This window comes from Zingiber officinale, chromosome 9A (genome assembly GCF_018446385.1).
Source record: "Zingiber officinale cultivar Zhangliang chromosome 9A, Zo_v1.1, whole genome shotgun sequence".
Taxonomy (NCBI): domain Eukaryota; kingdom Viridiplantae; phylum Streptophyta; class Magnoliopsida; order Zingiberales; family Zingiberaceae; genus Zingiber; species Zingiber officinale.
The window spans coordinates 14,421,526-14,556,070 of NC_056002.1; the positions used below are offsets into that span (position 1 = coordinate 14,421,526).

A 134,545-nucleotide genomic window follows, 5' to 3' on the forward strand; every position below is an offset into this window, starting at 1 on the left:
AATCAATTAAATTGGTTTAAGGACAAAAACATAATTTGATATGGAGATTAAATTGTTGTTTAGAAAATGCATGAGAACCTAGCCTAAGACGACCTAAACTCATATCTCACATCAAAATTGACTTGGATGTGTTTGATACACCTTAGATGTGTGTGAGATATTAGGATGATGAGTTAGGATCAAGGTGCATAGTTCTTGTACCTAGATGAGCCTAATTCTAATTGGAGGATCATAGGGAAAACTTGTGTACAAGTCATGTACATATAGTCCTGAGATTATGGTCCTAAATTAAAGGGTTTTAAATCATTTTAAAATTGATTTGAAAAACCTTGATGAAGCTTTTCTAGTGATAGCATTCATCATTGAGCAAGTTGAAACAAAGTTGAGTTAAACTTGAACTATTTCAAAGTTTTTCAAACTTTGTATCAAGTTTTGAAAATGGAAGTTATTTTCATCGAAAATTATTTTTCCGTGATAATATATGTTATGAGGAATGTATCCTCAAAATTTTATAATTTTTGAAATTTTATGTGATTTTTGAGAGGTTTCTGAATTTCGGAAGTAGAAAAATCAGAAACTTCTGATATCAGAGTTGGGGATCGATCAGAGGGGATTCTGATCGGTCCAGGGCACTCTGGATCGGTCACTTGACCGATCCAGGGAAGGTCTGATCGGTCAGGTGACCGATCAGCGCGTGCCAACTTGCTGATTTTTTACTGTTTTGTCTGAAATTTCAGCTGGGAGTTGGTGTTTTGGATTTCTAAAGGCTTGAAACTCTCCAAGACATTGTTGGTGCAATGGTCAAGGGGGAGTTGACCTTTAGGGGGAGTTTTACCTATTAGTGAAGGGGGAGTTGACTTTTAGGGGGAGTTTTTACTCCTAAAGACTTGAGTGATATGGGATTATCACTAAGTTAATTGTTGACCTTAGTATAAAGGGGGAAATTAAGGGTTTCAATGAAAGGTATGGGACCTTCATTAGAAAGAAACTCTTGACCTTGATTCACTCTTTTTGATGTGTGTCAAAAAGGGGGAGAGTGTAGGTTTGGGAAGAATGTTCAAGGAAGAACATTAGAAAACCTAAGTTAGGTTATGGTTTTGTTAAACATCAAAAAGGGGGAGATTGTTGGTGCAACCTTAGGTCAAGGTTAACCTGGTTGACCCGACTCGAGTTGACCTGACTCGAGTTGTATTTTGATGTTTGACGAGAACAGAAGAGTTGTATTTTGATGGGAGATTGTTGGTGCAACCTTAGGTCAAGGTTGACCTGGTTGACCTGACTCGAGTTGACCTGACTCAAGTTGTATCTTGATGTTTGACAAGAACAGAAACTTGGGAGGTTGTGGGTGCAACCCTTGGTCAAAGTTGACCTGGTTGACCCGAGGTGAGTTGACTTGGCACGGAAAAGTCCAAGCAGGGAGCTTGGCACGGGAAAAGTCCAAGCAGGGAGCTTGGCACGGGAAAAGTCCAAGCAGGGAGCTTGGCACGGGAGAAAGTCCAAGTATGGAGACTTGGAACGGAGAAATCCAAGTATGGGAACTTGGCATGTGGAAGTCGGAGAGGGCTCGGTAGCTCGTTCTCCGGACTATGGTCAGAGAGGGCTCAGTAGCTCGTTCTCTGGACCGGATGTGGAAGTCGGAGAGGGCTCGATAGCTCGTTCTCCGGACTAGGTCAGAGAGGGCTTGGTAGCTCGTTCTCTGGACCGGACGAAGTCGGAGAGGGCTCGGTAGCTCGTTCTCTAGACCAGGAAGGCAGATAGAAAATCCTGATGAGTAAAGCCAGGTGAAAGTCCTGGTGAGTGAAGCCAGGCAGACGGAAAAGTCCTAGTGAGTGAAGCTAGGCAGTTTGGAAAGTCCTGTTGAGTGAAGCTAGGCAGTTTGGAAAGTCCTGGTGAGTGAAGCCAGGTGAAAATCCTGGTGAGTGAAGCCAGGTGAAAATCCTGGTGAGTGAAGCCAGGCAGATGGAAAGTCCTGGTGAGTGAAGCCAGGCAGACGGGAAAGTCCTGGTGAGTGAAGCCAGGCAGATGGAAAGTCCTGGTGAGTGAAGCCAGGCAGACGGGAAAGTCCTGGTGAGTGAAGTCAAGCAGATTGGAAATCCTGGTGAGTGAAGCCAGGTGAAAACCCTAGTGAGTGAAGCTAGGTGAAAGTGAAAGTCCTGGTGAGTGAAGCCAGGCAGTTGGTGAAAGTCCTGGTGAGTGAAGCCAGGCAACGGAAAGTCCTGGTGAGTAAAGCCGGGCAAGGAAAAATCCAGATGGATCAAGGCTGATCGGACATCTAGTGTTGTGAAGGTCAAGTAGGTCAAGGGAGTGACCGGATACTTGGCACGAAGAGAAAAGTCTAAGTGGGTCAAAGGGATTGACCGGACACTTGGTAGGGAGTCTTAGCAGGTCAAGGGAGTGACCAGATGCCAAGCATGAGATACCAATAGGTCAAGGTTGACCGGATATTGGTTTGGAAGGCGTGGGACTTGGTTTGGGCAAAAACCAAGAGCTGGATCGATCAGTGGATCGATCCAGTGATACACTGGGTTATCAGTAACCAAACAGTATGCTACTGTATGTTATCTGATCGGTCTGCAGACCGATCAGAAAGCGAACAGAAGTTCGGGAGAAAAGGAAGGGACATGCATGCTGATCGGTCCCTCGACGGATCAGAGGAAGCTCTAATCGGTCCCCAGGACCGATCAGGGTCTTCCTGGACCGATCAGGGTCTTCCTGGACCGATCAGGATATGTCCTGATCGGTCCAGGTATATCCGTTGAGATTCAACGAGTATCTCCGTCTTCTTCGCTGTCTGCTTTGCAGGTGCAGTTGCAGGTTCAGGCTATATAAAGGAGATCGAGGGCTGCTACAGGATACTTTTCTTCTGGTCCGAAGCTTCTGCTTCTACTTCTTCTTCTTCCTCTCCTCAGCTGCTACCTCTTGCTTTTGTAAGAGCTTGCTGTTGCTGAGCTTTGCTGAGCTCTTCTTAGCTGAAGCTTCGCGTGAGCTTCCTCGGCTGGGGTCTCCAACAGTTGCTGCTGTATTTGGCCCGTGAAGTTGCTGCTTCATCAACAGCCGACGAGAAGGCAAGATTGTTTGTTTTTTACATTCATATTGTTGCTTCTTCTTGTGTATTCTTGTACTCCTATTCTTGCTGGTGCAAGAAAGATTGTGGCGAGATTTCTCCACCCAGAAGGAGTATATATATTAGCCGGTTCTCCGGGGACTCATCCACCGACGGATTGATAGGCTTCGTCCACCTTACGGACACGCCGAGGAGTAGGAGTATATCTCCGAACCTCGTTACATCAACGCGTGTTGAGAAAGAAACGAAGATTTGGGGTCGGCTATTCACACCCCCCCTCTCTAGCCGCGACCATCGATCCTAACAGATAAGTTCGAGCTTAGCCCAGAATTTGTAGGGCGAAGCTATTTTATCGGTAAATCATATTCTCAATAAAATTCCTTACAAAAGGAAAGATAAAACTCCTTATAAGTTATGGAAGGATCATAAGTCTTCTTATAAATATCTGAAAGTGTGGTGGTATTTGGCTAAGGTGGAAGTGCCTAAGCCAAAGCAAACCAAAATAGAACCAAAGACAATCGATTGTATTTTTATTAGATATGTCATTTTTGGTACACAAATCAACCGTCCTTGATGTATATGTTGGAACAACAATTGAATCAAGAATGTTTGAAGATATCTTTCCTTGCAAAGATAGGAAAAAAGAAAGTTCAAATAAAATAACTTATAAAATTGTGAGTAAAAATAATCTTGAAAATAATGAAGAACCAAAACGCAATAAGAGAGCCAAAATAGTAAATTTGTTTGGTCCTGATTTCATGAGTTATATGTTGAAAAATGAACCAAGGACAATAAGCGAAGCCTTATCAAGTCCTGAGGCTCCCTTTTGGAAAGAAGTCATCAATAGTGAAATAAACTCCATCATGCAAAACCATGTGAATTGGTGGATATTCCACTTGGAATTAAGCCTTTAGGATGTAAATGGATCATAAAGAAGAAATATAAGGCCGATGAAACTATTAAAAAATACAAGGCAAAACTAGTGGTAAAGGGATTTAGACAAAAGGAAGGTTTGACTTCTTTGATACATATTCACCAGTAACAAGGATCATATCCATTAAGTACTCATTGTTATTGCTGCAATACATAACCTTGAGATATATTAAATGGATGTAAAAATAACTTTTCTAAATGGTGAATTAGAAGAAGAAATATATATGGAGCAACTTGAAGGTTTGTGGCTCTAAGATAAGAAAATAAGGTGTGTAGACTCGTGAAGTCACTATATGAGCTAAAACAAGCACAGAAACAGTGGCACGAGAAATTTGACAAACCTATGATATCAAATGGAATCAAAATAAACGAGTGTGATAAATGCATATATATCAAAGGCATATCTCGTTTGTCATTATATGTCTATATGTAGACGATATGTTCATCATGGGTAATAATCATGATATAATCTTGACTACTAAGAAGATGTTGACAAAAAAACTTTGATATAAAAGATATGAGTATAGCGGACGTTATACTCAGGATTAAGATCGACAAGACATTATATAGAATTATCCTTTTATTGTCTCATTATATTGAGACAGTACTAAGAAAATTTAATGCATATGATCTTTCCCCTATAAAAATATCAATAGACTTAAGCTTGTATTTGGCTAAGAACCATGGTGAACCTGTATCCCAATTAAAATATTCGAGAATAATTAGCAATTTGATGTATATTACTAACTGCACACGCCCCGATATTGCCTATACGGTCAACAAATTAAGTAAATTTACAAGTAATCTAAATGATAACTATTGGAAGGCATCAATAAGGGTTCTTAAATATTTAAGATACACCTTAGAGTATGGATTACATTATATGAGATATTCAGCGGTACTAGAAGGCTATTGTGATGTAAATTGGATATATGATACAAAAGACTTTAAATCCACCAATGGATATGTATTTACCATTGGTGGTGGAGCAGTGTCATAGAAATACATGAAGCAAACTTGCATAGCTCAATCAACTATAGAATCAGAGTTTATAGCCTTAGATAAAGCCGCAGAAGAAGCTGAATGACTTCATAACCTCTTAGAAGATATCTATGTTGGGAAAAATCGGTGTCTGCCATGACAATACATTGTGATAATCAATCGACAATTGCAAGAGCACAAAATAGCTTGTATAATGGTAAGTCACGACATATTCGTCGACGACACAATACTATTAGGCAGTTGATCTCTAACGGAGTTATCTCTGTCAATTATGTCAAATCTAAAAATAACTTAGCGGATCCATTTACAAAAGGTTTGAATAGAGATCAAATATATTGCACATCAAGAGGAATGAAATTAAAAATCTACAAATAAGAACATTCATAGTAGTAACCCAACCTTGTTGATTGGAGATCCCAAGATCTTGGATCAATGGAACAATGAAATTATGAAAGTTCACGTGAACACTTGGACTACTTCCCCTCTCATTTGTAGGATGGAAAAGTGCTACCTACGATATGTAGTGAGGTTAAGTTATAAACTTTTAATGACTCTTATACTTGAAAAAGTAGAGTATGGTAGGATACTCTTTATAGGAGGTCGCCTATATAAGTATAAAACGGGTCGCTTCAATGGAATACTTATGAATCCAAGATGTTGTCCATGACCAAAATAGACAAAACAGTGAGAACTATAAAGAAGTGAGAAATGTTATTGTATATGTATCATTGTCTTGGTTTACATAAACAGTTGAGTAGTTCAAGATATCGCATTCACTAAACAGCCTAGTAAATCCAATGATACTTTACTACGGAAGGTTCAAAGGCACAAATTACCTCTCTTGATGTAATAATCTTTCGATTGAACTCTCCTTAGATGATAATATGCATGCATTAATTTTCATTCATATGGGGGATTGTTGGAAATTCAATGTAAATAAGAAATTAAATCTTGATCGTTGGATCAAGATTGACAAATATTGTTCATCCAACTTGAAAGGTTTAAGTTCCCTTTGGATGACTCAATCTCATTCAAAGGGTGGCATTTAATGAAGAGGTAGTGTGTCTTTTAGGAAAGGATCCGATCTACATTATCTAATTTAAAATGGATGGATAAAATCTAATTGAACAATAGGTTCTTATACCCTTTCATTTAGTATAATTAAATAAGATCTCTCACATCCTCATTTCACTCACTCAATTCATTTAAAGAAAACCAAGTATTGCATTTCATACTTGCATTGGGGAGTTCGAGAAGCTTCTTCGGTCGGAGGTCTTGTGATTTGTATTGTTACTATCGCAAGATAAAATCGTTGTATCTTGAGAGATGATTGTCGTGTTCCGTGAGCACCATGTATGGGACAAATTCGTCTAAATAAGATAGAGTCTAACTCTAACTTCGACTTTACTAAAACGATGTTATACCGCCATTTTGTCCGCGCTCAGATTGTATCACAACAAGATCCCAACAAAATAGAGGTGCATTTACATTATCTACTAGTTTTAAAATATTTCCTCGTATTTATTTTCACATTACCAGATCATGGGCACACTCGAAGCACCAGAGGATCGAATAAAATGGACCGACAAGAGCCGTTGGATAACCTTAAGCGGGTCAATAATCTTGTTCTTCACGGAGGAGTTCTCAATGGCAATGGAAACATTCGGTGGCAAAATTCCTTCAAAATAAATAAATCCACGCGCTATAAGATTTGTTTTTTTTTTCCTTCTAAAAATTCATTTTGTAATCTTAATTATTAATTAATTTAATCATTTTACGGTTCATTTCTTCTTCTTCAGCGTTGCAAGGAGGCTCTCATGGTACGCTGTACGCACTTACACAGATTAATAATTTAATTAATTAATTATTTAATTAATGTAGATTCTTAGCAGAAAGATTATAACTAAAACTGTGTTTTTCTTATGGATTCAAGGCGTTGACTTTTGACTCCTGCATGCGATAACTTGAAGGTGAGGACTGAGGAACTTCTTCGAAGGCAACAACGTGGACGTGTCTCATCTGTCCGTCAATTCCCCGGGGACGAGTCCAAACACCGACGGAATTAAGCGTCGCAGCGACGCATAACCATCTCGAACTCTAATATTAAATCTGGTAATTACAAATAATTTTGTTTCTCATCGAATAAAAAAAACTAAAATAATTTTTTCTAACCCTGATCCTCTAACGTGATGGCTACAAACATAGTTTGTGGACCGGGTCATGGAATCAGGTAATTAACTAACTGTAACTAACTAAACTAGTCATTACTGATAATTTAGTTAACGCTGCATTTTTAGGACATCTCCAATAGTTAAATCTCTTCGTAAGCTTTTTTTTAGTTTTCAATATGCTACATCAAAAATAGAAAAATTTACTATTCTCTCCACAATCAAAAAAACCTCCATACAACTTTTTTTTGTGGGTCCTACATTACAAATTATACATCTTTATTTTTATTTTTTCATTTAATATCTCTATATAATTTTTACTTAATATTTTATTTAATTCTCATCTTTAAATTAATTTATTTATAATTTTTAATTAATAAATTAATAAACTTATGATTTTTAATTTAATTTAATTTATAATTTTTATTTAATATTTAATTAACTTATGAATTTTAATTTAATTATAGTCATTTATATTTTTTTTAACTTATCAAATATATTTATTTTCAAAAGAAAAGTGTATAATTTAACTATTAAATAAAATATTTAATGATTTTTAAAAAATCAAACATGCAATATTAATTTTTCAATGATTAATGGCTCCATCTTCAAGAGAAAAAAACAGGTTTGAAATATAAAACCTGCTCTTAAAATAAAAACCTCAAAGCTTATGTCTCCACTCATTAAAGTTTTTTTGTTGAACTTTTTCAACTCTACAAACCTATTAAAAAAGCTGCATTGGAGATGCTCTTAGAAGCACTGGGAGCTTGGGAGCCGGCCATTCCGAGACACGTGTCTACAACGTGACCGTCGACACAGCACGATTAGCTAGCACCACGAAGAGAGTGTCGATCAATTCATGGCAACTGAGTGTGCAAAATAATACAAAGTGTCATCTTCTTTCCTTTTTGTTTTGCCTCTAGTGATATATTATTGCAATTATATGCAGGGAGGAAAAGGGCATGCAAAGAGCATAAGAGTGCGTTTGGTTCAAGTCATCATGTATAACTTTGGTTATGTGATAACCAGGTAATCACATAACCAAGGTTATAGGGAATAAAACATAACCAAATGTTGTTTGGTTCAACTTAAGTAATGTAACAAAAACTTGTTTGTTTGAAGGTTTTAATGAATACCCTAATTTAATATTTTACCGTATTACCCTCAGTTATAAAACCAACTATACATAATAATAATAATATTATTATTATTATTATTATTTATTTTTTAATATTTTTTTACTTTTCTTTTTCCTGTATATTTTTTTTTACTTTTTTATGTGTTTTTTTATTTTTTAATGTTTTTATATTTTTATATTATTTGTATTTTTATTTTTTTACATTTTTTAAATTTTAATTTTTATTTATTTATTTTTTTATTTTTTTAAAATTTTTTAAGTTTTTTAAAAGTTTTAAAAAATTTTAAATTTTTAAATTTTTATAATTTTTTTTATTTTTTTTATTTTTAAATTTTTTAAAAATTTTTATTTTTAAAATTTTTATTTTTTATTTTTAAAATTTTTATTTTTTAAAATTATTTATTTAAAAATAAATAAATTTTAAAATTTTTTAAAATATTTTTTTATTTTTTTACATTTTTAAATATTTTTTTACATTTTTTCTCTTTTTTTCATGTTTTTTCTTATCGGAGGATATTTTTGATAAAAAAAATTCGTTAACCTCAGAATCAACAAAAACCTTAGTTTTCTGAGATTTTCCGATTCCGGACTGTATGACCCTTTTGCTGACGTGTCGGACATGGAACATTACTTGAGAATTATCAAATACCTAAACCAAACAAGGTTTTTATTGATAACCTTGAATGGATAATCAATGTTATCAAGAATAACCCCGAACCAAACGCACCCTAAAGGTTAAGAATATAACCATGCAAAATGTTCTCAACCCTATAATCATTGATCAGAATTATTGTGCCTCTAGTTGCAGTGAGGCTGTTGCTTGCCAGCTATAGCGTTGCAAGACATTAACTTTAGTTGATGAAGGTTCCACTCGAAGCTTAAGTGAGAATGCAGAATGGAGCAGGCTTGGACGTGTTGTGCCTTCTCCTTGTTCAAATTAGTTCTTATTAGAGAATACTAATTTCAAATAATATGCAGTTAATTAAGTATTTCAATTTGATGTATATGCAGATGATTGTGGATTACAATGATACAATACTATACTTCTGAGTGTATGTTCTTGTCACTCATCAAACAATAGATGCCACTTGATGTATGGATCTTAACGTATGACAATTAAAAAGAGAAGGAACAGGGCTCATATTGCAAAGAGTAAAGAATGACAGCATCAAGGTTACTAAACTAAAGCTTATGCATACCAAGAACTGACATAGAAAACGAACAAAATTCATATTGCAGAAATTTGACTATGATTACTCAACTCCACAAAATTAATCTCTTATTAGTGTAAATACAAAGACAAGTATAAAAAGGAGAGGTCCTGACTCCAACTGACCGCAATACAAAAGGAAAAACATTACGCTTGTCACAGACGAGCAACATATGAGTTCGACTGTGTGACATATCTTACCCATCGATATGGATTGTAGGAAGGTGACTTCTTTGCTATTTGTAGATATCTTACCTGCCAAGGAAAAAGTTACTGTCATGAACACAGATCTTAAAGGATTGAATTCTGACACGAGCAACTTAAAAGTGATATCGAGCAAAGTAATATATGTTAGATTATGCAATAGCTAACCATTTCATGTGTTCTCATAAAAATGGAAAAAGAAGTAAGTTGAAGGATTCATTCTAGATTTTGTCAAAAACTGCTACTTACTTTTCCTATCTACAGATTTCTGGAGCAACAAAGGTTATCGACAAGTCAAACAGAAAATTACTGATGGCACTAAGACTAGCTGACACTATAGTTATCTCAGCTAACTCGTATGAATAAAGAAAACACGGAGAAAGCCCAGTGGGACAGCATCTCACCTGCAACTTTGACGCATTATACATTGGTATTGTGAAGTTCAGATTCACAGGACCAGCTTCTCTAGCAATGTTACCTGTTTCCAAGAATGAGACATAAGTGAGAACTAGATTCACCGAGCAAGAAATTTAACAAGTAGGAATAATACACATCTCTTACCATGTGATTCCTGTGAGAATGTGAGCTTTGTTCGTAGAGTGTGTTCAGCACCACCCACAATCTGAAGTGTTTTTAAGTTCAAGTGCAAGGTGTTAATTAACAACTTAAAAGAAACAATCATAACTTAAAAGAACATTGAAACAAAATATATATAGTTGTATGAAAGAATTTGTCACTGACTTTGCACCGGATAATATCCTGACTTTGATGGAAGATGTGACTAAGACTAGAATCATGAAAGTTGGACCATAGATATCTAATTTATTTCCAAATGATCTAACAATTGATATTTAATATAGTAACAAACAAATAGAATACAAGTTCAAGGAAACATTTTAATAAAACCATGCCTTCTTTAGACACCATTCAAGTCTTTTAGCTCCCTCTTTAAAATCAGTCGTCTGCCCAACTGCACCAGCTTCTAGCTCAAAACTAACCCTGTAAAACAAGTTTATGAGAACATTTTAATCAGCAACTAGGAATAAAAGATGAACTATTATCCACTCTTTATATTTTTGCTTTTAGTACAGAATCATATGACCAGAATTATACATCAAATTAAACAAATAAAGAACCCAGCATAGAAAACACACTAACTATACTATGATTGACGAGAGCAAACTAGTGAAAGAAGACCCTGCCAAGAGTGTTTCACAAACAGAAGTTGGATCATTTGCTAGTATGAAACTTCAGTCACCATTTTATGAAACAATAACATCTTTCAGAATTTAAAAAGAAAATTTCATTGATAAACAAAATGCCTTGTATGATACAAACATTAAGCACCATTTTATTACACCATTTGACTATGTACCCCACAGTACAAGACAAGTCCTCAGTGGCGTCAAGACTGGAAAATTTGACTATGTCCCCAACACTAACAGCACCCTTCACCCTTCTGTGGAAATCATTTTTGTATGACTCAATTCTTTAACAAGAGATAGACCAAAAGAACACAAAAACATAGGGCCTAAATCAATGGTACGTAGCATAAACAGGAGGACAATGTATAAGAGAAATGGTTACAGGTACAATGTGAGAAAGATGATGGTGACAACAGAAAAAGAGATGATCAGTGGAGAAACAAAACTACCTTGATGTGTAAGTGGGCACTGGCATCTGTACTGTAATAGTGTTTGCAGTGACACTTGTTGCAAAATCTGCACGTACTTTTATAATCACTTCAGCCTGTTCCGCATAGAATATTAGTGATACTAATAATGGCCATCAAAAATGGAATTCATCCAATAACTTGTTGGAATTAAATAGTTGTACGACAAGACAATCCATGTCAGCATCGCATACCTTTAATTGTCCTGCTTCTTCAATCAATGCATTAACCCGAAAAGGCGGGGTGAACTCCTGAGTCATCCGATAGTTCATTACAGCAAATTCTCCATCTGGAGGTATCTATTTCCATAATACACATAATAAATATTGTTTTTCATACATGTTACAGAGGCAAACTTCTCTGTTCTTAAAAATGTCTTCATTTAAGACAATATACTCACTAATGCCAAAGTTCGATCCACATCAAAACTATCAAGACGGACTGATTCGTGGAAATTACAGTCATCAAGTATTACAGCCCCTCCTGCTGAACTTCTATAGTCTGTACATTGTTGATTAGGTATAAAACAAATGGATAAAAAGTTCTCTATATGTGAATTTTTGCAGCAGTAACTAAATTCTCCAAATTCTTAAACCTTTGGGGGGCATTCATGAGTATTGAGTCTTTTGACTAAGCCAAAGGTTCTTTATTAATTATTGGAACAAGATTAACCAATAAGTTCCTATTCGAAATACCAATGAAATTAAAGATTGTGACTATGGACTAATCTAGAATGAGGTCAACAATCAACAAGAAGGATTACAAGCAATGAAAATCAATATCCACCAATTGGAAATGCCAGTGAAATTAAAGATTTATTATTATGGACTAATCTAGAATGAAGTCAACAATTACCAAGAAAGATTACAAGAAATCAAAAACCAAATCTCCTAGTACTTAAGGTTACTTGTGCAGAATTTGGGTAAAATCATGGGCTAGTTACATTTTATCCATCTGAACTAAGGCCAACTGGCCAAGTTTCGAGTTGCCATCTGACATTTTTTTATATAGCACTGTGTGCCCATTTGGTCCAAATTTTGCAAGAAGAATACCATCTGACTGTTACCACATGAGGTGGTTCCATTAATTCTACAATAAAATGGCAAAATAATAACATCAAGTGTATGTAAAAGAGTTTTAACTCTATGCATCAGATTTACCAATTTTTCTGCAATCCTCACATCACCACTTGCAACATGCTGTCCATGTTCAGGGGTCTTTTTTGTCATGGCACTCAGCTGCAAGGACAAACGTGCATCCTGCAGAACTAGAAGGCAACCTCTTGTGGTTGCTATCAGATTTGACATGCAGGAGTTGGTTGCTTTGGTCAAGTGCCCACACAATGGATTTCACCAGTTGCTAGTAGTTTGCCATGAACATCATAACTAAGGAGTGGGAGCAAAACAAGCTAGCGCATTGACAGTGAGAAGAAATCAAGTTGTGAGAACAGAAAAGAGGAGTGATCAAGCAGTAATGAGGAAATGGGTGAGGAGAATGGAAAAGAGAAGGAAGCATGTGGTGGGGAGGAGTGGAGCAAGAAAGAAAGGTGGGAGCAGCTGGTGGGGAGGAAGGAAAAATGAAACAAGGGAGGTGGGAACAAGTGATGGAGAGAGGAAAGAAGATAAAAAATTTAATTATGATTTTGCCAATGCCTTAATATAACAAATCAGAATAGTGCAATAGTATTTAGGTAAACAAAATGGGTAGTCCCAAGTTAATAGAAGTAATTATGTTTTGTCCAAGTGGGCATTATGTCATAAACAAACATCAAGGACCCTCTGGAAACTCGAACTGAATTTGATGGGTAAATTGTACCCTAAAATCAACATAATCAACTTATGGCCTTAATGTGACTAGTACCTTAATATACAATTTCACTCAGCTTCTTCATATTTTAAGGCAAATGCAATATATATATATATATATATATATATATATATATATTAAAAGCTTATATATTACAACTACTTCAATTAAAAAGGACAAAAGCCTCGAGTGCACTAATAAAGTAGCAAACTAAGATTCATATTCCTCGATTATCTCTGGTCCCTTAAACAACTCCAACAAGAAGTTGGGCTGGGGATCAGCCACACTGTTCATTTCCTCATGATTTTTTGTAAAGAGTAGATACCACAACAAGAAGAAGAAGATCCAAACAATTAACAACGTAGTTCAACAAGAACATTAACAGAATTTAGAGGCAACCAGTTTCAGTAAACATTAGGGTTCATGAATATGATAAGAAAGAAATTAGTTCAAATTGAATCTACAAGAGAATAATAGCAACAAAGAGATGATGCACTAGGATCATTCTTACCATAAAGAGAAGCACTGCCTTTACCAATGCCCAAGTCCTCGTTAAGAGCAAGACGAATTTCTGGGTTTCCAGTAAGGTAGCTTTTCATTTGAATGGTGCCATCAATTTCTGATGTGAGGATATAACCCTATTCCATTATCTCATGTCAGATTGATAGAATATACATGTATAGCCAATGAGGATATTCGAGCTCCACATGAGATTCACAAAATTTTTGAACCAACAAATTGCCTCATACTAACCCGCTAAAATAAATTCATGAAATTGAAAAACAACCCTCAAAGAGGGAAACATGAAGTTTTCAACATCACAATTTCTCGAGGGAACATATCATTCATTAATAATTGCCACAGAACATCATGAGTTGACAAAAATTTTAAGTTATATACTAATTTTCAGCAAATGAGCTATGAGTAGAAAAAGATGTAAAAGAAGCAGATTGATGTTGTATAAATGGTATTTCTACAACAAAAGGAAAAAGATTTCATTTTATTTCCAATAGTGGAAGTTTGTTTCAAGAAACCAGCAATATTTTGTTCAGCTACAGATTCTTCATGCATTAAGATTTTGAATTTGAATCCAGTAGGCCACGAGAAGGAAACTAAGCATGAATTTGGAACAATAGACAAACAACAAAAGAAAGCTACCCACATATGTAGAAATTCTTAAGGATCCTACAATACGGCCAGCAGCATTAAAGGAATGCTTTTTCAATCAATCCTAGCACTCTATTAGTAGTTAGATATCAGCACAATCCAGAGTCCAGCATTCTCAAACATTTCTTATCTCTTTATAAACAAAAACACAAGGATATTTCTTCCAAGATGCATTCATTATAAAAACATTATATTCCTGTTTAACTATGCCTAGCGTAGTACTCATGAGAAAAAAATACAAGATCAACTAAGCATTACATTCCTGCTTATATATGCATAGTTTAGTATTCATGCAAATCAAGTGGTTGTGTGATTGAAGGATATAGTAAAGATAATAACCAGAATGTTTTTTCCTAGATTTACACAAATCATAATACAAAGTAATTGATGGATATACTAATGATAACAACCAGATTCCTTTTTTTAGTTCACACAAACCATAATACCAATAAAATCTGGTGACAAAATCTGATTAATAATCAGATGTGAACTTTTTCTTTAGTTTACACAAACCTTAAAGTTCACAAAATCTGATTATTAACATGTCGTTTAGCTGACTTCACTGGTTGACAGTACAATGTACATCCATACTGACAATAATTTGCAAGAGCATGTATATGTGTAAGAAAATAATATGCCTATTTCTTAAAGTTTGTAAAATCTTATCTATTCCATGCTTTTAATCTGGCTATGAAATATTAAGTACAGCTACATTGGCTGGCAGTACATCCATACTGGAGCATATGTTTTATATGCAATTCCTTTATAGTACTACAGAGAAACATGAATGTTACATATAAGATTTGCTAATTCCCACCAAAATGCTTTATCCTAGGTAGGTGGAGCACAGGACAATATGGATATATGACACAGTGGCAATTGCTAAAGTGTTGGTAGACTACATTGAACAAGCATGTCTGCAGGAGTATGGAACTCTACTCTACTAACAACGTCTAAAATTTCAATGCAAATGCTTGACGTCGCTGAACCAACAAAAACATCAATATACTCACACTAGAACTGAATGTGACACTTATTTTTTCAATAATATCAACGAATATTTCCTCCCTCTTCCTACCACCAGGTTCTGTAGCTACCACAGATTTTGTAACAGCAGTGCCAGGCATCCTTTTAGCTCCTTGCTGCAAATACACAAATCACAATTGTCAGCTAAAATTTAACCAAACAAAACTATGCAGACGATATCATAGAAAAAATCAACCAAAGTTAGGAAAAATCAAGATCCTAATAAAAGAAATTGGAATACCATAAACATGGATGCAGGACCAAGAGTAGGCAATCGCGCAGCATCAACCACAATTGGTTCATTAAATACATATGACTTAAGAATTTCTGTAGAAGTAGTTTGTGGATAACCAAAATCCTGAAAACAAGAAGTCAGATGCAACCAATAAAACCACAAAGAGAGCCGAGCTAGTTATTTTCATCAATATTCAAACTTATAGAAGTAAATGAACAATAGTACTAAACTATCAAATTCATCAAGTAGTGCAAAAAACATTTTAAAAATATCTTATGCTAAACAAAGACTTACTATAACTTCATCAAGTAATTCGTACACGAGCACAAAATTTTTCCGTAAAGAATCCTCATTAAGAATGCCAAGATAGTCCTTTATAACACGTGCAATTCTTTGCAAGAGCTCCAAAACAAGGGATGGTGAAACATTAACCCTTGTTGTTGCCACAAAAAACAACCCAGCAACTTTCACATGAATATAGTTAACCCCATCCACATTCTGCAATCAGAACAGGCAAAAGTCAAGTAGTAACGATTAGGACTGCAACAGAAAATATATACTTGTATCAGCAAACAAAAGTACTATATGAGAAAGGATAAAATGATTCAATCCATCAATAATTTGGCAAGTGAGTTTAGACAATCAAAGTCTCCGATCACAGATGACTAGGTAAAGTGCAATACAATAATCAGATGGGAGCCTCGAGCACTGGCCACATAAACTTCTAGATGTATATAAATCTTAAAATGTTGACGTAGTCAAAAGTTTATCAACAAAATCTACTAAAACACAGCACTAATTTCAAGTTATTTTTTTCCCCTTTTAGGATTACCAGTAACTTGGAAAAGACATGATATTGCAATAGTGTTGCATACAGAAAGACCTACAAAGACAGGAGGAGCCTCCTCTTCTTCATCCTCTTTCCAGAACTTTACTTTGCGGAAGAATATCTCAGCACTGCCTTTTGGCACTTCACCTCGATCTGTGTTGATTAATAAAAGTATAATCAAAATCATTTTTTTATCAATTGAAAAGAAATCTAACGTACAACTATGAAATTGAAGGGGTCAATCTCAAGTTACATAAAGAGAGTGTTCATCCTTGTTCTGAAGCATTAACACCATAACAAAGAAACCTATCAGTTCAGTGGAAATGTAAAGCACTACTACAGTGCTTAAGATGGAATATGACTGAAATGCAAACTCTGCACCACAATCCACTCCGTATCCCCCTCCCCCCCAAAAAAAATGATATTCGAAATTATCACTTGGGATTTGGATACGAAAATCACCACAAAAGTATATATATAAAAAAAAAAACAGAAACTATGAATATGCCAATTCACGGAAAGCAACAGCCCAAAGTAGATCTAAGTGTATACCGAAGGGCAAAGCGATATACAGATCTAGGCCTTGCTTTTGTTTAGCCAAAATATTATAGGTGAATCGAGAATCAAAGATGAAGGAGCAGAAAAACGAGAACTTACAATCGCGGAAGACGATGTTGTCGCCTCGCTGCGACAGCACGAAGAACTGCGAGATCATCTTCAACAGCAGGGTGGGATTCACCTAAGCCCTAGATCTGATCCAAAGTCCATCGGGCTCAACAAACTCGGCTGCAATGAAATGAAACACGAAGGAATTCACCGACTCGAATCAAGCAATAGCATGCATCTTCCACAAAATTTCATTTTGATTCTCGAAATTCAGCATTTTCCATTTTACTATCCAAAGTTTACATTATACCCGCAAACCCTATGGAACTACACTTGGTTCGGTCCATAGAAATTTTACATCAGCCTGAATCAGAAAGTGCATGTGAGTCCTTAGAACAATCCAACATCAGCCTAAATTCATTTTTTAAACATCAGCCTATTTCAGTTTGTTATTTTTTTAATAAAAAATAAATATATATATGATGAAAAGAATGCACAATGATACAATAACTAAGGATTTCTACTCATGTCATTTCTGATAAAATGTAAGATCTGAAAAGGTATTTCAAGTATGATCTACATGTCCTCACATGAGTTCCATCATTCTCTTTGTGTATCAATCATAAGATATGTTACGGTCGATTATCCATCTTTTATATAAATCACAAGAGATTAAGCATCGATAGAACTCTATCGTCAATGTCAAACCCTTGCCTCCTTTAGGCACCTCAATGTCGCATGTAGTCAAACATGCTTTTTAGCTATCCTTCATCCTCTAGGGTCAGCTTCCTTTTGCCTCTAATATATATAGAGTAAGTTGAAAGATGTGTGAATCAGCAGCCTAAGGGCCAGCATCAACATATGATGTGTCCTAGAGTCTCCATATCCAAACTACACGTGTGTTAACATCCCTTATTCACTTTTAGTAAGTGACCAACTATCAATGAATTTGATATGTATTTATCATAAGTCGTTTGTTATAGACCAAAGAAATCTTTCTCATGGATTTATCCACCTTCTTTAGGCTTTTTAGTAAAACCTCAACTATAAACGAATTTGAGACATCTTTGCCACTAGTGATTTATTGTTGACCACATAGATATTTCTTGATGAATTTATTCACCAAAAGTATACATACTCACTAAAAGTGTAAAATACCGGAAAATAGGCGAATATTAATAAGGGAATTTTCTGAAATTTATGGAAATTTTTCGAGAATTTTTCGGAGCTCGTATGGACGAATTAACAGGGATAAAAACGGGACCCGGGAAAACCTGTTTAGGCTACCCTATTTAAGTGAGGAAATGTTTATATTTCCTTTTTCTTTTTAAATTTCTTTTATTTCCTTTATTTCTCTCGCCGTTCACTGCTTCTCCCCGAAACCACCCGCGCGCCCTCTTTTCTCCCCGACGCCGTCCGATCCTCCTCCGAGCCCTAACCGCCGGGTCAGCGGTTCCTTCCTCGCCGAAGCCTAAAACCCTCGGCCACCTCCTTTTCTGCTTTCTTCTCATCTCCCTCGCGCTCACACCCTACTCTCCTCCTTGCCCTAATTGCCGACGCCTCTCCTCACTGCCGCCTTGACGCCAAGCACCACTGCACAGAGCCGGCGCCACCGCCGGCCACCCCGTGCCCTAGCCGAGCCCTTGCCGTGGAGTTCCTAGCGCCGACCCTTCTCCTTTTCCAAGCACCGGCGTCGCGTGAGCCATTGCCGACCCACTGTCGACTTCCCTAGCGTCGCTCCGTTGCCGCCACCACCACACGAGACAGCGGCGACACCCCTACAGTAGACGCGGCCGAGACTCCTCCCTGCCCTAGCCGACTTCACTCTCATCCCTTGCAGCCGATTGGTGGCCGCAACCCACAGTGCGCCTCTGACCATCGCCGGCCATCAGGTTCTGCCGAGCCACTTATTTGGATCTAGTGCCACTACTAGCTTCTGTGTTGCTTGCTGCCACCGTAGAGCTGTTTACCTGGAATCGCAGTAGCCGGCAGCCCTATTTTAGCCGCCACTCTTAGCTGTGAATAGAGGTAAGGAGCACAGATTGATCTAGAGTTTGGTTATCGTTGGTGTGATGATTTCTTGAGTTCCATTTTTTTATATGGACAGTGAATCACAGGTTATTTCTTGGGTTCCAGCAACTATCCCTGTTTCGGCAGTAACATCACTGGTTGAGGTATTGTGGAGGAATTTGATTTTTCGTTGTAGATGATTGCTAGTTGTGTTAGCAATAATTATTGATTTAGGTTTAGAAGTTGTATAACGGTGTAGTTTGGATTAATGAAACTAACTCTAACTGGTCAGTGGATTAGAAATTAGTTTAGCTATTTGTTTATAATTAAATTAGCTAAACTGTGCGATTTAACACAGGACTTTGACGTGAGACGAGTATTTCGGAGTCAGATTGAACCTTTCTATTTTCGGAGGCGGGTACTTTTGACTATTTGTCTTTGATATGCTTAGTAATGAAAATAATAAGTTGCATTAATTGTGTTTCATATTTGTTTCGGTTAATCACTGCCCAATACATGTTACCTGTTTGATTGGTTGTTTGATTGCATCTCTTATTGATCTTGTACCTGATCTATCATGCTCATGGGTAGTGATATAACCATGTTTTACCATGTCAGGACCTAGGTTTGATACCTTATTTGATCAGTATACCTGGATATGATTTATTCACTATGGTGCCCATTGTTATATGTCCAGAGGTTGGTTTAGTATATTACCATGCTTAGTGACATGCACCATTTGCATGATCACATTCTGTGCGATAGATTGCTCCATTATTGTTGAGCACTTTGCCAGTTTCATCACTGTTCGGTGCTCCGTTGTGACGCTCATGGGTAGCGTGACACAGCGTAGTAGCACGTCAGTTTGACTCTTCCGGTGCTCCGTTGATCCGCTCAGGGGTAGTGTGACGCAGCGTGTAGCACGTTAGAGATTCTTCCCCGTCATAGCGTACCGGGAGATGAGAGCATTGCGCTCCCCCATTTATGATTTGGGGTAGGAGTACGTATGTACTCCGACAGCATCTCGTCCACTCGATCACTCATTAGGAGTAGTGTTGCTGAGTGCACGGTTGTCACAGTCCTACCCACTTGGTCCCACTTATGTTGTGAGTTGGCTAACTGGCGTCAGGGGTGACCATGACATTGGCATCATATGCATGATGCATTTATTGTTTGTGTTTGTGTTTGTGTTTGTTGCATTTATATGTTGCACATTGTTTGGATACCTATGTTTGACATGCATACAGGTCTTCTATACCTTTCGGACTGTTTGTCCTTATACCGGGTCCTGGTTAGTACAGATTCTCTCCTGTCTTCTTCGGTTGTATTTACCTTTATTTTTATCAGGAGACTGTACGCATGATTAGTGCTAGGTGTTATTTCTTTACTTTGCATATCAATTGTACCTGCTGAGTGTTGGACTCACCCCGCCTCCATTGTTGTTATTTTCAGGTTGATGCTGTCAGGAGGGAGTTCCAGTCGCTGGTCCCCACAGCACGTAGTGCTAGTCCTCTGCTGGGTTGAGTTGTTATCTTATTTTAGTTTTTTTTCTCTATCAGACTTTGTTTTAGTCTTGTTTTTGGATTTTACATATGGATATTGTATGAAATCCTTTCGTTTGATGGACTTGTGATATGATTTGGATTTTATTCTACTACATGCCTGCCTGGAAGGCAGAAGAGGTGAGTTCGTCGGATTTGAGTTTTACGAGTATAGTTGAGTAGGGTGGATTTTGAGTCAGAGTACTATTGTTTGTGATTACTATTATTAACTGCGTGGTTGTGACAGCCAGAGGCTGAATACTTATATAAACTGCGTGGTGATTGATTTTATTTACTGTTATTATTCCAGCCGCCTGTGGCTGAGGTATATGAGATGTAGAAAAGTTTCAGATTGTCCACCGTACAGGGGAGATGCTGCCGAAATTTTCTCGGACAGGGACTACTCTGGGGCGTGACAATTTAGTGGTATCAGAGCACAGTTACACGATCTTTTGTTTTCGTATTTTGGATGTTTGGAATAACCTGATACCAATGTATTTACTTGGTATCAGAGCGCCAAGTTTGGCGATACTTGTTGGATTTTTGTATTATGAATTTTCGAGATTTATCTGATACCAAATTATTGGTATCAGAGCGGGTTATGATATCTGCTTTTGGTGTTCTGGAGATTTATCGGATACCTGTTGTTGGTATTCTGGGTATTTGGTTAGCGAGGTTTGCGAGTCAAACTGGACATTTATTTTGGATTTATACGGATTTCTGTTGTGGTTATATTCGGATTTCCGTTTCGGATTTATTTGGATTTCCGGCGATATGCTCGTTTGGAATTTTGAGGTCAAATTGGGGACTGGACAGCGACGAAACATCTCCAGACGGCAAATAGGTATGTTGTTATTTTATGTTTGTTATATTGGTATTGATATCTATAATTTAATTTAACAGATATGAGACGATCTACTCGTATTGCTGCGAGACGTGGTGCTGGACGACCACGTGCGAGGACCACGGGATCTCTGGATATGCCAGAGATGCCCACTGTTAGTGAGCTTGTCAGTCAGGGACAGACTCAGGATGCAGCGGGAGCATCGGGCTCTCAAATCCCGATAGCTCCTATAGAGATACCTACTTTGGCCACACCGACGGTATCCACTCCTACCGTATTTACGGTACCATCAGGTGTACCATTGGCGTACCCGACATTTGCTCCAAGGCAGCCTACGACGTACTCGGCACCACCGCCACCTGGATCTACAGTGTATCCTATACCAGTGGCACCTGTGCCCCCAGTGCCTACAGTAGCAGCAGCTGCACCATATTCGGTACCATTACCTACCGTATCTCTAGCTGTCACCACTTTTGTTCCCCAGCAAGCTTTCTTCATGCCAGGTATATGCAGCACCGGAGTTCCTCCTCCGGTTTATTCCAGGTACCACGTAGTATCAGCTCCAGTGTTTCCGCTTCCTCGCATCGTCCGTCTGACTCATCGATATTGTCACGCGAGCTAGGATTCCGACCGGTGAGTCGATGAAGACTCGTTTCACTCTTTTCGCGGAGATCTCGATCCGAATATGGCTCTGTCATGGATAGAGACTATGGAGCGACTTTCTTCTATATGGCTTGCTTCGAGTGGGAGAAAGCAGAGATGAAGCTAATGCCTGGTGGGTTACTCAGCGTTCTATTATTGGTGAGCGCAACGTCACGTGGACCAGGTTCAGAGAGGCTTTTGAGAGCCGTTTCTTTCCACTGTCCTATCAGATGTCTCGCCGACAGGATTTTATGAGTCTGAGGCAGAATAATCGCTCAGTGACCGAGTATAATACTGAATTCCTTCGGTTGGCTCAGTTTTGTCCAGAGTTAGTTGCGGAGGACAGAACTCGCATGATACAGTTTATACAGGGATTGGATGGTTATCTACATGTACAGCTTGCCGGATTAGGGATTACATCTTACTCTGATGCATTGAATCGAGCTTTGATGATAGAGTTAGCTCGGCCGACAGCATATCCGGACAGGAAAAGAAAGCATATGGGTCAGACATCAGGGCAGGTCCAGCAGACACAGGCGACAGGACAGCATCAGAGTAGTCACAGACGATCAGGTCAGAGTTCTTCTGGGGTTTCTCGTAGGCCTCAGAAGTCAGGACAGTCTTCCTCAGGACGTTTCCGGTCTCCTCGGCAGGATCGGAAACAGTCCACCAGCGATATACAGTGTTTCCGATGTGGTTCCAAAGACCACATCACTTCAGCCTGCACTTTGGAACAGTCAGTTTGCTTTTATTGCAAACTGCCTGGGCACCAGAGCCGAGATTGTCAGCTGAAGGCTCAGCACACGACTTCCGGAGGGTCAGAGCAGAGGGGACAGTCTAGTCAGTCAGTGTCTCGACGAGGAGGGCGGAGATTCACACCCTCACAGCGTCAGCAGGGAGCAGCTCCCTCTGCAGCAGCATTTGGCATGCTTGGACAGGAGTACTCCAGTGCTTCTGTAGCACCCCAGAGTTTTGTTCCAGGACCTTATTATCCGACTCAGGGGCAGTACCAGACTCAGTCCCAGCCAGCTGCACAGTATCAGTCACCATCCTCTCAGTCTTCTCTGGCTCATTATCCAGCACCGCCTCAGTGGCAGGCTTCTGCCCAGCCGCAGCAGCCGCTGGCAGCGTTACCTCCTCCTCCTCCGCCAGAGACTGGACGTGTTCATGCGATTACCAGGGAGGATGCGCAGCGAGCCGACGGATCCGTTTTCCGCGGTATGATTTCCATTTATTCATTTTCTGCTGATATATTGATTGATACTGGTAGCTCGCACTCTTTTATATCTCGTACATTTATGCGGGAGATTGGTAGATTACCCACTTGCAGACCCCAGCGATTGACTGTCTCTCTACCGTCTGGTGATACTTTAGAAGTCACCCAGGAGATCAGAGGTTGCCCGTTAGACTTTGGCAACATGATACTTACGGTAGATCTTCTAGTATTGGAGATGGTCGAGTTTGATGTCATACTTGGCATGGATTGGCTATCAGTTTATCATGCTACCGTTGATTGCCAGACGAGGGTGGTTACCTTCCAGCCTCCGAACCAACCCTCGTGAAGTTTCACTAGCATCAGAGATGACGGTATCTCGATTATTTCGGCGATTCAGGCGCAGAAGCTGCTGTCTCACGGCTGTCATGGTTTTCTGTTATCGTTGATCAGTACTGAGGACAGTAGTAGTTCGCAGCTCTCCGACGTTCCTGTTGTCCGGGAGTACCCAGATGTATTTCCAGAGGAGCTGCCAGGTTTGCCTCCCAGAAGGTCAGTGGAGTTCGCTATTGAGCTGATTCCGGGAACCGCGCCGACATCGAAAGCTCCGTATCGTATGGCACCAAAAGAGTTGAACGAGCTGAAGGTTCAACTCCAGGAGCTTTTAGACCGGGGATTTATTCGCCCTAGTGTTTCACCATGGGGTTCTCCAGTTCTGTTTGTCAAGAAAAATGATGGTACTATGAGGTTGTGTATTGACTACAGGCAGCTGAATGCAGTTCTGTTTGATCAGCTCAGAGGTACATCAGTGTATTCTAAGATTGATCTGCGATCCGGATATCATCAGTTGAGAGTCAGAGATTCTGATGTCCAGAAGACAGCTTTCCGTACCAGATACGGTCATTATGAGTTTTTGGTAATGCCATTTGGGCTTACCAATACTCCAGCGGTGTTTATGGATTTGATGAACCGTATCTTTCTGGAGTATCTGGATCAGTTTATTATCGTTTTCATTGATGATATATTGGTCTACTCTCGTTCCGAGGAGGAGCATGCACAGCATCTTCGCACAGTCTTGGAGATTCTTCGACGACATCAACTGTACGCGAAGTTCAGCAAGTGTGCATTCTGGCTATCCTCAGTTGGGTTTCTGGGACACGTGGTTTCTAGCGGTATTTGATTGATCCTCGAAGATCGAGGTCACCCGGTTGGGGCAGCAAGTCGATTCGAGAGATCCGCAGTTCGATTAGCGGATATTACCGACGTTTTGTCGAGGGCTTCTCGCGTATTGCTATGCCACCGACTACACGGAAAGGCATGAAGTTCATATGGTCCGAGGATTGCGAGACCAGCTTGAAGCGAAGATTAGTATCGGCTCCAGTTTTGGTTCTGGAGAGAATGGATTTGTACTTTACACCGATGCTCTTCGTGCTGATGCAGCACGGCAGAGTAGTCCTTATGCTTCTCGTCAGCTGAAGGAGCATGAGAAGAACTACCCAGTTCATGACTTGGAGTTAGCTGCCATCATCTTTGCTCTGAAGCTTTGGCGTCATCATTTATACGGTGTCACATTTGAGATTCTCACTGATCATAAGAGTCTCAAATATATTTTCACTCAGAAGGAGCTTAATCTCCGACAGAGGAGATGGATGGAGTTCCTGAAGGACTATGATTGTACCATTAGCTATCACCCGGGGAAAGCTAATGTGGTTGCAGATGCACTCAGCAGGAAGTCCAGAGGGACTTTGGCTTGCCACCGGACTTCAGTCACGGACTTGATTCAGAGTTTCTCGGAGTTAGATCTTGAGGAGCAGGGACCGACAGAGCAGGGTATTCTGGTTACCATGATTGCTCAGTCGTCGATCAGGACGAAGATCCGAGAGGCCCAGGCCAGTGATCAGCATTTGCAGTTTATTGGCAGTCAGATAGCTTCCGGGCAGCAGACCGAGTTTACACGAGACGAGGAGGGTATTATATACTTCCGAGACAGATTATGCGTACCTCAGTCTCATCCGGTCTTACAGGAGCTACTCCAGGAGGCACACCGTACTCGATTTGCGATCCATCCAGGCGGAACCCGCATGTATCGAGATTTGAGACGTTCCTATTGGTGGAACGGGATGAAGAAAGACATCGCGGATTTTGTAGCTAGATGTCTTGTCTGTCAGCAGGTGAAGGCTGAACACCAGAGACCTGCAGGATTACTTCAGCGGATTCCTATTCCTGAGTGGAAGTGGGATCACATTACCATGGACTTTGTGGTGGGTTTGCCGAGGACACGACGAGGCCACGATGCGATTTGGGTAATCGTTGATCGATTAACCAAATCCGCGCACTTCTTAGCGATCCGGAGGACTGATTCCCTGGATCGATTGGCAGATCTGTATTGCCGAGAGATTATCAGACTACATGGTGTTCCGTTGAGTATCATTTCGGATAGAGATCCACGGTTCACGTCTCGTTTCTGGCAGAGTCTGCAGCAGGCCTTGGGTACACAGCTCCGTTTCAGTACAGCCTTCCATCCACAGACAGATGGACAGTCAGAGCGGACTATTCAGACTTTAGAGGACCTGCTGAGGTCATGTGTTATGGATTTCAGAGGCAGTTGGGAGGACCATCTACCGTTAGTAGAGTTTGCTTACAACAACATCTTTCATTCGGCTATCCAGATGGCACTGTTTGAGGCGTTATATGGTAGACCTTGTCGGACACCCGTCCTTTGGGATGAGGTTGGAGAGGCCCAGCTGTTGGGACCTCAGAGAGCTCAGCAGGACGCAGAGTTAGTCCGTACTATCAGACGGAGGATGTCAGAGGCACAGGACCGCCATAAGAGTTATGCAGATCGGAGACGCAGACCACTAGAGTTCTCTGTTGGCGACCATGTATTTCTACGAGTTTCACCCACGAAAGGGGTGAAGAGATTTGGCCTCAAGGGTAAGCTAGCTCCACGGTATATTGGTCCTTTCGAGATATTGGAGAGGATCGGAGTAGTAGCTTACCGACTAGCACTACCACCGTCCCTGTCAGGCGTTCATGATGTATTCCACGTATCGATGCTGAGGAGATACGTACCTGATCCGACACATGTGCTGGCAGATATTCCAGTTCCAGTTCAGCCTGACATTACATATGAGGAGGTTCCGGTACGGATTCTCGACCGGAAAGAGCGTCAGTTGCGGAACAAGACTATCCGGCTGGTTAAAGTCGGATGGCAGCATCATTTAGACGAGGAGGCTACTTGGGAGCTCGAGGATACTATCCGAGCTCGATATCCCCATCTTTTTACTTGAGGTATGTGATTCAGTTTACCGTTCAACATTTATACTCTACATCTGTTGTTAGTACTTGCTGATGGTAGATAATGAAATTTGGGGACCAAATTTTTATTAGTGGGAGAGAATGTAAAATACCGGAAAATAGACGAATATTAATAAGGGAATTTTTCGAAATTTATGGAAATTTTTCGGGAATTTTTCGGAGCTCGTATGGACGAGTTAACAGGGATAAAAACGAGACCCGGGAAAACCTGTTTAGGCTACCCTATTTAAGTGAGGAAATGTTTATATTTCCTTTTTCTTTTTAAATTTCTTTTATTTCCTTTATTTCTCTCGCCGTTCACTGCTTCTCCTCGAAACCACCCGCGCGCCCTCTTTTCTCCCCGACGCCGTCCGATCCTCCTCCGAGCCCTAACCGCCGGGTCAGCGGTTCCTTCCTCGCTGAAGCCTAAAACCCTCGCCCACCTCCTTTTCTGCTTTCTTCTCATCTCCCTCGCGCTCACACCCTACTCTCCTCCTTGCCCTAATCGCCGACGCCTCTCCTCACTGCCGCCTTGACGCCAAGCACCACTGCACAGAGCCGGCGCCACCGCCGGCCACCCCGTGCCCTAGCCGAGCCCTTGCCGTGGAGTTCCTAGCGCCGACCCTTCTCCTTTTCCAAGCACCGGCGTCGCGTGAGCCATTGCCGACCCACTGTCGACTTCCCTAGCGTCGCTCCGTTGCCGCCACCACCACACGGGACAGCGGCGACACCCCTACAGTAGACGCGGCCGAGACTTCTCCCTGCCCTAGCCGACTTCACTCTCATCCCTTGCAGCCGATTGGTGGCCGCAACCCACAGTGCGCCTCTGACCATCGCCGGCCATCAGGTTCTGCCGAGCCACTTATTTGGATCTAGTGCCACTACTAGCTTCTGTGTTGCTTGCTGCCACCGTAGAGTTGTTTACCTGGAATCGCAGTAGCCGGCAGCCCTATTTTAGCCGCCACTCTTAGCTGTAAATAGAGGTAAGGAGCACAGATTGATCTAGAGTTTGGTTATCGTTGGTGTGATGATTTCTTGAGTTCCATTTTTTATATGGACAGTGAATCACAGGTTATTTCTTGGGTTCCAGCAACTATCCCTGTTTCGGCAGTAACATCACTGGTTGAGGTATTGTGGAGGAATTTGATTTTTCGTTGTAGATGATTGCTAGTTGTGTTAGCAATAATTATTGATTTAGGTTTAGAAGTTGTATAACGGTGTAGTTGGGATTAATGAAACTAACCCTAACTGGTCAGTGGATTAGAAATTAGTTTAGCTATTTGTTTATAATTAAATTAGCTAAACTGTGCGATTTAACACAGGACTTTGACGCGAGACGAGTATTTCGGAGTCAGATTGGACCTTTCTATTTTCGGAGGCGGGTACTTTTGACTATTTGTCTTTGATATGCTTAGTAATGAAAATAATAAGTTGCATTAATTGTGTTTCATATTTGTTTCGGTTAATCACTGCCCAATACATGTTACCTGTTTGATTGGTTGTTTGATTGCATCTCTTATTGATCTTGTACCTGATCTATCATGCTCATGGGTAGTGATATAACCATGTTTTACCATGTCAGGACCTAGGTTTGATACCTTATTTGATCAGTATACCTGGATATGATTTATTCACTATGGTGCCCATTGTTATATGTCCAGAGGTTGGTTTAGTATATTACCATGCTTAGTGACATGCACCATTTGCATGATCGCATGCTGTGCGATAGATTGCTCCATTATTGTTGAGCACTTTGCCAGTTTCATCACTGTTCGGTGCTCCGTTGTGACGCTCATGGGTAGCGTGACACAGCATAGTAGCACGTCAGTTTGACTCTTCCGGTGCTCCGTTGATCCGCTCAGGGGTAGTGTGACGCAGCGTGTAGCACGTTAGAGATTCTTCCCCGTCATAGCGTACCGGGAGATGAGAGCATTGCGCTCCCCCATTTATGATTTGGGGTAGGAGTACGTATGTACTCCGACAGCATCCCGTCCACTCGATCACTCATCAGGAGTAGTGTTGCTGAGTGCACGGTTGTCACAACCCTACCCACTTGGTCCCACTTATGTTGTGAGTTGGCTGACTGGCGTCAGGGGTGACCATGACATTGGCATCATATGCATGATGCATTTATTGTTTGTGTTTGTGTTTGTGTTTGTTGCATTTATATGCTGCACATTGTTTGGATACCTATGTTTGACATGCATACAGGTCTTCTATACCTTTCGGACTGTTTGTCCTTATACCGGGTCCTGGTTAGTACAGATTCTCTCCTGTCTTCTTCGGTTGCATTTACCTTTATTTTTATCAGGAGACTGTACGCATGATTAGTACTAGGTGTTATTTCTTTACTTTGCATATCAATTGTACCTGCTGAGTGTTGGACTCACCCCGCCTCCATTGTTGTTATTTTCAGGTTGATGCTGTCAGGAGGGAGTTCCAGTCGCTGGTCCCCACAGCACGTAGTGCTAGTCCTCTGCTGGGTTGAGTTGTTATCTTATTTTAGTTTTTTTTTCTCTATCAGACTTTGTTTTAGTCTTGTTTTTGGATTTTACATATGGATATTGTATGAAATCCTTTCGTTTGATGGACTTGTGATATGATTTGGATTTTATTCTACTACATGCCTGCCTGGAAGGCAGAAGAGGTGAGTTCGTCGGATTTGAGTTTTACGAGTGTAGTTGAGTAGGGTGGATTTCAAGTCAGAGTACTATTGTTTGTGATTACTATTATTAACTGCGTGGTTGTGACAGCCAGAGGCTGAATACTTATATAAACTGCGTGATGATTGATTTTATTTACTGTTATTATTCCAGCCGCCTGTGACTGAGGTATATGAGATGTAGAAAAGTTTCAGATTGTCCACCGTACAGGGGAGATGCTGCCGAAATTTTCTCGGACAGGGACTACTCTGGGGCGTGACAAAAAGTGCATATGCTTTCACACATTTCACAATGTACTCCCTCTCTAATAAAATGGTTGCTTTCGCTCCACGTCCGCTCAGAAGATACACTCAGGGCATCTCCAATGGGGGGTATTTGGAGGAGATATTTCTCTAAATATCCCCCCTCCTCAAATATCCCCCCCCCCCCAACCATTGTGAGGGATATTTGAGGGTGATTAGTTTGTGCCCAATAATTTTCCTTTATGTGGGGCCCACCAATAAGTGGGTTGCCATATTTTATTTTATTTTATTTTATTTATTTAATTAATGTTTTGCATGTTGGGTATTGTTGAAATTGAACGTTAGATAATGTTGAAATCGATCGGTGAATGTTGAAATCAAATGTTTGTTTTTTTTTCAAACGTTGAGCGTTGAATTAAAATCGAACGTTAATCAACGTTCGTTTCCAAACATGGTGCAGCGTTCCTTTTCCCCTATATATACATCGGTTTTTTCATCACTTTCATATTTATTGTCTACCAAAAATTTAGAGAGAAATAGATAAAAATTCTGATCATTGTTTTAGAGATTTGTTCAACACTCTAAATATCGATGAAAATATAGTGAAGAAAGTTTTCGAGTTCGTCCCAATTTTCTCAATGCTCAATTTCCACTTCCCACTAAAAAACCCACCAAATTTCCAACCTTTTCTATACTCGCCACTATATTAGCATATTTCCAAAGTTATCCAAATTATTTGAGTGACGACCCTTAAGCTCTGTTTTATACATATCCTCTAGAATATTGCCAGAGTAGTCAATATTTTATGCAAGCCTCATCTCATGAAATTAATCCGCTTCAATCATTAGATATTCAATTAAATGAATCGAGAAGAGCTAGTGTTTGATGCAACTGATAGTGATAAAGGTACAAAAATACATTATGCAGTCCCTGATTCACAATTTCCTCAATTCTCATCTAAAATAGGGTTCGATGATATTATTCTCAATTAAACACCATAGATGGACAACAAATCAGATGAAGACCATAGTAAGCGAACAACATGGACAATAGCAGATGATAAATTCCTTGTAGCAACCCACACAATTATTAGTAAAGATTCAATAGTTGACAATGCCTTGAAGAGTGAGTCTTTTTAGAAATGAGTGGTGATATACTACAATGTCAATCAAGATAAGGGAGCTAAAAATAGAACTGCGGAGAAAGCAAAATCACATTGGACTTTGCTGAAAAAGATCGTAAATAGATATAATAGAATCTATAATAAATGGTATAATGATCGACCAAGCGGATGGAGTGACGAGGATTTGATGACGCGAGCTCATGAAGAATACAAGAGTACTTTTAAAATTACTTTCCAATATAAACATATGTGAAGAATCGTGAAAAATAGTCCGATGTATGCTCCTCAATCCTCGTAACGACGGGCTACAAAGAAAGCAACATCAGAATCATCAGGTGCACATACTGACTATTCTAATCCTAACACAACTGTTGATATAGATAATAGAGAAATACGATCTCATCCAATGGGACAGAAGACAGCAAAGAGGAAAGTTAAAGAAAGAGTAGACTTAATTGATGAATTGAATCAGGTTATGCAACAATCAATGGCATATTTGAAAAAGTATAATAACAATAAGAAAGTGTGGATCAACTCATCTAAGTACATCAACTCCTCATAATGAACACACAAGGCATGACAGATGAACAACTTCAAAATCATCTAGCGATATGTGAACAACTGAAGAAAAAAATTAAATATGTAGTTAATTTCTATAGTTTATTTTATCCGCTTTATGTTTATTTTATTAATTGTAGTTTACCGCTATGTGTTTTATTAATTTAATATGATTTATACCTCTGTATTTCAATTTCAAATTCATAATTTTTTTTTAAAATTAAATGTAAGTTATAAAATGGTCATGGACCTCATAAATATTTTGTTGATGGGATATTTGATTGTGAAATTAGGGATATTTGAGAATGAATATTTAATTGATGGGATGCATAAATATTTAATCAGTGAAATATTTTATTATAAAATTTAGGATATTTAAATAATAAAATATTTAAAGAATGATATAGAAATAGGGGTCACAAATAAAGAAATATCTCTAACCATAAATACTCTCAGGGAAGATGTCTGCACAGTTTAGAAGATGCTCCATCCAAAACAGCTCTCTCCTCCAAATGTCTATATGGGGCGTGTATGTATACGAAGAATCTCATTCTGCATGCTGCCGAGTCTTCGTCATTTTTGTTTGTCTGAGGAGTTTACTAGAAGGGCCAAAGCTAAATGTATTTCATAGGATAAAAGAAACACTAGAAAATAATATATAATTTAGTATATTTCATAGGATAAAAACGAAAATGTCTATAAAATATGCAAGGCGCATAAAATGATAAAAACGAAGTAGCTGTTTGTTTTGGGCGGTTCTGACGGCCTTATGCCGGCCCACTAGATTACCGATTATCAGTCGGGCCACGTTACCACGTTGGAACACCTGATGTCCAATGGCCAGCCAGGTACGACGGATTGACCCAGTAAAAGTAAAGTCGGACAATTTTACAACGAACTTGTGGGACATGGAGGCGTGGTGAGGAAGGAGATGCACTAGGGTTTTACGACGGTTCGCTGCCTCTCCTTCGAATCTGCGTCACCGATTTTGTTTCTGCGGTCGCTGTTCGTTTTTCGGTTCGAATCCGGAAGGTTTTGAACTTCGGAGATGGGCGCCGTCGAGGACGAACTCGGGAACTACACGATCATCAAGGAAGGGGAGGCCGAGATCCTTATGCATTCCAGCAACACCGTATTCTTCAACAAGGCTCAGGTGGCATCTTGTGATTGACTTGGATGCGTCCGTGCGCAGTGTGAATTTATTATTTTTGGAATTTTGTGACAGTCAAATGGAAAAAAAAAAAATCCTTTTTGTAAGATTTGGTTGCGTTTCTTCCCTTTTTTATCGTCTGGAACCATTTTTTATTTTTGTAAGAAAAGAACAACTGTTTTCGTGCTTTCCTATTCTTCATTATTACGCTTTGCTAAAACAGACTTGCTGTGTTCGTTAGTTGAGAGAAACCTCTCACTCTATACTATGCATCAACTTGATGAACTTGGACAACGAAACTTAAACATGATAGATTCTCTTAGTTATCTGATGCTTCAAGGCGCCAAGTACATAGATGGTAAAGACCTTGAAAAGTGTTGCTATTCCTCCTGGGTTTGAAATCTGCTTTCGTCAAAATGCTGTCTTGCTGCCAAAGATGTTCCAAAAAGAGAGATTTTTTGTTTTTTTTGAAATTTTGATATTTGTAGTATAAGCAAAAAAGGGTTGGCTTTAAGCATCTCACAAGTAGATTTGATTAGTCATAAGGACGTTCCATTTCTCAGCTTCTTGTGAGTAGATTATGCCCTACTTGTCACGCCCTGGGGTACAGTTCTCAGTACCAGTACCCCACTTGTTGATGGTATAATACAAAAAATCCTAAAAACCCTCTAAACAAAATAATCAGGAAACTTATCAATATATATATATATATCATCTTTTTCGTAGACAACAAAGTTATACAAGTAACACGACACATGAAACAAAATATAAATATAATGAAATAAAATTAAATTAAAGCAAATCAGGAATTAGCGATCTCTGTGAGCGAGGCGAAGAAGAAGAGAAGAAAGGAGGAAGAAGGGCAGCAAGTTGCGGTGGAGAAGAGGAGAAAAGAGGAGGTATGGGGTGGTATGGTAGTGGCATGTGGTTGTCCTTTTCTCCTTTCTTATTTTTTTTTATTATTTTATTTTTTCTTTTCCCATACTTAGCACTACTTCAGTATCATGGTACTCTATGATCTTCAGTATCTTTTCACATTCTTCATCAGTCGTTCTTGTATACTGAATTGAGATGATTTTATGTGTGAGCCTACTTGGTCACTTCTTCTGAGACATCTAATGTATAACTTTTTTATTTATTTCAAGCTTCCTTCATAAGCATAAATTGGTTGGTTAGTATCTCATTTGCTTACAAATATTATTATAATTAACAATTCAAGTTAATGAGGCCTCGTCTCCATCGCTAGAGGCTATATTATGGCACTTGCGCCAAGTGCTATGAACCTGGTGTGGTTGGTTTAGCTTGTTATGGTACTAGTGTTTGGTTCCTGTATTGCTTTTTTAGAAGGATTATATCCAGAAAGAGATTGACTTGTATTGAGCTTTATCTCAAGCTATTTCGATCATTTGTTAGCTTAAATTTTTTGTATAAGTTGTTGGCTAATATATTTCAAGCTTCCTATTTTTTTGTTTTCTCTAATGCCAAGTGATCTTGCTGCTGCAATTAATGTTACTCAAACTTGTTGCTTTAATACTTCAATTAGGTATACAACCGGGATATGTCCATTGCTGTTTTGAGGACATTTATAGATAAACGGAAGGAGCATGATGCATATTTAAGCAAAAAAGGAAAACCTCTAAACAAGAATCTTATCGGAGAACTTTCTGAATCTATTACCTTGGATGGAAGTCCAGGTGCCATAGAAGATGAAAAAATTAATGGAGCTACTGAAGAAAAAGTTAATGGAGGGATTGAGGTACAACAGAATCAGTATGATGGCATAGCAAAAATTACTCAAGAGGGGGAAGAAAAAACTACTTCAGAAGAATGTATAAAAATTCCTTCTTTGAGAGGAAAACAAGAACCTAAGCCACCTATAGTACTTGAGGTGAGTCACATCTACTTCTTTAGCATGATTACTTCGCTGGATTTGTGTGTTTAAATTTTCATACCTATGAGTCTGAACTGTAATTTGCCATTCTGTGATAAAGACATGCATCTGTGGTTGTTCTATTAATAACTTATGTTTTTCTGTACATGAATTTATAGGCTTTGGCAGCTTCTGGATTAAGAGCTCTGCGATATTCCCGTGAAATAGAAGGGATTGGAAAAGTTATTGCTTTAGACAATGACAAAGGTTTCTTAATTAAAATTTGGATTGGATGCTATATATGCTATAGTTTTTTTCTTGTTTGGATATTGAATTGTAGGTGTAATTTTTCTTCTTTTAATTTCTTTTTGGTGCAGCATCTATTGAGGCTTGCAATAGAAATATAAAATTTAATGGTTTTGTTGCTTGTTCAAAAGTAGACGCCTATCTTGCTGATGCTCGAGTTTATATGCTCACTCATCAGAATGAATTTGATGCGGTAAATGACTTTTTATTCAAATTAAGTTTCACTCCATTTTCTTTTCTTTTTTTTTCCATGTTTTTGTTAGTATTTGGCTATTTGTTCAATTTGTCACTTAGGTGAAGTAAAACCTAGTGATGGGGTGAGAAATAGTTAGTTGTAATAAAAGTAAATATATATTTTATTTAGCTGATAGTATAATGAAGGTAGCGTGCTCATGTCATTTTGATCACATACTACTCTAAAATAGACACTTGTGATTCAAGGATTTTTTATTTTTTATTTATCTTTTCTGGGTGCTAGTAGATGCTCTACAGTGCTTGATTAAATTTCTGTTATCTCCTAAATTTTTCTCAATTTGGTCTGTCTTCAATCTGTCTGTTTTCCAATAGCTTAAAGGGAGGTGAAATCATAAAGGTTGTAGGATCTGGAATGAAAGATACAAAATATGTCGCTTATTTAAATTATTTCATGGTTACATCTAATCTCCAATTGTATTGTGGTACTCTTCCATGTTAACAGGCAAACTAGTTGTGTATCCTTTCTCCTTCAACAATTCTTTATATTTCATCGAAGTTTTGAGGACAAGTACTTGCATATAGGATTGCAGTTGCAGAAAGTTCTCTAAAATTTCTTTACATTTAGTCTAATATGGCCAATATCACTTATGAATACACCTGGACTGGACCAATATTATATAATAGACTTTTTATCAAATATGTTGCAAAATACTGCTATTTTCTGTATCTTATTATGTGTATATATCTGTTGATGAATGGAAAGTTGAATATCTATGACATTAATTTTGCTGCAGGTAGATCTTGATCCTTATGGATCACCATCTGTGTTTCTGGACTCAGCTGTTCAATCAGTTGCGGATGGAGGAATTCTGATGTGTACAGCTACTGATATGGCAGTTCTTTGTGGAAACAATGGGGAGGTTTGCCATTCAAAGTAAGGTTTGCAACATTGCTTTTGTACACACAAATCACACAAAAAGAAAAGGAAAAAGGCATTTTGGTATTAATATCAGAATTTTCTATCAAAAATAGGTATGGCTCCTATCCTGTGAAAGGGAAATATTGCCATGAAATGGCATTGAGGATCCTCCTTGCATGCATTGAGGTAATTTATACTATAATGATCTTTGGACCAATATACCTTTTGTTTTAAAATATATAAAGACAGCTGTAGCTCCACAATATTGATTAATAGAAGACATTTTGATAGCTTCTTTTAATTATCACTTTACCATCTTCCAATGCAGAATCATGCAAATCGCTACAAGCGCTACATTGTCCCTATCCTCTCTGTCTATATGGATTTCTATGTCCGAGTTTTTGTTCGGATATACACGTAAGTGCATTCTGCCTTGTTGGTATTATCCTCTCTGTCTAAATTCAGGTGGTAGGTTACAACTGGTACCCTTTACATAGTTTTCTTTCTTTGATCTTCTATTCAGGTCAGCAAGTGCAATTAAAGAAACACCTCTCAAACTCTCTTATGTTTATCAGTGTGTTGGTTGTGATTCTTTCCATCTCCAAAGTCTTGGGAGGACTGTTTGTAAGGTAAGCTCTTACTCTGATCATTTTCCTTCTCATTGGATCTTTTGTAGTTTTCTGCTAGTCAAGCATCTTATGCCTCGTGTTGAATTTTTGTTTTGTTCTTTTGGAAGGATAATAGCGTCAAGTCTGCTCCTGGATATGGTCCCGTGGTTCCTCAGAAGTGCAGTGATTGTGGAAAGAGGTTTAACATGGGTGGTCCTATATGGTCTGCTCCAATTCATGACAAGCAATGGATAACTTCTATTTTAGCTAATGTTAAAGCTATGAAAGAAAGGTACCCCGCTTTTGAGAAAATTTCTGCCGTGCTGACTACTATCTCAGAGGTTAATCCCTTTTCTAGCTACTTTTGTTTACTATATTTGCATCTCAATTATCTGCTATCTTAGTCTTATTACCTGCCTAATCCATAATGTTTTAGTGAAATAACACCTCTTTATAGTTTCTCTTTTTCCTTGACGTTGATTCCATTTGAATGGAATGATCATTTGAATCTTGGTAGTATATGCTACCTTTTTGTTATCCTTTTAGTTTTTTATGTGCACTATTTCAAAGTGTACTAGTAACTAAATGAACATATAATTCTAAACTAGATGTCTTTCCATCTTGATATTGGTTTTTATTTAAGCTGATTTCTTTTCCATCTGCCAAAGATTGTTTGCGCCAGTTCATGGATACTCTTTATGCATATCTCTTTGAACTGCTATTGAAATTCTAATTAGATTGTAAACCTTTCTTATAAATTGAAGCTTATGTTTATTTGTAACACATGCAGGAACTACATGATGTTCCTCTCTTTGTAAGTCTCCACAGTTTATGTTCGACACTCAAGTGCACCTCCCCACCTGCAGTTGTGTTCCGCTCTGCAGTCATCAATGCTGGGTTTCGGATATCGGGGAGTCATGTGGATCCTTTGGGGCTCAAAACCGATGCTCCAATGGATGTCATCTGGGACATCATGCGGTGTTGGGTAGTTTTTTAATCCTTTTGAATTGCTTCTAGCTACGTTATGTTTTAACACACCTAATACATATTAGCTCATACTGTCTTCTTGCATGACATTTTCCCAGGTAAAGAATCATCCTGTGAAGGCACAACAAGACAATTCAGGAACAGCGATACTCGCCAAAGAACCAAAACTGCAAGTATGCCTCTCTCTCTCTCTCTCAGCTGTGGATCACTTCTGAACAAATATTAATATACTTGATGTATTAGCCTTAAAGATTGAGATTCCTCGAGCAACATCCTAGTCTAGTTCCGCACAATAAGTTTAGGCCAACGAAATGTGTTTATTTAGTTATAGGCATCAACTACTACTCTTTGAGCCAACCATTTAGTCTAGCAAAGTTAATAGGTCCATTCTCATTCTCATCTGGATATATAAAATTTGTGATAATTGGTATTAGTGAACCTAATCCTAAGTATGGTTAGTTTGAGGAGAAAAAAAAAATCATTGGGCCATCACATGTTTACTTCTTAGTCATGATTCTAGACTATAAGTTGGATATTGAGACTTGACTAAAATTGTTGTTATTGTTAGATAAATGCTCCTCTTCGTATCGCAGGCAAATTTTGCCCGAGCAGCTGCTTCGCTCAGCAAAGCCAAAGTTAAAAAGGAGGCAAGGTACCTTCCTAACCCAGAGAGGCATTGGGGACCTAAAGTTAAGGCAGGGAGGCAAATTACAAGCAAGCACTCCTCTTTATTGGGTCCTGACATAGCGAGCAAGTCTCTTGGCAAGGAAGCTGAAACTGAAGCACACAAGGTAGAACAAGATGAACTAATTGTGCATTCAACACAAGAGACAGCGACAAAGCGACAAAAGACTGACTGCTGATTATTATTGTCTTCTTCGTCTACATTTTGTTCGAACCTACTTTTAGATATTCAACAAGGTGTATTTCAGTTAATGTAAATATATCAGGTGATTTTTTTATTAAATGTTCCCAAATGCATCTCAAGGTATGATTAATGCTAATATATATATATATATATATATATATATATATATATATATATATATATATATTTTAAAGTTCTCGGAAATGTCCATTTGGTTAGAGGATGATAATTTTGTTATAATGAGATTACGAGTCAATTTTTGGTGGGCGTATGTTTTTAGCGGAAAAAAATTTCTTCCATCTCTAACCGTTTAATGGTTGGTTATAAATTGACTTTATTTATATATCATGAAGACGAACTTGAGAAGCATTTAGAGTCAAGGTAATCACTTTTTGTTATAAAAATATTTTTTTTAAACGAGATTTCTATGTTATTGTCAAATACCCGATATATAAATGATCACTATATATAAATGAGTGATCAGGTAATTTTTTTATAATAACTAATAATTGTCATTTTATACTGTAAACTCTAAAATAAAATTGTTAAAATAAATACTCGAAGCAGTTTATTATCTATTATTTTGGTAATATAGATATTTAATTTTTACCATCCGTTTAATTCTAACTCATTTGGTCTCACAAAAGTTTCTAATAAATTAGAAAGCACAAATATATTTTAATAGATAGATTAACATTATAAATTTTTTAAACTCTTTTATTGTAATATGTGGGATGAAATTTAAACTCTCATTATTTAGAAAGTCTTACTCCACTTTTTACCATTGTATCATAGCTCTTAGACTAATTTTGATGTAGTTTATGCAAGAAGAATCAATTATCCTTATGGGTTGGTACAGTTAATATTTATATGAGCATTTGTTTCAATAGGTCTTAGATTTAATGTTTAGAGGGTACCAAATATCTCATTGAGTATTTGATGTTTCTCATATAAAAGACCATCGGACTAGGATAAAATTCCTTATAATTTATAAGCCAAGCTGATGATACTAAATCACTGTGAAAGAAGAATCAATCTCTCATCTCCAGATCCAAATGATTGATTTGCAAGCTTCAAGATCTATCAAATTCAAGCCCCTTGCAGTAGGTGTCACATCCAAGGAATTTTTAGGGCATGTCATGTGGCCTATCTAGTTGTAAATGGTTGCTTGTTGGACTCGTAGAACGCCACCTTTTTATGATTAGGGTGACACTAGTTGGCCCTGACAAGGGCACCCCCCTCCATGTGATCTCTCCTTTATACCATGTGATCCCTCTCCACCTTCCCTTCCTCAGCAAGTACCTTGCTCAGAAAGTAGCAACCTTTGACAATTTCATTGTGCAGCAAAGCAAGCAACTAAGAAACATACTATGTATATGAGCTGGAACACTGCAGAAGCTATTGTCAGTGAATTACCTTCATAGATGAGATCAAGCAACAGTGCAATCTTGGATGATCTGGTAATTCTTCGGCACAGAAATAAAGACTTCTGCTGGATTATATCATTGCTCGCCTGAATTGGCATGTGAATTCTGTCAGCAGATATCTGGTGAAAGGAACCTCCAGCCTGCCAGTTCTTTAGTCAAAGCAAAGACAGTTCGATACTTAGAGTTTCTATTATACGATGTCTCAGAAAAGATCATGTAATTTTATTTTATTTTTTTTTGTAAGAGATTGTTTATAGGATTTAAATCCGTGACTTTTTATTACATGGTAATAATTTTATCATTACGTAAAGACTCATCTTCTCCTACCAGTTATTTAATCTTGAGCCAAAATAACCTGTAAATTATAAGAAACTCAAAGTTCAGTATCACTATTCTCAATCCATCTATATGTAGCAGAACCATTCCAGTTAAATAATTGCTTCTTTGAAATCATGGATGAACCTACCTTGATCTTTGCATGGATCCAAACTCTCTGCATAATCAGAAATGCGAAAAGGTGACACAATTGAAGTTTGTGCAACTACAGCTGTTGACGGGGAGCTGTTAATTTTTCTTGTGCTGCTGCTGCAGCAGTAGAAGAAGATATCCCTTTCTGTCAATTCTAGCAATGCCATGTCCTGCATTGCTTACTGCAACAAGTATGGACTTGGCATGGAAGAAGGAATTCTTACCGTAATGATAAATCAAACACGTATACACCATTCTTTCTATCAGGAAAGAGGGAAGACGGTCGGTTGAGGATGTGACTCTATGGTTGATCATGTGAAGACTTCACTCCACTCTACAAAATCAAGAATATAAATGCCGAGATATAAAAAGAGTCTTGACATTGACTCTCCGACGTTCAAATCAATTACCGAAATAGTAGAAAGGCGGCAGAGAGAACAGTAGCAATAACAGGAGCGTAATCACAAATAACGTATACCTCCGCCGATGCATAGACTTCATTTTATATAGTCCTCTAGTAACAGACGTGCACATTTCTCAAAGTACGTGCATGTTTTCCCAACTGTCCTATGAAAAAACATATCAGGAAAGTGTCTCTGACACCATTCCTTAACAGGGTGTGTAAATTTCTGACATGACAGTAAAAACTTTCATCGTACGATCTACCTATTGACCACGCCCCCTATTAGCGACACCGACTTTCAGAAGGATATGATAAGATACGCAAGAGGTCCCACTGTTTAACCAGCAGGGGTGCCGCTCCGCCAAGATACCCTGTCTAGTCGCTCAAGGTCATTCTTCTCCATGGATGCTCAGCTCAGTAGTTCATTCCTTGCTTAGCCGGACAGGTAGTCCGATCGGACTAGCATTCATTTGGTCACAGTTAAGAGCATCTGATGTCCTCTTTATAGTCATCCCGACCGGACGAGCGATCTGCTCAAATGAACCTCCGGGCTGATTGGATCCGTTAGGCCTACTCGGTCCGTTGCCACCTGCTTGGCAAGCTTTGGTGAGCCGACGATTTCTTGCCTTTGACGGCCTTAACTTTGACCTCCACGTCAGTTGTTGTTTCTGCCTTTGACTCATACTTGGTGGGCTCCCTTTACCACCATATAGCCTTCCCCTCAAATCTAGTCGAAGAAGACTGTAAGTCCGACTGACTGGATGAGCAGTGTCTTCGGTAACCTCCATGGTCGATCGACATTAGCGATTTTAGAACCGCCGCTCGACTATCACTTGCAGACATGGTTTATAGTGTTGCTTAGCTATTGTTTTTGTAGACTCTCGATTTTATAACCGTCGCTCGGCTAATGTTTTCGTCGACTCCCAGGTTTATAGCCGCCGCTTGACTTTTGTGGTCGTTGACTCTCAAGTTTATAGCCACCGCTCGGCTGATGTTTTCGTCGACTCCCGAGTTTATAGCCGCCGCTCGGCTAATGCCTTCACGTTGGTTCTGAGTTTATAGCCACCGTTCGACTTTTGTGATCGTCAACTCTCAAGTTTATAGTCGATGCTTGACTGTTGTAGTCGTCGACTCCCGGGTTTATAGCCGTCGCTCGGCTGTGATATTTCAAAGTTGTATAGTCGTAGCTCGACTTTAGTTTTCACGCTAGTTCCGTGTTTACAGTCGTTGCTCGGCTAATGTTTTCGTCGACTCCCGAGTTTATAACTGCCGCTCAGCTGATGTTTTCACGTTGGTTCCGAGTTTAAGGCCGCCACTCGGCTTTTGTGGGCGTCGACTCTCAGGTTTATAGTCGTCGTTCAACTGTTGTGGTCGTCGACTCCCAGGTTTATAGCCATCGCTTGGCTTTGATATTTCAAGAGTTTATAGTTTCTGCTCGACTTTAGTTTGCGTAGACTCCCAGGTTTATAGTCATCACTCGACTGTTGATATTAACTCTACTAGGATTTATAGTCGTCGCTTGGCTTTTGTGGTAGTCGACTCCTGGGTTTATGCCGCCTCTCGGCTGTGATATTTCAAGGGTTTATAGTAGGTGCTCGACTTTAGTTTGCATAGATTCTCGAATTTATAGCTACTGCTTGACTGTTGTTTTTGTCGACTCCTGGTTTTATAGTCGTCGCTCGACTGTTGTTTTTGTCGATTCCTGGTTTTATAGTCACCGCTCGACTGTTGTTTTCATCGACTCTCGGATTTCTAACCGCCACTCGACTGTTGTTTTCATTGACTCTCAGGTTTATAGTCTTCGCTCGACTATTGCGGTCGTCGACTCCCGGGTTTATAGCCACCACTTGGTTATTGTTTTTGTTGACTCTTGGGTTTATGGTCGTCGCTTGGCTTTAGTTGTCGTCGACTCTTGAGTTTATAGCCGTCGCTCGGCTTTTTGATAATTTTGCACAAGAGTTTATAGCCGCCGCTCAATTTTTTGATAATTATGCACAAGAATTTATAGTCGCCGTCCGACTTTTAACTTGGTTGATCGATGCAAGAATCTGAGACACCTGAATTTTTCCATTCATTATTCCCCTACATTCATAGAATAGTAGTTTTTACATATTTACCTCCACTCGCTATGTCTTCCCAGCAGCACAAGCCTCAGTCTTGACCATCTCCATATAACAATGCTGAGTGGCCAGTTAGTCGCCCTTGACCTTGCCCACTGCATTGTCCACCGGGAACTTAACCTTTTGGCAGAAGGTGAACACTACTGCTCGGAACTTGTTCAAGGCCGGTGAGCTTGTTCAAGGCCGGTGAGCCCAATATCATGTTGTAGGTGGACGACACATCTACCACAATGAAATTTGTGGTTCTTGCCCTCTTGAGAGGCTTCTCTCTGAGTGATATGGCCAGCCAAGTCTGGCTGATCGATAAGACTTCATTGCCCGTGAACTCGTATAGCGGAGTCGTCATGAACCGTAAGTCGCTCTGGTAGATTTGCAACTGGGCAAACGCCTTTTTGAAGATGATATTCACCGAGCTACCTGTATCTTCAACAGTTTGATGAATAGTATAATTAGTTATTACCTCTCGGATAATCAATACGCTATCATAAGGGATCTCCACTCTCTCTAGGTCCCGAGAGCCAAAACTGATCTCTAGTCCCTCGCCCTTCTCCTTGATGCATCCCACAACATTTATCTCCAGTCGTCGGGCGTGCATCTTCCTCGCTCTATTGGAATCGCCATCAGTCGCCCCTCTGGCGATCATTCTAATTTTTTCTCGAGCTGCATTGCTTCGGTTTTCATCCTCCCGAGTTGAAGGTCAAGCCCACTCGGCGGAAACCCGGGCGGGACTCATATTACCTCTATGCTGAGGCTGGTATTGACGCTGCTCGGCCGTCAGTCTTTCTTCTTCCCATCATTCGTCTGATCGGCGTCGATGATAAGGAGATGGTGAACGACATCGATATCCTAAAGGAGTCGGTTAGGGTGAGACTGGCCTTAAGTCGTAGCAATCCTGGGTATTGTGTGTCTTCGAATGATGGTAAGAGCAGAACATCGGTATCCAAGGCCTGCCTTTCGTTGTCTGCGATCGCTCTGCTTCCACATGTTGCATTGCATGGGCTTGGGGCTCCTGGTGCGGCTAAGTTACACCCGTTCGAGGGTCCTTTGGTGGTTGACGGCTACTGGCCGGTCGTCGTTTAGGGGTGACAGTATGTTCAATGGACACTTCCTTCCTTCGTGTTGTTCGGGCCTCCTCCACATTGATGTATTCGCTAGCGCGCCTGAGCAGGTGGTTGAAGTTTTTTGGCGCCCTCCGGATGAGTAAGCAAAATAATTCATTCTCTATAAGTCCCTGCGAGAAGGCACTTACGAATAACTCTGGGGTGACCGATGAGATGTTCATGGTCACTTCGTTGAACCTCTTGATGTAGGCTCTTAGTGCCTCCTTGGGCCCTTGCTTCACAACGAACAAGTTAATGTTCATCTTCTGATAACAACAACTACTGGAAAAATGGTGTAGAAATATCGCTCGGAAGTCCTTGAAGTTGTGCATTGATCTGATTGGTAGGCGTCTAAACTACCTTTGTGTTGATCCAGAAAGAGTGGTGAGGAAGACTCAACACTTCACTCCATCGATGTACTCATGGAGTGTGGCTATGTTATCAAACTTAATTAGATGGTCCTCTGGGTCGATTGCCTCATTGTACTCTCCGATCGTCAATGACATGTAATGTCGTGGTAGTGAGTCATCTATGATCCCCTGAGAGAATTGTCTATTAATCCATTCAGGAGAATCATCGATGCTCAGTGCCTTTCCCTTCCATTCATCCCGGATAGGCGCGTCGTCCGAGGAGGGCCCTTGCTCTTTATTCGCTCGGCCTTGTTCTTTTGAAGGAGTATGGAACAACGCTCAGTGAAAGGGGATCGGCGCATTTGGTGCATCTTCATATGTGCCGGTCAACTTCTTGTTTGCCCTCCTAGCGGATATATTTTTCGCTCAGTCTCTATGGTCGGTCCAGTTACTGATGCCACAGGTTCATTTGTTTGACGCTTAGCCATCACCTGTTGTTACTGCTCCAACATCTTGGTTGCCCATGCTTGTATTAACATGTATAATTCTTCCTTCGTCAGTGTCACGGTTGTAAGTCATCCAGCGTCCTCCATTTTCATGTCTCAAATACAGGTTAATTTCCCACAGACGGTGCTAATATGATCCTATCTGAAAATGGTGAAGATGGATGGCCGGGGATGTGGCTCTGCGGTTGATCGTGTGAGGACTCCACTCTACTCTGCAAAACCAAGAGTGTCAGTGTCGGGCTAGGGAAGAGGTCCTTGGCGTTGGCTCTCTAACGCTCAAGTCAATCAGCAGAATAGTAAAAAGAGAGCAGAGAGAACTGTAGCAACAACAGAAGTGTAATCACAAATAGCACATACCTCTGTCCCTTTATATAGTGCTCTAATAGCAGACGTGCACACTTCCCAAGGCGTGCACACATTTTCCCAACTGTCTTATGAAAAGATATGTCAGGAAAGTGTCTCTGACACCATTCTTTAACAGGGTGTGCAAATCCCTGACATGACAGTAAAAACTTCCGTCGTATAATCTACCTATTGACCACGCCTCCTATCAATGGGGCTAACTCCCAGAAGGATATGATGAGTTACACAAGGGGTCCCACTGTCTGCCCGAACGGGGGAGCCGCTCGGCCAGGATACCCCGCCCAGTCACTCAAGGTCGTTCTTCTTCATAGGCGTTCAGCTCAATAGTTTGTTCCTTGCTTGGCCGGACAGGTGGTCCAGTCGAACTAGCATTCATTTGGTCACAATTGTGAGCATCTGATGTCCTCTTTATAGTTATCCCGCCTGGATGAGCGATCTGCTCAGATGATCCTCCGGGCTGATCGGACCCTTTAGGCCTGCTCGACTCGTTGCCACATACTCGGCCAAGTTTGGTGAGCAGGCGGTTTTCTGCCTTTGGCCGCCTTAACTTTCACCTTATGTCGGCTATTATTTCTGTCTTTAACTCATATTTAGTGGACTTCCTTTACCGCCACATCAACTATGATGGAAGAAGAATCCTGTATGCTTAGAGTAACGAAAACAACATAATAATTTGCTCCTTATGGACAATACAAGGAGTCTAGAGTAAGGATAAATCTAAGTCAAAGTAGAAAGAGGTTGATGCCGATTTAGTTTCTGATCGGGATCCAATTCATATTGAAATCCAATATTATCTTTTAAACTTTAAATGGTCGTAACTTTTGACTTGGGATTAAGCTCTCGCCACGTGTATAGAATTCAAAAGCTTACATTTATTATGAGTGAAACTATAACGGTCAAATTTCAACCCCAAATTCTACCATTTAAATCTCTTTCAAGGCTTTTTGTTAATTTTTATTTTTAAGATATTTAGGGTAATTTTGATATTCTTGGTATTTATATAGTTCGGATCTCTTGGACCACCTACCTTGGTTCCCTCCCGGTCCTATCCAAAACGACACACTTCGGATGTCGTTTCATTTACACTCAAATTTCTTTGAGCTTTGGAGGATAGAAACCAAGATGGTTGGATTGTGTTCAGGCATCGTTGGAACTTGGATCATCGTGAGAGGTTGCAGGTCGGTCCGAACTCGTTCGGTCGGCGTTGGGTCGTCACGGGTCATGGAGTTGCATTTTGTGTTTTGAAATGGGCCACATGACTTTTTTTTTAGAGAAGTTTGGACGTAAATAAAATAACATCTGAGGTGTGTCATTTTGGACAAGACTAGGAGGGGACCAGGGTAGGCGGTCCAGGAGATCTGAACTAATATTTATAGGAGAGAATTTATCTTGATCCACGTTCTATTTTAAATTAAGTTCGTTAGTTATGCACTTTACTTTTAAGATAAAAGATATATTTTCTTTTTGCTAAGATTAAAATTAATATCTGTTAATTATTTATACTTTCTTTTAAGGATCTGTTAATTATTATTATTTTTCTTTATTTAAATCTTATATCATGGTCTATATAAAAGTCCTATTTAAATATTGAGAGAGATTATCTTATATTTTTAATAAAAATTTCCTTTTGAAAGTTCTTTTTTTACCTTCTTCTCAAACTGATAATTACTCTCCTTCTCTGCATGAGTTTCTGAGAGTTGTCTTTTTTTCTACAAGAGATATTATAACTTGATCTTAGGAATCTAAATATCATCTCGCAGTAATTATTTTTGAAAACATCTCGTATGAATATGAATTGGAATTGGTCTCTCTAAACACTAGGATAAAGTCAACGTCCTACCTGTAAGATATTGTTCCAATGGATCTTGACCCATACATATATATTTTTCTCTTGTATTTCACTTTGCATGTGCTGACATTCAGAGATAATATAGTTTAAGAGGCAATTTTACCAATTTATATGACCGATAAAGGAGCGTAGTCATGCTCAGCCACATCAACCGTGATCAATTTCCTCTACTCCAGTAATGAACTTTGACATTGCTCTTCTTGCTCATCAGATGTAAAAATTAATGATTAGTTGACAATGAACATTGATAACTAAATTTCTGAGGCTACTTTAAGAAACATGGCTGGCACATGGGTAAGAGGAAGGAAATACCAGAAGACTTCTGATCCACTAAAAATAAAAGTATCACCATTAATGCATCTGAGTTTTTCCTCATCCCAAGCTACTTTGTTGGTCTTTGAGCATCTTTTGGGATCACAAACCCAACAACCAACCCTCCTTTTTCTGTCGTGTCACTTCTCGGATCTTTCATTGGGTCCATCTCGTGTCCCCAAACAGTTGTTTATTTTCCTTCTTCATGTCCTCATTTTCCCTCCATAGCCGTGGACAAGGACGGAGTAGAGGAAAAGAATGCCCCTAGGCTTACAGCATCACCTTCCACACGTTAAATCCCATTGGCAGCCTTTTTTGACTTGCTGATCTTGGTACACTGAGAGGTGGCTTCTAGGTTACCATTCCATCATCTGACGAATTCCTCAACTTCATTCTTTCACTGTCTTGATACTCCTTGATAGTGAAGCTTGAGAGCTCGGTGTTTCCTTTATCTTGATATGAAGCTAGAGGTCACTTTTAGCTACAGTGGAAGTGATGGTTCTACTGCTGATCTTGTGATCCATCCCCATGAAACAATTGGAAACAGTTCCTGGAAATAAGACTTTCACAGTAAGGTTCTCCATCTGTCAATTTCTTCTCGCAACTTGTTTCTGCATCAATCCGATCTATGATACCGTGAGTTTCCACCTCTGTTAAAAAGCCAACATTTTTGGTGAAAACTAGGCTTCAGCATTGAAAGATGCCCCAAAAGTTTCTGCACAGGTTGGCTGATGAGAACCCGGAGTTGCAGAAGCAAATAGGATGTATGTCTGGTATCTTCCAAATTTTTGATCGGCAACATCTTCTGGTTGGGAGGAGCAACAGTGGTAACAGCAGTAGAACTGTGTCTCCAGGTACCACTTTTGTTATCTGCTGCAGCATTTCTAGTTGTAGCTTTAGAAATATTGTTTCTGGTATGAGAGTTTCTGAATCACTGAAATCCAACAACAGAAAAGTATATAAATAAACTCAAGCATTGCATTCATATTCTCTTTTTCAGCTATTCAGAATGCAATATATCACTTCATTTTCGGTATCAGAGTTCCTGAATTACTGCAACCAGTATTGCATTCATATTCACTTTTTCAGACATGCTATGAATCACAATCTATGAAAACTATATCAAGTATATAGCTTATATGAAGTTATGAACATTTAGATCAAAATTTTGTTGCGTTTTTGATTTCCATGGTATAAACTCTGAAGCTATTGAATACCTTCAGGACAGATTCATGATAGCAGAAAGATTCGGTCAGATCATGGCACAAGTTCTCATAATTTGCAGGTATGTTTCATTAAACCTTATCCAAATTTATATGCTACTTTTATGTATTTATGATCCTTATTCTATTTTCAGGAGAAGAAACTCAGCAAAAACTTCTCAATGGAATCATCAAAGACTTCATTTTCTTCATCATCCTATTCATCATTTTCTTCTATTGATTGTGACAAGTCAACCCCGAAAGATTTTTCACCTGTTAAACGAAGTATATATGCAGAGAGATTCACAAAGAGTTCATCAAAGTCAAAGAATGAGTCTGATGTGAAACAAACACATTATAAGCCTAAAAATGAGCTGACAAACTCACCGATTCAATTTGGCAGCCAGTCTTTTGATCTCAGAGAAGCAGTAAAAGAATCCATCAACAAGAATTCTCAGGGCCTACCGGTAAAAACCTTAATCACAGAGGAAATGAGGCACTATGTGTCTGATCAAAAAGATTCTCCACTATCAAATAGAATTTCAAAGTTAAAGGATGCATCATATAGAACCAGAACTGAAGGAAAATCACAAATTTCGGTTGATCTGAATCGATCTTTTCAGATGCTGGACAAGTTCAAAAGTGCACCTGAGTACTTTTTAGAAGCTAATGCATCACCAAGAAAGCAATGTCCGATGAACAGCACTTCCAATCCAGTATCAAAGGGATCTCCAAGATTCTCCTTTGATGGAAGAGAGTCAAATTCCTTTCTGAACTCAAAAGATGGCAATATGTCCACATCCAAGCTGAGAGAATGCCCAAGATTATCATTAGATAGCAGGGTAAGCTTGCTCAGAAGGCTCAATACTTTTGACACAAAACAAAATTCAATTATGGACAATCTAGACCGAACTATCATCCATGGGAGAGCTTCCAAGGGTTTAGATCGTCAGCAAGAAATGACACATCATAAGTGCTCGTCAAGCTTAGTTGCGAAGCTCATGGGAGTAGAAACAATGCCAAACTTCGACAAGGAGCAGCTGAACCTGACAAAAACAGATGGAGGCAAAGACTATAGTGGCTTAAATAGGCAGAAGAATGGTTTTTGCATCTCCGACACATCCACCATCAGTCAGGATAATGCTTGTAAAAGTTTCATCAGGGAACCAACCAGTCCACAATTCAGAATTCCTGATGCAACACCAAGGCTACTTGAAGAAACAACTCCTAGGAGGCATCTTGAAATGATGGTCGGAAAAAGGGTGGATCACATGAAGCAGCAGCCTGGATATGTCTATAGAGAAATTGAGGCAAGGTTGACAGAGCTTGAGTTCAAGAAGTCCAATAAGGACCTAAGGGCTCTTAAACAAGTAATAGATTCCATTCACACAAAGGGCCATTCACCAAAGATGGAAGATGGACAGACTTCAACAGCTCCAGTTTGTAGCACTCCAAGTGGGAATTATAGGAATGCAAGAACAGTAGATGCTGGATACAAGCAAATCACCACTAGTACAGTGACCTCAGTGCCAAAAGGAAGCAACTCTCCAAGAGCTTTTGAGTCTCCCATAGTGATTATGAAGCCCTCAACATCTGTCACTAGATCAGAGCTCTCTTCCAATTCAGCTATCCCTTTAGAGCACATAAGATCTCTTAGGAGGTTACGTATGCATGATCCTGCTAATAAGAAGACATCTTCGACTAGTGTTGAAATGGTAAAAGACAGAAGTCCTAAGCGCAGTTTCAGGGAACAACCTAATTCTGAATCTCCTTCCTCGATCGCAAAGGGCAGGATGGAGCACAAATGTTCGCAAAATACTGGTGTGAGCATGGCACAAGTTTCAAGAAGTTCAGTAAAAAGCTTGAATTCTATTCATACAAGATTACAGAAGAAAAAGATTGAAAACCAAGATGGACAAAACCTTCCAGTTCCAAAATTGGAGAATCTCCAGAAACATTCTGCCAATAGATATTCAGGATCAGTATTGCCTAGAAACAGGCTCAGACAAAAACCAGCTCATTCGCAAGTAAATGCTCATCAGTTCAATGATACTTGTCGTGAAGCAATAAATTTGAGTCACCAGGCAGATGAAATCTCTGTGATATCAGATAGTAATGGTAGCCGTGCATCACAGATGGACTGGTCTGTAGAGCTAAAATTGCCATCTTCTCAGCAAGATATTTCCAGTCCATCTAGAAGCACGGAAAGTTATTCGTTATCATCCTCCAATTATACGGTATGAGAATTTCATTTTGATACTCCAGTTTAATCATCAGTTCATGTCACAAAAGTAACAAGAAACACCAGCAATCAGGGTTTGACAAAAGTTGTCACAGCCCGTTTAACCCAACCCATAACCTTGTGGGACAAGATACAAGAGTGACATGCAAGGCTTTATAGATTTTAACATGTGTATTAACCAAATTGAGTTCAAGTTTATACTGAACTTGTCACGACTCAATGAGACATGATTCATTTATAAGCCAGGAATCTAAATTGCCATCCTAGCAGCAATAGTTTGCTGAAGAATGAGCCTGAAATGACTTTATTTGTGGTTGAGTAACATTGATATTATGAGTTACTTTATTGGGTTGAACATAACATCATAGGTGATCATTTTGTTTTTTTTTTTTAAATGTTCCTACAAATATTTAGACTTACAATGCAAAATGTTTGATGCAGCTCCTATTTAGCATAGTTCCTCTGAAACTGATAATTGTTCATTTATATGATTTCAGAAGTTCTCATGTGGTTCAAATCAACAAGTTTCAAGTAAACCTGTAGAAATTTCTACCAAGCAGTCAAGTCCAATCTCTGTTTTAGATATTTCAGTGCATCGAGATGATCTACCTGTTTTGCCAATGGAAGGACTTCCTAATGAAGTTGGAGGTAAGGCTCTTTCAGCAGGCGCTCTCTTGTTTTCTTCATCATTTGTTACATTTACTATGAATCGATCCTAGAAATGGGTCACATACTGCCTCTGAACGATCCTTAATTGCAAATATCTTTCTTCAATCATGTTCTTCATTTGTTGCAGCCACTTAAGGATTACTAGACAACTAACTGGCCAACTAACCTTGAGATCAAGGTCTTAAGGCACTCTTGGGAATTTATTTACTGTAGTAGGTAGCACAAAAATAACATTGATTAGCCTTCATAAAATCTTTCTAACTTGTACCATACAACACCTATATATGCATAAGCACTATTCTTACTAGCAATTGATTACCCTTCATAAATCCCTCCAACTTGCATACTATGGCATCTACGTATGTTTAAGAACTGTTTCTACTAGCAACTATAATGTCAGGATCAACCTGTCAACATTCTACTAAATAAACTAAGAAATATTTCTCTGAGCTTCAACCAGATTCCTTTTATTGACCATCAATGTATTATTTGGACATGAATAAAACCTCCTAATTGATGACAGATGATGATATCCAGACTTCTGCTAGTGACATGCATGACATTCCATCACAAAACCTGAAAGCCAGATACAGTCACAAGAGGCTCGAGAAAGTTGACAAGTTGATTCAGAAGCTCAGACAGCTAAGCCCAGAGGATGATGATGGAGCTTCCAAAACTGATCATATTTCTTCATTGTGTGAGACAAAGTGCCCAGACCATCGCTTTGTGTATGAGACACTACTGGCATCTGGCATTTTGATGAAAGATTTAACTTCCAAGTTGGTGACCGAAAATCCAATCCAACTCTGCCCTTCTTCACACCTAATAAATCCTGAATTATTCTTTGTGTTAGAGAGAACAAAATCGCACTGGCAGACCACGCCTGAATGCATCAAGGAAAGCACTTGTCAGCTGAGATCTGATCTTGAAAAGCTAAATCGCAAGTTGTTATTTGATCTAGTGAATGAACTACTAAAACAGAAGCTCAAGCTGAGTGGTCCAGAAGCTCAATTATCACTATTGCATTGGAACCTGATTCCCAAGTTCCCCAGTGGACAGTGCTTGGCAAAGGAACTGTGTGATGATATTGAGCGTCTCAAAGCCAGGAGTTCCTCTGCCAGAAGCTGTGTAGATGCTACTACTTCAATCTCAAGTGAAGATATGCTACAGCAATTGGAGGGGTGGACGGGCTTCTGTGAAGGGTTACCTGAAATAGGGATAAGCATTGAGAGGTTGATATTTAGAGACCTGATTGAGAATCTGCTTGATGAAGTTCTTCATTGAATGGATGCATTTAGCTTGCAAGTCAAGGCTAGCTGAAGATGCAGGCACATTTGCTAGATAAGCCTAAGATAGTGCTTGTTATCAAATTTTAATGAAAGCAAAAAACATCTCATGGCAAGGTGAATATCCCAAACATCTGATGCATCGGGTATGCTTTAGATTGATGGGATGTATAAGTTCTAGCTTAATATTTTCTATTTCTTTTTTATCCTAATCTTCTTTTTTTGTTTCTATCCCTTAAAAGTATTTGCATATATGTGGAACTGTGAACAAAGTTACATAGTGGTTGGTAAAAGGATTTGCAAGAAAGAAAACTTCCATTAACAAATAATGTAGTCACTCTATTCCTTTATAGTTTGAAACAATTCTCTGACTTATAATGATAGATTTGAAGATGTAGATACTTACATGATGATTTATAATTCAAGAAGAAAATTCAAACCTATTATTAAAACCTTAACATTTACTCTGTTAACATATAAATAAAAAAAAATTATGGATTTCCAATGAAAATTTTCACATACATAGGATTTCTCAAATAGTGCATGCACAACCAAATTTGAGAAACCGAGCATGTTCTGTGTACCATCCGTGGAAATGTAGTTTAGAGCTGCGTGAGATAACGAGGCTTATCAATAACTTCCTTTAGTATAATCTCTAAATCTCTAATCTCTTCTTCTTGCCTTTTCTTCATCATCCATCAAACAATGAATCCTTTTTGGCATCTAATCAGTGTAAATCTTTTGTCAACTCCAATCTTGAAACTAATTGCTGCTCTGCTGTTAGGGAGGACATGAACCATATGACTTATAACCAGTTGATCAGGGGACATGAACCATATTAATATAACCAGTTGTTCTAGATGTACATACAGTTTCTTGTAACAAAAACATGTGAATCTGCCAAAAAAAAAATGCATTTATGAAAATAATTTAGGCCAAAAAACTTACAAAATCACCACAAATCCTTGCACGAACAGTTTCCATCTCTAAAATGATGAAACCTCACATTGTCTCTCACAATTATCTGTAATCCTGTAACCTTAGCCACGAATTTGATAGTATTGTGGCAGTCTCCACATATTCTCAAGTTCTTGAACACCCGAATGACCGATTCGCTGCTCACATTTAGGACGCCGAATGCAACCGCAAGTTTCTCACTGTGACTGCACAGCAACTCCTCTTTTTCCTCTTCAGCTACATCTTGCAGAACATATTCAGTATCAGGAAGATAGCCATCAAACCTCATCTTCTCCCTGATATCTTTCAGAAAACCATATATTGCCTCTCGGTGAGGGTTCTTGTCATCACCTTTGACGAAAGTGTAAACCTTGTCCCTTACTTGAACCCAAGTGCACCCTGGTACTTTGGTGACACCTCTATCCCGCATTCTATCCCTCATTATAACCCTAACGCTGGAAGCCTCATCCCACATCTTGGCGGACACTAGTATGTTTGACAACAACACATAATTCCCAGGATTCTCAGGTTCGATTTCAAACAAATGTGCCGCAGCAATTTTTGCTAACTCCACATTTTTATACACTCTGCATGAAGCAAGTAATGCTCCCCATGCACCCACCGTAGGTTGCATGGGCATGTTTTGAATCAGTTCATATGCCTCTTCAAGATGACCAGAGCGGCCGAGGACATCTACCATGCAGGCATAGTGATCGGCATCAGGCTGAAGCCCATGATCCTTACTCATAGAATGAAAAATTGACTTTCCTTCAACAACCAACTGTGAATGACTGCAGCCAGTCAAAACAACTGTAAATGTGACTGAATTAGGCTTGACACCACATTTGAGCATTTGATGGAAAACTGACAATGCATCCTCACCGCAACCATGCATTGAATTCGTCAAGATCATTGTGTTCCATGCAACTGTGTCCTTCCTATGCATATGGTTGAAGACATGCCTGGCCTTATCCAAGTCTCCACACTTGCCATACATTAGTATCAAAGCTGTTGACACCGTTAAATCCTCCACAAACCAGTGGCGGTAAACGTATCCATGGATTTCTCTACCTTTCCTTAGATTCTCGATGAATGCACAAACTGGAAGCATGCTAATCAGTGTAATATGGTTTGGCTTGAACCCTGAATGTTGCATCTCATGTAGCAATCTAATCGTTTGTTCAGGAATTCCATTCTGTGCAAACCCACTTATCATGCAATTCCATGAAGCAGAGCTGGTAGCAACTCCTTGATATCTCATCAGTTCAAAGAGCTTCATAGCCTCTTCACAGTCCCCATCAGCAAAATAAGCTGTCAACATCACGATCCATGAAACTGAATCTTTGTTAGGGACTCTATTGAAAATACTCCTAGCTTGTCTAATACTCGAGCAATTAGCATACAAATCCACCAGTCCACTCCCTACAAATACATCGTCTTCAAAACCCTTTCGCAGTGCAAAACTGTGAATTTCTCTTCCAAAACCCAGGGCCTTCAACTCTGAACAAACACGAAGGGCTGTAGACAGAGTGAATGAATTCGGATCAACTCCACCATGAAGCATATCACGGAAGACACTTAAAGCTACCGTTGGCATCCTACAAGTCAAATAAGCTGAAATGAGCGAAGTCCAAGAGATCACATCCTTAATCGGCATATCATCAAACACCTTCCTCGAACCCTGATGGGATCCACATTTCCCATACATATTAATCATGGCATTACCTAAGAGAAGGTCCGAGGCGAGACCAAACTTGATAGCCTCCTCATGCAATCCTTTGGCTTCTACAGGGTCCAACGAACAGGCGCATGCCTTCGCGACGGAAAGAAGAACAAGTCGATCGGGCTTGAGGTCTTTGGTTTCTCGGAGCCGCTGGTAAAGCCTAATGGATTCTTTGGGAAGGTTGCGCCTTGTGAAGGCTGAGATCAAGATGGTCAATGAGGGCAAATGAGGGTGGGGAATTTTATCCAACAGATCTCTGGCGCGGTCCAACTGTCCCAAGCGGATATAAGAATCGAGGAACCTGAGGCAAACATTGTGTGGGAGATTCCAAACTGGAAGTCTGCTGGTCATGTGACCTTATAGAAGATAAGGACTATGGTCGTATCCGGCCGGCGACAGTGACCGGTAGGCAGGAGGAGGTAGTCCCGTTGGCACACGTTGGACGAAGACTTGGGCAGTGGTGTTTGAAGGGAGATCGGAGAAATGCGGCGGAGAACGGAGAAGGAGGATGAGTCCGGCGAACTGGGGGGCGAAGGGGAGTAGCAGGCGGACTGCGAGGTGGATGTATGACAGGGGCACCGGCGGAGGTGGAGCAAGAAGTTCAAAGGCGGCGGAAGAGAGCAGTGGCTTTTAAGATTATATGTATAATTTCATTTAAGCCCCCCTGAAATATTTCTATTTGCAAAATATAGTTGAGTTTTGACTGCAATAAATAAAATCTCGTGGTCGCAATACTCCGTCAAATCGGAATCCAATAGAATTGGTGGTCTCCGTCGCCAACCTTCCAACTTCATCCGATATGGGCATCCGCCTCCGCCGCCGGCGGTGGATCCTCCTAGCCCTCGCCTCCGCCGTCTCCGCCTACGGCGCATACAGGATCTACCATCTCCCCTCCGTCGCGCGGGGCCGCAGGAAGCTCTCTCGCGTGCTCGCCGCTCTCTCCGCCGCCGCAGACGCAGCAGCCTCCACCGCAGAGGCTGTCTCTCTCGTATCGTCTGATCTCACCCGCTTCCTTCGCTCCGATTCCACCGATCTCCCCTCCAGCCTGAAGCAGATCACTAAGATCGTCCGCTCCGACGAGTTCTCGGATTCCGTTTCTAGGGTTTCGGAAGCCCTAACGACGGGAATCGCGAGAGGTATCCAGTTCAGCGAACATTCGGCCTATCCTCCCATTTCAGAGCCCAGGGATGGAGCAAGATTCACGGATCGGATCATGGACAGGCTGTTCTCCGCCTCTGGATCCGGGCTTGTATCTGTGATGGCCGGGAGCTTTGCGAGGGGTCTCGTGATGGGGTTCTATCAAAGCGAATCGAGCGACGGCGAAGAAGGATTGGACTCGCAGGCGGTGCCGCGCTTGGTGCAATTGATGTGCCGTGACGAATCTAGAGAGCTCATTGGAAATTGCGTTCAACTCTTCGTGAGCACAGCCGTCACCGTGTACCTCGAAAAAACGATGGAAATCAACGCCTTTGATGAGTTCTTCTCCGGGCTCACCAACCCCATCCACGAGGCTAAGATGAAGGACATGCTGGTTTCAGTGTGCAATGGAGCAGTCCAAACCCTTGTCAAGACTTCCCACAAGGTTCTGACGAGTTCGAATTCCTCCTCTCATGGAAACAAAACAGAAAGTTCCAAACTTGAGGAGAAATCTGGCGCGGAACTCGCAAGGAGTTTTACATTGATCGAGGATGGTGGTGGCTGGGTGGATCAAATAACATCCACATTGTCTGTGCCAGGCAACAGGAGGTTCGTTCTTGATGTCACAGGGAGGATAACCTTTGAGACTGTCAGGTCATTCCTTGACTTTGTCCTATGGAAGATGTCTGATGCTTCCAGAAGAGGAGCTAATGGTGTTAAAGAGGAGTTGATACGGGGTTTGGAAGTTTTGAGGCATTTAAGCGCCAGGTCGATTATCATTATTGCTGTATGCCTCTGCTTGTGCCTGCATATTTACATGAGGATGCCAATTCTTACCTCAGATTTGGTTGGTAACTGATATCTTGGAGTTCAGTAAGGATTTTTATGCACTGATATAAAGAAGGCAGCTTTCCATACCTGTGAGTATTCCAATCTGATAGGGGTGATACTTCTAAACACTCATTATATATACATACAGAAGGAATTAAAAAAAAAATGCTCTTATCTGTAATCTATTAGATGCTCAAAGTATGTAGTAGAAGTGGCTGGTGATGATTGATGTCGAGATGTATATATGGAAGACACATTCAATAATTTGAAAAGGCTTCAATGGATGTACTTTGTATTCATAATCCTTGTTGAAACATATCGTTCCCTGTTTGTCTTTGCTGACATTTATATGTGCTCCCCTGATTTTGTTTTTACAGTTTTAAGTCATCCTTTAATAGTTCTATTTCACATTACTCTTTTAACTAAAAAAGTCAAGATGTTAAATAAATCTTAATATATTATGTTCCTTCACTGGCATTAGAGTTCTATTTGAGAAATCCCAGAGAGTATGTTTACTTGCTGTGTGATTTCTGTGAATTTATCAGAGATTACAGCTCGATAGATATTTTGGTGTTGCTCAAATAATCAGTGTATCCTTTGTTTTTTTCCTAACACTGAAGGCATGACACTATCAGGATACCATTTCAGATGTATACCTATGGACACTTCCTGGATAGCATATCACAAGGTAAAAAAATTTGAGGATCTCATTTCAGATGTCTTTCTTCTTGGAGTACATGGTTTGCTGCCGGAAAGAATTTGGATAAAAAACAAAAGTGCGCTCTTATTTTATTGGAATAGTCAAAAAAAGCTGTGCCTTTTTCATTTATTATCAAAACAACACTTTATCCTGTTTCAATCTATTTTTATTTTTGAAAATATTTTTTTTGACATGGTTGTAATAATTATGTTTTATCGCGGTTACAAATGAATACTTCCGATTCTAATCAATACTAATAGTATTATATTGCGGCAGTTATGGATTGTAGCTATTATAATATAGACAATACAATCTATGATCAACTCTAGTCGATATTATATTGTAACAGAAGCTGACTGAAAGCTTCACTAAGAGTTCATCGCTTGCAATAGAGAATGTTCAGAGATTGTTCAACCCGGCGTGGCGGAGGACGCCATGCAAGAGCAGTTGCCATTGCACTGACAGAACTGGAGAGCTCCAGTGTGTTCAATCGCGAGTCACAATGGAGGATGTCATTGAAGAACTATTACAGGTATGTGGTTGCTGAATATAAGCCTCTTTTTCTGATTCAAGAATTGTTTTAGGAGGAGATTTTCACAAGATAGATCAAATCAAAGGATCAAATGTTCATCCTGTGTCAGTTCAAAATGAGCGTTGGAATTTTACTCTTGTTTTTCAATGTTTTGTTTGGACAAAATAAGTGCTGTGTCCATACAAATGATCAAACTGTTGTTACTTGCAGTGGCATATCCAATGAACAGAGTACTCGTCTCTCCCGTTATCAATGTCTTTCCACAGTTTTTTTTTTTTTTTGTACTACTTTTTTATTCTTTCAGTGATCGAACTGTGTAATCTTCAGTTTTTGGACTTCATATCAGTTGGTTTTTGAAAATTAGTTTGAACATGCCCTTTTTTGTGTTTTGTTTCTTCTGAAAATTATCTCGTTCACTTTGCAAAATTGCGGCAATGGTAGAAGAGTATCTGAGTATCAATAAACATTTTATGTACTGGAAATAATTTTTATACATAAAAACTGATTTGCTCACTTTGCAGTGTTAGAAAGCTTCTGAGTATCATTAAACTTTTCGTATGCTGGAGATAACTTTTAACGGTCTGTTAGGGAGGAGGTGAGGGAAGGGGAAGGGGAAGGAAGGGGAAATAAGGATAAAGGAAATTTTGAACCTTGTTTGAGAAGGAATGAGGAAAGGGAAGGAAAGGTAAGGAAGGGTAAGTTTTAACCTTCATTATTCATGGAAAAAGAGATTTTCTTACACCCCAAATTGAGGTATAAGGAAGGGGAAGGGAAAATAAAAGATTTTTTATTTCAATTTTATCCCTGTTCTTAATAGTTTAAGAAATGTTTCAATTTTTAATTTTACTATGTTGTCGGAGATCAATTTTCTCGCCTTCTTCATAGCTCTCTTGTTGCCCGTTCATTAGAGGAGGGGCTTCGACACATCTTCTAACTGAATTGAAGGGAGAAATCATTTTTGTCATTAAAATTTAAAAGGATATCTATTATTTTTTAATTTTTCTATCAAAATTTAATAAGTTTGTAAAGAATAGAAATTCTCGTTATCAGCGTTATCTTTTAAATTTTTTTATTTAGGGTTTCTAAATCATTATTTCTCATTTAATTATTTAATTATCGATAATTTATTATTTTATTATGAATAGTATAAAAAGATTAATTTTTTATTAAAAAATAAATAACTTAAATGATAATATAAAAAATTAATTTTATTATTAAAAATATCTAATTTATATTTATAAAAGAAATATTAATATTATGAAAAATGTCTAATTTAAAAGGTAAGGATATTTTTTGTAATTTAACTATTTAACCTTCATTTTCCTTCCTTTTCTCCCAAACAAAGTAACACATGTTATGTTAATGAACTTTCTCTCCCTCCCAAATAAGGAGAAGTTAAATATTTTACTTCCCCTCTAGGGGCGTAAATGGGCCAAGCTGCTCGTGAGATATTCGAAGCTCGATTCGATAAAAGCTCGTTTGAGCTCGTTTAATGAGACTCGTTAAGATAAACAAACCAAGCTCAAGCTTCATAATATTCGACTCGTTAGCTAGTGAACATGTTTGTAAAGCTCATAAATCAATTTTTAAATAAAAATAATAATAATTTTGATATTAAATTTATATATTTTACACTCTACTTATGAAAAATATAGACAAATATATTAAATTTATTTATTAAAATAAAATTATAAATTTTAACAAGAATATTATAATTTTTTTTAAATATAAAATTTAGTTTTTAATGAATATTTAAATTTATAATTTATATTTATTAAGCTCGTTTAGGCTCGATAAAAATTCGAATAAGCTCGTGAGCCATGAATATATTCGTTAAATAAAGCTTGAGCTCGGCTCGATTATAAACGAGGCAAATTCAAACATTCAAGAGTTTGACTCAACTCGATTATACCCCTGTTCCTCTCCTTTTCTCTTCCGTTAATGAATCTTCCCTTACTCCATCTATTAGGAAATAAATAATAAAAAAATCGCTAGAAGTTTGCAGTGTTAGAAGAGCTTCTGAGTATCATTAAACTTTTCGTATGAGATAACTTTTATTAGGAAAAAAATAATTAAAAAATCGCTAGAAAAGTTTGCAGTGTTAGAAGAGCTTCTGAGTATCATTAAACTTCGTATGCTGGAGATAACTTTTATTAGGAAAAAAATAATTAAAAACTCGCTAGAAGGAGGGCTTGAACCTCCGACCTTGTGGTTAACAGCCACACGCTCTAACCAACTGAGCTATTCCAGCAGACATTATGCTTTAGTTTTTTGTATTAATTGTCTAATAAAAATAGAATTTAGGTAGTGATATTTGGTTTTAAAAAATTTGCATTGACAAACTTAATAATTAGCAAATTACTTATCATAATTTCAAGTTTATTAAATGACAACTTTTAAAATTAACTATAAAATGTCTTGGCCTGCTGCCTACATTGTACACTTTTTACCCTGTAGGAATCATGGAGTTGTAAATTAAGAGGCAGATTTCGATCATTAAATAAATATCCATCAATTATAAATTTTATTATTAAATTAGCGTTAGATTGTGAAATTCGATGTTAAATTAGCAATCAATTTTAAAATTGATCACTAATTAATGATCAATGTATTCAATTGTTAAATTAGATTGTTCCAAGAATGTAATGAAACACTAAGTACACACTAATATTCATAATAATGTATCTAGTTAATGAACTAATGAAGTTTATGAATTATCGTGCTAAAAATAAATGAATAATGAAACATTAATAAATGCACCAAATTAACAATATGAAAAAAAGTTTTCTACAAAATATTAACAAACTATCAAATATATGTATTTATATTATAAGAGTATATATTTGTACGAGTACCTATCTATCTATAAATACTATACTATTATATTACCACAAAAGAGCTATGCCCAAGCTCTAGCAAATCCAACAACAAAAAAGTCACTAGAAGTTGTTTTACTATAATGTCCTACTCTTCTATATTAAGTGCTATTATAATACCTTATAACCACAAATTGAAAACGATCAAACCTAGTATTGTAAATCTTAATACTAGACTATTTGCAAAATACAACTATAAAAATAGTAATAAAAGTTATCTTCTTACAAAGTTCATGGATGTATTAACTAAAAAATAATATTGTTGGTTAACAACATAGGTAAACGACAACTAATTATTTAATTTATAAAATAAATTTAATAAAACATATATTACCTATTAAGAGTTTCCTTTAAATCATTGAATTCAGTGCTCAATATTGACTTGCATTCTTACAGTGTATCTATATGTCATAAAAATAAATAGCAAAACTAAAATTATTAGTGAGGTTACAAGATATTTAGGTTGTCGTGTTGTGAGGAATAGCACCGGTTGTTTTGAGAACATCTAGGTCTCTTCGATATGTCTGAGGTATTTAGGATTGTGATCTCTAGATCTTTTGGGTGCGGGCGTTATTAGGGGTCGGATCATGCTCTCTGCGACTGAGAAATAACAATACAAGAAAACTTGAATTAACGACCGATTTAACTATCGACATAAAATTTTATCATTAAAAGTGATTGAATAAATTTTTTTTATCTAAAATTAGCGATTAAATTACCAGTTGCTAATATAGCGATTGAAATAAATTTCATCATGAATTTACAGTCGAACATTGCAATAGATGGTAAATTAACTAAGGATCTTATAATGAGTGTTTAATAATTATGATTATTAAATTAGTGGCCAATTATAATTAACGAACATTGTAATAGATCGGGGAACTTGTTTCTGTCGTAATTAGTATAAAATAATGAGTATTTAGTGACTATAATTATTAAATTAATGACCTATTATAATTTTTAATCACAACTTTAAGATGAAATTAATTTTGATCAATTATATTAGTGACTGATTAAATTTGCGTTCATAAATGTACAATGGATATTAGAGTTGATCGTTAAAATAGTGACCGATTATAAATTCCATCATTAAGTTAAATTAACTGCTGTTAGCACCGTACCAAAAATAAATGAACATCATCTAAAAAAAATAAATAAAATACCAAATTAAAGAGATAAAAAAATAATAAATAAAATATTAACAAACTATCGAATATATTATTTATATGAGTATATATTTGTAAAAATATATATATATCTATATACCTATAATATTCTATCACCCAAAAAAGTTATATATCTGTATGCCCAATCACTAAGCAAATCCAACAATAAAAATTGTTTTCCTATAGCATCCTACTCATCCGATAAAATATAATAATATCCTATAATCACAAAATAACAATGATGGTCATCAAACTGAAAAGTATAAAACCTACCATTGTCAATCCCAGTACTAAGCTATCAGAATATGCCTAAACTCTAGGATATATAATACAAATACAACAGTAAAAATAACAATAAAAATTTTCTCCCTGCAAGATACCATTCTTACATCAGTATTACCTAAAAATTAATATTATTTGTTAACATGATAAATAAATGATAATTAATTACTTAATTTATTAAATTATGCTACTTAGAAAATTCTGAGAAATAACACTAAGAAAATTCTGAATTAACAATGGATTTAATGATCAAAATAAAATTATATCATTAAATAACAATAAATTTTTTAATCATAAATTAATGATCGATTAAATTATCGGTAGCTAATTTATCCCTCAAAAATTTTAATTGATCATAAAATAATGACTATTTAATAATTATGGTCATTAAATTAATTAGCAACCGATTATAATTTTCGATCACAACTTAATGACAAAATTAATTTTGATCGCTATATTAGCAATTGATTAAATCTGAGATCATAAATCAAGAACGAAGGTTCTGTTCCTACATGAGGCAAGTTTTATGTGATTTAGCTCCTCCAATTAAAGTCTCAAAGTACAATATTGATATGTCCCAGTAGAATTAAGTTAACTATTATGAGGCAAAGTTATTATCCTAATGTAAGGGTTTGAATTTCGATAAAATTAAGAAAAACAACTCTCTTGCACTAATGAATTATAGCTTCCCGATATATCTTTTCAAAGATAATCATGTGGTTGATCATGTGGGACCGCTGAGATGACGAATTCGATCTTTTACTACCAATGTATAATATTAATCTAACCATTTAGTGGTTGGATCTAAATTACCCTATAATTTGAGAACATAGTATGAAAAACACCTGGGATCAGCATAATTAAAATATCAACATCAAATTTTCTCATACCAACACACTCTCTTATCTTATGGGCTGTGATTCCTATAGTTAGTGGCGGATCCAGGAATTCAATAATGAAGGGGTGGTCACAATCTGAGCGTGCCAATTTTTTTTGAACAGTTAATAAATTTTATATAATTTAAAAAGTACTTTTAAAATAACTTGGCATACAGGAGATAATTTTTGTGACTCTGTCCGTTGACTCCCTTGCGAGTTGCGTTGGGCGGCTCTGCGGTAGGGTTTAGCCGGAGATCTTGTTGGCCGGCAAGAGTCGTTGGTCGGCAAGAGGTGGGCGGTGCGACGACACAACGATAGAAAGGTGGTGGCACAGGCGCACAACAGCAGACAATTGGCAGCTCACGACTTCACAGTTCACACCTTCACCTTTACGCTTTGCCTCTTTGGTTAGCACTCGGTAAAGAGAAAAAAAAGCTAGGCTTTGCTGCTTGTCGACACTCAACAGAGAGAAAAAAAAGGGCAAGATGTTTCGTGAGCGCGTGGAAAGAAAAAACGGAGGAGAGAAAGAAAAAAATAAATTTAATTTATATATGGAAACTTGGTTCAAAATTAAAAAAAAAAAAGAATCTGTCTTCGACTCTTCGTTGTCTCCGTTCGTTTGTTTTCTCTGGCAGTTACGATTGCTTGCGAAGTGTTTCTTACAACCCCAATTTTTTTTTTTTTGGTTCTGTTGGTGAGGGGAGGCGACCGCCGACACCACCCCCTGGTAGATCCACCCCTGCCTATAGTTACTGTCCCCTCGGGATGGTCTAGTGGTTAGCGCATGAGGTGTTGCTGTTGGTGCAACATCCCTCAGGTCAAGGTTGACCTGGTTGACCAAGCTTGAGTCTTGGTTTGAGTTTCGATATTTGACAATGCAAGGTTGATTGAAGAAGAGTCAAGTAGGTCAAGGATAACCGGATACTTGACTGGGAAGTCCTAACTGGGATGTTAGGTAGAAGGAAAGACCTAGTGAGTAAAGTTAGGCAGTGAGGAAAATCCTATTAAGTGAAGCTAGGTGAAAGTCCTGGTGAGTGAAGCTAGGCAGAAGAAAATCCTGGTGAGTGAAGCCAGGTGAAAATCCTAGTGAGTGAAGCTAGGTGAAAGACCTGGTGAGTGAAACCAGGCAGAAGAGAAGTCCTAGTGAGTGAAGCTAGGCAGATTGGAAAGTCTTGGTGAGTGAAGCTAGGCAATTGGGAAGTCCTAGTGAGTGAAGCTAGGCAGGAGGAAAATCCTGGTAAGTGAAGCCAGGTGAAAGACCTAGTGAGTGAAGCTAGGCAATTGGGAAAGTCCTGGTGAGTGAAGCCAGGCAAGAGAAATCCAGATGGGTCAAGGTTGACCAAATATCTGGTGAGAGTCCAAGTAGGTCAAAGGGATTGACCGGATACTTGGCACGAAGAGAAAAGTCCAAGTGGGTCAAAGGGATTGACCGGACACTTGGTGGGGAGTCCTGGCAGGTCAAGGGAGTGACCAGATGCTAGGCATGATATACTAATAGGTCAAGGTTGACCGAATGTTGGATTGAGAGGCTTGGGACTTGGTTTTGGGCAAAAACCAAGAGCTGGATCGATCAGTGGATCGATCCAGGCCTTTCCCAGCGAACAGAGAGCCTCTGGATCGATCCGTGGATCGATCCAGAGGTCCCAATCGATCAGCCGATCGATTGAGAAGCTGCTGGTTCGCGCGATAAGCGTTGGATCGATCCGTGGATCGATCTAGGCATTTTCTCCAGAGCACAGAGGCGCTCTGGATCGATCCGTGGATCGATCCAAAGCCTCCCCGATCGATTGGGAGTTTTCGAATCGATCGGGATCCGACCGTTGTGTCGTATTTGAGCTGCAGGCGTGCGATGGCTGCGACATCTCTTCACGGTTTCATATCAGATCTCTCGCCAGCTTCTCCACAGCGCTCTCAAAGCTCAGATCGCCAGTTCTTGAAGGATCTTGGAGGTTTTCCAAGTCAAGAGGCGGATCAAAGACAAGGAAGAAAGCTAGGGTTAGGGTTTCAGCACTCATTGTAAGCTTGTAAGCTTGTATTTCATTACCTTTCCCCTTCTTCTTGTATTGAGAGTCTTGTAGGGCTTCTCCGCCTTTGGTAGTTACCATAAAGGAGGATTTTATTAGTGGAGGGTGCGTGAGTAGGTGTGGATCCTTGGACTAGTCACCTCTTGTGAGGTGAATACCAAGTAAACCAACCTTGTTAGCGTTGTGTGGTTTGTTTCTTGTATTTCCGCTGCATATCTCTGAAGAAACGAGCAACGCCGACGACGAGCACGCGAAGAGCTATTCACCCCCCCCCTTCTAGCTACTTTTCGGTCCGAACAAGTGGTATCAGAACAAGACCGCTCTTCACCGGAATCATCGCCGGAAGGGGCAAACAAAACAAGCAAAGTTAGAGGGTGAAGAAGTTGGAGCAAATTCATCAAAGTTAAAGAATTCAAGAAGCTCAACTTCAAGATGCAATTCCAAGATGGACTTGGATTTGACACGAGGGTGGCTCCACCGTACACATCTACAAGCTTCGATTCTTGGAGATCAAGAATCGAAAATTTCTTGATGATGGAGATAGAGCAATGGTTTGCTCTTATGGAAGGCTTCAAAGCTCCAACAAACTCCAAGGGCAAGCTTCTCAAGAAAAGCAAATGGAGCTTGGAGCAAATTCAAAGGAGCGAGGCAAATGATAAAGTGACCAAGCTTTTGGTCAACTTATTGCCTAGCCACATTTTGGCTCAAATCGGAGAATTCAACGATGCCAAGGAGCTTTGGAGCAAATTGGCAACAATCCATGAAGAACCCTCCACTGTACCAAATCAAGAGGAATCCAAAGAGGGCAACCCATTGGAGCAAGATCAAGAGAAGGACTCCGAAGTTGAGAGATGCTCAACTTCCGAAGAAGAGGAAGTCCAAGAAGCTTCATCCTCAAAGCAGTGCAATCAAAAGAGCAAGGAATGAGCATATTCCTTGTTTCATGTATAAGAGGATGAAGAAGAAGGTGAAGCCTCCACCTCTAGGATTGAGGGGGAGCAATCTTCATTGACACCGGATCAAGAGCAAGAAGAATCCTCCACATCCGGGTCAAGAGAAGATGAGGATGAAAAAGCTTCCACCTCCGCAAGTCAAGCAAAATCGAATGGAGGAGCAAGTGCCATCCCTACACAAGAAGGTATAAATGTTTCAATTAAAAATACAAATCATATAATATGTTTTGAGTGTAGGGAAAGTGGGCACTACAAGAGCAAGTGTCCCAACTTGGCCAAGAAGAAGGGTCAAGTGACACAAAAGGGCAAGGAGAAGCCCAAGGAGACCACCCCCGGGACAAAGAAGAGCAAGGAGCACATTGTGTGCTTCTTGTGTCAACAAAAAGGGCATTACCGAAGTCAATGTCCCAAGGGGAAGAAGATGGTCAAGGCTCAAGGAGGCACTAGTCAAGGGGGAGCCTCCAAGGTAAAGAAGAAGGTAACATTTATTGAGCCTACCCCTTTACGTTATGGTAAAAAGCACGATTGTTCTAATTTTTATCATTTTAATGCAATTTACCATAAGAATAGAAAGCATGAGGGCATTAAGGAAAAGCATGTGGCCCTACATGCCAAGACTACCCAACCTAAGGTTAGGAAGGTAGATAGACATTTGGGCAAGAACACTAAGGATAATAGATACAAGCCTAAGGATAAAAATGCTCATGGATCAAATGAAAAATCAAATACTAAGGACTTAGTGAGGGAAAATCAAGTCTTGAGGTCAAGACTTGATAAATTAGAAAAGACCCTAAAAAGATTGGAAAATATCCTATTAGGGCAAAATGAGCATAACCTAGGTTTAGGGGTACAAAAGCCATCAAATGGCCATAGAGGTTTGGGATACAAACCCAAATCAAAAAGGGATGCACCTAGTTATCATAGGGTTCCATATAGTTATGGAACAAACCCTAAGTCTAGAGGTCAAGTCAAGGATACAAGGGAAGATATCCCTAGAAGTATCTTTGCAACCAAAGTGACTAAGACTTCTAAGAAGTCTAAGAAAGTCACTAACAAGGTCACAAGGGAGGCTATCCCTAGAGTTGACCTAGAAAATGTGACCAAGGCTTCTAAGAAGCCCAACAAGGTCACTAGGAAGGTATCTAGGGAAGTTATCCCTAGTGAGTACCTAGAGCATCCAAGGAGCACCAATAGGTGTTGGGTTCCTAGGAGCATCTTCTCTACCTCATAGATGGGTTAGAGAGTGTCAACTTCGATTAGAAGGGTAGTTAACCCAACTTTGAGGAAATTGACACTCAAAGAGCATTTTCAAGGTGTTTGTTAACCTTTGAAAATGAAATGAAATTATTATTTACTCCTTGAAAGAGTAAAATGTGTCTAATGGTGGAAAATTTGATTTTATCTTAAAATAGCATAAATTGGGAAAACCTAGAGAAATACCAAGTTGGGATTTTGGTATTCTCTTAGAAATTTAAGGCAATCCGGGCCTTGATTTATGTGATTACTCTTGAGGAAAAATGGAATATACCAACATTTGAGGATATGCTTAATTTTAAGTGGCATAAACAAATCAAGAGAAATAGAAATGTCAATTTAGGTTTTGGCATTTCTTTGAAGCATTTAGGGCAATCTAGGTTTAACGTTTTAAGTTAAAACAAGTGGTAGTTAGCTAAGTGGTTAAGGATACTTAGATAGGTAATCTAGGTATATTATTATTTATGTCAAACTCTGTCATGATTGTTTGCCCATTATATGTCATGACATCATATTTAGTTTTGTATTTTGCATTCATGATTTATTATGAAAAATACAAAAATACCATGTCATGTCATACATCATGTAGCTACATGAATCTTTCTTTTGAAAGCTATTTCTTTTTGATGTATGCCATAACATCATCATGCATCGCTTTATTTCCCTAAAATTAAGGATAAAAGGCATTTATCAACATTTGGTTACCAACAAGTGGTACCAACAATTGATCATCAACAAGTAACATCCTTGGTGGATGTTCATCACTCAAAATGCCTAGATAGATATGCATGATCCCTAGATTAGGGCAAAACCAAAGTTTACATCTCACAAAGACCTATAAGATGACTTGTATGTGTTTTAGTGCACATTAGATACAAGTGAGATGTAAGGATGATGAACAAAACTCAAGATGTTAATTTATTGCATCCTTTTGAGTTTTAAGTTCATCAAAACATATAGTTATGTGTTTTCCCATCATTGGGAAAGCTAATGTACAAGTAATGTGCATTAAGCCCAAGGAATATGGTGGGACAGTGGTTTTGAAAAAGTTTTTAAAATAATTTTGGAAAACCTTGGTGAAAGCTATCTTTTGATAGTAATCACCATTGAATAGTTAGACACAAACTTGAAGAAAACACTAAAGTTTTTGCAAGTTCTCAAGTTTGTGTCAATCTTTGAAAATATGATGTATTTTCATAGAAAACTATTTTTTCATGATAAATTATACCCTAAATAATGTCTACACAAATTTTTACGATTTTTGGAATTTTGTAGATTTTTCTAGGGGTTTCTGAAATTGGCTGAAATTGAATTTTAGTAATTTCAGGTCTTCAATCGATCAGTGGATCGATTGGAGTGCCTCAATCGATCAGCCAATCGATTGAGAAGGCTTTCTCGCGAGGAGAAGCTCGCTGGATCGATCAGCCGATCGATCCAAGAAGACTGAATCGATCAGTGGATCGATTCAGCAGGGTTCAATCGATTGGAACCCAACTCCAATCGATCGAAGATGCTGATTTTGGCTGGGAAGGTCTGATTTCAGCATCTTTGAACCTATTTTAGTCTAGGTAACCATCCCAAACCCCTGAAAATACATTTGTATACATAAAACGGGTGTTTTCGTGTGGAAAACAAGGATGGATTGGTTAAGGAAGGCTAAGTTGAAGTTTAGGTTGAGGTTTGTTTCAAATTTTGAATATTTGAACCTCAAAACTTCTAAAATTGGGTTTCCTAAAGTTTTAGGGATTCCAAGTCATTGTTGGTGCAATGACAGAAGTTATCACCATGTCTTTAGGGGGAGAGACTCTTTAAAGACATAAAAATTATTTTTCATGAACCTTGGAAGGTGGTTAACCTTCCGTTAAGAACATTCTCAAGGTTGAGCGTTTGAACTTTAATGGGGAGTGGATATCCTCATTGTTCAAGTGGTTTCAAGTGGATAATGCTCAAGGATGGGCATTTGCCTATATTGGGGGAGAATGTAGGGTTAAGGATAATGAAGGGTATGAGACTTTCATTATCGTGTTGATCACAACGAGTGAAGTTGTGAACAACGATGAGCAACTCTTCAGGGGGAGATTTTTCAATAAGTGAATTTGTTGATGTGTGCCCAAGAATGGGGCATGGTTTGATGTGTGCCAATAGGGGGAGAATGAAAGGGAGTAAGTTAGGCTTTCATTACCTAGAGGGAGTTTGCCCTCTTAGGGGGAGAATGAAGGGCTTAACTTATGTATTCATTACCTAGTGGCATGAAGAAGGTTTAGGCTATGAGATTAGCCTAACTTACATGTGGTATTGTAAGTGACAATGTTGGTATTGTCAAACATCAAAAAGGGGGAGATTGTTGGTGCAACATCCCTCAGGTCAAGGTTGACCTGGTTGACCAAGCTTGAGTCTTGGTTTGGGTTTCGATGTTTGACAATGCAAGGTTGATTGAAGAAGAGTCAAGTAGGTTAAGGATAACCGGATACTTGACTGGGAAGTCCTAACTGGGATGTTAGGCAGAAGGAAAGACCTAGTGAGTAAAGCTAGGCAGTGAGGAAAATCCTAGTAAGTGAAGCTAGGTGAAAGTCCTGGTGAGTGAAGCCAGGCAGAAGAAAATCCTGGTGAGTGAAGCCAAGTGAAAATCCTAGTGAGTGAAGCTAGGTGAAAGACCTAGTGAGTGAAGCCAGGCAGAAGAGAAGTCCTAGTGAGTGAAGCTAGGCAGATTGGAAAGTCCTGGTGAGTGAAGCTAGACAATTGGGAAGTCCTAGTGAGTGAAGCTAGGCAGGAGGAAAATCCTGGTAAGTGAAGCCAGGTGAAAGACCTAGTGAGTGAAGCTAAGCAATTGGGAAAGTCCTGGTGAGTGAAGCCAGGCAAGAGAAATCCAGATGGGTCAAGGTTGACCAGACATCTGGTGAGAGTCCAAGTAGGTCAAAGGGATTGACCGGATACTTGGCACGAAGAGAAAAGTCCAAGTGGGTCAAAGGGATTGACCGGACACTTGGTGGGGAGTCCTGGCAGGTCAAGGGAGTGACCAGATGCTAGGCATGATATACCAATAGGTCAAGGTTGACCGAATGTTGGATTGAGAGGCTTGGGACTTGGTTTTGGGCAAAAACCAAGAGCTGGATCGATCAGTGGATCGATCCAGGCCTTTCCCAGCGAACAGAGAGCCTCTGGATCGATCCGTGGATCGATCCAGGCATTTTCTCCAGAGCACAGAGGCGCTCTGGATCGATCCGTGGATCGATCCAAAGCCTCCCCGATCGATTGAGAGTTTTCGAATCGATCGGGATCTGACCGTTGCGTCGTATTTGAACTGCAGGCGTGCGATGACTGCGACATCTCTTCACGGTTTCATATCAGATCTCTCGCCAGCTTCTCCACAGCGCTCTCAAAGCTCAGATCGCCAGTTCTTGAAGGATCTTGGAGGTTTTCCAAGTCAAGAGGCGGATCAAAGACAAGGAAGAAAGCTAGGGTTAAGGTTTCAGCACTCATTGTAAGCTTGTAAGCTTGTATTTCATTACCTTTCCCCTTCTTCTTGTATTGAGAGTCTTGTAGGGCTTCTCCGCCTTTGGTAGTTACCATAAAGGAGGGTTTTATTAGTGGAGGGTGCGTGAGTAGGTATGGATCCTTGGACTAGTCACCTCTTGTGAGGTGGATACCAAGTAAACCAACCTTGTTAGCGTTGTGTGGTTTGTTTCTTGTATTTCCGCTGCATATCTCTGAAGAAACGAGCAACGCCGACGACGAGCACGCGAAGAGCTATTCACCCCCCCTCTAGCTACTTTTCGGTCCCAACAGTTGCCACCATGAGATCTAGAGTTCGAATCTCGGCAAAGCCGAGATAAATACTTCCCTTATGTGTTAGTGATCACTATTCCAAACGTTAATAACTGCCTGTCATTTACCTCCTCTGTGTTGACCTTGGGACAGATTGACACGGGTGTTGAGACGAGTGTATTCACATTTTGCCACAGTTATTCCTATAGTTACTAACTCCTCTAGATTTTCATGGTTGGCCATTGATGCATAGATCATACCTCAATTGATTTAATTTGTTCTCAGTCTGGTCCAACAATATCAGAGCAACAGTCATTCCATTAGTTCACAGTTCATACATTTTATATGCCTCACTGTTCATAGCTCGAGTCTGATGCTCTTAAAATTGTATAACTGAATTATCCGGTTGGTTTAACCGATGGAGCCAATTCTCCAGGACAATAATATTAATAAATATACTTAATTTTTATATACCTAATTTTCAGAATAGGTCCATAGAGATTTTCAGAATATGAAACCAAAATATGGGATGTAATGACTAATAGACGTGCGAATCTACCGTCACCGCTATGAAAAGAAATGTATTCACCGAACAAAATTTATGATTTTTCCTTTTTTTATACATTAAAATCTATGATAAAATCACATATTTTTTTCCTTAAAATCTCTGATTTCTATACATTAAAATGATTTTTTTTATACCTTATGATTTTTTTATACAATAAAATCTGTGATATTATTTCCTTAAACTATTTTATACATTAAAATCTATTATTTTTTTCCTCTTTATTAAACTATCAACTTCCTTTTCAGCGTTAACCGCAACCAGTCCACTACTTGCTAAGAAGTTTATCTTTAAAAATTTAGATTGCAACTCAATCTAAAAATTTAGATTGAACTTTCCTTTTATACATTAATCCAAAATTGGAATAGATTTCTATATATTGTTTTCTGTTATAAATTTGGTTGTTTTCTCGCTTCCTTCGTTCCATCTCTTCTTCGCAACTGCGTCCTCTCGGATTTGTTGAGTCACTTGCTTTAATTTGCCATGAGTTCCTCCGCCGGCAATCCCAAGACTGCCGTCGCCACCGGCTATCCCGACACTGCCGTCGTCATCGGATGCCCCGTCCCCGCCTCCGGATCGAACGGCTCCTACGCTCCTCCTCCTCCCCGCTCCCGCTACACCACCATATGCATCTTCCTTAGCCGCTATTGGATCCTCGCCATGGCGGTCATCATGGCCCTCGTCATCCTCGCCGTTTTCATCATCATTCCCGTCCTCTTCCTCGTCCCCCGCATGCCCGAGTTCGCCGTCTCTTCCGCTTGCGTCACTGGCTTCAACCTCTCCTCCGCTCAACAGCAGCAGTTATCCGCTTCCTTCGACCTCAACCTCACCGTCCACAGCCCCAACCGTCTGATGCGCATCTACTACGAGCGAGTCACCGCCAGCGTGCTATATGCCTCCGACATCTTGTCCGAAAACCCTCTCGCGCCCTTCGATCAAGGGAAGGGCGAAACCACCGTTCTCAGATTTCGGTTGGCGGTGGTCGGGGAGTACGTCAATTCCGATGTGGCGAGGGGGATCGAGTCGGACCGTGGACGAGGTGATGGTGCAGTAGGTTTCAATGTTAGGGTTTTGTCCTGGGTTAAATTCGGATCCGGGTTATGGAGTACCCGTTGGTCTATCTTAATAAGTGTTCACTGCGATGACGTTCTGATTGGGTTTGGGAATAGTAGGGCTAGCACCGGTTGTCTGCTTGGCTCTGCACCAAAGAAGTGTATTGTAATCTACTATAAGTAGGTGTGTGAATACTAGTTACCTTGTTCAACATCTTTACTATATATATTCATGGTATTAATTACCTCGTAATGTTGAGAGTTTAATTCTGCGACATTCTTCTATCTTGATGCGATACAGATGCTAAAAGTTTTCCTGAAATTAATATGATTTTTAATGTCCATTATTTCTCTTAGGTATATCATCAATGCTATATGGCAGTTATTCGTCTCTTGGTCAATTTATTGTTATTTGCTCTTGGATGCATGAATACTGCTTGACAGTTGCTATCTGCCAATTCAACTTTTTATTCATTTTCAACGTGCATGATTGAGTAAGATATTAATTGTTGTCTTTCTCTTATCTCATTTCTTTATTATTAAAGTCAACCTCTCTTGACTTTATGCAGGAGTCACACGCCTAATTGAACGCAACATGGCTTGGTCGTCTACAAGCATGGCTGGGGGGGGGGGGGGGGATCTTCTGGACCCATTTTTCCTGGTCCGCCCCTGGACCACACAACTTGTATAAAAGCTCCCTCACGTGGCGAACACGTGCACGCGCCAACGCCAAAATCCCCCAAACCTCTCTGCCCTATCCTCTTGACGCCGCGAAAAAGCCCTACCTCCATTGTCGCCTGCGGCACCTCCGGCGTCGCATCCCTCCTCCCTCCCGCTGCCTCCCTCCCGTGGCCTCCAGCCGCCTCCTCCCTCCGACGTTGTGTCTCTCCAGCGACGCCGACCTTCCGCGGCCTCCCTCCAACATTGCCGACCTCCAGCGCCCACGGCGACATCCCTCCCGCGGCCTCCCTCCAGAAGCTCCCCTCCAGCGGCCTCCAACATCGCGGCGACCTCCCTCCGGTGGCCTCCAGCGACTTCCCTCACCTCCAGTCGCCTCCCTCCAACAGCTCCTCTCCCGCGAAATGCATTGCTCAGTTGGGTTCCACCAATTGTGATTTGTCGATGTGTTATAACAGTAATTGTCGTGGAAGATTGTGGTGATTTGCATTAAGTCTGAACTGTGCAACTGCAATGTCACTTCATTTTCATTTTTATCGACACACTCTACCTGTTTAAAACTCAATTTTGTACACAACCTCTTATGATGGAAGTTGAATTGTCTTAGTGTCTCATACCTTGCCAGATGGGTGTACGTGTAAGTGCATCCAATGTGCCAAGGAAGTACCTAGTCTAGATAATTAAGATTGAATGTTTTAGGGTGAGAACATGCAACCATGGTTGAGAATGTCTACAAATCTGTATTTCTAAAAATTGTATGTTTCCTCAACTATGCATTTCTTCATTTTTCAGGTTATTGCAGAAAGCCTCCCCGAAGAAGAGATTGTTGGTCTTAAAGAGTTGTTCAAAATGATTGATACAGATAACAGTGGAACCATAATCTTTGATGAACTGAAAGAAGGCTTAAGAAGAGTGGGATCAGAGCTTATGGAATCGGAGATATAGGCACTTATGGATGCGGTAAGATTGGTCAATGTTGTTGTACCGTTCTATTTCTCCAAAGAACACTGCATCAATTCTTGAAAAAAAAAGTCTAATTTTAATTTGCTTGATCATCTGGAAATTGTAGGCTGATATTGATAAAAATGGCACAATAGACTACGGTGAATTTTTTGCAGCAACAGTTCACATGAATAAGCTGGAGAGAGACGAGAATCTAATGGCAGCATTCTCATATTTTGACAAAGACGGAAGTGGTTACATAACTCTCGATGAACTTTCACAAGCATGCTAAGAATTTGGTCTTGATGATGTTCACCTTGATGAGATGATCAAAGAAGTTGATCAAGATAATGTGAGTCTTTTACAATCTTTGTTTCGTTTTGCCCTTGGATGCAAATATTCTTTATAGTAATTCAGTTCGCTAAAATTTGGCTTCTTAAATTGTGGTTGATCTGTCATATAGTATCAGTGGAACGTCATTAAAATTTGTCATGTTGCTTTGTAGGATGACCAAATAGATTACAATGAATTCTCAGCAATGATGAGAAAAGGCAATGGAGTTGGAAATGGAGGTCTTGGAAGGAGGACCATGAGAAACAACATAAATTTTAATCTGGGCGATGCCTTCAAAACTACTTAAGAAAATCATAAGTGTGATTGATAGTTTATTTTAAAATTGTATATGAGGTGATGACGTTATAGAAGGTTTAGAGACTGAGAAAGAATTTATCTTTTCTCTAATGAGTTTATCAAACTTTAAGAATTGTTTTGAATGAACATTTTGTCAGTAGTTTCTCAAGTAAGCTTGCAGAGAATGTTATTTGCTTGTTGCACTGTTTCCTCTTTTCTTTTGTCAAGGATTTTGTATGGGATGAATGTCTCAATCTTTCTATGAGAGGATTTGCAAGAAAAGAAGAAAAACAACAGGAGTGAAAATATTTCTTTATTTTTTTTCTCAATCACTTGAACATCCCTAGAATGTTTTGTATTACAATACTCTCTGAGATTTTTACAATTTATCCTATTTTTATAAAATAGTTATTCAAATTGAGTATAATTTTTTTAAATATTTTAATAAATGTACTAGGAATTTATAATTTTAATAAATTCAACATGTTATTAACTAAACATATTAGCTAATTTGTTTTAAAATATAGTATCAACTACTAACTAAAAAAATACTATTTAATTTTTTATAGAAATATTATGCAATATATTATAAAATGTCATATAACATATTATATCGATAATGTGTTACATTTATTATAAAATTGAAAGTGCATACAGATATATATCGTCAAAGTTAAAAATTCATGCTATATTTATTAAAACATTATTCTAAAGTTAACACTTAGAACAAACTGTATATGCTAACTCTCTGCCTTTTAATGTTTCATCTTAAACAGAAACTCTTGCACCAGAAACTTTACATTTTCTCCCAACAAAGCGTTTTAGCTCATTTCCACACTTTCTATCAACAATTAAAAAAATAAAGTTTGTCTATATTGTAAAATTTTGACTGCAAATATGTTTCAAATACATTTTAGTGAGGTTAATATAACTTATCTTACACAGGGCAAACTTTACATCAGTGACAAATATATCGAGAAAATTAGTCGTATGTTGTAGTAACTGGAGAGTATTCACATTCAATGCTTTCAGCTTTCAACTTCTAACTTTCAACTGCTTGTTTCTTATTGTAATCCATTGAATCCTCCATTTGTGAAGCAAACTCGTCCTGCACCATGTAAAAAAAGGTTAAATGGATAGACGAGAATCAAGCATGGCTGGAAAATAGACGTTCGCTGGTGTTACAGCATGTGATCAGTGGAAGAAAATAGTGTCAAAAAGCTAATAATACAATGAACAGGTTCATTTTGAATATTCTGTTTGTACTCATCGGAAAAACTATTCAGGCTTCCGTGCTCCTCTCCAGAGCTTTGATTATTCACAAAAAAAAAAAAGAAACAAAATCTCTCACATAATGATTTTTCATAGGTCTCAGTTAGGACTTTTTCGCGTCGAGAGGTAGCTGGAGGCCGCTGGAGGTCGCGGGAGGGGAGCTGCTGGAGGGAGGCGGCTGGAGGTGAGGGAAATCGCTGGAGGCCATGGGAGGGAGGTCGCCGTGATGTTGGAGGCCGCTGGAGGGTAGCTTCTGGAGGAAAGCCGCGGGAGGGATGTCGCCGTAGGCGCTGGAGGTCGGCAATGTTGGAGGGAGGCCGCGGAAGGTCGGCGTCGCTAGAGGGACACAACGTCGGAGGGAGGAGGCGCTGGAGGCCACGGGAGAGAGGCAGCGGGAGGGAGGAGGGATGCGACGCCAGAGGTACCGCAGGCGACGATGGAGGTACTTGAAGGGAGGTAGGGCTTTTTCGCGGCGTCAAGAGAGGATAGGGCAGAGAGGTTTTGGGGATTTTGGCGTTGGCGCGTGCACGTGTTCGCCACGTGAGGGAGCTTTTATATAAGTTGTGTGGTCCAGGGGCGGACCAGGAAAAATGGGTCCAGAAGATCCGCCCCCGGCTGAGGGAGCTTTGGATTTACAAGTTTTAGATTTTTTTTAAATTGATTATTCGTTTATTAAATTTAGTTAGCATTTTCCTTGATTCTATTTGACCTTGTCCTTAATTCTAGCCTCCCTCAATATTAGGGAACTAAGTCTCATGTTTTTAAAGTTGCTCTTAGATTTTTTTTAGAATTCTTGGATTTAAGTTTTATAATAAGGAAATAAGTTTATGCGAATTAATAAAAATTATTAAAATTTTTATAGATTTTAAATAATTTTTTTTTATATATTTACATAGATAAACGGATAATAAGAAAAATCCGTTTTAGATTTCATATTTAAATGAGGAATTGTAGAATTTTAAAAGGATGAGATTTAGGTAATCAAAAACCTAAAACCTTCGTTGCGACAGACGCCGCCGCCCACACCGTACGCGACGCCCCTCTGCTGCACCATCTCACCGTCACCTTCCCACGATCGACCATCTCAGAGGCCACGGTCGTCTCAAGGCTAGTTGCCGCTCCTTCTCTCGCGTCTCCCTCTTGCGATTGCGATGCACGTTGCACCGGCTGCCTGCGACCCCCACCATCACGCTAGGCATCGACTCGCGCCTTCCCCCACCTGGACCAAATCATCGGTTGTCACCTCTTAATCATCGTCACTACTGCCTTCCCTTCCCCTCTGCTGGGGTCGTTAGTGTCACCACCAGCCGCTTGCCATTGAGAACCCACTGCCGCCCGTTGTTGAGAACCCATCGCTGCCGGAGGAGTTGCTTGCAAGGTAAAAATCAAGTAAGCCTTGATTAACCATCATTAATTAGAGTTTGATGAGTAATTAATGTGATTAATCAGTGAGACTAATAATTAATTGGTTAACAAATTGATTAACTAGTGTCATTTAATTAATTAATTAGTGATTAAACGATTCAGTTGAAGTCAAACTAACTTATATAAATTATATTGATAATCTCAACTAGTCTCATTGATTATTTTTAGAGGTAAACGGCTTAACTCCGTAGAAATTTTTCATTAGCCACTAAAGGAAATCGGGAAGCACACGCGACGGTCAATCCAGAAGTCCAGCATCTTTTGATTGCGCATCTCATTTGGAGGAAAAATTTCTACAAATACATTATACCTATAGATCAAACTATAAATATCTAGATGATAATCTGAAAATCTTACCGCGACATTTGCTGCGGCAAATACGCCCAACATCCTTGTTTTTTTTATTAATTGAATTATAGGTCAATAAGTTGATTGATATACTTTATTCAATCAATTAAAAAAATTCTATAATATGAATTAGAATCTATATGGTTGTTAAAAGGGGAAACGAATGATCATATTAATTATGGTTAGTAGGATTATTTGAAGACTTAGTCTGTTTTTTATTTGATACGTATAGGATTCGAGTTTGAGATAAATCATTTGACTTAAAGACGGCTTGGACGATCTACTATTGAGGTGAGTAGTTCTTCCTTGTTCTCTTTTTGATCTTTGTATTTGTATTTGGTGCATGTTTTTATTTCATTGTTATGATAGCATATGTAGCTTACCTTGACTATATGTTTGATTCATTCTTGATATTGCTATTTGTTCTTCTTGCTTTTATGTTTATTCCATTGGACACCTATGTAGTCGCTATAGTTGATTGTTTATACACGTACAATACCTTTAGATAGTGGTATAGCTAGTAGCGTGTACCCTAGTGTTGGAATATGCTCGATGCGGTGTGTGTTAAAACACATTTCGTAAACATGCACAATAGAAAATAAAATAATAATAATTCCTAAATTATTACATCATACGCACCACATGCATACAAGGATATAACATGCCAAACATGATCGCATAATCAAATTTTTACGGAAAGTAAATTTACGATAGGTGTACCTTACGGATGATTTATAACGAGAAAGACATCAATCCTAGTGACATTGTCGAACCTCACCTCTATTCGTATTCACATCGAGCTCGTCAAGATAACTCCTTAAGTACAAGCATCTAATTCAAAAGTTACTAACCACGAACGAAGAAGAGGGATCAGGAGGAAGAGGAAGAGGAAGAGGAAGAGAAGCATACAAGGAAGAGATTTCTTCCTTGTAGTGGTCACGGCAACAAGGGGAAGGGCTTCCCCTTGTTGGTGGTGGCAAAGAGAGAGGGGAGAGGGAGAGGAGAAGAGAAATTGGGTTAAGGGTTTTCCAAAAAATCTTACAAGCCAATTAATGGTCTCATGTGTATAATTTTCTCTCAACTATATCATTATATAACCCTCATTAATGAGTTATATTAGAAAGCTCAAATCCAACCCATTATCCTTTAACCCCTTGGGTTGTTTCACAACTAAATCAAGTTAGTTCATGACTAATTTATGATTAAACGAAATATGGTCCAACTATTCCATAAGAGATGTGACCCATTCATGCTTCCATTGCGACAAATATTTCCATATTTGTCTTATGTATGACCCAACCAAACATTTATTTCTTGATCTAAGAATCCTAATCTTTAACATGTTTTACGTCTTTTAGAGACTCGTTAATGCGTGTGACCCAATAAGTTCCCGGTTTATCTTGGTCGTCCATAATTAACTACTTACTTATAGAATGATCATAAGTGGCACCTAGTAGTACATCATGATCCCCAATTAGTCAGAAAATCATAGTCGATCTAAGAATTAATTCTAAACCCTTCAACAACTACAGTGAGTCGTGCCTCATTCCTTTCATTCGTCTTACATCCACTTAGTTTAGGACATGGTCTATGTGTCTTGTCCCCACTAGGCTAACTACGTCATACCTAGCCCAAGTAATACTTTCTCGTTCTGCAGATTTAAATCACTCATATATGTGTACAAGAGTCTCATACTCTTAACATGTGATGCTTTGACCAAAAACTTTGAATAATAATTCTAACAAGTGATCATAGGGTATACCTCTCCTCGCAAGGAGCAATGAATCCTCTGTGGGCTATCTAAATAGTTTTGGGCACTTCAACTTATACCTAATCATCCCGGGTCCACATCTCAATGAGATGCTTTCTTAAGATGCCAAAGTATAAGTCTCAATGACCAAGATGACTTGTATACCTCAAGTCAAAGGAAACTTGCACTCATATTACAGTAAGAACTTTACAGACATATATATATATATATATATATGTAGAGAACCATATGAAGTATTATAGCGAGTCACTCTAACGAACTAGTTACCATAACCAACATCCACGTTTAACTCTCGACGTCCTAATGTCTCCAGCTAGTAAGAAAAAATAGCTGCTTGGCTGAACCAAAGAGTATAACCTGTGCTAGTCTTACAGAATTGATGGTATCCGAATACATCAATTTGACGACTAGGAAAATTTTAATATATTCATAATTGCATATGTAGAGATAATCACTAGTTGCGATCCAATTACAAATTCTCTCATGCTATGAATTATATTACGAATATTCAGTAAATGAGTTTAAGACAATTAAATATATAATATGCACTTAAATAGTGAATCTATACCTATCAAATAAATAGAAAAAATCGTAAGACGGATTGCCTTAGGACATCCCTAAAATTCTAACACTCTCACTTAGCCTAAAGCCAATCACCACGGTGTCCTAAACCGTAAGCACAAATGTGACTCTCAAACTTGCTTTGTGATAAAGCATTTGTCAAAGGATCTGCTAGATTCCTTTCAGTGAAAATTTTCTCGAGTTGTATTTCTTTCCTACTAACGATCTCCCTGATCAGATGATAACAGCGAAGCACATGTTTTGATCGCTGATGAGACCTCAGTTCCTTTGCTTGCGCAATGACTCTAGTGTTGTCGCAGTAAACAAGTAATGCTTCAACAATAGATGGAACCACTCTAAGTTCAGTAATGAACTTTTTGATCCAAACCGCTTCCTTTATTGCTTCCGAAGCTGCAATGTATTCCGCCTCACAGGTAGAATCTGCAATAGTGTCTTGCTTGGAACTTTTCTAACTAACTGCGCCACCATTTAATATGAATATGAATCCAGACTGGGACATAGAGTCATCCTTGTCCGTCTAGAAACTAGCATCTGTATATCCGCGTATAGTCATATCACCATCTCTATAAACTAAGAACATATCTTTAGTTCTTCTTAAGTACTTAAGGATCATCTTAACAGCCACCCAATGGTCCATTCCTGGATCGGACTGGTCTCTGCTCGTAACACTCATAATATATGATACATCGGGTCTTGTACATAATATAGCATATATGATAGATCTTATTGCGGACGCATAAGATATCTTATCCATGCAAATCCTCTCGTCTTTTGTGCGTAGGCACATAGACTTCGAAAGTTGAATTTCATACCTCATAGGTATGAAACCTTTCTTGGATTCAGACATGCTAAACCGTTTTAGCACTCTGTTTATATATGTTGACTGTGAAAGACCAAGCAACTTTTTCGATCTATCTCTATAGATTTTCATTCAGAGGATGTAAGTTGCTTCACCTATGTCTTTCATGGAGAACATATTAGACAACCAAACTATAACTGATTATAGAACTGACACATTGTTTCCTATAAGAAACATGTTATCAACATATAATATTAGGAATACGACTACACTCCCACTAACCTTTTGATACACACAAGGTTCGTTTGAATTTTGTGAAAAATCAAACTATTTGATTGCCTCATCAAAATGAATATTCCAACTTCTGGATGCTTGCTTTAGTCCATAAATGGACCGTTGAAGCTTGCATACTTTATTCTTGTTGACAGATGTGAAGCCTTTGGGATGTGCCATATACACATCATCGAGCATATTTCCATTAAGGAAAACTGTTTTCACATCCATCTGCCATGTCTCATAATCATGATGAGTTGATATGGCCAGGAGTATCCGAATGGATTTAAGCATGACCACAGGTGAGAAAGTTTCGTCATAGTCAATGCTTTGCTTTTGACGATAGTTTTTCGCCACCAACCTTGCCTTATAGGTAATAATATTACCATTCATGTCGGTTTTCTTCTTGCAAGCCCATTTACACCCTATAGGTGTAATGCCTTTAGGTGGGTCTACCAAGTTCCAAACTTGATTTTCATACATGGAATCCATTTTCGACTTCATGATTGTAAGCCACTTGTCCTTTTCTGAACTATTCAGAGTCTCTTCGTAATCAGTAGATTCCTCATCCTCAATGAGTAACACATCATTCAATTCTCTTACAAGAGATTCATATCTCTCAGAAATACTGCGTGTCTTACCTGATCTACGAGGAGGTTGTGTCATAATCGGTTGTGGTTCTTAACTAGGCATCTTATTAGTGTTTATTAGAGTCTCTTGAACTTCAAGTTCAACCATACTCCCACTTGCTTCCTGTAAGATAAATTCTTTCTCTAGGAAGGTAGCATACCTTGAAACAAACACTTTTTGTTCCAAGAGGTGATAGAATTGGTAATCCTTAGTTTCCTTAGGGTATCCAATAAATAAACATTTATCAGACTTGACGTCCAACTTGTCTGATATAGTCCTCTTCACATAAGCAGGACATCCCCATATCTTCAAATAAGATATGAGGGGTTTCTTACTAGTCCATACCTCATATGGAGTAGTTGAGATTGCCTTCGTCGGGACTCTATTTAGTAAGTAAACAGTTATCATGAGTGCATAACCCCAAAAGGTCTTGGGAAGATTTGCACGTTCCTTCATTGATCTAACCATGTCTAACAAAGTTCAATTACGCTTTTTCGATACACCATTATGTTATGGCGTATAAGGCGGAGTCCATTGAGACAATATATCATTGTCCTTTAGATAATCTAGAAACTCTTGGCTTAAATATTCACCACCTCGATCGGATCGAAGTATCTTAATATTTTTAACAAGTTGTTTTTCTACTTCACTTCTGAATTCTCTAAACTTTTCAAAAGCTTCATACTTGTGTTTCATTAGGTACACATACCCATAATGAAAGTAATGAAATAGCTATAACCTCCTAATGCATGAGTTGTCATTGGTCCACATACATCGGTATGTACAAGCCCAAGTAACTCATCAACTCATTCACCCTTTCGAGAAAAAGGTAACTTTGTCATCTTTCCTTTTAAACATGAATCACAGGTATCAAATGTATCTAATTCAAATGATTTAAGAATTGCGATTTTTTACAATTCGGACATGTGTTTCTTGCTTATATGGACAAGGCGATAATGTCACGAGTAAGAGGTTAATTGATTATCTATTTGGGTGCATTTATTGCTCTATTCAATGTTGAGTACGCCACTAGATATATCTAACGCGTAGATGTCATTGTTGGGGCAATTTCCCTAGGTCAAGTTTGATCAGTTTGACTAAGCTTAAGTTGAGTCAATCTTGAGTCGAGATTTGAGTTTTGATGTTTGATAATATATGGAGATTGCTAGGGCAATCATTTGTTTGACAATATATGGAGATTGCTAGGGCAATCGTTCGATTGTGGAGATAGTCAAAGGATTGACCAGGTTGATAAGGAGACAAGTCAAGTGGGTTAGTGATGACCAAAGACTTGACCGGGAAAGTCCTAACTGGAGTTTAGGCAATGGGAAAGTCCTAACTGGAGTTTAGACAATGGAAAAGTCCTAACTGGAGGTTAGGCAAGAGAGAAGTCAAGTAGGTCAAGGTTGACAGGAGACTTGACCGGGAAAGTCCTAATTGGAGATTAGGCAAAGGTAAGTCCAACAGGAAGGTTGACAAGAGAGAAAATCCAAGTAGGTCAGTGTGACCAGACTTGGTGGTGAAAGTCCTGATAAGTGAGATCAGGCAATTGGAAATTCCTAGTATAGCTAGGCAAAGGGAAAGTCCTGGTGAGGAGCCAGGCAACTGGAAAGTCTAAGTGTGATCTTGGCAAAAGGAAAGTCCTGGTGAGGAGCCAGGCAATTAGACAGTCAAAGTGTGATCTTGGCAAAGTGAAAGTCCTGATAAGTGAGATCAAGCAATTGGAAAGTCTAAGTGTGATTTTGGCAAAGCAAGTCCTAGGGTGACTTGGCTAGGAGAACTCGACAACTAGGATGAGGCCGATGGAAGCTCCAGAAGGCAAGGCGTGAAGGATGGGGGGATATCCGAGGGATGCAAGGCTGATGGAGGAGGCTAGAAGGCTAGTTCGAGGTTGGTCGGGAATAGCCAAATGCTAGGCGTGCGAATCTAACAGGTCACGGTTGACCGAGAGTTGGGTTTGGGGAGCTGGACTTGAGTTTGAGTCAAGTACAGGGTGTTTAATCGATCAAGCGATCGATTGAACATGCTCCAATCGATTAGTCGATCGATTTGAGTGTGATGCAACTATTGTGATAGCCCAATCGATCGACCGATCGATTGGGCTTAGGAAATCATGAGCATAGAAGCTCTCCCAATCGATCGGGCGATCGATTGGGAGCTGCCAATTGATCGGCCGATCGGTTGGGCAGCAGAAGCTCTCGCGCGAACACGAGAGCACAGAATGGGTTTGAATCGATCGACCGATCGATTCGGACAGTCCCAATAGATCGGTCGATCGATTGGGAAGTGACCATTGCATAGGTTGCAGGCGATGGACGGCTGGGATTGTCCGGATGTGACGTGGCGATCGATTGGGGATGAATTCAATCGATTGGAGCTACTGTATAAAGCCCAGACGGAGCTTTTTCTCAGTAGACCTCTTGCGATCTTTTGCGTCGTTCTTCAGCGATTCACAGCGAGCTTCTCCGATCTACTCACGCCAGTTCTTGAAGGCACTTGGGGAGTTTCTCCAAGGTTCAAGAGGCGACAACAAGTATAAGTAAGCAAGAAGAGGAGTGTGTTGTGTTGTATTTTTGTTTCCTCTTATTGTATTTGTGTTGTGTTGTGTGTGAGTGTTGTACGAGGCTTCTCCGCCTCCAGCTGCGATCGAGAAGGAGGTTTTCATAGTGGAGTGAGCGTGTCATGTGGATCCTTGGATTAGTCACCTCATCTTGAGGTGGATACCAAGTAAACCCTAGGTGTTATCATTGGTTGTTTTTATCTTTGTATTCAGCTGCACATCATCAAGACGCAACCGACGAACACGCGACGAGACGCTATTCACCCCCTCTAGCGTACATCAAGGTCCCAACAATTGGTATTAGAGCGAGGTCGCTCTTCTGAGGACTAACCGCCAAGAGAGCAACCGCTAGAGGAAGAAGATGGACTTGGGAGGTCCACTTGGATGGGACATCCGGATTCCTCCTCCATACGACAAGGAAGACTTCGCCTTTTGGAGGAATCGGTTGGAGACATGGTTCCAAATGGATTGGAACCAATGGGTTGTCTTGAGCGACCCATTTGAAGCTCCTACGGACAAGAAGGGTAAACCCCTCCGATCTCGGCATTGGACGGAAGAGCAACGAGAGCAATCGGAGGCGGACAAGGAGGTAACGAGAATTTTGCATAATTTACTACCTTTTAATATTTTATTGAGTGTAGGTGAAACCACAAATGTAAGTGATATTTGGAAAAAGATCAGTGCTTATCATAAAGACCCTACACAAGTCCAAGGAGTGGAAGAGTTCAAGGAGAATGACTCATTGGTCCAAGAAGAGAAGGGCCAATCCGATGTTGACACGAGGTCAACATCCGAAGAAGAGGAAGAAAAGAGGCAATCCGATGTTGACGAAAGGTCAACATTCGAGGAGGAAAAGAAAGAAGAGGAAGAGGAGAAGGAAGATGAGGAGAGATCTTCTACATCCTCAAGAGAGGATGAGATGGAAGCATCCATATCCTCAAGAGATGAAGAAGAAGAAGAAGATGATGCCACCTCCGCAACACAAGAAAAATTGAATGGAGGATCAAGCATCAACCCTACAAGCAAAGGTATAAAGATTTCAATTATTAAAGATAAAAATTATATCATTTGCTTTGATTGTAGGGAGCATGAGCACTATAAGAGTAAGTGTCCTAAATTGGCCAAGAAGAAGGGCCAAGTAGCATCCAAGGGCAAGGAGAAGCCCAATGAGATTAGTCCCACGAAACGCAAGAGTAAGGAACACATTGTGTTTCTTGTGCAATCAAAATGGACATTATCGAAGCCAATGTCCAAAGGGGAAGAAGTCGGTTAAAGTCAAAGGGGGAAGCACAAATCAAGGGGGAGCTTCTAAGGTAAAAATCAAGGTATCATTTAATGAACCTATCCCTTTGACACATGATAAAAAGCATGCTAGAAATAACTTTTATCATTTTAATGCTAATTATCATGAAAATAGGATGCATGATAAACCTAAGGACAAATATATACCTCCTCATGCTAGATCTACCACACCTAAGGTTAGGAAGGTAAATAACAACTTAGGCAATAACACTAAGGACTTTAGATATATGCCTAAGGCTAGCAATGCTCATTGGAATCAACAAAAATCCAAATCTATGGATTTAGTAAAAGAAAACCAAGTCTTGAAGTCAAGACTTGATAACTTAGAAAGAACCCTAGCAAGAATGGAAAACTTGCTTAAGGGGCAAAATGAGCATCACCTAGGGAGAGCTAGACAAGAGTCATCCAATGACTATAGAGGTTTGGGATACAAACCTAAAGTCAAGAAGGATGTGACTTCTTTTCATATGGTTCCATATAGCTATGGGACCAACCCTAGGTATAGAGGTCAAGCTAAAGATACGAGGGAAGGAATCCCTAAAAGTACTTTTAGCAAGACCAATGTGACTAAGACTTCTAAGAAGTCTAACAAAGTCACAAAGAAGGTCACAAGGGAGACCATCCCTAAAGTTGATCTAGTAAAGGTGACTAAGGCTCCAAAAAAACCTAATAAAGTCACAAAAAAGGTTACAAGGGAAGCAATTCCTAGAGTTAACCTAGTAGAAGTGACCAAGGCTTCTAAGAAGCCTAGAAAGGTCCTTAGGAAGGTATCTAGGGAAGTCATCCCTAGTGAGTACTTAGAGCATCCAAGGAGCACCAATAGATTTTAGGTTCCTAGAAGCATATTCTCTATACCCTAGATGGGTTTAGAGAGTGTCAACTCCATTTGGAAAGGTAGTTAACCCAACCTTGGGAAAGTTGACACTTGAGAGCATTTTCAAAGTTATTGTTAACCTTCAAAAATGAAAAGGATTATAGGGTTACTCTTTGAAAGAGTGATATATGTGCCAACATTTGAAGAGTTGAACTCAATCTAAATTGTCATACTTAAGAAAAGTATAAGAAAAATTGAGTTAGAATTTTGATACTTTCTTAAGGAATCAAGAGAAAACCCATGCTTTAATCAAATGTGATTAAACCTTGAAGGGCAAAAAGGTGCCAAGTGTGAGGATTTGAAATTAGGTGAAACTGACACACTTGAGAAGCAAAAGTAATGCCAAATTCGGAATTCGACATTTTCTTATGGAATTAAGGGGAACGTATACCTTAATCCAAATGGTCATTCTTGGAAAGAGTAACATGTGCCAAATCTTAAGAAATTATGGTTGAATTAAATTGGCATAATTTGGTGAAACATAAGAAACACCAAATTGGGGTTTTGGTATTTTCTTAGGGCAATTAAAGGAAAATCTAGGTCTTAATGTAAGATAATTACTCCTTGGAAGAGTAAGTTGTGCCAAACTTTGAGGAATCACACTTAATGTAAGGTGGTACGCTTGGAAAAAGGATACGAAATGGCTAGTTGAGATCTTAGTATGTTCTTAAGGAACTAAGAGCAAATCTAAATCTTAAGTCTCAATGGTTAATCCTTAAGAGGAGTAATTTGTGTCAAATTTTGAGGATTTGAACTTAATTTAAGTTGACACATTTAGGAAAGGATAAGAAATGCCAAGTTGAGGGTTTTGACATTTTCTTAGAAGGTTAAAGGCGAATCTAAGCCTTAATTTGATTTCATTTACTCTTTAAAAGAGTTAAATGTGCCATACTTTGAGGAATGTATTTAATTTAAAATGACACAAATTATAAAGGGAAAAAGAAATGTCAAAATTGGATTTGGCACCTTCTTGATGAAATTGGGCAATCTAGGATTTAATTTTAAGGTTTAGCTAAGAATTAAGGATGCTTAGATAGATTATCTAGGTATATTTTGTTTATGTTAAAATGTCATGATTGTTTGACCATCATATGTCATGACATCATATTTATTTTTTGCATTCATGATTATTATAAAAAATATCAAAAATATCATGTCATGTCATACATACATCATGTAGCTATAGGAAATTTTCTTTTGAAAATTCTTTCTTTTTGATGTATGTCATAACAAATCATGCATTATGTTAATTTCCTTGTAATTAAGGACAAATGTCAACAATTGTGGGCTTATGCCAAGTGACATCCTTGGTGGATGATCATAGCTCTCACAATGCCTAGATAGATATGCATGATCCCTTAGTTTAGGGTAAAACCAAATATACATCTCACAAAGAATCATAAGGTGACTTGTATGTGTTTTAATACACGTTAGATACAAGTGAGATGTTAGGATGGTGAACAAAACTCAAGATGTAGATTTAGTGCATCTTGTTGAGTTTTAGGTTCATCAAAACACATAGTTATGTGTCTTCCAATCATTAGGAAAGCTAATGTACAAGTCATGTGCATTGAGCCCAAAGAACATGGTTGGATATTGGTTTTGAAAATAATTTTAAAATGCTTTTGAAAAACCTTGGTGAAGACTATCTTTTGATAGTAATCATCATTGAATAGTTAGATACAAAATTGAAGAAAATACTAAAGTTTTTACAAGTTTTCAAATTTGTGCCAATCTTTGAAAATAAGAACTATTTTTACAGAAAACTATTTTTTCTTGATAAAGTATACCCTAAATAATGTCTACATGAATTTTCATGATTTTTTAAAATTTTGTAGAATTATTGGGGAGTTTTTGAATTTCATTGAAATTGAATTTCAGGAAATCAGAAACCCAATCGATCAGCCGATCGATTGGGATGGGTTCAATCGATCAGCCGATCGATTGGGAAGCCATTTACCGCGAATAGAAGGGTATTGAATTAATCAACCGATCGATTGACCCAGGCTAGATCGATTAGTGGATCGATTCAGAGGGTATTTCTGCGAGCAGTAGCTTGCGGAATCGATCAATGGATCGATTGAAGTGAATTCAATCGATTGAGTCCCAACTTCAATCGATTGGGAAGTCTGATTTTGGACTGAAACGCCTAATTTCAGCATTTCAAATCACTTCGAGTCCCAATAACCATTCCAAACCCCTTGGAATACATTTGTAGACATTTAGGGGGAGTTTTCATGATGAAAGCAAGTATGGATTGGTTAAGGTAGATTTAGGTGAAGTTTAAGTTGAGGTTTAGCTTCTTTATTGAATTTTGAACCTCAAATTTTGAGTTTTGGCTTCCCTAATTATTTAGGAACCCCAAGTCATTGTTGGTGCAATGATAGAAATTTGACCATGTTTTTAGGGGGAGTTACTCTATGGAAACATAAAAATCTTTTTTAAAGACCTTGGAAGGTGGGTTAAACTTTTGTGTTGATAATACTTAGGGTCGTGTATTGGGGAGCAATGGAAGATTGGTTATCTTCATTTCTAGGATGATAAATGCTCTAGGATGAGCATTGAGAAGAAAATTACTGCTCAAGGGGGAGCATTGAATACAATGAATGAGAGTTTCATTGGGAAGTTGATGCATGCTCTAGGATGAGCATGGTAAAGTGAAGTAGAGCTCAAGGGGGAGCTTTGGAGACAATGAAGAGTATGAGATCTTCATTGTGGGGTTGTTAACAATATATGAGGTTGTAAACAATGAAGAGTTAACTCTTATGGAGAAGAGTTTGTTTTCAGTTTTTTATGTACGACAAAGGGGGAGAATGAAAGGTTAAGTTAGGTCTTCATCCTAAGCAGGGGGAGTTTGCCCTCTAGGGAAGAGAGAGAATGAAGGAAACCTTCATTCATGCTTTGTCATGGAGTTAAGGCTATGAGATTTAGCCTTGATATGAAGAAGAGGTTAAGACTATGAGATTTAGCCTTGTGATAAAGAAGGAGTTAAGGCTATGAGATTTAGCCTTAGTATGAAGTTGAGAGTTAAGACTATGAGATTTAGCCTAACTTAGAGGAATTATCAAACATCAAAAAGGGGGAGATTATTGGGGCAATTTCCCTAGGTCAAGTTTGACCAGTTTGACTAAGCTCGAGTTGAGTCAAGCTTGAGTCGAGATTTGAGTTTTGATGTTTGACAATATATGGAGATTGCTAGGGCAATCGTCTGTTTGACAATATATGGAGATTGCTAGGGCAATCGTCCGATTATGGAGATAGTCAAATGATTGACCAGGTTGATAAAGAGACAAGTCAAGTGGGTTAGTGTTGACCGGAGACTTGATCGGGAAAGTCCTAACTGGAGTTTAGGCAATGGGAAAGTCCTAACTGGAGTTTAGGCAATGGGAAAGTCCTAACTAGAGGTTAGGCAAGAGAGAAGTCAAGTAGGTTAAGGTTGACAGGAGACTTGACTGGGAAAGTCCTAATTGGAGATTAGGCAAAGGTAAGTCCAACAGGAAGATTGGTAAGAGAGGAAATCCAAGTAGGTCAGTGTTGACCAGACTTGGTGGTGAAAGTCCTGATAAGTGAGATCAGACAATTGGAAAGTCCTAGTATAGCTAGGTAAAGGGAAAGTCCTGGTGAGGAGCTAGGCAACTAGAAAGTCCAAGTGTGATCTTGGCAAAAGGAAAGTCCTGGTGAGGAGCTAGGCAACTGGAAAGTCCAAGTGTGATCTTGGCAAAGTGGAAGTCTTGGTGAGGAGCTAGACAACTGGAAAGTCCAAGTGTGATCTTGGCAAAAAGGAAGTCCCGGTGAGGAGCCAGACAACTGGAAAGTCCAAGTGTGATCTTGGCAAAGTGAAAGTCTTGATAAGTGAGATCAGGCAATTGGAAAGTCCAAGTGTGATCTTGGCAAAACAAGTCCTAGGGTGACTTGGCTAGGAGAACCCGACAACTAGGATGAGGCCGATGGAAGCTCCAAAAGACAAGGCGTGAAGGATGGGGAGATATCTGAGGGACGCAAGGCTGATGGAGGAGGCTAGAATGCTAGTTTGAGGTTGGTCGGGAGTAGCCAAATGCTAGGCGTGCGAACCCAACAGGTCACGATTGACCGATAGTTGGATTTGGGGAGCTGGAGCTGAGTTTGAGTCAAGTCCAGGGTGTTCAATCGATCGGGCGATCGATTGGACAGGCTCCAATCGATCATCCGATCGATTGGAGTGTGATGTGATTATTGTGATGGTCCAATCGATCGGCCGATCGATTGGGGTCAGAAAATCGCGAGCACAGAAACTCTCCCAATCGATCGACCGATCGATTGGGCAGCAGAAGCTCTCGCGTGGACGCGAGAGCACATAATGGGTTCGAATCGATCGGCCGATCGATTCAGACAGTCCCAATCGATCGGTCGATCGATTGGGAAGTGACCGTTGCGCAGGTTGCAGGCGATGGACGGCTGGGATTGTCCGGATGTGACGTGGCGATCGATTTGGGATGAATTCAATCGATTGAAGCTACTGTATAAAGCCCAGGCGGAGCTTTTTCTCAGTAGTCCTCTTGCGATCTTTTGCGCCGTTCTTCAGCGATTCACAACGAGCTTCTCCGATCTATTCACGCCAGTTCTTGAAGGCACTTGGGGAGTTTCTCTAAGGTTCAAGAGGCGACAACAAGCATAAGTAAGCAAGAAGAGGAGTGCGTTGTGTTGTATTTTTGTTTCCTCTTGTTGTATTTGTGTTGTGTTGTGTGTGAGTGTTGTACGAGGCTTCTTCGCCTCCGGCTGCGACCGAGAAGGAGGTTTTCATAGTGGAGTGAGCGTGTTGTGTGGATCCTTGGATTAGTCACCTCATCTTGAGGTGGATACCAAGTAAATCCTAGGTGTTAACATTGGTTGTTTTTGTCTTTGTATTCCACTGCACATCATCAAGACGCAACCGACGAACATGTGATGAGACGCTATTCACCTCCCCTCTAGCGGACATCAAGGTCCCAACAGTCATTGCATAAAGTTCCAATTCCATAAAAAAAATGTCATTTAAGGTTATATAACAACAATTATTATTAAAAGTTAAATGGAAACTTTTTTCTATTTAAGCAAGAAATAGAAACAATGTTCTTTTTTAATGCTGGAACAAAATAACAATTATCTAGTTCTAAGACAATTCCACTAGAAAGCTTTAACAAGTATGCTCCGATGGAGACTGCAACAACCTTTGCTCCATTCCCAACTCGTAAACTTGTTTCTCCCTTGATGAGTCTTCTAATATTCCTTAGCCTATGTATGTCGTTACATATATGTGAGCCACACCCTGTATCCAATATCCAAGTGTTTGAGGAAATAACATGACAATCAATAACAAAAATATGTGAAGAGGATGGGGCATCAGATGCCTTATTCTTCTTCACAAACTCAAGATAGATCTTACAATTTCTTCGCAGTGTCTTATCTTGCCACAATGATGTCATGAGCCTTTTTGTGCTGGTTCTACTATCTTGACCTTTTTGCTCTTTCCTTTAGTCTGATATTTTGGCTTCCTCTTAGAACCTTTCTTGGAGGAGTCTACTAACATCACAATTTTATGTTCACCCTTAACAGAAGGTTCCACAGTCTTGAGCATATTTATCATCTCGGTGATAGTCGATTCTAAATTATTCATCTGATAGTTCATCATACATTGTGAATGACTTTTTGGTAAACTATGTAGAATTAAGTCAATACTTAACTTATAATTCATCGTAAAATCGAGTGATGCTAAACGCTCTATGTAGTCGTTCATCTTTAATACATATTATACTGCAGACGAATCCTCCTGCATCTTTGAGCAAAAGAGAACCTTGGGGACCTCGAACCTTTCGGATCTAGCTTGCTCATCAAATAGATCACGAAGATGATAGACAATATCATAAGCATCCAAATGCTCATGTTGTTTCTGTAATTCAAGAGTCATAGCGGCTAGCATGATACAACTAGCAAGTACATAATCATCCTTATGTTTTTGAAAGGCCAATAGTTGATCTGCAGTTGCATTGGCATCAAGACTGGTGGGAAGAGACTAATTAAGGACATAAACTAGCTTCTCAGCTTTGAAAATAATTCTCAAATTTTGAAACCAGTCCAAGAAGTTCGACCCAGTCAGTTTGTTCGAGTCCAAAATCGAACACAGATTAATAGAAATTATAATTAAATGATTAACCTAGAAATACAAAAACGTGAATGTGTTGGGGTTGCAAAGTTACAAACATAGTCCCACATTGAAAACACATGGGCAAGATCATGGGTTTATAAGAGAAAAGATATCTCCATTGATATGAGGTCTTTTGGGTAGAGCCCAAGAGCAAAACCATGAGGACTTAAGCCTAAAGTGGATAATATCATACAATTTTAGAGATATTTAAATTGTTTTCGATCTACAGAATGTATAAGAGATATGATTTTATTTATGTAAACAATTTAGATAAAATCTCGCTTATTTATCAAATTCAAATACCCTTATTTTGAATTCGGGAGATGATAGATTTTCTCCAAGTGGATTAATATCCACCATAGATAAGAACAATCTTGACTTTGGCCAACAAGCTATTCTTAGCTATAGCGGTAGATAACATATTTACCGATTGCATATTACTTATATGCAACTATCACATTATGCTAGCAACTAATTAGTCTTCGCATAAACATCGGATTGTTAACGCATTAACAAGTATACATCAAATGCGCATCACCCAACTTCACCTCTATCCACATTAATCACGGCTTTGGCATAATAAATCAACGCTTTAAGTTTAAAACCAATCCGTTAATCATGAGATTGCATCTCTATGGTTTGAACATGTTTAATTTCAAGTTGAGCTTGATTTTGGCCAACAACTCAAACAAGAACTTAAATTATGGTTTTTACCATATTAACGGAAGGTGTAGGGTTTAATATTGAGTAAGGGATTTAGGTCTCATCTACATCATGAAAAATTCTATCTACATGACATTACACGCATGACATAAATGATGACATAACACATCACACGCATGACATGACACATCACACACATTACATAACATGACACATCATACATATGGTAAGATCTAATCACTTCACACGCATAGCAAAATCTAATCATGTCATAATTAATGCATCTATATAGCATACAATATGGAATGTTCAGGGCATAAATTTATATATGTTATAATTCTATTTTAGAAATAAAAATATGTTATAAATCTTATTTTAATAAATAAAGATTTATCTAATCAAATTAGGAAACTAATTCCTAAAATTAATTAACATATTTCATCTAGAATCTTTCTATCAATAAAAAATCTTTAATTATTTTGGAAACAAATTTTCAAATTAATTTCATAACCATTTAGGAAATAAATAATTAATATTTCTTAATTTATTACCGAATAATTCAAATTTATATTTTTTTTGTGATTTTTAAAATCTTTCCAAATTTGATATTTTCTAACAATTTAGGAAAATTTTCAAAAATAAAATATTTTAATAAATCTAAAAATTTCAAAAAATATTAATTCTATGATTTAATTTAGAATATCTCAAATCTGGATTTTTTAATGATTTTTTAAATCTTTCCCGATTTGATATTTCCTAACAATTTAGGAAACTTTTTAAAAATGAAATATTTTAATAAATCCAAAAAATTCAAAAAATATTAATTCTATAATTTAATTTAGAATATCTCAGATATGATTTTTTTTAAAAAAATTTAGAATCTTTCTATATTTGGTATTACCTAATAAATTAGGAAATTTATCAAAAATAGAATATTTCTTAAAATTATCAGAAATTTTCAAAAATGGAATTTCCTAACAATTTAGGAAACTTTCCAAAAATAGAAAAATCTTAATAATTCCGAAAACATATAAAATTAATTACATCATAAATTACAAACTATAAAATAATTTTACGATCATGTCGAAGCACGATCAAGCTCTGATACCACTGTTGGGATATGTTCGATGCGGTGTGTGTGCTAAAACACATTTCGTAAATATGTGCAGTGGAAAATAAAATAATAATAATTCCTAAATTATTACATCACACACATACAATGATATAACATGCCAAACATGATCGCATAATTAAATTTTTATAAAAAGTAAATTTACGCTAGGTGTACCTTATAGATGACTTGTAACGAGATGAGCATCAACCGTAGCGACGTTGTTAAACCTCGCCTCTATTCATATCCATGTCGAGTTTCTTGCCTTTATTTATTATTTAGATTAATTGATCTATTAATTAGTGTAATTGATTTTATTCACTAAGTTAAATTGATTTTATTAATTAGGTTAACTTGATTTATTAATTAGGTTAACTTGATTTATTAATGTGGTTAAATTGATTTATTAATGTGGTTAAATTGATTTTTGTTCTAAATTTTGCCTAGGTCCATCTCACCCGTTTCTAAGTTATCAATCAGGAAACTTTATGGAATTTGTTAGATGGTTAATTTAATCATTGATTTAAATTATGTCTAAGGATTAATTTGCATTTGGGTTAGACTCAAGTTTTTCATTTGGTCAATTAAATATACATTTCAAAGATTGACTTCCAGGCTGTGGCGAGACACTAGGCCTTCTTGGGTATGAGATCATCCACCACTTCTAGACAAAGTATTTCAAAGAAATTGGATATTTAATTTTCCTTTTGAATCCCCTAGGTCTAATTAGTCAAGTGTAAATTACGCATAGGTCCTTATCTAGCCTAATCTAAGCATGTATAATAAAAGCAGAAACAACAATCATCAAACAATTATATTTGTTGATAAAAATGGTTTTTCTATTGACTTCCCCTAGATCATAGTCTCGATAGGGTCTATCAAGGTAATGAATTTGATCCTTGGGGACCCAATAGTGTCCAAGTCCAACTTGATTAACCAAGTTTGACTTGGGGACCCATGCTTGGACTAATTTTCTATTATTTCGATTAACAAGAGATAAATAAGATTTGTATTTTCTATTAGTCGTAAATCCAAGTTCGGATCGGTTGTAAATGACTCGTTGTTTTCTAAGAATCAGATCAAGATTCTTGGAGCCCAAAGTAAACTGTTCCAACGTGTCCTTTAGTTCCTTGATTTGATCTTTTATGTTAGAATTCTCTTCCTTAACCTTTTAGACTTGAGTTGAGGTTTTAGTCTGAACGAGATCAGTCAAGGAGCTAGGGTTAGTCATTTATTTAAGGGTTGTTACCTCCTTTTGAAGTGATTTGACCCCAGACATTTGATTTAACTAATTTACACATTAAATAATTAACTAAATTATGCAGCGGATTTCTTACAATGGGTTTGGGTCATTCGGAAACAGATACGGATCCGTGGTTTCGCTCGGACTCAGCTTCTAATTTGCTTTGGGTCTCCGATTCGTCAATGTGTTCTCGGGCCGTCAGTGCAAGGAAGCTCATCTGTTCGAGCTCTTCGTTGGAATCTTCTGAAGAGAACTCGTCCCATGTTGCTCGCAGTGTTTTCTTCTTTCGCCGCTTCTTTGATTCTTTTAGGTTTGGACAATTTGCCTTGACATGTCCCTTTTGATTGCACCCATAGCAGGTTACTTCAAATTTTACCTTTGGACTCGTTTGTACCTTTTTGGACTGAACCACCTTCTTGATATCCTTCTTTGTGAACCCCTTCTTCTTTCTATAGAGCTTGCGTACTAGATTGATGAGTTCAGCTTCTATCTCGTCGTCATCATCTTCTGAGTCCGGTTCTTCTTCGGACTCTGGTTCGGTTTTACGCTTTGCTTTTGCTTCCTGGGTTCTGCTTGTACCTGCAATCAAGGCAATACCCTTCTTGGCAGAGCGTGTATTAATATGTTCATGTAATTCAAATTTCAAAAAAAGTTCATCTAATTTAATTATCCTTGGTGACCTTGTAAGCATCTACCATGGATGCCCACAAGGTATTCCTTGGAAAAGCTTTTAACGCATACCTGATTATGTCTCGATTCTCCACCTTCTGTCCGATTACGTGGAGACCGTTGAGGAGGTCTTGGATGCGTGCATGTAATTGACTTGCTATTTCGCCTTCCTGTAATTTAATGTTATATAATTTATTAAAAATTAGATCCCTTTTACTTACCTTTGTGTCTAAAGTCCCTTCATACAATTCAATCAGCTTCTCCCATAAGTCTTTGGCACTTGAGAATGGTCTAACTCAGTTCAGCTCCTCTTTTTTTAGACAACATTGAAGGGTGTAGGTTGCTTTGGCATTGACCTCAACCTTCTTGATTATGCTAGCATCCCAGTTCTCACATGAAACTGGTTTTCCCGTGTCGTCGAGTGGAAGTATGATGCCAGTCTTAATGATCATCCACATCTCAAACTGAGTTTGGAGGTAGGACTCCATTCGATCCTTCTACTAGTCGAAGTCTTCGCCGGCATAAAAATCAAATTCATAGAGAATGACTATGTCATCTTATGCCTATATATAGATGACATACTTGTTATTGGGAGTAATGATAAGATAATCAAATTCACTAAAGATATGTTGAACTTAAGATTTGACATTAAAGACATGAGCCTAACTGATGTGATTCTAGGAATAAAAATTCTTAGAACAACAAAAAGACTTGTTCTTAGTTAATCCCATTATATGGATAAGATTCTTGAGAAATTCACCAAGGGTGATACTATGTTGGCACGAATGTCGATAGATATGAGTCAACATCTATCGAAAAATTGAGGTGAAAGTATCTCTCAGATAGAGTACTCTCGAGTGATTGAAAGTTTGATGTATTTGATGAGTTGTACACGACCAGATTTAGCCTACGCAGTAAGTAAACTGAGTAGATACATGAGTAATCCCGGTGTTGAGAACTGGAAAGAGATAACAAGAGTACTGAAGTACTTGAACTATACTCATGAATATGGACTGCACTATACGAGATATCTTGTTGTGATTGAAGGATATAGCGATACGAACTAGATATCTGACATAAAAGACTCTAAATCTATGAGTAGATATGTATTCACTCTTAGAGGTGCAGCCATATCTTGGAAATCTTCTAAGCAAACAGTAATAACGAGATCCACGATGGAATCTGAGTTTGCAGCTCTTGATAGGTGTGGTGAAGAGGTTGAATGACTACGAAAATTCTTAGAAGATATTCCAAAATGGTCGAAACTTGTGCCGACAATTTGCATACATTGCGATAGTTATTCAGCAATCGGTCGGGTATAGAGTCATTTGTATAATGGTAAGTCTAGGTATATACGTCGTAAACATAATACCATTAGACAAATACTCTCAACGGAAGTTATCGTTGTTGACTATATGAAGTCAAAGGATAATCTAGCGAATCCGCTAACCAAGGGATTAAACTGATAGCTAGTTGCAAGCTCATCGTGAGGGATGGATTTGATGCCGATAAGAAATGTTGGTGCAAAGGAAACCCAACTTATGTAGACTGGAGATCCCAAGAACTAGGTTCAAAGGGACAACTTAATTATACTGACAAAGTTGCTTACTGTGGGGGAACGATCCAATGAATTAGTGAAGGATGGAGGTTAAACACACGACTTTTAATGATCCAAGAAGAGTAATGTGGAATACTCTTAATAGATCACCAATGTGAGAAAGAAGTGGGGCTGCTTTGAAGAGAATTGGAGACACAATTCTTAGAACTTCTTACAGAACTAGGCGTGTTCATGGCCAAGAACGAACACATTCATGAGAACTGAGTTGTATCAGGAAGAGTATTGGATAAGATATGTCAATGTTTACATAGACGGCAGAATAGTTCAAGGACATCGTGTCTACTATTAGCCAGTAAACAAACAGATCTTCGCAAGGGAAGGTTTAAAGGGTAAAACCTACCTGTCCTATATTGGACTCAACTACTGAATACTATCACATACCATATCTCCATTTATGTGGGGGGATTGTTGGATATATGTGAATGGAGAATAGGTGGAGAGGCATGAAGCTCCATTGTGAATGAAACTTTAGTCCCACATTGGAAGCTTTAAGGTATATTGGTTGGTTTATATTAATTCACATGTATTGATGATGTAAACAAATGTATGGGGAAGACTCTCTCTCACGTGTGGGTGCGTAGGGGGGGGGGGTGCAAATCCAGGGTCTGGATTGCACTGAATCATGTTGACTTGTGTGTGGACACGACCTGTGAGCATCGAATGCCAGACCGGTCGAAGCAAAATTTACCCAAGTGGAATATAATAACCAACATTTTGTTACGTAAACCAACATTATGTAACCGATGCATTAAATAAATATTAATGCAGCCGGATGAAACGTTGGCGTTTCATAGCTAGCGAATAATGGTCATTAAACGATCATTAACGCTACCCATTGATCTGAGCTCCTATATAAGGAGGCTACGACCACAGGTAAAAAGTTACACGCTCAAAAAGTTGGAGCTCTCCACCTATGTTCCCCTTCTTTGTCGTGCGTCTTTTGCTCAGCGGAGTGCCTGTGATAGCAATCGGGTATCACTCAGCTCACCATGACCACCTATGCTTGGTGGGAATCATGGTTCACCGTTGTATCTTGGGAAATAGACGATCCGAGAAAGTCTCAAAGCACATCTGGAGGTGGAACGAATCTGTTTCAAGGAAACTACTGTTCATCGCAGGCCTCGGTTCACTTAGTGTGCTTGAGCGACTGCTCTCTCAGTGTGCTCGCCCGACCAATTTCTACGCTTCGCCTGCCCGATTGTTTAGTTCGTCCGGTAGAAACTCGCTCGGCCTGTCTACCTTGCCGGCCTCAAGCTCGCTCGGCCTCCAGTTAGTCGGTCATTCAGCTCACCCAGTCGGCTTCTCGCCCGACCACTCACCCAGTTCGATCGGCCGCTTAATCACTTGATTGCCCATTCGTTCGACCGCCCTTTCGCTTGCTCAGTCGCTCTGCTGTTATGCCCGACTGGCCACTTGGCTACTTCGTTCGCTCGACCCCACGTTCACTCGGTCGCTCGGCTCACCCGCTTGGCCTCTTTGCCTGACCAGTCCCCAGCTCGGTCGGTCGTCTACTTGCTTGGCTAACTCGCCCGACCGGCCTCTCACACGGCCAATCGTTAAGTTCGCTTGCTCAGCCGGACTCTTGCCAGATGCTCCCTCGACCACTGTGAAGCCTGCATTCGACACTTGCAGACACTAGCCCCTACTAGCAGCCTCAACAGATAAATTGAATTTAATTTCGTATAATTTAAATTCGACAAAGTCCCAAATATCTCTGACAGATTGTTTGTCCAATAGTAATTGATGGGTTTTGTAATAATTTTATTTCGTTCAATGGTTATCTATTTCATGGACTACAATTATGCATTCTTGACTATTCTTAAGGCATCATATTATCATAGAATTGCATAACGAAGGACACCTCAGTCAAGATAAGACATTAGCTTTTATCTCTTCTGACTTCTCTTGGCCCAAGCTAACTAATAACGTAGCTCATTTCATGGACCGTTGTTGTGTATGTCAATAATCTAAGAGAACCCTCACCAATGCTGGTTTGTATACTCCCTTACTTATTCCCAAAGCCCCTTGGTGCGAGGTTAGCATAAATTTTGTATTGAGTTTACCCCGCACCCAACGAACCGTAGATTATTTTCCAATTGTGGTGGACTAATTCTCCAAGATGACTCACTTCGTAGCGTGCAGAAAAATCATGAATGCTGTTCAGATTGCCACCCTCTTTTTTTTAAGAGATTATGCATTTACATAGTATTCCTCAAACCATTATTCCATATTGTGATACTAAATTTGTTAATCATTTTGGAAAAGTTTATGGGAAATGCTAGTGACGAAGCTAACCTTCAATTGCATCTATCACCCTTAATTGATGGTAAGATTGAAGTAGTAAATTGGAACTTGGGAAATCTTCGGAGATCTCTCACACGAATCAAACTAAAGCAATGAGATCTTGTTTTACATCAAGTAGAATTTGCATACAATCGATCAAGAAACATGACGTTTGAGCTCTTTCGAAGTTATTTATGGGTGAACTCATTCGGGATACTAGATTTAGTTCCTATTCCACATCTTGGACAAATTAATCTCAAGATTGAGGAGATGACAGAGCATCTTTTGAGTCATTCAAGGTTAAGTAGACTAAGACTATTCAGAAAAGCAACGCTAAGTATATAAGAAAATTATTAATAAATTTTAAACTTATTTTTAGCATAAAAAAATAATAATAACATAATTTAATTTTGGACTTTTAATTTTGTTAAATCGTCCATATTTTTAATAAAATAATAAGATTTTATATGCCTATTTTGCTCTCAGATGCATGGATCTGCTCGACGGTTGCTATTGCTAATTTTAATAAATCATCTTGAGTTAAAATTAATTGACAATATGTTTAATTAATTAATTAATTAATTAATAGCCTGATGTATGAAGGATTAGATCTTAATTGTATGAAGCCTTATTGCATTTTGACACAAGGTTATTTTCCCGATTCAAATTTGTAACTTCAAGATCACATGGTCCCTTTTCAATTAATTAGTTAATCCTAGAGAAAATATACACAGGAGTTATAACCTTCTATGACCATAATAACTTTAAACCATTAGGATTTTTCCCTCTAGACTTGGCTCTTCTTCTACAATCTCTTTATGGGAGGTTAAACTCAATCTCTCTCTCAATATTTTATTATTTTTTCCTTCATTCATCTTCATTCCGCGACCTTAAAAAAAAAAAAAAAAAAAAAAAAAAAAAAAAAGAAGAGTAGGAGAGGAGAATAGGCTAAGAAAACAGTTATTTACTTGGGAAAGGTAGACGAAGATGGAAACAATGAGAGAAATGATTAAATTGCCCAGAATCATGCTCTCGTTCAGCTTCTGATTTGAATGGATGGGGTAAAATTGGATTCTCTATGCTTTTGCCTTTAAGGTTAAATATGCCAGTTCAAATTTTTATTCATTTTCCATGTGCATGATTGAGTAAGATATTAATTGATGTCTTCATCTTCTCTCATTTCTTTATTATAAAACTCAACCTCTCCTGACTTTCTAATGCAGGAACGATACGGCTTGACAATGAGACCGAAGGGAAATCTTTCCAAGAACTCTTTTATTATCATATTTTATGTTACGTTAAGAATAAAAAATTATACATTATCTATCCACTATTAAAAAATTTCTTAATTAATTTTTCATATACCCCACACTTTTTATTATATGTATTTCTTTCACTTTGTATTTTACATTATATATAATTAAATTCTAATAAAATTTAAATTTATGAATTATTAATTAGAAATAAAATTAAAATTCACATATTATTAATCACAAATTGTTTTTTAAATATTTTAATATATTTATTTTTTAAATCAAAGTTGGAGAATAGGCCAGGAAAACATTTATTTACTTTGGGAAAGCTAGACGAAGTCGGAAACAATGGGAGAAATGATTAAATAAGCCAGTTCAAATTTTAAATGGACGGGCTCGATCACTTGCAAACTAAATTTTGATTCTTCTACATTATATATAATTAAATTTTAATAAAAGTTAAATTCATAAATTATTAATGAGAAATAAAATATAAATTCACAGATTATTAATCATAAATTATATTTTTAAATATTTTAATATAATTATTTTTTTAATCAGAAATAAAAATATTTAATAAAAAATTACAAAGAAAGCAGCTCCGTGAATATTTAACAAAAGAGCTCCCTCTCGCTGGAGCCATGATAAGGAGGTTCCACTGTTGATATTCCAACTGAATTTGGCATGGGCTGAAGTAGCTTTGGAGGATCAGTATCTTTTAGATTTTTTTAAAATTGATTATTAGTTAGTATTTTTCTTGATAATAATTAACTTTGTCCTTAATTTTCATGCGCTGGAAATAATTTTTATATATAAAAAATGATTTTGTTCACTTTGCATTGGAGCTTGTTGTAAAAAGATCGCTAGAAGGAGGGCTTGAACCTCCGACCTTGTGGTTAACAGCCACACGCTCTAACCAACTGAGCTATTCCAGCATACATCTATTAGTTTCTTTATAATTTTAAATTTTCTAATAAAATGTAATTTAAGTGTAGATGATATTTGGTTTAGAAAAAAAATGACAAATATGAAAGGACAAACTTAAATTTTAATAATTAACAAATTACGCATCATAATTTAAAGTTTATTAATGTAAAATACTTTTAAAATTGCCTAGAAAAATGTCAAGTCTGTCTCCTTTGTTCATATCACACTTTTGATATGAACGTTACAGCCATCGATCTTTAAATTAACGATTAATTTTAGAATCGAGTAATGATCAAATGTAAATTCCATCATTAAATTAATTGTGATTGTAAAATTTATTGTTAAATTAGTGATCAATTTTAAAATCGTTGATTAACTATTGAAAACTTATTCAGTCGATAAAACACCTAATATAGTTAATGAACACATAAGTTTTTGAAGCATCATGTTAAAAATAAATGAATTATGAAACAATCGAAATACATTTTTTTATTAATTTTTGATTGAAATTATAATATATCATAAATTAACTATATTTATATATTATTTTGTTCGTTAATTAACATCAAATTATGAGCACTTAATAATTATGGTTAAGTCGCGAGAGATTATAATTTGTGATGTCAACCTAAAGACGAAATTAATTTTGATTGTTATATTAGCGACCGCTTAAATTTACGATCATAAATTAAGGATGGATTTTAGAGTCGATCGTTAAAATAGTGACCGATTGTAAATTTAATCTTTAATTAAATTAACGACTGATTGTAAAATCGGATATTAAATTAGCGACTGATTTTAAAATTGATGGTTAATTAACGGTCAAAATTTTTTCCAACAATTAAATTAGTGACCGATTGTACTGAATGTAATTAAGCATCAGGTACACATTAATCTTCATAATATCATATCTAATTAATTAACTAATGAAGCACTATGGTAAAAATAAAACATCATTCTAAAAAAACGAAGTAAAAATAACGATATAAAATATTAACAAACTATCAAATATATGTATTTATATGAGTATACCTATCTATCTATAGATATTATAATATTCCATTATGCCCAAGCACTTTCCTATAATAGCTAATTATAGCTTTTCAATGTACCTCCTTATAATCACTGAGATAATTTTACCTTTTACTACAACAATTATGCCAAGCATTAGCATATAGTGCAAATCCAGAAAAAAAAATAGCAATAAAATTTAGTTATATCTTCCTGCAACATACTATTCTTACATAAATGATAACTAATTACTTAATTTATAAGAATAAATTGAATACAATATATATTACTTATCTCAGACTTTTTCTTTAAATCATTAAATTCATTCTCTAATATGGTCTTCCATTATTCCGCCCGTGTAAGTATTATGTATTTTATCAATATAACATAAATAATAAATAGTGAAACTAAAATTATTAGAGAAGTTACAAGAGATTAGACAGTCGTGCCATGAGGAATCGCAGGGTCTGAGAACGACATTGGGATTCCTTTATCTCGATCCTTGTGTTCACGAGGGATCGGGTCAGAAGCATGTTATGCTCTCTACTACTCAGAAATAATACTACATCAAACTTTAAATTAATGATGGATTTAATAATCAAAATAAAATTCTTTTGTTAAATAGCAACTAAATAAAATTTTAGATTATAAATTATCAGTCACTAATTTAAAGATTAAAAATTATAATCAATTATAAATAATAATCATTTAATAATTATGATCGCCGATAATTTAACAGAATTAATTTTGATCATTATACTAGCATCAGAGTCAAAGGAGTCTCTTGCTAATTTTCATAGTTGCAGTTGTTGTGAATTTTGTTCTCAACAAGACGGATCCAACCCAAGTTAATGTCTAGCTTATCTCGTGTCTCCCGATTGTCTTCCTATTTTTTTCCCCATTACTATAGCCTTTTTCTTAACATTGTCAGCCAATGTCGGTCGTCAGGCTAAAGTCAGGATAAACTATAACGTTCTCAGTAACAATATCGGTGTAACAGACATGCCGCTAGTTCATACATTTTATATGTTCTCAAAATCGTATAACTTCTATTTATACTAAAGGGCACCCCCAAAAAATTATGATTCCCCTTTTACCCCTCCCGCCAACCGCTTATTTTTATTCACAAATTTTCAAGCATCCAAATCATATTTTTAATTAAAAATGAATTTGTGGTTCGGATGCACGTGGTCTCACCCTTTCTCCAATTCCTCTTCTTGGTCTTATAAACACGAAGCGATCATGAACTTCCTCTGCTTGTCATATGTCATTGTGTTGTTTGGCGGGATTGTAATAGAGTATTTAGGGTTAAGGGATATTGTTGTAAGAGGTTCAAGAGACGAGTTCAAAGGACAACATCGATTAAGAACCTTGGCGTTGGAGGACAAATTTCTAGCAAGAGTGAAATTAGTAGAAGAAGATAGATAAAGATTTAGTGATGTATATATAAATTTACTACTGTAAAATAAGTTTGTATTGTAAAAAAAAAATTGTACTTTTGTAGCAAAGGGTGATGACAAAAATTGTGTTTATGGTATCATTGGATGTGTGGGGAATAAATATTGAACAACGCCTGCAATATAATGTATTCCATTACTTAATTGGTTTGCAAGATGCTCCACTGTGATGCTAGATTACAGCTAGACCTTGCTCATGCAAGTTAGGTTAATATGGTAGGTATCAGCACGTTGGGCCTGATATGCGATCATATTATGCCCACTTTCTTCCTTGATCAAAATTTTAGTTTGATATCATATCTATCTTCTCCTCGCTCAACCCTTTATAGTTATCTGGAATTTGTATAAATCCAATTACCCTAGGTTCATCAGTGAATTTTGACCAAAATCCACTGATAGGCCTAAACATGTTTGATTACACTCATTTAACATATTGTGAGTTTCTGGTGTTGCAAAGAGTTAAATTGTGCTATTCATTACTTATTTAGGGCTCTCAGTCGTGGTACAACATTACGAGAAGTTTCTGCTTCAATGTGGGTCTGATATTGGATGATATCAGGCCTACGTTGGGCCCGATATCATCCATATCAGGCCCAAGCATATATACCTTTTTCTTGCTCAACCCTTCCTAATGGCTGAAAATATACAAAATTACAAAATCCTAGGTTTATTAGTCAAATTCTGTCACCACCACTGATAAATTATGAAAATCTCATATACACTATATCTAATGTTACTTGGTTTTTACTAAATTAGTATGTACAACATCACTTGATTATGTAGATATAACTTTGCTAAATTAGTTTTTATTTTTTTTTTATTATGAGCAATCATATTACTAAAGAAATTTTCTCTGAGATATGGAATACACTTGATGCAAAATCTTGCATGAGACATGGAGCTAATGTAAAAGAATTATCCAGAACAAATATTCCATCATCTTCTGAGTATAGTGGTCTGTAAAACACAAATAAAAATGCAAGCAGCATTTTAACATTTAATCTAAATGAAGAAGCAAGTATTCTAGAAGATGAGGTTCTGAATCTTTGTACAACACTTGTTGATTACTTTGAGCCTACTTGGAGTGAGGAGGTAGGGCATTATACCTGAATTGGAGAGGAATTGCAATACAATATAGATGTATAAAAATTTTTAGCTGATGATATACATATGACAATATGAAATTTCCCCAAAGCAGTACAGTGACTTAGAAGAGGAGTTCCTAATAGCTGATGATCCATATATTCTAAATTCTTGATTACTCCAAAGGTCAATTGAAGAGGCAACAAATGAGCATGAATTTTGTGTTAGACAGATTTTTCCGTCTCGACAAGAGTTCAATAATGCACTTATGAAACATGTCATGGTTAAACATATGAGATATAACCTAGTTGACACCCGAAAAAATAAAGTAAAAGTTGGTTGCTTCAATCAACTATGTACATGGAGAGTAGTTGCCCGAGGGGATGTAGAGTTCAGTGTTACGAAATATGTAAAGGAACATCAATGTGTCACTATTAGGGAAAGTGCTAATCACCAAGCATGCTCTTCCTCTTTTGTAGTGCCTTTTGTTGAAGAGCAATTTGTTGCTAATGAACAATACAAACCAAATATGATTATATCATATATAAAAGCTAGGTTTAGAGTGACCATATCATACAGAAAAGCATACATAGCTCAGGAGAAAGTGATAAAGAAGGTCGTTGGATATTATGACTAAGCATATAGAGATCTTCCATTATATCTACGTTAGTTAAGAGTTAGGGATCTTGAAATTTATGTGGCACTACATAAGAATGGGGATAATCAGTTCCCATGCTATTTTTGAAATTTTGGAGCTTGTAGAAGAGTATTCAGGTCTTATCTACTCAAATTGATCAGAATTGATGTCACACATCTAAGAGGGAAGTATCCGAATGTGTTGTTGATGGCTACAACAATTGATGTTAATGACAATGTCCTCCTAGTAGTCTTTGGAATCATTGAAGTTGAATGTGGGTCTGCATGGGAGTGGTTTTTGGATCATACGAAGAGATTCTGTATTATTGATGCACAGTCAATCAGTATAGTACCAGATAGACATCGTGAAATTATATTAGCAGTTAGGAAAGTCTCCCTAACTGTCCATCATGCTTTCTGTTGCCACTGTTGGTTGCTACTCGGAAAACCTAGAGGTTCCACTGTACAAAAATTTTGTACAAAGGTCTGAACCTTTTCCTAGCTACCATGTGTTCTTTTAAATTAAATTTTGGATCGCCTGCGGAACTTAACACGTTTGATCCAAAACTTAATCTATTTGTTCTTTTAGGTTTTGACTTGGATCTCCTGCGGAACTTAACACGTTTGATCCAAATCACCTAAGTTATTAATTCCATTAAATATTAATTTCCAAAATTGGTTCCCAGTACTGACGTGGCAAGACACATGGCCTTCTTGGATATGGGAGCAACCACCACCGACTAGACAAAACCTTTTAAGGAAAGCTAATATTTAATTTCCTAAAATAACTTTAGGTCAACCGAAAAGAACAATCAAATCACAAGGAAAAGAAAAACAAAAGAACACTATATCGAAAACAAATTCGAAACACTAGAATCGTATGCCTCTTGTATTTCGTATTATTTCCAAAAATAACTAGTATGATGCGGAAAGAAAAATTACTAGTTATACCTTTTAGAAAGACCTCTTGATCTTCTACCGTATTCCTCTTCTAACCTCGGACGTTGTGTGAGCAACGATCTTCCGAGATGAGAACCACCTAGGCACCTTCTTCCTTCTTCCTTCAAGTTTCGGCCAAGCACAAGAACTTTCAAAGGATGAAGAATTTCCCACCAACCAAGCTCCAAGGGATGCATGCTTTCTCTCCTTCTTCTCCTTCCTTGATCCGGCCACATCCTCCAAGCTCCAAGAGATGATAGATTTCGGCCACAACAAGAGGAGAGAAGAAGAAAGGGCCGGCCACACCAAGGAAAAGAGGGAGAAAAATAGAATAGAGTCCTTAGCCTTGAAGCCTCCTCTACCCCCTCTTTTATAATCCTTGGTCTTGGCAAATAAGGAAAATTTAATAAAAACTTCCTTAATTCTTTTGCCATTGAAAAGGAAAATTTATTTAATTAAAACAATGTTCTCTTTTCAAATTTCAATGGCCGGCCATAACAAATAATATCTCCAAGCAAATAAAATTTTAAACACTAATTAAAACTTCCATATTTGCTTCCGAAAAATTTATAAAAATTTCTCCAATAATTTTTATCCCTTCATGATTGGTTTATAAAAAGGAAATTTAATAAATTAAAAATTTTCTTTTAAACATGTGGATAAAAAGAAAGTTATCTCTATAAATTAAAATCTCTTTTAATCTACAAATAAGGAAAGATATCAAATCTTTTCTTAATCTTTTGTAGAAACTTATAAAAGAGAATATTTAATTTTAAACTCTCTTTTAAATCATGAACATGATTAAAAAGGAAAGTTTTCTTAAAATTTAAAATCCTCCTTTAATCAACAAATAAGGAAAGATTTCAAATTTTAAACTCTCTTTTAAACATGTAGATGATTTACAAATAAGGAAAATTTTTACCAAAAATTAAAACCATCATTTTAAACTAGAAATAAGGAAAGAGATTAATCTCTTCTCTTAATCTTTTGTAGAAAGCTATAAAAGGAAATTTTTAATTTTTAAACTCTCTTTTAAAATCATGATATCCACATAAGAAATAATTTTAATAAAAATCCTTTTTAATATTCTAGTGGCCGGCCACCTAAGCTTGGGACCCAAGCTTTGGCCGGCCACCTACATGGCTCATCCACTTGGTCTTGGCCGGCCCTAGCTTGGGTTCCAAGCTAGCTTGGCCGGCCCCATTGGATGGGTAAGAAGGTGGGTATAAATCTCTATATACTAGAGGCTACGATAGGGACCGAGAGAAGGAATTGGTTTTGGTCTCCCGATAAAATTAAGCATCCCATGCTCGCCCCGAACACACAACTTAATTTTATCAATAATAATTCATTCCACTAGAGAACTATTATTGAACTACCGCACCAATCCCAAATTATATTTTGGGCTCCTTCTTATCATGAGTGTGTTAGTCTCCCTGTGTTTAAGATAACAAATGTCTACTAATTAAGTAACTTACTGACAACTCACTTAATTAATATCTAGCTCCAAGAGTAGTACCACTCAACTTCATCGTCATGTCGAACTAAGTCCACCTGCAGGGTTTAACATGACAATCCTTATGAGCTCCTCTTGGGGATATTCTCAACCTAAATTACTAGGACACAGTTTCCTTCTATAATCAACAACACACACTATAAGTGATATCATTTCCCAACTTATCGGACTTATTGATTCATCGAACTAAATCTCACCCATTGATAAATTAAAGAAATAAATATCAAATATATGTGCTTATTATTATATTAGGATTAAGAGCACACACTTCAATAATAACTGAGGTCTTTGTTCCTTTATAAAGTCAGTATAAAAGAAACGACCTCTAATGGTCCTACTCAATACACTCTTAGTGTACTAGTGTAATTATATAGTTAAGATAAACTAACACCTAATTACACTACGACCTTCCAATGGTTTGTTCCTTTCCATCATGGTCGTGAGCTACTGTTTATAATTTATAAGGTACTGATAACATGATCTTCTGTGTGTGACACCACACACCATGTTATCTACAATATAAATTAATTGAACAACTATATTTATCACAAATGTAGACATTTGACTAATGTAATTCTTATTTCTAGATAAATGTTTTATACCAAAAGCTAGGCTTTTAGTATACATTCTAACAATCTCCCACTTATACTAAAAGACTAAGCTGCCATATCTTCTGCCATACATCTGATTCCCATGCCTTTCAAAAAACTCTTGCCTTAAGGACCTTAGGTTATCATCTGATGCAATCTAGGCGGCAACAACTTCTCCTCGTTATACAATTTCTCATATTGGATAGTACTTGCGCTCTATTGTGTTTACTTGCCTTATAGACTCATGGTTTCTTCGAGTTTGCTACTGCACCATTATTATTACAATAAATTGTAATAATCTTTGGACAAACTAGAAATCATATCTAAGTCTATCTTGAGGTTATTTAAGTCATTCAGCTTTTATGGCTACCTCAGAGGTTTGCCATATACTCAGCTTCTATGGTGGAGTCCAGAAAAACACCTATGCTTATCACTCTTCCATAGTTATGACTTTTCCTCCTAAAGTAAACACAAAACTCCGAGGTCGACTTATTATTGTCCCTATTCGATTGGAAGTCAAAATCCGTGCAACCTACAGGAACCAAATTAACTGCCTTATAAGCTAGCATATAATCTCTAGTGCCTCTAAGGTACTTTTAATATATGCTTTACTGCAGTTCAATGTCCTTGTCTAGGGTTACTTTGATATCTGCTAACTATGCCCTTGGCAAAACAGATTTCTGATCTTGTGCATAGCATACATTAGGTTGTCTAACTACCGAAGCATAAAGAACTGCCTACATGTCCTCAATCTCCTTTGATGTCATCGGAGACATCTCTTTAGATAAAGACACTCCATGCTTAAAAGGTAAGAAACCTTTCTAGGAGTTTTACATGCTAAAAACGAGCAAGGATTTTTCCGATGTATTAAGCCTTGATAAGTATATATATATATATATATATATATATATATATATATATATATATATATATATATATATATATATATATATATATATATTTCTTGCGATCCCTTATTACTTTGATCTCAAAAATATATACATTCTCCCAAGTCCTTTATATCGAATTATTTGGACAACCATACCCTTACTTCTGACAACATTTTGATATTGTTTCCAACTACCAAAAATGTTATCTACGTATAGTACAAGAAACACCACCACGTTTTCATCACACCTTTTGTATACACAAGACTTATCCATTTACTCAATAAATCTATAGGTCTGGATTACTTTGATAAACTGGATATTCCAAGACCTTGAAGCTTTGCCTCAGTCCATAGACTGATTGAGCTTGCACACAAGATGCTCTTAGCCCTTTACAATGAACCCTTCTGGTTGCTTTATATGGATGCTTTCTTCAAGACTTCCATTAAGGAATGCTGTCTTGACATCCACTTGCCAAATAGATAAAAGAATCCGGATAGACTTAAGCATGACTACCAGTGAAAAAGTTTCTTTTTTCATCTAGCCTTGCTTTTGAAAGTTTCTACCTTCCTGTCTATCCCTCTTTTCCTATTATAGACCTTTTTACACCCAAAGGCTTTTACACCACTTGGTGTTTCTACAAGCTTCCAGATTTTAGTAGAATACATATATTCTAATTCTGTTATTCATTACTCTTTGCCAAGATGTTGCATCTTTATCTTGGAGTGCTTCGTCATATGTCCGGAGATCAGGTTCATGTCCTCCAGGGATCGAGTCCAAAAACTCTCCCAAAACATGAATCCTTTTAGGTTGCCTAACAACTCTCCCACTACGACAAGACACTTTCTGCAATTGTGTATCATTTGTGATACGTGTTGCAGTTTCCTTGTGGTATCTCATCTTGTACAGTTGGTACTAGATTAGACATGTCTTTTATTATTTCCTTAAGAACAAATTTTCTTATGGGCACATGGTTTATTACATAGTCCTTTTCTAAAAATCGGTCATTGATGCTAACAATGACCTTCTGATTTTTAAAACTATAAACCTACTTTCATTTCTCTAGGATAACCCACAAACAAGTGAATTCCTGTCCAACTTATCGTTGTCTCTCTTCTGCATATGTGCTGGACTACCCGAATCCGAATATGCTTCGAAATAGGCTTACGCCTATTCAGCAATTCTATATGAGTAGAGAGTTCTGTCTTTGGAAGGTACTATATTCACTTCCGTTTCTAGAGTATATCCTTAAAATGATTTTGGTAATATTCTAAATAACTCATCAATCTACTTATTTCCATAAGAGTCCTATACCTTCCTTTTTCTACACCATTCTGTTGGGGTGTACCAGGTGCAGTTAGTTGGGATTGAATCCCTACTTCTGATAAGTGACTCCTAAATTCTCCCAAGAGGTACTTGCCACTACGATCTTACCATAGTGACTTTTACTTTAACATTTCTCCGCATCAGCCTTGTACTCTTTGAACTAATCAAAGTACTTAGTCTTGCGGTACATTAAGTAAATTTATTTGTATCTTGAATAGTTGTCTATAAAATAGACGAAATATTCAATACTACCTCTTGTCTGGATAGTCATAGGATCACACAAATCAGAATGAACCAATTTCAACATATCTTTGACTCCATACCCCTTAGACTTAAAAGCTTCTTGGTTATTTTTCCTTCCAAGTAAGACTCGCAGGTTGGAAAGATTTCCACTACTAATGAACCCAAAAGTTCATCAGCTACCAATGAATCCTACTCAAGTTAATATAACCTAGCCTTAGATGCCAAAGATATAATTTGTTCATTTCCGAAGGTTACTTTCTCTTAAAGTTAGAAGATGTGTTACTAATTTCCATTTGTTGCATCATGAGAGTTATTGGATTTATAAATTGCCAACCAATGTACCAGAAGAAATAACTTCCCTCTTTTTCTTAATAACAACTTTGTTATTAAAAGAGACAGAATATCAAGTTCTTTGAATAGTTTAGAAACTGAAAACTAGTTCTTTCTAAACTTGGTGCGTAAAGACAATTACTCAAAAATCCATGTTTTATTCTTATCAAAAGATAAACATCTCCCACTGCAACAGCTACCATTTTTACAGTAGTGCCCATGTGGACGGTGTTTTAATTTTCATTTAGTTGCCGGGTTTCCTGGAACCCTGCAATGAATTGTGGACATGATTAATGGCATCTGTATCTACACTCCAGGTTCTAGTAGATAACACCACTAAACATGTTTCAACTAATGAATTAAATACACCTATATTATTCTTAATTCTAAGAAGACAGTCTACCTTAATGTCCAAGTCCTATTTTCAATCATTACAATTGAGACTACTAAGTCTTTTCTATAGTATGACTACTAGGGGATTGACAAACATTTTAAATCCTAAGAATCACAAAAATATTTGGTCAAGATCAACTCCTTAAAATCCCCATGAATTTTGTATGCCACGATAGTGTGAACGTATACAAAATCGAAGAGGAGATTTTATTCATTAATTTTATTATCTCGTCAACTTTACTTTATGACGAATAAAATTAATAGTTGATCTGTCTTTGATCAAATATTTGGTCAAAACTTTTTTTGAATTTAAAATAACATTGATTCCTCAAACAATATTATTTAAATTCACCAACACCTCAAACACCGTGAATTTTGCATGTCACGATAGTGTGGACGTATACAAAATTTAAACATTTGTAAGAGGAGGGTTTTACCCATTAATTATCTTGTCAATAAATCTTTATGACAAATAAAATTACCTCAAACACCGTGAATTTTGTATGCCATGATAGTGTGGACGTATACAAAATCAAACATTTGTAAGAGGGGTTTTTAATTTTATTATCTTGTCAACCTATTTATTTGACAAATTAATAGTTGGTTTTCTTCGGTCACACAAATAATAGCAGTGGCTCCGATGGGGAGGATACTATTAGACGTGCCTAAGTGTATACCATTACTTGACACTAAGTCCATTAATAAGATTATGCCCCTTCCGATGGGGAAGATCACACGCTCTTAATTAACTTCCTATAGTCATCCAAAATGGAAGTTTAATCTAGTGATCCGCAAACAAGCTCATCCGATATGGAGGAAGGCACTCAGAGCCAACGCGCAAGCTTGTTGCATCACTTATAAACCAGTAATGGAGACCGTGGAATTTATTTAAAATAAATCCCTCTCCCACTTAGTTATTTAAAGTGAGGAATTTTGCCTATGCTAGTCTACCTAACATGCATACTAACAAGCACACACAACACAGCATAAAAAGCAATAAATAGAAAAACTAATTTTCAACTATTATGACTTTTATCTATTGCTGTCCTCCGTGTGTCGCCAACCCTAGCTGCTGCCTTCTTTGGCCACCACCACGGGGTCTAGTTGTCGCATCCATCTTGCTCCTTGTTCCGCTGCGCCTCTGGTCCTCAAAAAGGTTCCATGCCTTACAAGATTCGATCCGCAACATAAATAGAATTTTACAATTTTCGATCCTATATTCCTCGAAAGAATGTACATGTAAACTAGATCAAAAAATAAAATCCTAATAAAACAAAATACAGCTCCTGCTGTATTTTATAATACAATCATGCACACACAATAAATGCCCTTGACATGTTCAAGGGTCCAATCACACACATAATAACTATAAACCATAATAGTTGGATCCTGCATCCACAAAGTTAGCACATCCTACTATTATCCTACCTAAATTATGTATGACATGTGTATAATTAAACTAATACCAAATACACAGAGGCAAAACCCTAGCTCTGATACCAATTGTTGGTTGCTACTCGGAAAACCTAGAGGTTCCACTGTACAAAAATTTTATACAAAGGTCTGAACCTTTTCCTAGCTACCATGTGTTCTTTTAAATTAAATTTTGGATCGCTTGCGGAACTTAACACGTTTGATCCAAAACTTAATCTATTTGTTCTTTTAGGTTTTGACTTGGATCTCCTGCAGAATTTAACACGTTTGATCCAAATCACCTAAGTTATTAATTCCATTAAATATTAATTTCCAAAATTGGTTCCCAGTACTGACGTGGCGAGGCACATGACCTTCTTGGATATGGGAGCAACCACCACTGACTAGACAAAACCTTTTAAGGAAAGCTAATATTTAATTTCCTAAAATAACTTTAGGTCAACCGAAAAGAACAATCAAATCACAAGGAAAAGAAAAACAAAAGAACACTATATCGAAAATAAATTCGAAACACTAGAATCGTATGCCTCTTGTATTTAGTATTATTTTCAAAAATAACTAGTATGATGCGGAAAGAAAAATTACTAGTTATACCTTTTAGAAAGACCTCTTGATCTTCTACCGTATTCCTCTTCTAACCTCGGACGTTGTGTGTGTTAGAGTGTATACTAAAAGCCTAGCTTTTGGTATAAACATTTATCTAGAAATAAGAATCACATTGGTCAAATGTCTACATTTATGATAAATGTAGTTGTTCAATTAATTTATATTGTAGATAACATGGTGTGTGGTGTCACACACAGAAGATCATGTTATCAGTACCTTATAAATTATAAACAGTAGCTCACGACCATAATGGAAAGGAACAAACCATTGGAAGGTCGTAGTGTAATTAGGTATTAGTTTATCTTAACTATATAATTACACTAGTACACTTAGAGTGTATTGAGTAGGACCATTAGAGGTCGTTTCTTTTATACTGACTTTATAAAGAAACAAAGACCTCAGTTATTATGGAAGTGTGTGCTCTTAATCCTAATATAATAACAAGCACATATATTTGATATTTATTTCTTTAATTTATCAATGGGTGAGATTTAGTTCGATAAATCAATAAGCCCGATAAGTTGGGAAATGATATCACTTATAGTGTGTGTTGTTGATTATAGAAAGAAACTGTGTCCTACTAATCTAGGTTGAGAATGTCCCTAAGAGGAGCTCATAAGGATTGTCATGTTAAACCCTGCAGGTGGACTTAGTCCGACATGACGATAAGGTTGAGTGGTACTACTCTTGGACTAAGATATTAATTAAATGAGTTGTCGGTAACTCACTTAATTAGTGGACATTCGATATCTTAAACACAGGGAGACTAACACACTCATAATAAGAAGGAGCCCAAAATGTAATTTGGGATTGGTGCGGTAGTTCAATAATAGTTCTTTAGTGGAATGAATTATTATTGATGAAATTAAGTTGTGTGTTCGGGGCGAACACGGGATGCTTAATTTCATTGGGAGACCAAAACCAATTCCTCCTCTCGGTCCCTATCGTAGCCTCTAGTATATAGAGATTTATACCCACCGCATACCCACCTTCTTACCCATCCAATGGGGCCAAGCTAGCTTGGAACCCAAGCTAGGGCCGGCCAAGACCAAGTGGATGAGTCATGTAGGTGGCCGGCCAAAGCTTGGGTCCCAAGCTTAGGTGGCCGGCCACTAGAATATTAAAAGGATTTTTATTAAAATTATTTCTTATGTGGATATCATGATTTTAAAAGAGAGTTTAAAAATTAAAAATTTCCTTTTATAACTTTCTACAAAAGATTAAGAGAAGAGATTAATCTCTTTCCTTATTTGTAGATTAAAAGGATGGTTTTAATTTTTGGAAAAAACTTTCCTTATTTGTAAATCATCTACATGTTTAAAAGAGAGTTTAAAATTTGAAATCTTTCCTTATTTGTTGATTAAAGGAGGATTTTAAATTTTAAGAAAACTTTCCTTTTTAACCGTGTTCATGATTTAAAAGAAAGTATAAAAATTAATAATTCTTTTTTATTAGTTTCTACAAAAGATTGAGAAAAGATTTGATATCTTTCCTTATTTGTAGATTAAAAGAGATTTTAATTTTTAGAGATAACTTTCTTTTTATCCACATGTTTAAAAGAAAGATTTTAATTTATTTCCTTTTTATAAACCAATCATGAAGGGATTAAATTATTGAAGAAATTTTATAAATTTCTGGAGACAAATTAGGAAGTTTTAATTAATTAAAACTCTCCTTGTTTGTAGCTTTGGTGTGGCCGGCCATGTAAATTGAGAAAAGGAAAATTGTTTTAATTAAATAAATTTTTCCTTTTCATGGAAAAAGAATTAAGGAAGTTTTTAATTAAATTTCCTTATTTGCCAAGACCAAAGATTATAAAAGAGGGGGTAGAGAAGGCTTCATGGTGAACAACCTCTATTATTTCTCTCCCTCTTTTCCTTGGTGTTGTGGCCGGCCAACCTCTCTTCCTCTCTTCCTCTTGGTGGTGGCCGAACCTTCTCTATTGGCTTGGAGCTCTTGTGGTGGCCGGATACTACTTGGAGAAGAAGAAGAAGAAGGAAAGAAAGCTTGTATCCCTTGGAGCTTGGTTGGTATTTTGTTCTTCGTCCTTGGTGAAGCTTCTTTGTGTTGGCCGAACCTAGCTAGGAGGAGAAGAAGGTGCTTGGTGGTTTCTCATCTCGGAAGATCGTTGCCCACACAACGTCCGAGGTTAGAAGAGGAATACGGTAGAAGATCAAGAGGTCTTTCTAAAAGGTATAACTAGTAATTTTTCTTTCCGCATCATGCTAGTTATTTATGGAAATAATACCAAATACAAGAGGCTTACGATTCTAGTATTTCGAATATGTTTTTCAAAGTTGTGTTCTTTTGTTTTATTTTTCCTTGTGATTTGATTGTTCTTTTCAGTTAACCTAAAGTTATTTTAGGAAATTAAATATTAGATTTCTATAAAAGGTTTTGTCTAGTCGGTGGTGGTTGCTCCCATATCCAAGAAGGCCATGTGCCTCGCCATGTCAGTACTGGGAACCAATTATGGAAATTAATATTTAATGGAATTAATAACTTAAGGTGATTTGGGTCGAACGTGTTAAGTTCCGCAGGGGATCTAAGTCAAAACCTAAAAGAACAAATAGATTAAGTTTTGGATCAAACGTGTTAAGTTCCGCAGACGATCCAAAATTTAATTTAAAAGAACACATGGTAGCTAGGAAAAGGTTCAGACCTTTGTACAAAATTTTTGTACAGTGGAACCTCTAGGCTTTCCGAGTAGCAACCAACAGTGTGGGCAACGATCTTCCGAGATGAGAACCACCTAGGCACCTTCTTCCTTCTTCCTTCAAGTTTCGGCCAAGCACAAGAACTTTCAAAGGATGAAGAATTTTCCACCAACCAAGCTCCAAGGGATGCTTGCTTTCTCTCCTTCTTCTCCTTCCTTGATCCGGCCACATCCTCTAAGCTCCAAGAGATGATAGATTTCGGCCACAACAAGAAGAGAGAAGAGAAAGGGAAGGGCCGGCCACCACACCAAGGAAAAGAGGGAGAAAAATAGAATAGAGTCCTTAGCCTTGAAGCCTCCTCTACCCCCTCTTTTATAATCCTTGGTCTTGGCAAATAAGGAAAATTTAATAAAAACTTCCTTAATTCTTTTGCCATTGAAAAGGAAAATTTATTTAATTAAAACAATGTTCTCTTTTCAAATTTCAATGGCCGGCCATAACAAATAATATCTCCAAGTAAATAAAATTTTAAACACTAATTAAAACTTCCATATTTGCTTCCGGAAATTTATAAAAATTTCTCCAATAATTTTTATCCCTTCATGATTGGTTTATAAAAAGGAAATTTAATAAATTAAAATCTTTCTTTTAAACATGTGGATAAAAAGAAAGTTATCTCTATAAATTAAAATCTCTTTTAATCTACAAATAAGGAAAGATATCAAATCTTTTCTTAATCTTTTGTAGAAACTTATAAAAGAGAATATTTAATTTTAAACTCTCTTTTAAATCATGAACATGATTAAAAAGGAAAGTTTTCTTAAAATTTAAAATCCTCCTTTAATCAACAAATAAGGAAAGATTTCAAATTTTAAACTCTCTTTTAAACATGTAGATGATTTACAAATAAGGAAAGTTTTTACCAAAAATTAAAACCATCCTTTTAAACTACAAATAAGGAAAGAGATTAATCTCTTCTCTTAATCTTTTGTAGAAAGCTATAAAAGGAAATTTTTAATTTTTAAACTCTCTTTTAAAATCATGATATCCACATAAGAAATAATTTTAATAAAAATCCTTTTTAATATTCTAATGGCCGGCCACCTAAGCTTGGGACCCAAGCTTTGGCCGGCCACCTACATGGCTCATCCACTTGGTCTTAGCCGGCCCTAGCTTGGGTTCCAAGCTAGCCCGGCCGGCCCCATTGGATGGGTAAGAAGGTGGGTATGCGGTGGGTATAAATCTCTATATATTATAGGCTACGATAGGGACCGAGAGGAGAAATTGGTTTTGGTCTCTCGATAAAATTAAGCATCCCGTGCTCGCCCTGAACTCACAACTTAATTTTATCAATAATAATTCATTCCACTAGAGAACTATTATTGAACTACCGCACCAATCCCAAATTACATTTTGGGCTCCTTCTTATCATGAGTGTGTTAGTCTCCCTGTGTTTAAGATAACAATTGTCCAATAATTAAGTAAGTTACTGACAACTCACTTAATTAATATCTAGCTCCAAGAGTAGTACCACTCAACTTCATCGTCATGTCGGACTAAGTCCACCTGCAGGGTTTAACATGACAATCCTTATGAGCTCCTCTTGGGGACATTCTCAACCTAGATTACTAGGACACAGTTTCCTTCTATAATCAACAACACACACTATAAGTGATATCATTTCCCAACTTATCGGGCTTATTGATTCATCGAACTAAATCTCACCCATTGATAAATTAAAGAAATAAATATCAAATATATGTGCTTGTTATTATATTAGGATTAAGAGCACACACTTCCATAATAACTGAGGTCTTTGTTCCTTTATAAAGTCAGTATAAAAGAAACGACCTCTAATGGTCCTACTCAATACACTCTAAGTGTACTAGTGTAATTATATAGTTAAGATAAACTAACACCTAATTACACTACGACCTTCCAATGATTTGTTCCTTTCCATCATAGTCGGAGCTACTGTTATAATTTATAAGGTACTGATAACATGATCTTCTGTGTGTGACACCACACACTATGTTATCTACAATATAAATTAATTGAACAACTACATTTATCACAAATGTAGACATTTGACCAATGTAATTCTTATTTCTAGATAAATGTTTTATACCAAAAGCTAGGCTTTTAGTATACATTCTAACAGCCACCACATGTCTTGCAATATGATAACAAATATTGACAGTAGGTTAGTTTTAGGCTTATTTTGGGCAGTAGTACGAGCAAACACAACACTCTAATATGATATGAAAATGAAGTTCATGCTTGAAAAACATCTAGATGCCCATAAGTGACTTCAGGACATTGACCCTAAAAGATGGGCTAATGTACACTTTAGTGGAAGAAGGTAAACAATGCTAACCACCAATTATATAGAGAGTTTAAATGCTTGGGTCAAGCATACACGTGAACTTCTCATAAACAAGTTAATTGATAATACCAAAAGAAAGATAGCTCAATAGTTCTTTAATCGTAGGGAGGAAGCTTCGAAATGGTATGTTGCTTTGACACCTCATGCTATCAAAGAAATAGATTCAAGGAGAGAGAAAGATAGATGATATAATGTCCACCCCTACTCTCAATCTGAAATGGAAGTAGAGACATGAGGTGCTTCATTTATTATTGATTTGGAAATAAAATATTATAATTGTGGGGAGTTTCAAATTTTTGAACTGCCTTGCTCACATGCTATTGCCGTCATCAGTCACTCGAACATAGATACCATCCCATATTGTGAGCATTAATTTCATTCACAGAATTAAAATACGATATATATCGATCGTATTTACCCCTGTCAGTGTTAGAGTGTATACTAAGCTTAGCTTTTTGTAAATATTTATTTTGAAATAAAGAATCACATTGGTCAAATGTCTACATTTATATGCTAAGTGTAGTTGTTCAATTAATTTATATTGTAGATAACATGGTGTGTGGTGTTACACACAGAAGATCATGTTATCAATTCCTTATAAATTATAAATAGTAGCTCACGACTAAGATGGATAGAATAAACCATTAGAATAGTCATAGTGTAATTTAATATTAGTTTATCTTGACTATAAAATTACACTAGTACACTCTGAGTGTATTGAGCAAGACCATTTAAGATAAGTTCTTTTTATATTGACTGCATAAAAGAACAAGACATTTGTTATTATGGAAGTGTGTGCTCTTAATCATAATATAATAACAAGCACATATACTCAATATTCATTTCTTTAATTTATCAAAGGGTGTGATTTAGTTCGATAAATCAATAGGCCCGATAAGTTGAGAAATGATATTATTAATATGGTGTGTTGTTGATTATAGAATGAAACTGTATCCTAGTAATCTAGGTTGATGATGTCCCCTTGAGGAGCTCATAAGGATTGTCATGTAAATCCTGCAGGCGGACTTAGTCCGACATGACAATGAAGATGAGTGGTGCTACTCTTGGAGCTAGATATTAATTATGTGAGTTGTCAGTAACTCATTTAATTAGCGGACATTCTATATCTTAAACACAGGGAGACTAACACACTCATGATAAGAAGGAGCCCATATAGTAATATGGGATTGGTGCGGTAGTTCAATAATAACTTTTTAGTGAAATGAGATATTATTGATGAACTCGAGTTGGGTTTTCGGGGCGAAACCAATTTCATTGGGAGACCAAAACCAATTCCTCCTCTCGGTCCCTGTCGTAGCCTCTTAATTATAAAGTATTATACCCACCCATACCCACCTTCTTACCCACCTTAAGGTGGTCGGCCAAGCTTATCTTGGAGCCCAAGCTAGGGCCGGCCAAACCAAGGTTAGATGGGTCAAGTAGGTGGTCGGCCCTAGCTTGAACCCAAGCTTACGTGGCCGGCCATAATTAAATTAAAAGGGATTTTAATTTTTAAAATCTTTTCTTATGTGGAAACCATGGTTTTAAAAGAAAGTTTAAAATTTAAATCTTTCCTTTTATAGCTTTCTATAAAAGAGTAAGAGAAAGGTTTGATATCTTTTCTTATTTGTAGTTAAAAGGAAGATTTTAATTTTTAATAAAACCTTTTTTTTTGTAGCCATCCTCATGATTTTAAAAGAGAGTTTTAAAATTAAATCTTTTCTTTTATAGTTTCTATAAAAGATTAAGAGAAAGATTTGATATCTTTCCTTATTTGTAGATAGAAAGGAAGATTTTAATTTTGGAGAAAACTTTCCTTATTGTAATAATCCACGTGTTTTAATAGAGAGATTTTAATTTATAAAAGTTTCCTTTTATAACCAACCATGAAGGGAATTTTTAAAGAGAAATTTTTATTTAAAAATTTTTGGAAACGAATTAGGAAGTTTTAATTTTGTGTTTAAAACTTTCCTTGTTCGGAAGAGTTGTAGGGGTCGGCCACATTAATAAATAAAAGGAATTTTTAATTAAATTTTCCTTTTCATGGCAAGGAAAATAAGGAAGTTTTTATTAAAACTTTCCTTATTTGCTAAGACCAAGAAATATAAAAGAGAGGGTAGAGGTGCGCCACCTCACAACACAAAAAAGATATCCTCTAGTATTCCTCTCTTCCTTGGTGGTGGTCGGCCCTCTCTTCTTCCTCTTCCCCTATTCTTCTTCTTAAGCAGCTGGCGGCATCATCTTCTTGGAGAGATCTTGGCGGCCAGATTTTGCTTGGAGAAGAAGAAGAGAAAGGTGACATTGTTTCCTAGCAACCCTTGGAGCTTGGTTGGTGGCCGAAGTTCTTCATCTCTAGGAGATTGTTGGTGGCTGAAACTTACTTGGAGAAGAAGGAAGCTTCGGTGGATTCTCGTCTCGGTAGATCGTCGCCCACATGACGTCTAAGATAAGAAAAGGAATATGATAGAAGATCGTGAGGTCTATAAAGGTATAACTAGTTATTAGTTTCCGCATCATAACTAAAATAAATATTTAATTGAATTTGTAACATGGGTGGATTTGGATTAATAATGTTAAGCATCGTTTGCAATCCAAGTCTAAACCTCTAAGAACAGAGAAGTTGAATTTGGAATCAATAATGTTAAGTTTTGTTTGCGATTCCAAATTTAATTTCTAAAGAACACAATAGGTTGTTAGGAATGGTTCAGGACTTGTACAAAAATTTTTTACAGGGGAACCAGTACGATATTCTGAGTAGCAACCAATAGTCAGAGCAAAGAATTTTGACCTAGGAGCGTAAACAATATTATAATTCTATGTCCCCGTAGCCTTATGCTGCCGGGTAGGCGAAAGAAGTCACGGATCGAGTCGAAACATAATGGGAAGGTAAAAATCAAATACAGCCAGTGTAAACAACTAGGCTATAATCGTAGGACCTGTAGAGTGCCACCAGCCTCGGGTTCTTGACTTACTTGTATATGTATACAAGAATATGATGCTTGATTTTTATATTTTGTAAGCAGGAGGCCGAAGTGGATCCATATATTTTGTATGCAGTACATCCATAGTGTTGTAAGAAAAATAGTCGTGCAAAGTCATGTTATCGTTATATCTTTGTTTGTAGTATTTGTTTTTAGTACAGTTTTATCTATGATATGAGAAGTGTAAACTAATCCCAACCAAGACCTGAGATTATATCCCTGTTCTATAAACAAAAAACTTGCTACGGATTATGATTTATGAATTAGTTTAGAAATTCAAATAGGATAGGTCGAACACTTGATGTGAAATAATTTAAATTGGTGGTTGTTATTTTTGTAAATTAAAAAGTGACATGATGTCAGTCATTACAAGAATATCATATTACACTTATTTGAAATCATAAATATTGTAACGACCCCACCCTCCTCTCTACTAGTCTGTGAGAGTGGGACGCTGCTGGACTACTAACTTTTCTTAACAAGAGTTGCTCACATGTAGATAATATTACTTGAAACTCTGAGAAACTTAAGACATGCAATTAAAAAGCAATAGAAAACCTAAATAACTCATCTCAACATTCTACTCAAGCATATGTTCACAACTAAAACATATTAATCTACACATGCATGTGAGAATAATACAACTCAAAGAAAAATGGAACTAAGGTGCGTAGCAATTTAAATGGAAAAGTTCTAAATACATAAAAACATCCTAAGAACAAAACCATCCACATAAAAGGACTATTCCAATAATGCAAGAAAGACTAAAACCACCTAAATTTCACAACTAGTCTTAAATACAAAACTTAATAAATTCTTTAATTAAGGTCTCAGGGATTCCATAGTCCAGATATCACACATCCATCCCGCACCTCCTTGTCGCCTTCCTTCACTATACCTTCTCTTTCCCTTTATCTGCAGTAAGAGGAAATGCAACTATAAGCGAATGCTTAGTAAGCACTATCTAACTCACAAAACTCGAATAAGCATGTGAACATAAAGAAATCTAAAAACTGAATACTTTAAAAGAAATATTACTCATGCTCATCTAATAGCAAATGAATCAAACATACTGAAATGCTAAACATGTAAAGCTGCTCAACTAATAGTAAATAACAGTAAGAACAATCTAAACAACATGCTAGCATAAAAGAAAAACTAAACTTGCTGATCTTTAAACTAATGTGAAACCTATTTCATTTGTTCAAAAACTTATACTTTTATACTTCAAAATAATAATCTCTTGGGCCCAGGTTTAGTACCATTTGCGCGCTCCCTAATAGAAACTGAGGTAGCGAGCCACCAGTCCTACAAGGGTAAAGACCTCGGTCTTACCAGGGCTAAGACCTCGGAATTGATCACTTGGATTTGTTTAACGACAACCTCGGAAGTCGGGTACTAGCCTCTTCAAATAAAATACTTGTTACTTATAAATACTTCTAATAAAAGAATGCCTCGACAACCAAACATCAAGCAAAAATAAACTGTTTGTATTCATTGCGTATACATAGAAAACTAAAACTAAATGCTTGATCACATGTTGTTCATGTCCAGCAAGTTCCCAAGAAATCTAAATCTGCAATGCCAAATAATAAGACTTTTCACACTCACACAAATCCAGCCAAAAGAACAAACCTGCACGGCTACAAAAAAAAATAGGTTTTCACGCCCATTGACTAGAAATGAAGATTTAGGATTGCATACTATAAGAAGCAGAAAACCACTCATACTTAGTAAACCAGCAAAAGGGTCTAAAGCTCATATGAAATTTATGGCTTGTTCTTGTTCATTGTATAGCACAACCGAAACCAACAGTAAGGGTTGTTCGTGCCCACTTCATAACACAACCGAAACCAAGAAATAATAATGAAACTAAACTACATGCTCAAAATTAATCTAACCCATTCTATGTTCATTGCCCAACAACAAAATCCAAAACTTGCAAGGCTCTATATGAGCCGAACATGCCAATTTAAGGTAACAAAGGAAAAACCTATACCAAAGTCTGTAACGCTAATTATAAGGGCTGAAGAAGTCTAAACCACATGCATAATCTATACAATTCATATCCTTTCTTTGAGATTTACGGCAACAAGCTCAAGAACAACTCTCCTTGCGGCATACTTCAAAAAAAAAAACAAGAAGAAACAAGAATTTGAGAGCTACTCTTACTGCAGGTGAGAAGCACTTACCTTTGTTCTTGACCTACAACCGAAATCGGCCTCTGGGGTTTCGGATAGCTCGAATCTCCGGCGACTCCTCGCGCCTACGCGTTCTCCTCGCCGAGAGGATCGTGAGGATGTGAAGAAACTTCGGATGGGTCCTTGGCCGACCGCCGGAGATGAAGCCCTAGCCCCTGGCTTCGTTTCCGCCCGAACAGTGCCGCCGCATGCGAGAGAGGAGAAGAGAAAGGTTTTGGTCACGGGAAAAACCTAAGTTCTCTCTTTACAACTAGGGTATTCTGTTATCTAACTATTGCTTAAATTATTTCCGCCCCTTCTTTGATTGGCACGGCTCGCTTGGACGCTTGGCTATCATGCTTCGTTTAAGTTTGGGACCGAGTCGGAGGTCGTGGGTTCGAACCTCGGCCGAACCTCTTTATTTTTTTGAAACTTCTTTCTTTTGGTAAAAATACCAAACGAACTCCGAAAATTGCATAAAAATATTCTAAAATTTTTTAAAAATCTCTAGAATATTTCTAAAGCATTTCTAAATATTTTTAAGTACTATTAGGACTCGAAATGAGAAATTTTGGGTTGTTACAATTCCCCATACCTTATAAAAAGTTCGTCCTCGAACTTAGAATAATTCTGGATATTTCTGTCTCATGCTGTCCTCACGCTCCCAAGTAACTTCCTCGTGCTTTTGGTTCTGCCAGATGACCTTCACTAGTGGTACTTCTTTGTTCCTTAGTTTCTTAACTTCTCTGTCCACTATCTGTGTAGGTCTGCTCTCATAACTAAGATCCTCCTGGATCTGCACTGACTGAGGCTGAATCACCTGATTATGGTCATGGAGACACTTCTTTATCATGGAGACATGAAATACATTGTGTATTGCTACCATGTCCTGTGGTAAGTCCAGCTTGTAAGCTACTTTCCCAATCATCTCTGTGATCAGGTAGGGTCCTATGTAGCAGGGACTTAACTTGCCATTCTTGCCAAATCTCATCACTCCCTTCATCGAAAAAACTTTGAGAAAGACTGAATCCCCTACTTGGAATTCAAGTGGCCTACGGCGTGCGTCAGCATAACTTTTCTGCCTGCTCTGGGCAGTCTTAATTCTCTGTCTGATCTTCTGGATAGCCTGAGTGATCTCATCTATCATCTCTGTCTGTCTGCCTAGTTCTGATTCCATCTCTTTTCTTTCTCCAGTCTCCAGCCAGCATATGGGTGATCTGCACTTTCGGCTATATAATGCCTCGTAAGGTGCCATCTTGATAGTAGCTTGGTAGCTATTGTTGTAGGCGAATTCAGCTAAGTACAGATACTTGCACCAACTGCCTTTAAAATCTAATGCACAAGCCCTGAGCATGTCTTCTAAAATCTGATTTACTCGTTCTGTCTGTCCATCAGTCTGGGGATGGAAGGCTGTGCTGAACTTGAGTTTGGTGCCTAATGCATTCTGAACACACTCCCAAAAATGAGAGGTGAAACGTCCATCCCTATCAGAAACAATCGACTTCGGAACTCCATGAAGTCTGATCACTTCCTTAACATATAGCTGTGCCAACTGCTCTATAGAGTGGGACACCTTGATAGCTAGAAAATGGGCAGACTTGGTCAATCTGTCCACTATCACCCATATCACATCATACCCATTAGTGGTTCTTGGAAGACCTGTTATAAAGTCCATGGATATTTCTTCCCACTTCCACTCTAGTATTGGGAGAGGCTGTAGAACTCCTCCTGGTCTCTGGTGCTCTGCTTTGACTCTCTGGCATATCGGGCAGGTACTGACATATTTTACAACATCTCTCTTGAGTCCAGACCACCAGAATCTCTGCTTCAAATCTTGATACATATTGGTGTAACCAGGATGCTGTTGGTTAATCCTAGGAAAACGTACCGGTTCCACTGTACAAAAATTTTTGTACAAGTGTCGAACCTTTCCTTAAATAACCTATTATGTTCTTTAGAAGTTAAATTAGGAATCGCAGACGAAACTTAACATCATTGATTCCAAATTTAACTTATCTGTTTTTAATGGTTTAGATTTGAATCGCAAGCGGAACTTAACACTATTGATTCAAATCTACCTAGATTATTAATTCCATAAATATTAATTTCCAAAATTGGCTTTCAGGACTGCATGGCGAGGCACATGGCCTTCTTGGATATGGGAGCAACCACCACCGCCTAGGCAAAGTCTTTTAAGGAAAGCTAATATTTATTTCCTTAAATAACTCTAGGTTAACCAAAAGGAACAATCAAAACACAAGTTCGAATAAGAAGAAAACACAAACTCGAAAAACTATTTCGAAAAACTAGATCTAATTGCCTCTTGTATTTAGAATTCTTACAAAGAGAAAAACTAGCATGATGCGGAAAACAATTGCTAATTATACCTTCTCTTCGTATGCTAATGACCTCGAGATCTTCTGCCGTATTCCTCGTCTCGCCTTAGACGTCGTGTGGGCGACAATCTTCCAAGATGAACACCACCCAAAAGAGCTTCTCCTCTTCTTCTAAAATCCGGCCACCACCACCAAGGAGAGAGAGCAAAAGGGAAAAGAGAAGGGAGAGAAAAGAGGGCCGGCCACTTGAGATCTCCAAGCCAAAGAATAAGAGTTGTGTCTCATGAAGCCCCCTTACCCCTTCTTTTATATTACTTGCCCAAGGCAAATAAGGAAAGATTTCTATAATTTTCCTTTTCCCTTTTTATTTTTCCTTTTCTTTCCTCTTGATTGAATCAATCACCAATCAATGGTTGTGATCAATCCTATTTGGTTTAGGATTGGGATTGGTTTAATCCTATTGGCCGGCCCTTGCTTGGGCACCAAGCAAGGTGGCCGACCACAATTAAAAGAAAAGGAAAAATAATTTTTTTTTTTAAAAAAAAATTTACAAGAAGAAATCCTCTTATAAAATTTACAAGCTCTCTTTCCTAAAGTATGAGTTAAAAAAGGAAAGTTTCTAAAAATTAAAACCATGTTTTAAAATTTAAAAAACTCTTTTATAAAATTTCCTTTTTTAACATGATGATAGAAAATTTTAATTTTAAAACTTATCTCCCTTTTTCTTAAACCATGAGGATGGTTAAAAAGGAAAGTTTTAAAACTTTAAAAACCCTCTATTAAAACATGTGGCCAAATTCAAATAAGGAAAATTTTGAAAATTAAAAACTCTATTTTAAAACTTATAGTTTTCTACAAAAAGAAGATTTTTAAAAAAAATTCAAAACAACCCTCCTTGTTTGAATATTGTGGCCGACCCCTTCATGCTTGGTCACCAAGCAAAGGGCCGGCCCCTATAGAAGAGGTTGTGGCCGGCCCTTGCTAGGTCACCAAGCATTGGACCAATCCACTTCTTGGACACCAAGAAGAGCCTTACATTTGGATGGACTTGAGGCTATAATGAGGCTACGACTGGGACCTAGAGGAGAAATTGGTTTTGGCCTTCCGATGAGCTTGAGTATCCCGTGTTCGCCCCGAACACACAACTCAAGTTCATCGATAATAACTCATTCCACTAGAGAGTTATTACCGCACTACCGCACCAATCCCAAATTACATTATAGGCTCCTTCTTATCATGAGTATGTTAGTCTCCCCGTGTTTAAGATTACGAATGCCCACTAATTAAGTAAGTTACTGACAACTCACTTAATTAATGTCTAGCTCCAAGAGTAGTACCACTCAACTTCATTGTCATGTCGGACTAGGTCCACCTGCAGGGTTTAACATGACAATCCTTATGAGCTCCTCTTGGGGGGCATTCTCAACCTAGATAACTAGGACACAGATTCCTTCTATAATCAACAACACACACTATAAATAATATCATTTCCCAACTTATCGGGCATATTGATTTATCGAGCTAAACCTCACCCTTTGATAAATCAAAGAAATAAATATTAAATATATGTGCTTGTTATTATATTAGGATTAAGAGTACACACTTCCATAATAACTAAGGTTTAGTTCTTTTACTAAGTCAGTACAAAAAGAACTTACCTAAATGATTCTACTCAATACACTTAAAGTGTATCAGTGTAATTTATTAGTCAAGATAAACTAATACTTAATTACACTACGACTATACTGATAGTTTGTTCCTTTCTATCTTAGTCGCGAGCAACTGTTTATAATTTATAGAGAACCGTCAACATGATCTTCTGAGTGTGACACCACACTCCATGTTGTCTACTATATAGATTAATTGAACAATTACATTTAATAAATAAATGCAGATATTGACCAATGTGATTCTTTTATTTCAACAAATAAATGTTTACAAAAGCTAGGCTTTTAGTATACACTCTAACAGATGCATGGAGTACGGTGTACTATGAGCTTCCTCTAGAATCTTCTTTCTCAATTCCTCATCATTGGGGACAGAAAGGTGGCTCCCCTGATAAAGGATTCCACTGTCTGATACTCGAAACTCTGAATTTTCTTCTTTTTATATCCCTTGCTTGATCTTTTGGATATCTGGATCTTCACTTTGCTTTCTTTGTATATCCTCAAGCAAGGTTGACTATAAGGTCAATGTAGAGAGTTGCCTATAAACCATTTTGACTCCAAAATCTAACAGTTCCTTCTGCAGTGGCGGTGCTAATGATGACAAAGGCATCAGGATTGCACTAGATTTTCGGCTTAGTGCATCTGCCACTTTGTTATCTTTACCTGGGTGGTAGGGGATTTCACAGTTATAAACTTTAACCAACTCTAGCCACCTGCGATGTCTCATGTTTAAATCTTTCTGGGTAAAGAAATACTTCAAGCTCTGATGGTCTGTGAAGATTCTACACTAGACTCCATACAAATAATGTCGCCAGAGTTTTAGTGCAAAGACCACAGCTGCCAGCTCAAGATCATGAGTGAGGTAATTCTTCTCATAGTCTTTGAGTTGTCTGGAAGCATAAGCTATAACTTTCCCCTCTTGCATGAGAAAAGCTCCAAGGACCATCTTGGAAGCATCACTATATATGTCAAAACTCTTGTCACTCTCTGGAACAGTCAGAATGGGAGCACTGGTTAGTCTTTTCTTCAATGCTTGGAAACTTTGCTCATATTTGTCTGACCATTCAAACTTCTTGTTCTTCCTAGTTAGGGTTGTTAGTGGAGAGGCGATCCTGGAAAAGTCTTCCACAAATTTCCTTTAATACCTAGCTAAACCAAGGAAGCTTTTGATCTCCCTGGTGTTCTTGGGTCTACATCAGTTGTTGACCGCTTCTATTTTGGCAGGATCCACCTGGATTCCTTCTTTAGAGATGTGTGACCTAGAAACGCCACTTGCTCTAACCAGAACTCGCACTTTGAGAATTTGGTATAAAGCTGCTTTTGCTGAAGGGTCTGCAGTACTATTCTCAAGTGCGTGTCATGCTCCTCTGGGGTTCTTGAATAGATCAGAATGTCGTCGATGAACACGATGACAAATTTGTCAAGGTATTCTCTGAACACTCTGTTCATTAAGTGTTGAAGTGTATACTGAAAGCCTAAGCTTTGTAAACATTCATTATGAATAAAGAATCACATTTGGTCAAATTGTCTACATTTGTTTGTAGTTGTTCATTTAATTTATATTGTAGATAACATAGTATGTGGTGTCACATGCAGAAGATGATGTTATCAGTACCTTATAAATTATAAACAGTAGCTCACGACCAAAATGGAAAGGAATAAACCATTAGAAGGTCGTAGTGTAATTAGGTATTAGTTTATCTTGACTATATAATTACACTAGTACACTCAGAGTGTATTAAGTAGGACCATTTGAGGTCGTTTCTTTTATACTGACTTTATAAAGGAACAAAGACCTCGGTTATTATGGAAGTGTGTGCTCTTAATCCTAATATAATAACAAGCACATATATTTGATATTTATTTCTTTAATTTATTAATGGGTGAGATTTAGTTCGATGAATCAATAAGCCCGATAAGTTGGGAAATGATATCACTTATAGTGTGTGTTGTTGATTATAGAAGGAAACTGTGTCCTAGAGATACTAGGTTGATAATGTCCTCAAGAGGAGCTCATAAGGATTGTCATGTTAAACCCTGCAGGTGGATTTAGTCCGACATGACAATAAGGTTGAGTGGTACTACTCTTGGATTTAGATATTAATTAAATGAGTTGTCAGTAACTCACTTAATTAGTGGACATTCGATATCTTAAACACAGGGAGACTAACACACTTATAATAAGAAGAAGCCCAAAAATGTAATTTGGGATTGGTGCGGTAGTTCAATAATAGTTCTCTAGTGGAATGAATTATTATTGATAAAATTAAGTTGTGTGTTCGGGGCGAACACGGGATGCTTAATTTTATCGGGAGACCAAAACCAATTCCTCCTCTCGGTCCCTATCGTAGCCTCTTATTTATAGAGTACTATACCCACCTATACCCACCTTCTATACCCACCAATAGGGGGCCGGCCAAGCTAGCTTGGGAACCAAGCTAGGGCCGGCCAAGGTATAAATTGGGGTGGCCGGCCCTAGCTTGAACCCAAGCTAGTGGGGGCCGGCCAAATTAAATTAAAAAGGAATTTTAATTTTAATTTTTATTATGTGGAAGAAATAATTTATTAAAGAGAATTAAAATTAAAATATCTCTCTTATAAAAGATCTACAAAAGATTAAATAAAGAGATTAGATCTCTTTCCTTATTTGTAGATTGGTGAGATATTTTATTTTCTCTTTAAAAATTATTCACATGTTAAAAAATTAAAATTATAGAAATTTCCTTTTATCAACCATGAAGAGATTTTTGAAGAGAAATTTTATTTTTTAAAATTTCTGGAAACAAATTAGGAAGTTTTAATTTGTTGATTAAAACTTGTCTAAATTGTTTCCCCTTGATGTGGCCGACCAATATAGATTAAATTGGGAAATTTTATTTTATTTTTCTCAATTAAATCATGTCAAGGAAATTAAGGAAATTTTATTGTAATTAAATTTCCTAATTTGCCTAGGCCAAGGAATATAAAAGAAGGGGTGAAGGTGCCTTCATGAGATACAACCTCTATTATTTCTCTCCCTCTTTTATTCCTTGGAGTGGCCGGCCATCCTCTTCCTCTCTCCCTCTTTGTGGTGGCCGAATCTCTCAAAGGCTTGGAGCTCTTGTGGCGGCCGGATACTACTTGGAGAAGAAGAAGAAGGAGAGAAAGCTAGCATCTCTTGGAGCTTGGTTGGTGTTTTGTTCTTCATCCTTGGTTAAGCTTTTTGTGGCCGAACCTAGCTAGGAGGAGAAGAAGGTGGTTGGTGGTTTCTCATCTCGGAAGATCGTTGCCCACACAACGTCCGAGGTTAGAAGAGGAATACGGTAGAAGATCAAGAGGTTTTTCTACAAGGTATAACTAGTAATTTTTCCTTTCCGCATCATACTAGTTATTTATGGAAATAATACCAAATACAAGAGGCTTACGTTCTAGTATTTCGAATATGTTTTTCGAAGTTGTGTTCTTTTGTTTTATTTTTCCTTGTGATTTGATTATTCTTTTCGGTTAACCTAAAGTTATTTTAGGAAATTAAATATTAGATTTCTATAAAAGGTTTTGTCTAGTCGGTGGTGGTTGCTCCCATATCCAAGAAGGCCATGTGCCTCGCCACGTCAGTACTGGGAACCAATTATGGAAATTAATATTTAATGGAATTAATAACTTAAGGCGATTTGGGTCGAACGTGTTAAGTTCCGCAGGAGACCCAAGTCAAAACCTAAAAGAACGAATAGATTAAGTTTTGGATCAAACGTGTTAAGTTCCGCAGACGATCCAAAATTTAATTTAAAAGAACACATGGTAGCTAGGAAAAGGTTCAGACCTTTGTACAAAATTTTTGTACAGTGGAACCTCTAGGTTTTCCGAGTAGCAATCAACATTAAGTCCATGAAGACCGCAGGTGCATTAGTCACTCCAAAAGGCATGACTACAAACTCGTAGTGTCCATATCTGGTCCTGAAAGCTGTTCTGGGTATATCACCTTCTTTCACTTTCAACTGATGGTATCCAGAGCGCAGGTTTATCTTAGAGAACATTGTTGCCCCCCTTAACTGATCAAATAGATCATCTATTCTGGGAAGAGGGTACTTGTTCTTAATTGTCACTTTGTTCAGCGCTCTATAATCTATGCACATCCGCATAGATCCGTCTTTCTTCTCAACGAACAACACTGGAGCTCCCCATGGTGAATGACTAGGGCGGATGAAACCCTTGTCAAGCAACTCCTGGAGTTGTTCTTGTAGTTCTTTCAGCTCTGCTGGAGACATCCGGTATGGAGCTTTGGAAATTGGATCGGTGCCAGGAACCAACTCAATTTCAAACTCCACTTCTCGGTTGGGAGGTAGTCCAGGTAGCTCTTTTGGAAATACCTCTGGATACTCACAGACTACCCGAACATCTTCCTGCTTGGGTCCTTTTTGTTCTTTTGTATTCACAATGTGTGCAAGAAAACCAGCACACCCTTTAGCTAACATTTGCTGAGTTGTTAGGGAAGAGAGGAATTTCTGGGTCTTCCTCTTCGGCCCTCCCGTAAACTCAAAGGATGGTTCACCTTCTGGGCTGAAAATCACTTTCCTTCTGCGGCAGTCCACCGAAGCACTGTCTTGCTAAGAAAATTCATACCCAGAATGACATCGAAATCTTGCATCGCAAGGACTACTAGATCAACATATAGCTCTTGGTCTGAAATTCTGACTGGTACAGCCCGAAACCACTGGTTGGACTCCATGACTTCCCCATAAGGTAGGGTCGTTAAAAACTTAGAGTTCATGCTCTCTGTAGGCATCTAAAATTCTTTGGCAAAGAGTAC

The 134,545-nt window shown here is 37.8% G+C and overlaps 5 protein-coding genes, 1 long non-coding RNA gene, 2 other non-coding genes and 1 pseudogene across 10 annotated transcripts; 4 read left to right on the forward strand and 5 right to left on the reverse strand.

The window, feature by feature from the left end:
• Window positions 1-9,516: 9,516 nt before the first annotated feature.
• Window positions 9,517-17,281, reverse strand: LOC122019681 (AP-4 complex subunit mu). The gene is made up of 13 exons (XM_042577140.1): window positions 17,112-17,281; window positions 16,513-16,607; window positions 15,920-16,123; window positions 15,632-15,748; window positions 15,378-15,506; window positions 13,709-13,835; window positions 11,792-11,892; window positions 11,586-11,690; window positions 11,374-11,468; window positions 10,631-10,718; window positions 10,281-10,341; window positions 10,124-10,197; window positions 9,517-9,770 (listed from the first exon to the last, which is right to left on the reverse strand). Exons 1-13 carry the CDS (start codon window positions 17,167-17,169, stop codon window positions 9,672-9,674), a joined length of 1,353 nt encoding a protein of 450 aa, XP_042433074.1. The 5' UTR covers window positions 17,170-17,281; the 3' UTR covers window positions 9,517-9,671.
• Window positions 17,282-32,048: 14,767 nt separating this feature from the next.
• LOC122020467 (probable tRNA (guanine(26)-N(2))-dimethyltransferase 1) lies at window positions 32,049-38,209 on the forward strand. Its single transcript, XM_042578412.1, has 12 exons — window positions 32,049-32,346; window positions 33,887-34,231; window positions 34,393-34,480; window positions 34,591-34,712; window positions 35,509-35,648; window positions 35,747-35,819; window positions 35,962-36,050; window positions 36,157-36,262; window positions 36,370-36,582; window positions 37,032-37,226; window positions 37,327-37,401; window positions 37,822-38,209. Exons 1-12 carry the CDS (start codon window positions 32,242-32,244, stop codon window positions 38,089-38,091), a joined length of 1,821 nt encoding a protein of 606 aa, XP_042434346.1. The 5' UTR covers window positions 32,049-32,241; the 3' UTR covers window positions 38,092-38,209.
• Window positions 38,210-47,232: 9,023 nt separating this feature from the next.
• LOC122020215 (protein LONGIFOLIA 2-like) lies at window positions 47,233-52,686 on the forward strand. 3 transcript variants are annotated; one of them, XM_042578039.1, is made up of 6 exons: window positions 47,233-47,569; window positions 47,679-47,848; window positions 48,218-48,279; window positions 48,352-50,433; window positions 50,936-51,086; window positions 51,631-52,686. In XM_042578039.1, exons 2-6 carry the CDS (start codon window positions 47,695-47,697, stop codon window positions 52,389-52,391), a joined length of 3,210 nt encoding a protein of 1,069 aa, XP_042433973.1. In that variant the 5' UTR covers window positions 47,233-47,569; window positions 47,679-47,694; the 3' UTR covers window positions 52,392-52,686. The 3 variants fall into 3 exon arrangements, with proteins under 3 accessions (XP_042433973.1, XP_042433971.1, XP_042433972.1); XM_042578037.1 differs by having other exon boundaries at window positions 47,233-47,564; XM_042578038.1 differs by having other exon boundaries at window positions 47,233-47,848.
• LOC122020216 (pentatricopeptide repeat-containing protein At2g29760, chloroplastic-like) lies at window positions 52,176-55,680 on the reverse strand. Its single transcript, XM_042578040.1, has 2 exons — window positions 53,342-55,680; window positions 52,176-52,314 (listed from the first exon to the last, which is right to left on the reverse strand). Exon 1 carries the CDS (start codon window positions 55,422-55,424, stop codon window positions 53,346-53,348), a length of 2,079 nt encoding a protein of 692 aa, XP_042433974.1. The 5' UTR covers window positions 55,425-55,680; the 3' UTR covers window positions 52,176-52,314; window positions 53,342-53,345.
• Window positions 55,681-55,814: 134 nt separating this feature from the next.
• On the forward strand, window positions 55,815-57,383 carry LOC122021340 (protein PHLOEM PROTEIN 2-LIKE A10-like). Its single transcript, XM_042579463.1, has one exon. It carries the CDS (start codon window positions 55,873-55,875, stop codon window positions 57,067-57,069), a length of 1,197 nt encoding a protein of 398 aa, XP_042435397.1. The 5' UTR covers window positions 55,815-55,872; the 3' UTR covers window positions 57,070-57,383.
• A 3,067-nt stretch (window positions 57,384-60,450) lies between these two features.
• TRNAN-GUU lies at window positions 60,451-60,524 on the reverse strand. The gene has a single exon. It is a non-coding gene; the product is annotated as a tRNA-Asn (tRNA).
• A 13,281-nt stretch (window positions 60,525-73,805) lies between these two features.
• Window positions 73,806-75,528, forward strand: LOC122021944 (annotated as a pseudogene).
• A 675-nt stretch (window positions 75,529-76,203) lies between these two features.
• Window positions 76,204-77,136, reverse strand: LOC122020436. The gene is made up of 2 exons (XR_006122226.1): window positions 76,690-77,136; window positions 76,204-76,446 (listed from the first exon to the last, which is right to left on the reverse strand). It is a non-coding gene; the product is annotated as an uncharacterized LOC122020436 (long non-coding RNA).
• A 25,899-nt stretch (window positions 77,137-103,035) lies between these two features.
• On the reverse strand, window positions 103,036-103,109 carry TRNAN-GUU. Its single transcript has one exon. It is a non-coding gene; the product is annotated as a tRNA-Asn (tRNA).
• Between the last annotated feature and the right edge of the window lie 31,436 nt (window positions 103,110-134,545).

Coding starts and splice junctions, on each gene's coding strand:
- LOC122019681 (XM_042577140.1), bottom strand. CDS start 17,169: ATGATCTCGCAGTTCTTCGTGCTGTCGCAGCGAGGCGACAACATCGTC. Junction 16,124..16,512: donor AGGAGGCTCCTCCTGTCTTT/GTAGGTCTTTCT, acceptor TTCTGATTGCAG/AATGTGGATGGGGTTAACTA. Junction 11,469..11,585: donor AAGAAGCAGGACAATTAAAG/GTATGCGATGCT, acceptor TATGCGGAACAG/GCTGAAGTGATTATAAAAGT.
- LOC122020467 (XM_042578412.1), top strand. CDS start 32,242: ATGGGCGCCGTCGAGGACGAACTCGGGAACTACACGATCATCAAGGAA. Junction 34,232..34,392: donor AGCCACCTATAGTACTTGAG/GTGAGTCACATC, acceptor ATGAATTTATAG/GCTTTGGCAGCTTCTGGATT. Junction 36,583..37,031: donor TGCTGACTACTATCTCAGAG/GTTAATCCCTTT, acceptor TAACACATGCAG/GAACTACATGATGTTCCTCT.
- LOC122020215 (XM_042578038.1), top strand. CDS start 47,695: ATGCCCCAAAAGTTTCTGCACAGGTTGGCTGATGAGAACCCGGAGTTG. Junction 47,849..48,217: donor CAGTAGAACTGTGTCTCCAG/GTACCACTTTTG, acceptor GAATACCTTCAG/GACAGATTCATGATAGCAGA. Junction 51,087..51,630: donor ACTTCCTAATGAAGTTGGAG/GTAAGGCTCTTT, acceptor AATTGATGACAG/ATGATGATATCCAGACTTCT.
- LOC122020216 (XM_042578040.1), bottom strand. CDS start 55,424: ATGACCAGCAGACTTCCAGTTTGGAATCTCCCACACAATGTTTGCCTC.
- LOC122021340 (XM_042579463.1), top strand. CDS start 55,873: ATGGGCATCCGCCTCCGCCGCCGGCGGTGGATCCTCCTAGCCCTCGCC.